The sequence below is a fragment of the Chamaea fasciata genome, unplaced genomic scaffold (genome assembly GCF_029207755.1).
Source record: "Chamaea fasciata isolate MVZ Bird 193981 ecotype frontalis unplaced genomic scaffold, bChaFas1.0.hap1 SCAF_12, whole genome shotgun sequence".
NCBI classification, from domain to species: domain Eukaryota; kingdom Metazoa; phylum Chordata; class Aves; order Passeriformes; family Sylviidae; genus Chamaea; species Chamaea fasciata.
This window is the reverse complement of record NW_027094097.1, coordinates 17,808,206-17,952,384: the sequence shown is the minus strand read 5'-3', so window position 1 is coordinate 17,952,384 and position 144,179 is coordinate 17,808,206. Positions and strand designations below refer to the sequence as shown.

General features: G+C 44.3%; 3 protein-coding genes across 5 annotated transcripts; 2 read left to right on the top strand and 1 right to left on the bottom strand.

The window, feature by feature from the left end:
• Positions 1–27,358: 27,358 nt before the first annotated feature.
• On the top strand, positions 27,359–66,636 carry SLC7A10 (solute carrier family 7 member 10). The gene is made up of 11 exons (XM_066194385.1): positions 27,359–27,464; positions 49,507–49,711; positions 55,449–55,600; positions 56,310–56,435; positions 57,394–57,547; positions 59,187–59,310; positions 59,406–59,509; positions 60,542–60,638; positions 64,729–64,878; positions 65,133–65,310; positions 66,336–66,636. The coding sequence occupies exons 1-11, from the start codon at positions 27,371–27,373 to the stop codon at positions 66,458–66,460; spliced, it is 1,509 nt and encodes a 502-aa protein (XP_066050482.1). The 5' UTR covers positions 27,359–27,370; the 3' UTR covers positions 66,461–66,636.
• Positions 66,637–75,216: 8,580 nt separating this feature from the next.
• Positions 75,217–100,051, bottom strand: LRP3 (LDL receptor related protein 3). Of its 3 annotated transcripts, none has more exons than XM_066194876.1 (7): positions 99,901–100,051; positions 94,885–94,932; positions 87,666–87,804; positions 79,638–79,846; positions 78,267–79,353; positions 76,969–77,101; positions 75,217–76,050 (listed from the first exon to the last, which is right to left on the bottom strand). In XM_066194876.1, the coding sequence occupies exons 1-7, from the start codon at positions 99,965–99,967 to the stop codon at positions 75,244–75,246; spliced, it is 2,490 nt and encodes an 829-aa protein (XP_066050973.1). In that variant the 5' UTR covers positions 99,968–100,051; the 3' UTR covers positions 75,217–75,243. The 3 variants fall into 3 exon arrangements, with proteins under 3 accessions (XP_066050973.1, XP_066050975.1, XP_066050974.1); XM_066194878.1 differs by lacking the exon at positions 99,901–100,051 and adding an exon at positions 98,271–98,341; XM_066194877.1 differs by lacking the exon at positions 94,885–94,932 and having other exon boundaries at positions 99,901–100,050.
• A 611-nt stretch (positions 100,052–100,662) lies between these two features.
• Positions 100,663–114,669, top strand: LOC136296073 (hypoxanthine-guanine phosphoribosyltransferase-like). The gene is made up of 10 exons (XM_066194896.1): positions 100,663–100,815; positions 108,302–108,721; positions 109,765–109,871; positions 110,291–110,474; positions 110,816–110,878; positions 111,417–111,434; positions 111,631–111,713; positions 112,709–112,755; positions 113,436–113,512; positions 114,426–114,669. Exons 1-10 carry the CDS (start codon positions 100,663–100,665, stop codon positions 114,471–114,473), a joined length of 1,200 nt encoding a protein of 399 aa, XP_066050993.1. The 3' UTR covers positions 114,474–114,669.
• The last annotated feature ends 29,510 nt before the right edge of the window (positions 114,670–144,179 follow it).

The following is a 144,179-nucleotide window of genomic DNA, read 5'->3' as shown; positions in this document are numbered from 1 at the left end:
TCAAAGCTATGAGAAGGACCAAGTGTTCCTTACTTCCTGATGAATCCTTAATTACCTGCAATATGACATATTCCTCCTTTTTTCTTTTTGATCTCCTAAAATCCAAAAGGCAAAGCCAACAAGGCACAGTGTCTTACTCTGACCCTTTCATTTTATATATTTCCCAGTAACCGACTTTAAATAATAAACACTTGCGAACGCATAGTACCCATCTGCATTTCCTTTCAGTCTGACAGTGTCTTCACAGACCTGGTAGTCTCTTTGTTAATGGCTCAGCTAAGTCCATGTCCATGACCAGATATTCCTCTAAGGGCAACAGAGACATGCCAGACAGCAAACTGCTGTCTGCCCAGTATGGTGCCAGGCCATCAGATCCCAGGCATCCAAGTGATCATTAGGCATTACAGCACAATCAGCCCTTAGTTTGTTACGTGACTTCAGGTCTCAAATCCCATGTGTTAACATGGGCTTCACAGGCTGACAGACACAGGAAGGGGGAAACAAGGAAGTGCTGGAGTCATCAAATGTACCTTTGCCGAATCCCCACTCTGAGAATGTCCCAGTACCATAACACTCCTGATAATAGCAAAGTATTTACAGTAGCAAATAACTTTTTTTTTTTTAATCCAACAAGCCCTAAAAAATGCATATGCCTTTGCATTTAGCATCCTGTCTTACATATACACAAGTTGCAGGGTAAGCCAAAGATGCCTACCTGCAAAAGAATAGCCAACTAGATGTGGCTTTCAGCTGTCAGCCTGGAGTTTCCATGTTAATGTACCTTTATCAGGGCTGGATTAGCATTTAAGATACACTTTTTGTGTAAATTTGGAATCTTGAAGTTACTATCTGGTCTGTGCTGGCAAAAATTCTTGCATAAAGTTGACAAAGCTCACACGGGCCGATACTACTCTACATCTGTCAGGATTATCAAATACTACTTTATACTTGGGACAGTGGAGACAATGACACCAGTAAGACTGCCACTCTGAAGGGCTTTGCTTCATTGTGGCTTTATTAAAGCAGAATAAAAATGCAGCCTCAGTGGATGAGTTGGGTCTGCACTTTTCTTAGATAGTATTGTGGTACACATTTGCATGCTGTATTTAGAAAGTGTAAGAATAGCCTAAAGTAATTCATTTCCTTTTTATCTTTTTGCTTTAACCTCCTTTGGAATAGGATGGCACCAAAGCAGCTCAAGCAGCTTTCCAGTAAGTGTGTCAATGAGCAAGGTAAGTTGGTTACATCAGTGATCTTGACTGGCAGAGACTGTCTCTCCAGACACATTTATCTAATTGCAATTAACACAGAAGTCCTGTGTGTTAAAGTCATACTTTATAGTACATGGCAAGTGAGGACAAAAAGAATGTGACCTGCCAATAAAACAATAACCTTATTGAAAGAAGTTCATTATCCCCAAAGGATCTGATCTTGTTTGTCAATACTGCCTTTCTACTTCAAACTCCTGAACTCTCAGCTACAAGAAAAGCCCAATCACATGCTCAAATCCATGTTAAAGTACAAGAACAGTTTATAACTCAACATTTTCTGAATTATTATGTCCTTGGGATGTGGAGTTGCTGCTACAGTCAGTTACTTTTACTTCTTGTGTAGCCATGATTCCTTCTGGAAACAACACAGTTACCCCATATCCATCAAGACAGTGAGCCTCCATGTGCTTCGTGTCCATTCCCTGGACTTCAGTGCTACAGCTGAAAAAAGGAGAAACAGGAGTGGCCTGTTGCATAAGGCACGGTCAGCGCCCCACAGGACTGGCAAACGCCAAGGCGGTACCAGGCGCTGATTGCTAGAACAATTTTCTGAACGATTGCTCCACAATGCTGTCTGGGTCAGGCCTGACCAGCTACAAGGAAGCTATCAACAGAGACTTTCCAGGCTGTTATTGCTGAGCTAATTCACTACATTTAGAAGCAATATGACCCTGTTACACTGAAGTGAATGATTTAAGGTGCTCAAAGTATCCAAACAGCCAGACATTTTGTGACAATCTGCTAATAGTCGTTAACATTCTCAAATAAAACCACCTCGTATCTCAATCCGAGTATCAGTTTAATTATTTATCGTGCTCATAGGGACTAACTTTATACCATACAAACTAAACTGAAAAGCAGCAAATACAGTGGTTTTGGTGTTTTTTTCCCCAAAACATGGTTAATAAAATAGTAATAATGTACCAGAAAAACACAGACGCAACATAATTATCCTTCACACTTGAATAGCACGTTTCATCTGAGAAACACAAGGTACTTGAAAGACCAAAATTAATTCTAATTAAACCTCGCAGCATCCTGTGTAGTTATATGACATTTACAGAGTGGTAGGTGAAAAGACTCAGAGGTTTGCTAAGTTGCACAGGATGATACAGTTTGTCATTGGTGGAGTCACAACAAAAATGAAGATCCCAGCTTCAAGTTCTATTTTAACTGCTAAGCTACCCTTCTTCTTTTGTCCGGCACCAGATTTTCTGCTACAGTAAAATGACAGATGAGGCAAAGGGAAGAGCAACCTATTTATATTCCAAAATTTGAGATTTAATGACGAGCTAAATTGTTTTAATAACTGACTGTTTTCTTCAGGCTTTATATATGCTTCTCCATTCCTCAGGTTTTCGTCTCATACATAGTCTAAGCATGTTGAATCAAGCACTGTGAGGATAGAAATTACCTCTGGGAGGGAAAGGTTTTGTCTGTCCACACAAGACGCATTTTCCAAATCTAGAAAAATTTCAAAGTACAATTAACAGCAGCAGCCATCACAAGTAGTGCTTGCCATTAGAAATACTTGTCAAAACATACATATTTAACTATCTGTATTTTAATGAGAGTTTTAATAATTTTCAGTTCTCAGGAAAAAAAGGGGGAAACTGAAGAATACAGACAAGAGAAAAGATAGTGGGAGATGAAAAAGAAAGAAGGTGCCAATCAGATAATTGCTTAGACTGAAGATAAACACCTTTTAAAGCATAAAAATAACATTTCACATTTAGAGATGTAACATCTGCAGAAGAGATTTTTTTGTCTTTTTTTCTTAGCTTATAGTTATTTAAACTATAAGGTAGAAAAAAAGTGCTTTTTTCAACTAGGGAATCTTTTAAAATATCCCTCAAATCTATTATTTAAAAAATACCAGCAAATTTAATAATTACAGCAATTATTTGAAGGTCATCAAGGAAAAGATTTCATCTGCAAGAACCAACTATTCTGGATGCTTAGTTTCATCTATGTAATTCGTGTCATTGATTTTCATTAAAAATACTATACATAATGTAGACATTTGAGAAATGGGGAGAAAACTATTACTAACTCCCAAAGAAATATCAGTTTTCATGGTCCTATATCCTACATAATTCCCACTGGCCAAACAACTGAAGCTGAAAGCATTTACTTGCAGTTTAACAATACTGGTCCTTTCTACATGAAGGAAAGCAGGACAGAAAATTACAGATCTGACTGTAGCCACCCATAAAAGGACAAGATCAAGGAAATGACAATAGAGAGGACAAATCATTATGCCTAAAATTACTAAAATACAAAACATGGGCTTAAGTCTATTTCAAAGTGTGTTTGCTGAATTTACCATTTTTTAATTAAAAAAATACTTATTCTGACAAGTAGAAAATCATCTATTAATTTTGTGTCACAGGATTTAAAAATCTGGTCCATAATAAGTCATTTCTGGAACTAAGACATGCAGAATGAGATACAGATCACAGAATAGCTGAGGCTGGAAGGGACTTTTGTAGGCCCCTAGTCCAACCCCCTTGCTTAGCACAAATCTAGCTACAGCAGATTGATCAAGGCTCAGCTTTTGAACACCCCAAGAGCAGTGATTGCCATCTCTTTGGGTAGCCTGTTCTAGGGTTGGACCACCACCCTAGTGAAAAAAAATTCTCATAGCCGGTAAAAACATCTCCTGTTAAAATATGTGACCATTGAGCTTGTGTTTTGTTGCATCCCTCTGGGTAGAAAGAGGTATTAAACAATTCCTTACTGAGGCTCCTTTTTCACAATGACATGACAAGGGTTTGGTATCTGAAATCCTGGATCTTGTTCATATAACCCACAAGAGTAAAGATGTTTGGTTTTTTCTTTCTTCCTAAGCTTTTTTTGAGTTGAAGACTAGGTTTTTCCTGTGGCTTATGAGCAAACTATAACCAGTTCAAGTGAATAGATGGAATCACCAACAGTGAAACTTTAGCATGCACTCCAGAATGAACAAGTAAACTAATACACAAAAAAAAAAAAAAAAAAACAGATGGCAAAGTACTGCACCAATAAGAGGTCACTAATATCAAATACCTTGCTGCTACAGAACCCTCAGTTACTACCCAGACCACCATACAGATTTTCATTCTTTGCTGGTATTGTTTGTGTTCTAGGTATATAAGGTACACAGAAAAACTGTGATCCTGAAAGAACTGTATGTGGGGATGGGGGGGAGGTGAGAGATGAAAGCTGCTATATTGCAGTAGCAGCTCACCTTGCCTCACATCTACCAATCTTTTCCTCAGGAAAACGTCTCTCAGATGAACTTACATTACCTAATTTAGCAATAAAACTTTCCTCTTTCTTTTACTCTAGCAGCAATGTTTCCTGTTTAAAATATGTTTTGCAATTTTCCTGAGTCTTTACATCAAGGGGAAGGGGGCTGGGGATGTATTTTTTTTTTTAATGTAGAGTTTTAAACTGAAACCGTAGTGTTATGATGGTACAGGACACCATAAGGAGTAGGATAGGATATACTTCTACAAAGGTGAGAAAATTGCTTGTTTGCTGCTTGTGCTTGCTACGGCTGAACATTTGCACGACAGAGCTAATCCTATTTAACAAGCAGACACTCATTTTATGAGAGTTCTGCTTTTACAATCTTCAGTTTCTCAGAGTCTATAATCCAATTTTTATTCACTTCAATCTACAAAATAATTGAAACTTCCACCCACTGGTTTTTGGTTTGGTTTAGTTTAGTTTTTTTAGTGGAGAGACAAGGAAAAAGAAGCACAAAAATTGAATTCATTCCACTTGAAAAGTCCTAGTTTCACTGACCAATGCTTCTGAGAGAAATCAAGATACAAAAGGATTTCTTTCTTTTCAATGTCAAAACTCAGGGGATCAGAAAGGAAATTGTGTGATAAGCTTCTGTTTTTCCACAAGGACCCAGCTGATTACTTTCCATGTAGCCATTAACCTCTGAAGAAATGGATTGGCATGTCAATCATTTAATTGGAGCAACACGAGAAGAATGACTCTATGGTTAGCACAGAGTACTGAAAGGCAAAGAGAAAAGTTCCTGTTCATGTCTGATACACCAACAGTCTGTAAGAATGAGGTAAATTTCATCAGGGTGCTGCGAAGATCCACAGAAGTGTTAGTTCATGGTATCCTGCCCAAGACATCTAAACTCTTGGAGATACTAAGCAGCAATAGCTCCTGTGAAGAAGACTGTGTTCCTGATTGTCCATCATGGTCATCATTATCCAAAGCTAGGCATTCAAATTTTATATTTGCAAATATAAAAGCCACAGTCCTTAGGACTCCAAATGTGTGCTTGAAATATTTACATGACTCTCGAGTTGATTTAATGACACTGAGGCTAGGATGCACAAATGTGTGATAGGATCAGAGGCCATTGGCTAAGTAATCCAGCAATACAGGTAAACATGCTTCCTATAAACACCTGCTTGGCTCTCAGATGCTTGCAAATTAAAAAAAAAAAAATAGTGTTATGAAATAAAAATAACCAAGGCTCACTACAATAGGCATTTACAGATTCTATTTATGAAACAATACTGTGTAAGGTGCAAGGAATACACATAAGAGAGCAAAGTATATATTTATATGTATCACATGGTTGCAACTTACAATATTGTGCAAGAAAACAATCTAGGTGGTTTTGATCTTTTTGCTGGTTTGGGCTGGGGTAGAGTTAATTTCCTCCACAATGGTATGGGGATATGTTTTAGGTTTGTGCTGAACACAGTGTTGACAATATAAAGATGTTTTTGTTAATGTTGAGCAGGGCTTACATAGAGCCAAGGCCTTTTCTGATTTTTGTACTGCCACACGAGCAAGGACATTGAGGGAGCATGGGAGGCTGGGAGGAGACACAGCTGGGACAGATGACCCAAACTGACTTATTCCAGACCATCTGATATCGTGCTCAGTGTATAAAGTGGGGTGAAGCAGGAAAGAGGGATGTTTGGAGTGATGGAGTTTGTCTTCCCAAGTCACCATTATGAAGGATGCGGCCCTGCTCTCCTGGAAATGGCTGAATACCTGCCTGCCCATGGGAAGCAGTCAATTAATTCCTTGCTTTGCTTTGCTCTTGTGTGCAGTGTTTGCTTTCCCTATTAAACTGTCTTTACCTCAACCCACAAGTTTTCCAGTTTCTACTGTTCCAGTATTCTCTCAGGTCCCACTGGTAAGAGAGTGAGTGAGTGGCTGCATGGGGCTTGGTTGCTGGCTGCGGTTAAACCACAACAACCTTCTATTTTAACCCTTAGCATTTTGTAAACAACCACAGACCATCTGTTACCAATTGCTTTTGTACCAGTTTCCACTTTCCTATTGTGTAAAACACTGTTTGTTTAGTGTATTTCTTACAGCTATACTAACCTTAGTTCAATGAGGTCTCAAATACTCCTGTAATATCAAGCACTGAGTTGTTGCACAGCCCTCCACACACCTACAGACTACATGGCCAAGAGTGTCCCATTTCTGCTGGAGGGCGCAGTGGAGCAGGTGGATAGAGAGAGAGTTACTGAAAGCCTAACAAGATTTTTTTTTTTTTTAAAGCCGCCAAGGTGTTTAAAAATAACAGTGCTCCTTTGAGGGCAAAAAGCAAGAGGATGAAAAGAAGCAGACAAAGACAAAGCTCCTCTAAAAACATGCTCAACATTTGAAAAAAGAATTGCCCTGTCCAGACTGCTCAGATAGGAACTCTCCCTTTCTTACAGGCCTAGACTCTTACTATCTTTTTTTTTTTTTAATTCAGTGACAATTCAAAAAGACTTCTTGCTGGAGTTGAATTAGCAGAAGTAGATATGTTTTGGAGGGTTTTTTTTAACATGAAAACCATTTGTTGCCCATGAAGATATCCAACAGCTTTTTCTTTTTCAGCTTTTCTTAAAACCAGATTTTGCAACATAATAGGATATCTCTGAATAAATAACACGGGCCCTAGTGCAGGGCTAGAGCACCCAGACACTGCAGCAACAAAGCACTCACTGTTGAAAAGCCTCCACTAGATTACAAGAACTAGCTAATTAATATTACCATTTTGTCTTCAAATGGTTGGTCTCACAGATCTGCTCTCCATACACCCCAGCGTAGTGACATTTTTCTTCAGAAATTTCACGTTTCTGACAATTTCTTTCTTCCCTTACCACAAGTCTGTCCAACTCTCCACTCTTGTCAGTGTTTCACCTTAGAAAATGCACCAGACTAGAACTATTTCTACTCTGGAGTTCAGAAAACACCAGAATCCGTGGTCCACATAGGCCTTTTAAGAATCCCATCTTTGCTCACATCCTCTCCACTAAAAGAGAAAAATGTTATACACAATTTCCACACAAGATCGTAAGTTCTTGCCTGACTCATCAGATGACTCACTTAGAACTTATTAGCACTTCTTTGATACCAAGTTGCAAATATTATCAGGTGGTAAGAAAAAGATTGCAAGAGCACAAGGCATTAAGCTTAGTTTCACATTGAAGATACATCTGGGATTACAAAGTCAGAACCATCTCACCGATCTCGTTCAGAAAGCTCATTGTCAGATCCTAGAGCAGACTTACCAGACTGGACCTTGAAGAAGACACATCTGAAAACAAACAAATGGGGTACTGTTCCTGAGCCCTTCTATCTCATCAGTTCAGTGCACTGAAAATTTATCTGCAATGACATCTGGCACATGTACCCCAGCCTGTGCGAGGGCCTGAGCTAGAAATACCTTTAAAGGCATAAGCTCCATCACATTCCACTAGACATTCACAAGATGATGCTCACAATATGATGAGCAAGAAACAGAGACTGAACCCTTAGCCAGTGGTTGCAGCATTAAATTGTCAAGAAGAGCAAACTGAACAACTTCAGTAAAGGAAACCAGCAGTGACAGTGTGTCCTTGGCAAGGCAGGCAGGAGAGCACTGCTGAGCACACTACCCTTGCTGAATTGTCCACCCCTTTCCCAGGGTGAAGGCCTTGATGTGTAAGGCAGGGTTATGGAGTTTCCAGCAGAGGCAGTGGAGGAGGAAGCTGTCAGTTTATGGTATGCATAGGACCACAGGTGTGCAGAGGGCCTTTCCCCAGCTGTCAATCCATCACATCACATCACATCACATCACATCACATCACATCACATCACATCACATCACAGGCCAGGCACCCTGTCCCGCGTACTGCAGCCCCTCATGAGGGCAGTAAATCAGCTGCCACGCAGAACCTCTGGAGCATAGCCACAGCACATCATGGGCAATGGTCCCCTCTTACACACATAAAGACAGAGCAATTTTTGCAGCCTTCATTCCAAGATTCTGAAAACACTGAATTAGGTTCAACCAATGTGAGATAAACCAACCCCTGGATCTGAACTTTTATTCAGAAGCATTCCAACTCTGTCTGTTCTGCCTATGTAACATAAGTTCACTGGTCATGCCTCATCACACAAAAGCAGCTGATGATAAATACTAGCATATAGAATACCAGAATGGATCCTGTCATTCCAAAATGTTCCCACTTGTCCTCTTCATCTCTGGTCTGGTTGTTTTTTGTCCCAGAATAGAAGTGAACAGAAATTTAAATAAAACCAGATAATTGGAGAATTTCAGGGAGAAACCTGTCCTATGTGGAGTATACATGTGTTTATGAGTACCAGGGTGATCTTCTTTATCCTTGAAGGCATAGGAGAGAATAAGCTTTTATTTTCTTCTAGTGCTGGCCTCCCTGATTCATGTTACCTTTTCACCCCAGTTAACATTCTTGTTGCAAGGAGCATGCAAAAATCAAAGAAACAACCATGTACAACTAGGGCTAGTGCCCTGTTTTACAACACAAAGGAGACGGCTGTAGGCATTCTTCAGAAATTGAAAAGCAAGGAAAAAAGGGTGTGTTGGGGTATATGAATTTTAACTTCATAATTACCCTGTTATTAAAAGCTAATGAATAATTACTACAGCAACCTTGCTGTCATACAGCATACACCTATTCACCCACAGCTCAAGATGAAACCAGAGAATCACATTTGGGGCCCCAATCTTCCAAATACATCTTATTGAGTTTAACACCTGGTTTGCCAGCATCTCATGGCACTACTCTCTGTTTACCGAATCAGATCCTTCAGTGCCATCCATTGGTCTCAAAACAGTTTCATCTCAGAAATTACATCAGGGGCATAATACTTCAAAATTCTTGACATTCATGTTTGCATTCATTTTTCAATTCTTCCTTGGAATTATTTCTAGCATTGAAAACTTTTTAAGTACTGAATTTCCCCTCAGAGGTGCTGCTGACAATGAAAGAACAAACCCAAACCCCTACATTTAGTACTTGCAATCCACAATAACTGAGAAACCCCAAAAGTGAATGTAAATCCAAGCAAGCTGTGATGAGAACTTTTGCAACACCTATAACACTGGAACTTTGAAAAATTAAGGCACTAGAGGTCTATATTCTCCTCTACAAATCCTACAATAGGGCCAGTACTAAGAAAGTTAAAATGGCTCTCCTATAAGCAAGCTTTATCTGCATTTGCTGTTTAGTAAGACAGATTTTCTAACTACTGTGGGCTCCTGTATGGGAATCAGAGTAAAAACAGTGTTTGAAGAAAAAAAAAAAGATAGAAAATACTAACCTCAAATATGCTTTCCCCCTATTATCCCCTCTGCAAGGAAAGTACAGGAGAGAGGCTGATTCTGGTAGAGTGGTGCAAAAGTAGATGAAATCCCACTACAACTCTGGGTTACTGGGAAGGAATAAATACTGTATTACCCTAACGGACAGCAGGTAAACTTTATTCAGCTGCCTTATCAACAGTGAAATCATTGTTTTATAGACCACAAAACCAGAAATAGGCCTGCTTTGGGGAAATGTGGGGTTTTGTAGGGGGAAGGGAGTTTTGTTTCAGGTTGGTTGGTTTTTTAGTTTGTTTGAAAGACAACCATGGAAGAGTGCAGGAAAAGAATGCAAGCTGTCTCATATAGCGAAGTACTGACCCTAGATCACTTCTGAGTAGAGGGAAAATAACGTGTGCAATGTCCCTCTTGTCAGAAGAGAGGAATAGGCCAGCTCTTCTCTTACCGGCACAGCAAGAGATGCACAAAGACATAGTAAGGAGCAAAACCCAGCATACAGACTTAAATTTACCCCATCATTTATGGTCCCTGTCATCACAGTTCCAGAGTTCCAGCAAAATAAACCTATTTGTGCATTATCATACAAGATAATCAGGGTGATCTAACTGTTATTACCACTAAAATTGAAATGTGGATATTAACCAGGACTATCTATACTGTAAAAGAATTTAGGACTAATTTCTAACACCTACCACTTAAAATCTGTGTTCAGTACTCATCCTTCTGCTCATCAATACGGTTTTGAGGATTCTTTTCAGCTAGAGTCTGTTGGTATAGTGGAGAAGAAAAATGGTCAGCCACATATATGCTGTACCAATATAAAGCAGAGTCAGTGAAAAGACAGGAGATGATACTGTTTTCTCAGTCAATCTCAGATGTATTTTGATATTTCTAATGGAACAAGCTCTCACAGAAGATTTGCACAAAATAGCCATTATGGACATCATAGCAGCCTGCATCACCTGCAGGTCATCATTTCCAAGGTGGCTTGCTCATTTTCAGCAATCTTTCTAGAATCACTTTGAAACAGATGTCAAATTTCACACAAAAAAATAATGACATATGATCTACATTTTAATGCTGAGAAAGAGACCTGAGATTTCCAGTGCCCAGAAAGAGAACAAACAAAAATAGGGCAAAGTTCCTGGACTACATCACTACCATTAAAACAATTCCCTTTAACAACCAAATGTAGATCCAAACATCTTCAGTTTTACTTCTCTAACTACATGAAGTACAAGACAAATGCACATAAACATTTGCTGTCTTTGGAACTAAAACACTAAGCATGATTTGCTTTGGACATTGAATTTATTTGGTTCTCATACAACCTCAGCCATAAGAAAACTTTACCCTCAGAAGGCACTCCTTACCTGAAAGGTAAACTTAGTATTAAACACCAAAAGAATGTTTGACACTAAGCAGAGCACATGAAGACAGGAAATATATGCATATTGTTAAGTCAACTGTCAGTTGAAACCTTTGTTTTGTTAACCTCTGTGTTAGGGAGTTCCAGTTCTCCACAATAACCTGACTGTTCACTGCTTTGCAGGTCTGAGCCTCAGGACAGGATTAGCCAGGATCAGCTGGACAGCCACAAGCCTAAACCACTAAGGAATGATATGTATATGGTATTTCCAGAATGCATAGCAATAATTCTAAGTGGAAACATTTGTCCTAGCTGTCCTCCATTGACAGCTTCATAAAGAGCATGAGCTGTATCTCATCATCAGTTCTCAGTTATACAGACTAAAATAAACCAATGACCTCTTTGTTGATGTAAACCAAGCAACTGAAAATTCAGGAAAGGATTGAAGTCCTACCCCTTTAACTGATATCACTTGTGATATGCTGAGGGTGGCAGGCGGGTGCTAGCATGGAGGTAGGCAAGAAGTCAGCCTAAGCTGAGCAACTTCACATGTGGGCAGTAAAAAGGCATGAAAACTTCCACATAGGCCTTGGACATTGCTCTAGTCAGGCTTTCTGGGTCACAGAACAGAAATTCATTCTTATGAACACAGCAGAATAGACAGGCCACCAAAAAAATACCACAGGAGGAGAAGTCAGGGTGTTTTCTCAGGGGAACACAGTGAGATAAGTTTACCACTCCAAGCTGTTTTGCTTTTCAGAGAGCAAACAGTAAAATAAGCCATTATTAGGGTGGAAACTGTTGTGCTCTTGACCCCCTTTTAGGACTGCTTTTCTCCCTAGTCCAAGCATCGTGCAGACGAGCAACAGGTCCATCACACCACAGATCTTGTCTGCTGGGTTCTGTGCTACTCTTCCCTGGAAACTGTTGCGAAAAAATGCTTCTTGCTCTGCAATAGGATAGTGGAGTAACAAAAGAAAGACCCTGACAGTTGTCCTACTGTGGACTTCAGGAGGAGAAACACTATCTCTTCACATTTATCTGATTTATCACGGTGTTAGTCCCCTCTGGGTTTTACCACCTCCTCCTTGTCCCTTCCTTGTCAGGAAGAGGATGGAAATTATGAAGAAGAGAATAATGAATGTAAGTCACAACGACAGCAAGAGAGTGTTTTTCATTGAAAGGGATGGAGGAGGAGAAAGAACAGCCTGGGGGTGTAAGAAGCAGTCCAGAGCTTGTTTGCAAGGGAAGAAGGGTGAACTAAATGGGGAGAGCATAGCTACCACTGACCATCAGATGCCTCTTTGAGGCACTGTCTCAGGACTAAAACACCACTGGCGTTTGTCACCTTACAACACACATTTGGCTACCTTGCTCCCATTTGCTTTGGGCCCTGACACCCTTTTGAATGTTTGATTCTCAGTGTTAGTTGCCTTACACACTAGGCTCTCCTGAGGTACCCTGTGGAGACGTGGGGAAAGAGAGGCAAAGAAAGACCAGTGAAGACAGTGATTGTGCATCACAAGCTCTGGTTCTCAATTCACTTACAAAGGAAAAAAATAGACAGTTGGATGGCACAAACATTACTGAATCTTTGCTATTAAATGAAACTAACTTTCATTATTTCTGCACCTGCGTTGTAATTGTGACAAGCAGGGTAAATGCAAATGTATAATAGTTAATTTTAGTTTTCTGAAACCACATAAAAATGAAACAAAATTTGGATTTGGGATATCCTCCATGTTGAAGCAAAGCTTTATAACACCTCTTGAAACAGCTATAAAGCTGTTACTGAATATCAAAACAATAAAAAGCCATCCCAGAGCGTGTTAATGTGGCACTATTACAGTACATTACACCTCTTAGCTATTTTTATAGATTTATAAGAACTGAATTTCCCAGTTGTTCTATCTTCCCACAGGCCCCACTGTCACGGATATAAGTCATTCACCCATTCACAGTATGCAAAATGTTAGATACTGAATGCCCAGGACCAGACCAATTACTCACATAAAGAAAAGGACCATGAACAGCTTCCCTGTGGGTAAACACCCAGATTCAAAGCTATCATTTTCTTCCCTTAATACACTTCTTTTCAGAAAGGCAGAAGCTCTGACAAACCACAGAAACAGAAAGAACGAAGCATCAAATATTTCAGTTTCATAATATATCCTACAATAACTCAGTACTAAAAAAAGTGGGCATTGGAGCTTAGATGAACAGTTTCAGAATGTCAGTAAGTGGAAGGGGCCTATAACAAACCTTATGTTTGTACAGTGAGCAAACCCATTACTCAATATCCTCCACAGAATGTGCTAGATCTCTCTCAACTCATGGACTAGGAGTTTTTATGAAGTCTTTGTAACGTGCTTCCCTCAGCTCTATTTCTATCATTAGTTTTCGTTTCCACGGGAGCTCTCCAGACATTAGCCTTAGAAAAGACACCTGAATTACTGAGAAACAGGGAATAAAATACCAGCAGGGATTTCACAACTGTGTCCAGAGATTTAAACCATCGAGAACATTATTTTCAGATGACTCTCAGTTTCCAGGCATTTGGTCCACATGGGGGTATCCTGTTGATCTCTTGTGTCTTTCAAGAGCCAGTTCCTTGGTCTGTTGGGTTTTTTAATTACCTGACAGGAACTTCTATTTATTTCCTAGCAGTGAAGCAGAAAATGTCTCATGATTTAATGAGTCTGTGGGTGAAATAATTTTAAAATACATGCCATCCTTGGAGATCAAGTAGACTTGCCACAGTTTAAGATCCTGCGTGGTTTATTAAGTGGAGAATAATACATGTCTCAAAAGACATTCAGTAAATCAGAAGAACACTATTGAAATGATTTGTGGATGGTCCCTCAGGGAACATTTAATGCATTTCTGATGATGGAGCATTATTTAATCCATGTTCAGAAACAGACAAAAGTAGATATATAAAAAAAATCTACTGGGAAGTCATCCACCACCCCAAGTCCTCACCAACTGTTGGGTGTTCTATGAACGGTAAGTTGGGTGGCAGCAGAATTTTAGAGTAACAGAAGCCCATGTCATAAAAATATCTATTTGAATAGTGCCTCTATAAGAAAATTCAGGAAAAAAGCTACAGCAAAACTGTAATGAAGATTTTAGCATCCTCTCCCCATTGAGTAAATAGGAAGCCACCCTCTGACTCATGTGCTGCATCAGACCTTCAGGCTGTAGTCTCTGAAGCACCTGTTCTTTGAAAAGCCAAAAGAAATTAAGATGGCCTGGATAAAGGTGTGACAGGAATGGCAGAAAGTCCTGCAACAGAGGCAGATCTTGAATATCAGACTATACCTAGAGCACAGGCTAAGACTTCTGCTATTATCTGAGAAAGCAGAGACACATGAAAAGAAAAGGGTTAGGGGGAGAAGTTGGAAACTGTAGCCAGAGGTGCACACAGGAATTCTTCTGGTATGATGCCAGGCTCCCGTGGAGTATTGGTTCAGGAGTCAGTTTCTGTACATTCAGCGACATCTTAGGGTGAGACAAAATGGCACAGATTACGTGCTGTAGCTTGAGCAAGGAGTCCTGGTACTGGTGTGAAAAACAAGTATGATAAAAAATTGAAGATGAGAAGGAATTTTTCAAGCTTCAGTCAACATACAAACACTTTAATTTACAAACCTCAAGAAAAGGGTTCCACCAATTTCTGCAATCTACAGAGCCCAAGTACTTAACAAAAACATGGTCTTGTAGAGTATTCCTTTTTAAATGGAAACAATCTACTTTTCTAATTAGTAAATAGAAACAAGCCTTCTGCCTTTTACTTTCTTTTTTTTCCTCCCCTCCAATCTCATCTTCTACCTCTTTGTGACTGAGGAAAACTTCTCACTTTGCTGGGGCAAAGCTGAAAATTGTTTATTTGCTTGGAAAAGAACAGTAGCTGCAACAGGAGTACCTGGAAAAACAGGCCAGAAGCTAGATAAGGGACTTAAAGAGAACTTGATCTGCCCCTCTCTTCTGAGTTGTCTTCTGCAAACTTGCCTTGTCAATCCTCCGTGTAACCCAGCCTGCCCCAGAAGGCTCTTTGTACAGCAGCTGTGGTAAAGACTGAGGAATACTGAGGACAAGGGAGTGGATGCCAGCAAGGAACTGTTCTTCTGTCTGTGCACTCCGTTCCTTTCCCTTCAAGTTAATAGGGACTGGAGCAAACCCTTTTGTAATGAACATAACTAAAGATGATGAGTTAGCCTTAAAGCAGTAATAAAAAAAAAAGAAAAGAACTCTTATAATAAAAAATGCATTCATATAACTGGGTTTTATTATTTCCCACAGTTTTATTTTAATATATGACTCAGGGTGTGGAGATGAAGGTGTGATTCAGAGCAATAATGGGACTTTAAAAGCTTGTGCCACAGGGGTGGGCTAGGCCCTCTGGTTGCTGTTCACAGGAAGCCTCTGGTCAAACAAAACTACTACCCAGGTCCACTTATACTTTGTCCATGTAAGATAAAATGCACATAAGGCATGGTGGGTATACTGGGAGGAAGAGACAAGAGATATGTATATGAAGATAGAAAATAGTGTGACTAGAAACTAGCAGAAATGAAAGCCCTAAACTTTAGGTGTTGTTAAGTATGGGTAGCACTTAACATCAGGGACCAGAAAAAAGTTGGTCCTTAGATCTTGCAAAGTGTTTATCCATGCCCTTTAGATTTTAGGAGCTGGGCCCCCTGAAATCCTGCAACACACGGTGCCATCAGCAATCTCTGCTGGGTAACCAAAGAGAAGTAGGTGAAGAATGCAGGTGTTCATCTTGGCTCTGGCCTCCTGCACACACCTGTGATTGCTCCACTGAGAATCACCAGCACAGCAGAAAATTATGTTTGCTCCTTTTCCTTCAAGAGGACATCTTAGGAATTGTCAGTGGAAAGAGGCAGATGTTTGTGAATTAAAGGAATATGTCAAGCCTCAGAAGCAAGTGCGGCATTCAGCCACAACCAATTTAAACAAGATTCTTTGACTTGTCACTGGCTTCCACAAAGCCCCAAAGATTTGGTTTGAGCTCAGCTTGAACGGCCAACAACTCAGGTAGAAAAACACCATTTTGTCTGAGTTGGCAGCAGCTTCCTGAGCTATTCCTGAAACACTACAGGACTTGACTCAACAATTTGAGACTTTCCAGCTGAAAAGATTCCATATGCCACAGTATGGACCATGGTTCCAGCTCAAGAAAGCACTTAAGCACTTTTCATTAACAGCACTTGCTGTACAGTCTGTTGTCCTATAGTACTACAGGTGATACAAGGTCTAAATTATCAATATTTCCAACACTATGCATCATGTAGTTCCAGATTCCTGCACCTCAGTACTTTCAGAGTAGCTCCTCTTGAATACTTTTGAGCATGATCTCCCAGGAAAATGAGAATTTGCAGTCATGGTGTGTGTATGCCTGTCTGTCCACATCTTCCAAGTGCGAAAGGAGTATGAAGGTGGTCAGGAGGCATGTAAGCACATATGCAGGGTATCAGGAAAGGAGCACTAAAGGCAGAATACTGAAGAAAGACAGAAAGAAGACACTGAAATTGCAGTGAAAAAACAGTAGCCTTTGCTCTACTAACATACAGAATATTATTGGAAGACAGATCTGTGAGATGACCAGTAAAGGATGTTCTCTAGATTCTGGTCCTCCTTTCTGTTAGGGACACAACGTTTCATAGTTTACAAAGTCCCCTTCCCTTTCCTTACTGTGATGTGCCACCAGCATATGAGTACCAACATTGAGCTGAAACCGCATGTTTCCATGAGGCTGATGGGATCACATGAAGGATCATTAGCCAAATGCACACACAGAGAATAGCCCAGCTCCTTCCAACATAATCTTCTCTATTGGCAAGTTGCTCCAGAAAGAAGAAATGTGCTGCCTTGGAGAATCTTCTGCTTCTACTTGCATTTGTGCAGGCTGCTCCCTGTTTGGATTGAAGGCCTCTCTCTACTCAGTAACTCTATGGAGAGGTGTAGCCAAAAATCTCAATGCACCCACCAACCTCCTGAATTTCATCAGGCAACACCCAAAGAGCCTAACCTCTTCCAAAGGAAAAGGGCAAGCAGGAGAAAAATCTGATGCTATCATCAAAAATGTTTGGGATTACGCACTCCCCAGCAAGTCCCTTACCCCTGCAATGAAACTGTCAAAGCCTAACACAAAGAAAAGGCACCCTGTGCCTCCTCTTTTTGAAAAGGTCCACCACTGATAAAACCCAAGGATAATGTAATACATACAAGTGTCTAGGCAGATTGCAAGAGGAAGGGACACATCTGGTTTAGAGGTAGGCAACCAAGTCCAGAGAGGTAAGAAACTTGTCCTAGATCATATTACACACCAGTATCTGAGCTTCATTCACAGTTTTCTGGGCTGGTGCACATAGCAGATGTAAGTGAATGGGCCCACTACCTACCCATAGCATCCCTCCTTCCATGCAGCTTTTCCTTAAACACAAATCGTTCTTACTGGGAAACACTTGCACTCAAGACTCACAGTTTAAAAATGGCCACCCAGAAATGACAGAAAACCAACAGTGCTGCAGTACTCTTACAGTCCATATTCTTCAAGCAGCGTGAGGAAAAACAGGTCTGGCGGCGCTGCTCTAGTGCACTTGAATGGGACAGGTGTATAGCATTATCTATATTTCACTCCTGCTCTGCTTTATGTGTTAGCAAAAAAGAGCAACAAAAAAAGCTCAAAAGCAACCAATCCCTTTTGTCTGAGTGCACCTGTACCCTGCAGCAACCAGAAAGGAGGGGTAGGTGGATGACCCAGTGTACTTGCGAGAGCCTGTCATCTCTGTCTCAGCAAATTTTGGGGCCTGAGATTGTCATTAGTGGGGAAGCCAAGCCCAAGTATTAACTTCCTTGCAGCTCTGTTTTCCCTCTTTACCAGAGAAAACTATTTCATAAAAATTATTCCAGCAGGTTTACAGTGTAGTTTCTGTGAACTCATTTAATAAGTAAGTACTGGAGGGGACATGTGTGAACTCTAAGCACAATGCACTTGTTACGATCCGATTTAAACCCAGAGGAGCAAAGAAAGCTATGTCTTTGTATATAAACCAGAAAAAACTTTGAAGATTCAAAATATTCACAAAAATGAGATTAAATGTTGATGCAAAAAAAAAAAAAAAAAAAGGATAGATTTTTATTTAAAAGTAAGGGAAGCAAAGAGAAAGAAGGAGAAAAGTTTAGAAAAAGCCAAGGTTACCTTAATCAGATAGGTCACTACCGCCACACTGTACTACTTTTGGTGCTGCTAAGATGGGATGGGGTAGAGTGGAGTGGTTTTTGCCTTTTTTGTCAGGGATTCTGCCCCTCACTTTCCCCTCCACATTTTGCACCAGTTTCTCCTTCCTTTTTATGGACCTCAAGGCAGGCTACCCATGGTCCATAACACAAATAATTTTCAGGAGTTCAAGAGTGATTATGATAAGCAGACATAATGATGAAGCATTTTTGGAAGCCTTTTAGGTGTTAAGCAGTCATAATGATGAAGCGCTTTTTGGATCCTTTCTCTTATTATTAGGTTCTTACATCACTTAAACCAAATACAGATCTCTGTCTATAAAACAACTCTTCATCTTGGAGACAGATTTGTTCCTGGACAACAAGGGAATCTACTTTAGTTGTGGTTCTCTGTGCACATATTCACCAATACATTAAGTTAAGGGTGTGATACATGTTCTAACTTTTTTATTATTCTCAAAAATTATTATGTTGTACAGATAAAAAGTGCTATAATTTCCTTAGTATTCCATGATCCAATAAATGCACCAGCTTATTAACAGAAGTGGTAACAAAAAGCATTTTTGTATTTCAGAAACTGTTAAAAAATGTGCCAAACTGCCTTCCCCATTCTCTGAAGCAGACAACAACATAAGGTTCTACAATGGAGCCTCCACTGCAAGCAGCCCTGTAAAGCACATGGTGTGGCTCCACTGGACACCTTAGGTACAGGAATCTCATCTGTGCTGCACAGGTAAGGAACACACCTTTGCAGAAAAGGTACAGCTGAGACATGACAGCTTTTTTATTGAATTCCCCTGGTGGAATAGGCCATAGAAGCACACCTAATCTCCTCAAGGGAAAATGAACAGGCTAATATAAAGCCTCTCACCTAGGGCACACAGTTCACAGGCCTTTTAAAAAGCTGTTCCTTTCTGTTTCTCTGCTGTTAACATCTTACAGCTAAGTCCCAGTAACTGGCTGTGTAAGCACTTCTAGTCAGTTCTAGGGCAAAATCAAACAAGTTCGTTCAAACCACTGTCAGGTGGCTCAGCTAACTTGTTTTATTTTGTCCTGGAAGACTCAGAAGTGCTCATAGGTCAGGAAGAGTTGAGAGGGAGCTCTAAAATCCTAGATGAATGAAGTTAACTTTGCATCTTAAGCATTGCCCTTTGAAGGCAAAGCCAAGACAGGTAAGTTAAGCACCACTGACAGCACAGCTTTTGTTTTTGCCTTAACAAAATCAACTATCAGGACCACAGTATTTTAACAAAATCAACTGTCAGGAAGAGAGTATTCAAAAAGGCAGGAGACAGCAGTGTGCCCCATCATGTGTCAGTGGTAAATCACTGAAGCAGCAGTCTGGAAATTTCTTCAGGCAGCTGAGTTGCCCCCTACATGCAGAAAGCTGCCCTGCCCCAGCACCCTGATTACAGGCCCACAGCACACCCACACAGCCACACAGACATGCCTTGGACCTCAGAGAAAGCAGGATCCAGACTCCACTTCCCAAACCACTGTAGAAACCTACAGGGCACCCAGCATGAGCAGAGTCAAGAGATCCAAGCTTTGGTCACGTGATGCCACCAAAATGAAGCAGAAGGTATGGCTTCGGGCAACTTAAATACAATCAGAAACAGAATTCCAGAGCTAATGTCAGTAGTGAAACTAATGTTATTTGAAATCTTTAGCACAGACTCTACCTTTTCAATAGATCTATGGATCATGGTAATAACAGTTGGTCTCATCAACCTTCATGCCTTCATTGAAATTACATCTGAGCCATACTCGGACTGGGAGAACACGTGGCAGAATGATTCCCATCCTCTGCTCCTCCTATTTTGCTTCTTCATGCATCAAACATGGATACACAAGTGCATTGCACAGCCAACACTGGAACATGTCCCAGCTGTCCTCACAGAGCTGGATTACTCCCTCAATGGCATACATAAAATTGTGCTTTACAAATACATGCTGAAGGATTGTTGGGGGGGGGCAGGAGGTGTGAGAAGTTAATAACAATATAAACCCAAACCCAGTTACACAAGACTTTTACTGCTACAGTAATTTTAATCTAAAACTTAGATGCCAAACTTCAAAAAGTAAGTACTTACAATAATCGTCAGAGAAGGCAACTGAGATCACATTTACTGTAAAATACAGATTCAGAGTGCCATCTAGTGCGCTTCTGTGACAAGAGTTTGCAGAGAGAGGGCATTATGTGAGTCGTGGTTTTCATGTCTGATAGGGAACTTCTTTCAGTAGATAAACAGGAAGTGGTCGAGATGAACTAGCTTCCTTCGAACTAGAGTTTTTAACTCTGCCAAATGTATTATGTCCATAAGCAAGAAGATACGAAATTAGACCCAAGTTTTAATTGTCATGTTACCTGTGTAACTAGTTTAAAAAAATAATAATAAAAAACTCTGTCCCTCTTGATTTAATTATTCAAAATGCACTTGCAAGCCAGAAAGAAATTTCCAAGTGATTCCCCTGGAATCTATCCAGGGACCAATCACTTCACCTTGAGTGAACAGAGGCTAAAAATTCATGGGTTCACCGAATGCAGAAGTGAGGGATAAAATTCAGGACAATCTCAGCTGACTGGTGAAATGGTGTAAAGTTAGGATGCTGATGTTTAGCTGAAAAAGTGGTGCAAGAAGAAAGAAAGGATCTAGCATACATATGCAGAATAGGGAAGGACAGGGTAGGAAACAATGAAGAAGAAAAGGACCTGGTGGTTCTCTTCTTTCTGTAAAGGATATGAAAACTTCCAGTGAGCCTCAACCTAAATGCCTGAGTCAACAGGCACAATTTAGATTGGTGATTTAAGAAAATCTCTTTGCTTTTGATAGTGATGAAATGTTGAAATACCACAGTGTTGTCAGAGACCTTTAAAAAGATGCATAAAACAAGTGCTTATTCTGAAACTGGTCATCCTTTCATTCCCTTTCACCCTGCATTTCAAGGTACTCTCATAACACACCAAATGAACCAATGCTTAATTCAAATTAGGTTCTTTCAATAACTCTGCCTCCAGAAACCTCATTCATCAACAACCCACAAATAGCTCTTCACATAATTTATTTACCCTCATCTACTTAAGCGTTGTCATGAAATGTCTTTGAAGGGAGGATAGAATTTGAACATTAAATGACCCATTTCATGTAGATGGAAATTTAGAAATAGTTTTTGCATAGATACCTGTGTGTCCAACAGTATCTAAGTATCTGAGCAGTTCATACCTGATGAATTATCTACCTAAAAGACAGTAAACACTCCAGTCACCAGAATCTACAGATAAAAGCATGCTGTTCAAAGGATGTGAAGCAGCTGGCCCTGAATTTTCTGTATGTTGTCAAAATACTGTCTTTCATAGAAGCTACAGAGTTATCAACAGTGGGCAAGTCCCTGCTGTGTATAAGACCCACAGTCCTGCTAGAGGAGCACAAAACACAGTGACACTGCCTAGAGAATCTCCTGAGATTCCTAAATTATGGAATGAAAGTTCCCAGATCCTGCAGATGCTCATGGAACCATTGCATCAGTCAGTGCAGTCAACCTTACCTATGCCTCTTCCCAATGCACAGCAAATGCCATACATAGCAGAATTCAGAAGGTGTACGCCATTGTCTGCCAGAGTCTAGAAGCATTTGGACAATGCTCTCAGGCACACGGTGTGATTCTTGAAGGTGTTCTGTGCCAGGTCAGGATCTGGACTTTAATGACCCTTTGGAGTCCCTTACAGCTCAGGACATCCTATGATTCCATGAGCCTCTTTAACACAATGCCAGAACCACAGCTGAGGGAACCTCTCTCCTGTTGCCCTTATTACACAGAAGAATAAAAATAAAAGCTACTCTGGACATTTTCCTACTTTACTAAATTAGAGAGAAAAAAAATCTGCCTTTCCTTTTCAAACATACATCCCCCATTTTCTTGTACTGGGTTGTACATTTTCTGGTACTGGGGAGTCACACAGAAGTCACATACTCATGCATCTTCCTCTACTACAGCTTCCTGAAAAGAGATGTACAAGAGAAAATAGTTCTAGAAATACAAAGGACACGTTTTCCACCTTTGTCTTAAGAGATTGAACATAATAAAGAAAGGTGATGGAGAGTAGGATGCTTTCAACAGGTAGCTGATCCACCTGCACCTGGGCTCGATTCAGAGTTACCTGTTGGGACTCATCCACATTAAAGTGGAAAGGCTTCCTAGGAGTCCCTCCCTCTGATGTCACTTCCCACTAATGGGTGGCCTTCTCCTGTTTATATTCTTGCTTAATCCTAATGCTCTACAAGTTTCTGTCCTGCTACAAAAGCGTGATGAAACACAGAGTAACAGCGACCCCATTGCAGTGGGACCCCAAAGGCCCAAATCAGCTGCAGGGGTGGCCAAACCCCTCTAACATGCACTTGTGCAGGGAACATCCAAAAGACAGTTAAGATCAGTCTCCCGCATTTTGTATGAGCTTTCCACAGACACTGCACAACATGGAAAACCTCATTCACAAGTTTATTAGCAATTAAGGAACACTTTACAATCCCATTACTCTCCAAATTTCCTTTCGCTAAACCAGCCAGCCCACTGTTTTATTTAACAATACTCAACAAACAGATAATTCTTCCAAGTTACTGTTTCTCAGCTGCTCTTCATGGACCCGATTAAATTCAAAGTTGAATTATGTTTTAATAACTGTTGCAAGTTTTGGGTTTTGTAAGGTTGCTTATATTTTAAGACAACAGCGATTTGTTTAGATGGATACAAAAACAGAGTGATACTGGGAAAAATACCTGCTATCATGGCAAATCTTTATATTTCTTTAACCTTGCTTCCTTTCCATATATCAAAGATCACCTTAATTTGAAAACTCAGTCACAGCATCCCTTCACAAATAGCGCATTAAATTTCCTTTTTTATTCCCAAAATACAAAACTCAAACTGCATTATTTGCTTCTTTTTTATTTTAGAGCATAAGTAGCAATGAATGAAATAACTCATTCCAGCAACTCCAATAATTTCTGTACATTTCAGAACATGAAGAAAAAAAGGACAAAAATAGCAACAGAAGAGAATACATGCAAGCTTCACTGCATCCTCTCTATGCAGTTGCTATGCAGCAATTGCCTTTCCACAAAGAACTTTGGCTTTTTTGCTTTCTAACGTTTTGTCACTCAAGTAGATACAGTATGTTCAGATCCAAAACAACTTAAAGGAGTTTTTTGCTCCGAGAGTTGCCTCAGATAACTACTAATTAGAACCTACATGCCCTCTGACTTGCTCATTTTGAAACTGTATCAGCAATAGGACAAAACACACAACCTAAATAAGCCAACACTACCACAAACAGAGAAAAGTCCTCCCTTCACCCTCATGCAAAAAACAGTGTAACAGGCAGGCACTCAGCCTGAAAAAAAAAAAAAAAAGAAAAAAAAAAAAGAAAAAAAAAAAAGGAAGAAAATAAAGAAAGAGCGTTTTTTGGCAGTTAATGTGGGCAACCTTTGTCACTGCTGTCTTTTCCAACAGGTTTCTGGCTCACTGCTGTTTTACACTCCAGTGTTCTGCTATGGATGTGGGCATATTGAAAACTTGTGTTGTAAACAGCCACCTGCTTAATCCTTCAGCAATAGTAAAACACTCAAAACTTTGAAAAGGAAAGCAAATTATTATGCACACCCCGAGAAAACAATCAGTAAATCAGTGTTCTTTATGTGGATTTAGGGAAAGAATTTGTCCAGGGACAAGTGAGAAAAATTAGGTTCTCCACAGGGGTCCAGGACTACAGTCCTAAATTAAGTTAGTAGCACAGATTTCTTGGCTGCACCCCCTTGCCCGTAACCTTTAATCCATATGGCATGAAGTCAGTCTCACGTGGCAGGAAGGGACTGTGCTGCTGCTGCACAGCCACCATCCTCCTTCATCACCAACCCAGCTGCACCCAAAACACCACGTGGCCACCAAATAACCAGGCTAAACTGCTCACAAGCTTATGACCTGCATTAGGAAGTACATTCTGGCAGAGATGCCGCAAAGAAGAACCTTTGAAAGTGATGCTAAGCATCTTGAGAAAAAGGCAAGTGTATACCTTTCATTTCAACTCTCAGGGCAAGGGTACAGGTCCCTTCAAATAGACATTTTTAAGGTCCCTGCTTGGGCAGGCAGCTGAGCCTTGGGGTCTGCTGTAATACAGCTGCCCAGGAAGCACACCCAGACCAGTCACAAAGGCTGCCTATTCCTTCTGGGAGTACCCCACACAAAGGCCAGGGCACAATGCTGCCCTCAAGGATCAAACTCACACACCAGGATCTGCTGCTGAAACTGTCAGGTGTCATAGACAATATCCTGCCGTTCTAAGCTACAGTGACATGTGGCAGTTCATTAATGGTTTTGCTGCAAAAGGTTTTACTGGGAGGAAGCTGAGATTTCACCCCAGAAGCTGAGGTTCTCCAGTGCCAGCACTTTTAGCCTCGTTCAAAATGCACCCGATGTGAAACTGGACAGCAAGATAAAATGCTTTAAGGTTCCTCTGCTTTTCACAGCTTTAATGGTTTGTTGACTACCTCTCCTAAGGAGATGTTTCTGGTTCTTTTCTGTTAGGTTTTTCCTTCTTATTACCTGTTAAATCAGTATAGTCAGTTGTTCCTCTTGACTTTCAGTAAGGAAGAACAGTTACAGAACAAAATATTTGTATTGGCAGGCAGAGTACACACAGGTACAAATATCTAGCATTTTCCCTGGCAAAGCCTTCTAAACTGGCCAGATTATTTTTTAAAAACCTTGCAGCTACTGATCAGTGTATCTGAAGAAGATTATTAGAGTTAATTGAGTTCTAGTATTCATTTTCATCATCCCATAGCCAGCATACTCTGTTGCTCACTAAACAGTAGAAGAGGGCTGACTGGGATTTCTATCTTTCTCACAATACCACAAAGATTATACACATTTTTCAGAGCAAACCAACATTTTCGCCACAGCCAAAATAAACAAGCACACTGTTATCCTTCCAAGTGTCATTCATTTAACAGATTGTGGCTTCTCTGTAGGGGTTAATTGAGCCTAAATTTCATTAGGTTCTTGAAACTCAATAGAGTTAGAAACACCCTTCATTCATGTATTTCTTGATTTTTGGTCTTTTTCAATGACATTCAAACTAACTCTTTTTTAGCTTTTACTAAAGAAATAGACTATCATAGAAAACTTTCCCAAATTATAATGTCTGTATAAGGGTAACATGTAGAGACTTTCAGAGGTACCTACTAGGATATACACTAGTTGCTACGAGTAAAAAACGAAGCTATGAAGCAATCAATTAAGGCATCTGGAAGAAACAGCTAATACATCAGGTTACTTCTGAACACCTGAAACTTTGTTTCCAGTCTCTGCATATATTTCCTAGTCTTTAAAAGGAGATCAGTAGTACTGTTTCCACAGCCCAAAAAGTAACTCTTGTTGTAAACCTTCTTACAAAAATCACATAGTATTTCAGTAACAGGACGTTTTAGAAGTGGTTAGTGAGGCAGTTCGTTCAGAAACTGAGTAGTGGATCAACTAAGGGAACAAGCCTCAGCCTCTGAAAATCAGTGAGCCTTTCTATTAAACAAGCAGTATAAAGCAACAGTTTAAAGTAAAATCACCTACAATTATCAGCTTTCTAAGAATAGTCCACGGATTTTCTCAGAAGGTTTGCCAGTTGTCAGGTCATACTTTTCATTCTAAAGTCAAAGAAAATCAGATTGATGTCACCACAGAAACTTTCCAACTTCCTTCGCTGAAAAGGTGAAAAACCAAACATTCCTTGTTCCACCCCCCACAACCAATTTCCACTGCCTCAGTGTTTGCCCCTGATGCACGTTGTCAGTTACCACATAATCTTCTCACGGAATTTTATAACCCATGCACTTTCAGAATGTGTCACCTACACAGGGGTCTTCTCTGAACGTAGAAATGGTCTCAGGAAAGTGTTCTCTTATAAACAAGTAAGGAACTGGGCATTTCCCAGTCAATTTCCCAACAATAAACCCTTGGCTGTTCCAACTTGAGGGAAGAGCTCAGGTCCCCAAGCTGCTATTTAGGTTTTTGGTGTCATATGAGAGCAGAGGAGACCTCATTCATTGACGTTCTCGTGAAGGCAGTTTGTTCACAGAGAAAAGGATTTGCAAGCAGACACAGATCCCACCATTTAAGTTCCATCCCCTGTGTGAGGAAAGAGAACGTTTCTCTCCTCAAGCTCCCGGCTGGTAACCTCAGGCGGCAGCCGGCAGCGGTGCGAGCCCCGCGGGGCTGTGGGGACACGGGAGGCAGCCCCGGCGGGGCGGAGGAGCTGCTGCGGGCACGGGCTGGGGCTGGATCCCTTCACAAGCGTGGGACAACGTGGGAAGAAAGAGCGGGGAAACTAACGTTGAAAGCTCGGAAACCAGCCAATCTTGGGCATTACCGGCTTGGTTTTAACTCCGGCAGTCCTGATGACAAGCAATGAAGTGTTTATCCTTTACGTTATCGCGCTACCTCAAGTTATAGAGCCCAAGAGGAGGCGGCGGCCGCGGAGCCCGTGCGGGGCCGGCTCTGGCAGGGGGCCGCGGTTCGGCGCCAGGCTGGCTCGTGGCGGCGGGCAGGACCCGCTGCCCGACACGCCGAACGCCCGAGCCCAGCGCTCGGCGTTTAGCCGCCGCCGCCCAGCGCCGCCGCTGCGGCTCCTGGGGACACACGGGGGGTGTCCGAGGGGGCCGCGCCCCGAGTGAGGCGCAGCCCTCAGGCACGGCCGCCCTCAGGGGTCCCGGGCACCTTCCGCGCCCCCGTCACCCCCCGGCGCCGAGCGGCGCGGCCCCCCCGCCCCCGGCCCGCGGGGCGGCGCATGCGCGCGGGGCGCGGGGCAGAGCAGCGCGGGCAGCGATGGCCGGCGGGGAGCAGCGCGCGCCCGGCGGCCCCGAGCGGGTGGCGCTGAAGAAGGAGATCGGGCTGGTGAGCGCCTGTGCCATCATCATCGGTAAGGGCATCGCGTCCCGCCCCCGCGGCAGCGCTGACAGCCCCTTCCACCCCACTGTGCCGGGACGGGGGCTCGGCACCGGCCGGCGCGGGGACAGGCGGCGGTGGGGCGATGCGCGGCTCCGCGGGCAGGTGTGCGGGACCGGCGCGGGGACAGCGCGCTGTTGCGCGGTCACGGTCACGGCGCGGCTCGTCCAGTCGCTGTCCCTGTAACACACGGTCCGTGCTGAGGTGCCGGTCGCAGTAAGCCCGCTCTGCCCAGTCCTTCGGCTGAACGCAAAATCCTGAGGTTTCCTAAAGACTTCTCCTGGTGAGCGGTGAGCTGTTGAGGCGTCGGCGGCGTTTACTCGTAAGGCTCAAGCAGACCGATGGGTTTGTCTGGGATGGGGGTTATGCAGAGTGAGGGCGGCGGCGGGGGCTCTCAGAAGGCGCTGTCGGAGTGTCCCGGGACCCGCAGCGCCTGCCGCGCCAGCTGGCAGCGGGGCTGTCCCGCAGCAGCCAGGGCTGGCAGCGCGCTCCGCCGGCGGGGCTGAGCCGCTGCCCCGTCAGAGTCAAAACTGGGAGATCGGGACAGCGCAGTCCCTCGCTGTGCTCCAGCGCTGTGCTCCAGCGCTGTGCTCCAGCGCTGTGCTCCAGCGCTGCGGCCTTTGGGCTGGAGACGTGGGGACGAGCGTGGGGAAGGAAGATTTGCCCAGGTGAATAAAAGCAGCCTGTACTAACCCACTAAGCCTCAAAGCCCCGTAGGAAGACCCAGCCGTTACCTTCAGCAAGACCTGTGGACAAGACTTGCAGTGACAGGTGTGCCAAGGTCCGTGGCAGCACAGCGAGGTAACAGCGGGCACAGCAGGATCTGCCACATCCACTGGGAATACACTGTTCAGTAGCAGAATTGGCTGGGACACCCCGATGTGTCTCTGTGATTGATGTCACCAAGTTTGAGGAAGAAGACTTCACTGCAGGCTTCCTATAGGTGATCATAATGCTCTCCTGCAATTTTATGCTGTTAGTCATGTATGCTTTTATGTCCAATGTAGGTGGATATGGTCTTGCAAAAAAGAAAAGAAAAAAAAAAGACATTTCAATGCCATTGAACAGGATTATTGTGAACAAGACTGTTACATGAAAAGAAAATATTTCAGTCCATTCCCATAGTGAAACACTAAAATCTGCATCTGCAGTTTGTGGGAAGGTGTGTTCTACATACACAAAGATACCTTTATTTTGAATCCCTCAGCATATTTAAGGGGGAAAATCTAGGTTCTGGATCTCAGTGGAGCACAGATGACCTTGTGTTAGAATGAAGTATTGAGTGCTGCACATTGCTCTAGGTAAGGCACGTCCATGGTTAGGTATTCCCTGACTTATTGTTGGCCGTAGGGAAGATTTATGGCATCTGTATCATTTGTTAGGTATTAGAGAATGGTATCTTGAGACTGCTACCCTTCTCTCCCAGTCAACCTTTCATCAGCCTTATTTGCAGTATCTTGCATATGTCATGCCTGTCCAAAATAAATCTTGTGAAATAGCCTCTCGTCTAATCAAGGACATTTGAGCAGGGAAAAGCATTGACATTTATGATAAACTGCGGTATTCTCAAGTGGTCTAAGTATTAGAGAAGGTTATCTGCTTTGCCTCATAAAATTAAAAATTTGTCTGCAAATTCCCCCATATTTTCATAGAAGACATTTGAAACACAACATAAGATCCTGTTTTTTAGTTTGATTTGTTTGCGTGCAAATGCATGAAATTACATCACGTATGAAAGTCTTCTGTAAGGAAATGGTATGTAGTAGGAATGTAGTCTCGCTTTGTTCTGATTTAGCTGACTGTTCTACAATTCTAATCAGCTGCAGGATGGATATAGAGAATTATAATCTTCTAGTAATTAAGAAGAGGAAACATGAGGGAGTATTTGAAAAATACTGTAAATATGTGATTAATAGGTTTGTGGTTGCCTTCTATACACTAATTCTGCTTGCTTAAAATAAGGCATTATATGAATTGCAGAGCTGGGGAGTCAGATTGTGCTAGGGAACACTCAGAAAGCAATGACATGAAGTGAAAGAGAAGGCTTGGAGGTGGGGGCACCTTTGTCACCATTATACCTTATTGGAGAGAATTCCAGTAATGGCAGGGTCTCTCGATATTTTGTAACCTGTTAGTACTCCATCACAGTTGCAACCAAGAGAATAAAAACAACCTCTGCAACAGGTCCATCACATCATCCAGGTTAAACATGCCATGCCTCTGGCTGTAAGAGCTACGGAGGGGCTCAGCCTGCCCCGTGAGTATGGGCACACTCTGGTTCAGGGAGCAGGGAGGGCACAGACAGCCTGGATCTTGCCAGTTGTCCTGAAGCTCCCATACCCTGTGCTAATTCCCTGGAAAACAGGTCTTCCTTTTCAATCTTCTTGCCATGTTTTGAATTGTAGGGCAATTTTCTTACTACTTTTACAACTGAGGTATTCATCAACACAATAAATTGCTATGCTGTCTTAATGCGTGTACAAAACTTATCCTTTTTTATCCTCCTTTTATAGAGGTTTGAAAGGTTTTGCCATAAGAAACACCTGTTCATCTAACAAAAACTATGCATAAAAAACCCATAATAAACTGCATCAAATTAGGAATATATCTTTTCTATATCCACCCCATAGAACAGTCTCCTGATCTCTTCCCGCAGCCTAGCTTTCATACAATGTAAATCTCTCCTCCATTACTTCATTTATATTTTTTAACTTGTTTACAAACACGCCTGATTAGAGGAGAAGACTATTTCCAAAGTTTGCATCACACTGAGGCAGCTCTTCTGAGTATCCTAGTGTAAATACAGGTACTAAATACAAAACCTCTTAACTCTAACAAGAGACTGGTAGTTCATTACCGTAAAACTGAACAGTGTTTAGTAGTAGTAACAAATCTTTCTGGCAATTCATCTCTGTCACAGAAAGAGCACTTTTGGAAAGTGCCTGAGACATGCTGTAGAAGCACCCAAACTGCTCTGTCTCAAACGTGGTTGTGTACAGTGAAAACAAATCTCTCATGGGCTCCAGACATTAATAATCTAATGTACTCAAATGCACTGCAAATCAAGCTTGCCAGTGCTTAGATGAAGTGATACAGCTTAAAAAGTAGTGACATACATGTGTTATTATCTCCTCGATAATAACTTATAGATAGTAAATATTTGTTTTGAAATCCACACTAGATTTTATTTAGCAGACGCAGAAATCAATTTGATGTATTTGATTGAACAGTTATTCCATGCACATACACATAGCTGACTTTACATCTCATTTGTAGAACTGTGTATGCAGTTAAGATTATTGCATGTGTATTTTCTTTGAGCACAGGCATCTTTTCTATACAGTGCCTTCCTTGGTGTTTTGCCTGTGTAGGTAAAAAGCTAAGTAAGAAGTTTCATGACTTGTCTTTGTGTAATTTCTACCACATCCCATTGTTCTTTAGGAAAGTACAAGAATTAGAAAGTGCAGACTGATGAATGTCTGATAGCAGCCTGGTTCTTTGAGTCTGAGTAACAAAATTCACTGTTCTTGTGTTAGAAATGGATATTTAACTGTATACACAAATTGCATATAAAACACTTTAAAAGGGTCATTTGACTGTTTAATATAGATCAAGTAACATTATATAAAACAAACAGTTAAACATCTCTTAAGATCTTTATTTTTGTGGTTGTAAAACTGTGTGAAAGTAGCCATAGGGTCATACTAGCATTCTGATGATATCTGTTGTATACTCACGAATGATTTAATATCAGGTTATGTGAGACCTACTAGAAGACTTACAGATTCAACTACAATAAAATATGTTAGCTAAGACTAAATACATCTCCTTATTTTGCTGAGCACAGGCAGTCAAGTTGTCTGCATCAGCTGACTTGGTGTTGCTTAAAAAATGCTTGTGGTACTTACTCTACCCACACCCAAATTTGATATGAGATCCCTTATAAACTGATTCCTGATTCAGGTCCAGTGATACTAACAAAACTGTGTTCAGCTGACCAGTGAGCAGGATGTTCAGTTTTTGCAAGTTCTGAAAGTAACTTTCTGGAATTCGTTTGTCCACATTGCCCAGACAACAGCACACACTTACTTTATCCATAGCTGACGTCAGTCAGCCACCCAGTGGATGGTCTCAGCTGAATACCTACAAACTGAAAAGCCTCCTTCCATCAGAGATGCTTCCTTAGTCAGGGTTATCCTAGTATGTAGTGCAATTTACTGCCCACACCATGATAATCCATCAAGGGAACAACTGAGTTGCCTTGGTTGTCATTATATCTGCCTGTCATTGTACTTACATACAAATAATTGCATGTGCATATACACGGAAGTTTTTATTTGCATAAATATCACTTCCAGGTCCAGCACTCCAATGTGATTTTTCCTCCTTGTCAGTAACAAAAAACTATTTGCCAGCCTTCCTGTGTGTCAATTAGCTGTCTCCTTACTGCTGTGCCTCTTGCCATTCTAACACCCCTTAAAATCCCACAGATAGTCTATTGGCAGAATCCTAGCCACAGGATCAGCAACCTGCTAGCTTAACACTGGGGAAAGAGAATGCATGGAACTGGGAATAGCCTTCACAGTCCTCTTTTTCAAGTGGAAGTGGAGAGGTGTTAATGCACAGTGCCTGCTTTATCCTCTCTGGTCATATTTCATGTGCCACCATTGGGTTTTGGTCATTGAATCAGATCCATCTGTTAATCAAGTAACATACCAAATCATTAGGAGATCATTCCTAGTCAGACCCCATGGACTTCGCTGGAGTAGTACCCAAGTTACAGGAATGAAGCAGGAAGATGTATGAAAAAAACAGCAGAAAACCACCACCCACATCACTGGATGATTTTTCCTGCTTTCTGTGATCCTGCCTGGAGTCATAGAAAACAGTGTCGCTGCAGCAAGAATTTTCTCCCTCTCTGAATCCATGCGTGAGCATTTCACTATTACAGCTAAGTGAAGTTTCAGGACACACTTTTGATGGGGACTTGTGAGAGTAATACAGATTACACTTCAATGTAAAAAAAACACTCTCAAAAAAAAAAGTTTCTAAACACTTTAGAAAGGAGTCAGCCTTCCTTATCTGTTACACACCTTGCTAACTAATATTTTGAGCATTTAGTTCCTCATGGCACTTACTGATGTAGCACACAAAGTATTTACAAATGCACAACTGGGTTGGGTTTTTTTTAGGACGATAGTTCAGGATCTAGCTTTGGACTGTAGAGAAATGTAATTCAGTATCAGTTCAGTCAGCAGTCAATTTTTATTCCAGATGAATGGCACATATTCCTTATTAGTGAGAAACCACAAAGACACTTTTGGGGGACTTGTGAATTTTTTTTTTTCCTTATAGCCCAGAGGCTTAGGCTCAGATTCAAAACTACTGAAAATTACATCTCCAGGTTCCATATGTACATTTAAGCTGATAGGTATCCATAATTTGGGATGGTACCCAATAGGAAAAAAGGTTCATACTACTGAGAAAGGTCCAGTCCTGCATTTGGAAAAAAAGAAAGCTAAAGATCACAGAATCACTGGCTTGGAAGTGACCTTCAAGATCATCGAGTCCAACCCAGCCCTAACATCTCAACTAAACCATGGCACCAAGTGCCATATCCGGTCTTTTTTTAAACACATCCAGGGATGGTGACTCCACCACCTCCCCAGGCAGATCATTCCAGTACTTTATCAGTCTTTCTGTAAAAAACTTTTTCCTAATATCCAACCTATATTTCCCTTGGTGCAGCAGGTGCCCATCCAAAATGCAAGTTACATTTACAGCGTAATATTTTAGGGTTGATAAACGGTCTTCAAGCCTGGTCCAACATACAGTTCTCCATCAGAATTGTTTGGGGTAGCCTTTCACTTGAGTTCAGAGAGCTGAAAACAAGCTGCAGTTTTCATTTGAAAATAAAAACCATGGCAAAGTTCAAATTAAGCTTGGTAAAAATTCAGGGAGATTCTGCAGCTTCTCTGGGCTAGCAGCTTACCACTGAGACTAAACTTACTTACAGAGGAAGTCTAAAAAGGAGCTGTAATTAGAAATTCCTGGCAGAGGAGGGGGGGGGGGAAAGAGCCTTAAAAGCCTTAAATTTATATTTTTCTTTACTGAATATTTCTGGAGAAGGAAAAGGGTTTTATTTGTCCACAGATGTGCTTTTCTGCTGCAGTCTGTATCAAGGAGAATTCAGCATGTGAAATCCCACCTGTACAATATTAAGAGTAAAAATAATAATTTTAAAAAAGCTAAATTTGTACTTTTCTGCAACAATTGCCACACAATTCTGTTTCGAAGTCATTAGCTATCTGGGTTTGACTGGGTTTAGTTTGGGTTAGTTTTGCTAGTTTTGGGGGGGTTTTTTTGCCTTCCTACCTTCTAAAAAAAGTAGAAAATTGTGATTGAGACATAGTGAGTAATCCCAAGGCCGAAGCGATGAGCTCTCTGAAATGAATGCCAGTAGTTCAGATACCCTACAACAGAAACTCTTTCCTTGACAGATGAACTAACAAAGGTAACATCCTTTGGTAAGTGTCTCACTCCTGATCTGGCAGTACAGTGCCTGCTTTCAGCAGTGCCATAAATCTCCACTCGTGTTCCCTTTTCCTGTGCCTTGCAGCTCATTTCCTTCTAGCATAATGTAGCCTTTTCTGTTGAGAAAGTCTGTTCTGCTTTGGCAGGCTCACAACAAGCAGAAATGGTTTGGTGGAGGTTTAGCTTTTTTTTGTTTGCAGCTTTTCATGTGCCAAACTTTTCCTTTTGAGACCCTGTTTTTTGTTGTACTGTGGGGGGAGTTTCTACTAGCTGCCACACTTTTTTGTCATCTTGATTGCAGCATGATAAAATGAGAAGGCATTTGTCAGTACTGAAGTTCCCCAAATATAAAACATCCTAACAGCGTTGTGTTATTCTGCTGGTCCTTAGAAACCCAGAAGTGTCCCAAAGAGTTCTTTAGCAGATGTTCCATGGCAAAAAGTAGGGAGCCAGCAATCCAACATTTACTGAGTACCTCAGCACCCTAATTCTTTTTTAAATGCTTGCACCCCTCTCTGTATAGTGGCAAAGCACAGAGAATATGCAAGCCCTGTTGTCCTGCAGAGAAAAGACATGTATCGTGGTAAATACATTTGTTCATGTCAGCCTCCACAAATCTCTTTATGCAGTATTAGTTTGTTCTCCTGAGGTTTTCTGCTGGCACTGGCCTTTGCAAGTCAGGAGTGAAAAGAAAGATTTGAAGGGTGATTGCCTACAAATTGTTCCCATCTTCAGGAACTTGTAGATGCTGTTTTTCTGATTGCAGGGTAATGTACGTAACAGCTAGGGTGAGCTGTTTAAATTCTTGCTCCTAGATATGGTTCATCATCTCTTTCAGGCAATAGAGACAAATTCCACTGGATCTCAGAGCAAGAAAAGGGCAAGGACCATACTGGTGATGTTTAAGCCCGAGGAATTTCTGTATCACTGAGTAATGGAATAACCCCTGGAGCTGAATTGCTCTGACTCATTTAACATTTTATTTAGAATAGGACCAAAACTTACAGAAAACTAAAATCTTTTTGCATCTGAAAATCAAGTTTAATTTTTTTTATCTGATCCTTAAATAATGGCGTAATCACACTTCAGACGTGGGACTAAAATGTCAGTAAGTGTAAAACATACCATTTAAAATCAGTAAAACTTTAGAAAGGTTACTTCTAACTCCCAAGAAATAGGTCAGTGATCTGGATGAGTGGCAGTTTTTCTGCTGTGAAAAACAATAGCTCTTTCATCAGTTATATGAAGCTGCTTAATCTAGATCAGGCAAAACATCTTAATATAGTATACCAGAAAAAAAATTATAGTTGAACAATATAAGGGCCTTATTTACATCCACGAATACCAGGAGAAATCAAGTTAAGGAAGAATCTCATTCTGTTGAATACACTGGGTCAGAGAGCTAAACCCCACAATATTCATGTGATCTGTGGCAATGAATGTCACAAGGCTGCCTATCACAAAATTTCTAATTCACATGTAGCAGTGGTCAGGCACGTTAATTACTGTACATTAACTCTGGTTAGAAAATCACGCAGGGACGAGCAGCTGGTATAAAAAGTTGATCTCTTATAGAGATGGATCCAGACAGTGGAGGACAAAAGTTGAGGTCTGAATATTGAAATGCCTTCTCTGTCACACAAGGAGTTTTGTGAAAAGGCACTTGTGTACACATGCATGACATTGTAAGCTACAGGTCTGACATGAAGAAACATCCTTACTTGGCTAGTCTCCCAGTTCCTCAGTGTCTTCCATCTTTTTGCTGTTAAATTGTGCAGCCATCCTGAGAGAAGGAGAAATTACTATGAACAGGTGCCATATTATGATAGGTTTTTAATAGTATTGTGCTGTGAGATTGCTCCTGGTCAGGCCCCACAAAGAAGGCTGATGAATCCAGAATAGTGTTTCTTGCCTCCCTGCCCACCTATGCCTTGGAGAGGATCAACATGTGTTTCTCCATAAACCTGAAGAAGGAATGAGGACTTACAGCTTTAAAGTGTGTGCTTTTATATCATAAAAATTCATCCTTTTGTACAAAACACACAAGGGATCATTTTTTCTTAGGGAGTTGCAAGAAAAGGACTGACAAGAATGAAAGTGTGGGGTTGAGTTCCTTGTCTGGATTATTTCAAAATTCTTTAGCAGCTCTCCTGAGAGCTTAATAGGACAGGATTTACTTGTTTGTTTTAAGAGAGGTCACCTCAGACTATATTTCATTTCGATTTCTCCATGGCTTATTTTTTCTCTCTGCCCAGGTTTTGTCCTGTTTTGATAGCAGACTCATTCTTTGGTATCTGGGGTTTCAAGCCTTGTTTTATCACTAATTTAAAACAACTCAGACAGTTCTGATGTCCTGAAAGGGATAAGAAACTATGTCAGAAATGTCATTCTAGCTCTCCATAAATACAGGTTTCTTATATCTGATACTTTTAAATGCAGTCTGGAAATTTGAAAAGCCATACATTTTGGAAACATACATAATCAAGTCTTTTTATAAGAGTCTTGAAAACAGTAATAGCCTTAATTTGTACAAAAGAGCAGAGAGTATCCAAGCTTGTTAAGCTTCCAAACACTGTACTTTGACTGGAGTAAATTTAAAAATAGCTGAATCAGTATTTTAAAGAATAAAGGAAAGAAGTGTTTGATTCTGGTGGTGTCCTCACATGCCTAGCCTTCAGCTTGAAAGGGATTTCCATGTGTGTGCTAGAATTAAAATATTTGTAATTAAAAAAAAAAGAAGCTGACAAATCACATTTTTTGTACTCCTGCTAGTAGATCGTGTTGCAATTAAGCCATTTCTTATGGTAAACTCTGCCAGAACCCAGTAGGACACAATGTCTCCATGTTTTTTGGTTGTGGACAGGGCCAGTTCCCTAGCAACACAGTAAGATTTAAGCAGACTATTACAAAAAGTGCCCAATCCTGTACATATTACGAGTGCGTACAGCAGGAATAGCTCTCCTTCACATGCTTGTGCTCCTGACAGAAAATTAAAGACCCTTTTCTCAACTGCTCCCAAGTCCCTCAAATCCTGCTGAAGGCAACAAGAGTGGAGGTCTTCATTGCCTCATAGGATCAGGCTTTAAATTAAATTAAAGCAGCGAGGTGCAAACACGTTAATCCTTTATTGCCCACATGCCTGAGCGAGGCTGGCACTCACACTGCAGTGAAGCAGTTGAGAATGACCCTTAATGTTCAGTGGAATCTGTTCTCATTAATTGAAGTTCCAGGGGCCAGTCCCATTCACTCATTTTACCACAAATGTAAAGATGAACACGCTTGTCATTGACTGAACGTAGCCAGGGGACAGGAGCGGCGTCCCGGCTGCCCTTCGCAGCCGGTGGGGACCATCCTCTGTATTTCACACAGGGAAAGGGGCACGCAGAGGCCAAAAGGAGCAAGTTCACCTTTAGCCATCAGCTCACAGAACCTCCCTGGATGGTCTATGAGTATACCATCTTAACAAAATCCCTTTGTTTCCCTTTGAGGCCTTCCGAAATAGTCCGAGGAATTCATGGCTGAGCTTTAGCTGCTCAGAAGCACTAGAACTGAAAAACCCCAAACCAAGGAGAAAACTTCTGTAAAGTGACGTTTATAAAGAGCAATGCTTCAAACATAAGTCTGTTACTTTAGGAAACTAGGAAAGAAGAAAACAAGACAGATCTCCAATCTGTTGGAAAACTGCAACAGAAAGTGTGGCTTATAACCAGGGCCTTATACTTTGTGATCCAGGGGTGTTCCAGTCTGTGTTAACATCTGTTTTGCAGGATTAGCTAATTTAATTCCATGTTTCTGTGTACTCAAACTATTCTATGAACAAGTTTTTCTGTTCAGGGGGCAGGAGTGACATTCTTTTGATGGATTTTTTTACACACCTGGTCAACTGCTTAGATAAACCTGATATATAAAGACATCAGTGAGCACCATGAAGTCTCATAATTCTGAAGATACTTCAGTTTTAAAGATAGTTGTGATATTTGCAAATACAAGATTCACACATGCATAAGAATATTATATAGCAATATTACTAACTCATGATCATATTACAACAGGTCCTTAAATCCCCTGAGCATAGATTTTTTAAGAACTGCAAGAAAAGCTGCCATTTCTTTTGGAAACCCAGGAGTTTCTAGTTCTTCTCAGTAAAATTGTCTAAACATGTTCTTTAAAATAAATTCTAAGTTTAAAAATAAAGTCAAGATACAAGTCAGCACTGGTTATTAATACGTGGACAGTGTACATCATTATTACACCATAAATACATGTATAAATACATCATAAGCGGTGTCTGTCAAAGTGTATACTGAGCTGATGGGTGTTTGTAAATCTCATTTAAACTCGGGTTGAGCTGTTTACCAAAGTGCACTTTGAGTTAAGTGCAAGCTTTAAGTCAAATATTATTGTGCAATACTTGTGCACACCCCAGGAAGCATAAATACCTTTTTTTTTTTCTTTTAAATTCCATCTCAGTTCATTGACCTTAGCCTTTGTATTCTTTGATAAAACAGAGATAGAGCCACTAGAGATGTAAATGAGAGATGTAAATGCTGAGACTACCTTGCTAAGAGGTAAAACTAACTATACAGAATACACCAACACAGATTTACAGCCAGAAGAATGTAAACTTGAGAGATTGAATGACTTCTGTTCAAGGAGGTGTGAAACCTGCAATTACCCCAAGCTTTGCTGAGAAGTCCATGTCTTGTTTACATCTGCATCCAAAATAAGGTTGTGTAAGATCCTAGGCAATTTCCTACAGGAAAATTTCTTCTCATTAACATAATCTGAGCTATAACACAACAGTTGATGTATTTGGATGATTTTTACAGCCATTTTCACATAGCTTTGTTTTAAATGTGTATTTCCAGGAATTTCGATTCAGGAAGGCACTTTGAACATTTTAGCCTTTTACTATCCAGGGTAATATTGAAGAATAAGCTTTACCTTAAAAGTTTAGCATACTGAAGTTCTCAAAATACCCGCTCAGAAATCAAGGATTAAGTGATGCCTAGTTTAGAGATTCTCTTAATGGATCCCAAGTTTGCAGAAGCTGTGTAGGCACAGTCAAATGTCCACCAACCAGCCTGAGTGTGAGGACACTTTTGCAGGGCTCACCTTGGTGGGATCAGAGCAGAAGGCATAAACCCCAGTAATGTGAGAGAAAATCAGAGGCAAAAGTGGGAATTAGGCTTTGCTTTATCTGCAGTTGTGCAATCAAGTTCAAGCTGTGTCTTTTCTCCAGACCTGCTCATTCCTGTAGTGCTGCTCCAGAGGTCTCACACTATCCCTTGGCTGGTGCAGAGCACACATGGGTTTTTGGTAGCCTGAGGGTTGCAAGGACACCAATACATGCAAATAAAGTTTTTAATTCTGAAGGAGGAACATTTTTCACAGGAAAAAGCTGCAGAGATGCTGTGTGAGGTAAGCAGGGGGAGTGGAGCAGTGTGGGGGTCAGCCAACTTCCAGGCTGGTTTCTTCTGCTAGAGCCTAGGCTTGTCTAAGAAAAAAAAATCCTTCTGTGTGCTGTGTAACTCAGAAATTGCATACTGATGTTTTATTTAATCTTTCTGATTCGGGCAATGACACATCCATGAGGACTGACAGCTTTCGGGAATGGACAGCAAGAGACTTTCCCACTGGGCAGCAGCTGCTGATGAAGTTTCCAGACTGAATGATCTGTTCACCATGATCAATCACAATGAGCAAAAAGAAAAGAGTTAGGGGGAGAAAAAAAGGAAAAAAAAAAAATCCAGCATTTTCCATAAAACAAATTGTACTTCAAAGATGGTGCAAGGGTCTTTGCCATTGGCATGAGTAGGGCTTAAAAGCGGGCTGTAAAAAGCTGTATCTGTCATATTGTCCTTGTCTGAGCCACAGCACTCCCTGACACAGCTGAACTCTGGCTGTTTTTATAGCTGAGTTGGTGATCTTTACAGCAGCATTTTGTAACTGCTTTTCTGCTTGGTAAATACTGAAAATCTTTGCAGGTGTAGAGGGCCCTGTGAGAGCACTCCCAGAGATGTAGCTGTCACTTGTGGGATTTCTCAGCCAAGGGACAAACAGTAAATCAGCTGAATGGGCTGGCATCTGCCCCTTTAGCCACTAGAGAAGGACTGATCTCCACTACCAGTTGCTTTTCTCAAAATCAGAATTTATCAGTTAGTAATCAGTCACATAGGGTCCTAGAGAAGACCCCCATGTCCTCCAGCAGGCTTGCAGGGCAGAGCTTTACACACTGCCCATTTCTACATCAGGGGATTTAACAACGCATTTCTACCATTTGCAGGTAAAATTCCAGGTCAGAATATTGAGATCCAGAGAGCACAGAAACCAGATGCTGGACAGATAACAAGGGCCAAAAGAACATAAAGCTGCATTATTTATCGAGAACAGTCAGTGTGCAGTGCTGCACTTTCTCACTAGGGCAATCCGGGCATTTTAGGAACATCACAGGGGTTTCCTCCACATGCCTCTCATATCATCAAGGTAGGTTTGGCATTCGGTTTCTGTCTGGAAATTTAGTAGGAGGGTTGTAGCCTTCTCTCCTTTGCTTCGAGGGTCACAGTAGCTCCTTTATGTGCTGAAGTCCCACAGTCAGGGGGCAAGTTTGAACCTCTGTTCCCCATAGACCCATGTAGCACTGCCAGTGGGGGTGCAGTGGGAGCCACCAAAAAGAACTGCTCTGCAGCTGTCTGTGGGCTTCCCTCATCCTCACCTGGCAGCACTGCCCTGCAGTAGACACTGCTGAAGGTCCCTGATGTCGAGGAATAAGGCAGAAGTGGAAGGTGCAATGTGAGGCTCAGCAGGAGTAGCAGGTTGCGTGTAATCCCCTCCTGGACACAGCTGTACTGCTGCACAGGCTGCTCCGCGTGCAGCAGCGTGTGGGAGCTCACACTGAGAATATCCCACTGAAAAAGTCACCTGGTCCCTAGGACAAGGCTTTTCCTGATATTTCTGCCTTATCGTTGCAGTGTACAGAGAAGGGCAAGGGAGGCTGAGGTTTCCTCTTCATGGTAATGAAATGCAGCCCACATTTCCCAACGCTGGCAAGAGAAGAGGAGAACAAGTCAGAAGTTAAGGAAGTAGAGAAGTCAGACCAAGTACAAGAGTCAGAACAGAGGAGCAGGAAAATAAAGCAGTGGACTGTGTGCCTGAAAAGAGGAGACAGAGCCTGCAGCCTGTGAAAGGATTAGCAGAATAAAAGGAGTTTCAGTTTAGAACAACAACAAAATCCTGTGATAGAGGCTTTAGCTTCTTCTTTGAAATAAACACACTGTGACAATGTTACTCAAATAAAACTAAATAACTAAACGTGTACTAGCAGACATCTGTCATCTTTATTATTTCACATGCTCCTAAGCATAGCCTGATCCCCAGCACCTCCTGGCCATTTATCTGCCTTAGTGCAGATCTGTCCCCTGCACACATCACCTAAATGTTTGGTCTCCAGCAGGTCAGCACTAGCACTCACTGATGGGGACAACCAGGTTTCCTTCTCAGTTAGGCCCTGCAATTTTGGGCAAAAGGATTTCTAAATTCATCTATCATACCTGGTGTATGCTCACATTCATACTCAGGAGAGCATGATGCTTGCAAGCCAGAGAACTGGATCAGAGGTTCCAGTGCTGGTTTTGGTTATTGGAACATTTGCATTTGACTCAAGTACTATAATGAGAATATCACCACATCGTATCTCCTTTAGTGAGGTCTTTATGTGCCCTTTCTACAAGTAGTCAACACATGCCAAAGGAACCTCCTTTGAGTGATGTTGAAGCAGCAGACTATTTTGTGAACATCGTGTTACCAAAACAGAGGCTTAAAAGCTTTCCTGATGATGTTTCTCTTGATTAACCTGCTCCTGTAGAAGAAAAGTAATTGACAAATTGTCACTAATTTTACAGAAAAGTAGAAATTTTAAACCACCATACTTTTGTGGGTTTAAGCTGTTGGGTACTTTGGCAGAGGTTGGACTGCTAATAGCCCGGGCATGGTCAGTCTCCTGTGGCAAGCAGCAGGCTTCAGCTGAATGGCAAAACACTGCAGTCCCATAAATGTGTCTTGCAGGGTTAGAGTACTGCTTTCCTTTAAGGCTGCCTTCCACTGCTGGTGGAAAGGGAACCCAAACAAACCATCATCATTAAGCAGTTTATATACCTTAAGCCAGAGCCAAATGTGCAGCTTACTATTTTTGAAGAACCATTCAAATGGCCCCAGATATATTAAAGGTCCTATGAAGACTGAGGTTACCACAAATTCGCCTTGATTGCTCTTCTTTGGATTGTTATTTTTTTCATCTAATTGCAACACAGCTGCCTAACACACTCCCAAAATCACAACAATGCTGGCAAGTTGAATCCACTTGCTAGTTCTGTTTATCAGTGGTCTTTGCAATTTAATAAGTCTGGTGTTTTCTTAAAATAACAGATGAGAAGGCAGAGAGTATTCTCTCTCTGGGGAAGGATACATGCCATCATCCTGCAGACTAGTTGATTACTGGGGAGAACAGCAAACCAAAAATTTGGCACCCACAGTAACATTGACTAAAATTCAGGATAAGAATGATATTCCATCCTTGCCACAGCTCTTCAGGTTCACCAGAGAACAGATATTTCCAGCCCATTTCCCACCATCTGGGCAAGTCTGCTTTTTCCCTGTCCTTCGTGCAGCTGGGCAGGGCACAGCTGTGCCCTGCTGAGCAGGTATTGATTTTTAATATATAGACATTTAAATTATTTACAGATCTCCACAGTACCTCATGCAATAGCAAAATCTAACCCTTCTCACTGGAACAGAATGTTGCACACCTTGTGAGGATGCACCAGGTATTATTAGTGAAGCTATGCCTGAAATATTTACTTTCCTTAACTCAGTTTTCTGTTTTATCCACACCTTCATTGTTAGAAAACTTTGGTTTTTCCAGTCCTCATGGACTACACCTACATATTAGCGCTCAGAAGGCAAATAATCTTCTTTATACACCTATCAGAAGTTAAGGAAAATATTTTTGTCAGTATTTGAAGCAGCCTGATTTTTAAAATCTTTAAAGCTGTGTGTAGTCTAATCAGATTATAAATTCTTAATGCAGTAAAATCCAGTTGGAATGCTGGAATAGCAGTTTATAATGGCTGGTCATGTTCTTGCTTGCTAGGAATTTTAACATAAATATTTGAAGTCAGGTTTTAAGTTTGTTTAATTTTGTTAAATACTAATCCCTGTAGACATTAAATTATCACTGTTATTTTTACAGGCATTTTTGAGAGGGGGTGGGTTGCAAGCATATTAGCAGACCAGCCAAAATTCATTTTCCACTGATACAGAAGTTCCATTTTTTTACTTGCATGTGACGTTAAATGGCTATTATTTTAATACCAAGCTTTATAGATCCTTTTGTTCTTCATCCATTTTTCATTAAGTTTTCTGAATGCTATTTAAAAGCAAAAAGCTCCAAGAAATTGCACTAAATACCTTAACTGCCACATAGCCTAAATTCATGTTTGACTAGAGGTTAAGAAAACGCACTTGAAGTGTTTGATAGTTTTAATTCTGTTGAGTCCCTACAGCCTAATAATTTTCTAGACCTGTTTTCTTGATTCAGAATTTCTTGGAGTCTTTGTATTTTAGCAGGGGAGGAGGGGATACTTCTAATCTCTTGCATTAGGTGCTACACTTGTGTCAGTAAGCTGGAGAAGAGCAGGGCAAAGCCTGAGCAGCACCTTGAGCCTGGCCTTGGGTCACTGGGAGCCTCAGAGCAGCTGTGGTATGTGGCAGCCACCTCTCCTGGCACGGGGCTGAGCCAGAGCTTCAGCTCAGCCAGGCCAGACAGCAGCAAGTTCATTTACCGTGAATAAACAGAGTCCTTGGGGCTGTCTGCACTGCCACCAAATTTCCAGTTCACACCAAAATTATGAGCTGTGCATTTTACATCTTGACTGGTTTTGTAGCTGTCTCATGCCCTGAGTTCACAAACAGGCAGTGGCAGTCAAAACCAGTCACTGGCATCCTCCGTTGGGAGTGTTTAACTCCTGGGAGCCAATTAACTGGCAATTAGCTGCATCAGAAGCTGCCTCATTTAGCAGATTTCTGCAAAATACATACATAAATAAATATCCGTGATGAGTTACATCATCACCATTATTGACACAATCCACCTCATATTTAATTTGGATTTAAACAGTTCGCAAAGCACAATTCCTTTTGATTAAGCATTTTTGTCGCTGTTGCCAAACAGGATTCTCAATTCTTTTCAGTATTTTCTACTGAAAAAAAGATATATTTATTTATCACTCCTAGGCAGGATGCAAAGCTTCAGCGTTTGTTTATAAGAAAACTTTTTTAAGCAGTGACACAGACTGTCATCCTGTTGGCCTGAGCAATGTCTACCTAAATGTGGGAGTCCTGAGAGGATGGGAGAACTTTTTGATTATTATTCTATTCTCTGTGAAAACTGCCTGTATCTGCTGTTAAGGATACAATATACCAATATGTCCAGAGAGAGCTGTACCTGAAATCAGGTTGTTCTCTAACATTTACTTTAAAAGCAAAAAAATTCCCATTTTCTACAGCTTGCGCACATTGACACTGAGAAACGGGTGCCAAACTTGCCCTTCATAGTAAATATACCCAGACACATACTCAGACCGTGTGTCACAACTGCAGCAATTAAACACCCACTCTACAGTTGGGAATATAATCTTTGATGATGCTGACTACTGTGATTGACCACTCTTACCAGTTCCTGTTCTGGTTGGATAACATGGGATGCACCTCCACAACGAGGCTGAAGGGAGCAGGAGAGCCAGTTCTCACAGGGATTCCCTCTGCCTGCCTTTGAACATCACAGCTCCCACCTCCTCACCTGCAGTGTGCCCTGAGTGACCCACCCTGAGCGTGGAGTGCCATCTCCTGTGGACAGCAAACAGCACTCGAGAGTCTGGCAGGACTCGTATTCATGAAGCATGCACGGTTTTTTAGCAATGTTGCCTGCTATAATCCTTCGCTGAACAACTAGTCACAAACTGATTTACCTGACTGCAGCCAAAAAAAAAAAAAAAAAATTAAAGACACAGAATTTCCTTGTTGTTAATACTTCACTTTGTAGGGGAAAGAGCTGCTTAGACAAATTACTGATCCATTCAGAATTTCAGATGTACAACAGATCTTTAAAGAAATGTGCATGCAATAAAAAGCCATGGGTGATATTTTTCTTTGCTAACTCTACGGGAAATTGTTTGGTTTTATCCAAGCAAGACCAAATATGGTCTCTACATACAATAAGTCCGTTCTTACAGAACTGATAGGTACTTTAAACAGGCTGCAAGATCCATTATTTTTATGGTCTGTGTGGATTGTGTGCTGCAGATAAATAAAAGATTTGGCATTCTCTTCACAGAAAGCCAGGTTTGGGACCCACTTCCACTAAGTCAGAGATGGAGCATGGCTGATAGGAGAGGCTGGACCCACTTCACACCCATGTTGCAACAGCTGGTTTGGGTTCACCCGACCCAGGACCCGGCAAATTTGGCCCCTTGGGCTGAGCGTGCAGCTCACAGAGGACAGGCTGGGCTCCTTGTTTGCAACTCTGTCTGAGCTGGAAACAGCCAGAACTTTGTTTAAGGAGAATACTTTCTGGGTGCAACTCTCTGAAGGAGCAGGACAAGGACCAGACAACCTTCTGGATGGTTCTTCCATGCAAACATTCTGTTAATTTTACTACCAGCACTGCTGGATGTGTTATTGACTGGAGAGATAAAAAGACACAGACGTTTCTTAATTTTTTTTTTTTATTCCCCTCCCCCATTTCCTATTTTTCTAGGATGTGGACACTACTCTCAACATTGTTCAAAAAAAAAATAATAATCATGACACTGGATAAGATCTCAGAAGTGATATATATATATTTCAGGATATTTTTCTTGCCTTCTGACTCATAAGGGTTAGTAACATAATTTTTAAACAAAAGCTGCAGTTGGCATGGTATTTTTATACCAACTCTTTCATATTATTGTGAAAAGGAGAAAAAAAAGCAACAAACACTGAGAAACAAGAGATGACCAAGTATCATGCTATGTATGGGAAAGAGTGCATATTGCATTTTCTCACCGCTAATGACTTGCTGACCAAGACCTCCTGGAAACTGCTTCTCATCCGGCAGTTTCTGGCATCTTATTTTCTGGAGCACTTCAGTATCTCTAACATACCTATTTTTAAAACGTGGCCTACGCCAAGTGAAGTGAAGCTACTTTTTGGGCACATTTGCCACATTCATGGCAGATTTTCATAAGAACATTTTGTTATCAGAAGGGGTGGAGCACTTCCACTCAGTCACATTTGGTCACAGTTTTGGAGGCAGGCACACGACTGAGCACGGCCAAGGTCATGCGACCACAGCCAGCATTTATTGATGGACGCTCCTTTTATAGGGGGTTCAAATCCCCACCCAAACACCTGATTGGTTGGGGTCTCTGCCCCGCCCAGCTCACTGACCAATGAGATGTCTGCATTCAGGATTGAATGGGATTGGCTGGGGTCCCTGTCTGAGTTCGAATCCAACCTATCATTGTCACCCAGGGACTTGATTACTTCTACTCTTTAATGAACTAGGCTAGCCTAACTGGGGCTCTGTAATGGCCAAATTTATCTGTCCAGCTACAGACCAGCTGTGGCTGTCACACCGCTCCTACTGATACGACTTTTGCACGTGCTGTGAGTGCAAAGTAATACGTAATGAATTTGGAAGGTAATTTTGCCTTATTCTTTATTCATGCATGAAGGATATTACATTTTTAAAAATATGATTCACTACTTAATTTGCCAAAAAAATTTAATGGAATGTTTATATGAAAGAACTATCCAGAAAGCTGTCTGGTCCTTGTCCTGCTCCTTCAGATAGTTGTACCCAGAAAGTATTCTCCTTAAACAAAGAAAGTTCTGGCTGTTTCCAGCTCAGAGTTGCAGATGAGGAGGACTGCTTTGGCAGTCTTACCATGAAAGGAGACCATCATTCTAAGCCACAGACACCTCCTCTCTGCAGCCATTCGGATTTGAGAAAGAGCCCCACTGCCAATGCCCCTCACTGCCCGTCACCCAGACTGCCAGGAACGAGCCGTGCCCCTTCCTGGAGGCAGAAACATGAAACACCGAGAGATTCAGAGCTTTGACAACGCCAAGTACAAGCATTCAAAAACCACATCAGCGACTGTTTATTTAGACTGCACTCTGGCACTGCTGTGCCACATCACTGCCACCACCTTCTCCCCGCAGTTACGCCTCAGCAGGACTCAGCCCTCTTCCCTGGATCCATCACAACATGGCCAGATCACACTGTTCCCATGGTGCTGCTGATGCCTCTCTCTCCACTTCCTCACTCTTCCCACCCCACCACAGGTCTGTCCATCACCCCACAGCAGCTGAGTGGGTACAGAGAACCCAGGGTGCCATCAGCTCACCGCTCACCAGCACAAAGCCACAGCAGAGCTCAGGGAAGCACCCTGCCAGCACCACACAGCACAGCTCTGCAGAGACACGCTGTTACATTGGATTTCTTGTCCGTTATCAGTTGGAGGGATGCCATGCTCTGTTTGGATCCTTCCTTCATGTACGGACAAAATGCAAAGGTGACCCAAGGGATAGGAGTGGAAACTGAGAGCCTGCTGAGGGATGAGCATTTGCATCTGCTCAGCAAACCTGGGCTAAAGTGAACAAGGGTAGCGAGCAGGAGGAGATGGCATGAAAGGAGCCAGTGGACCCATTTAGGGGTTATTCTGTCTCTGGGCATTTGTTCAGTACTGGGGTGGCCAGAAAAGGATATGGTTCCATCCCAAAGAGGCAATGGAAACCTACAGATCTATTTTGGTAAAAACACTACATCTGAACTTTAGCATGCTCCCCAAAATACCACCAGCTCCTCCCAAAAGTGCAACGTGTTCAGATACATTGATCTGTGAAAAATGCAGATACACAGGTACATATGCTGGCAGGCCATTTTTGAGGGGCTTTTATAACTTAAGGGCTTTCTCCATATGCATGAGTGCAACTGTTAAACTGTACACAGCAGTACCAAAGACTCATAGGGCTTTCTTTCCTGACCCTTTCCCATCCTTCTCAGCCTCATTTGGATGCTGTCTTGTAGTGTAATGTCTTTTTCATGCTGTGGTGCCCAGAGCTGTCCCCAGCACTCGAGGGGGGCCAGCCCAGCCCAGCCCAGCCCAGAGCAGAGCAGAGCAATCCCTTCCTGGCCTGGCAGTGCTGGGCTGGTGCCCCAGGACAGGGACGTCCCTCCTGGCTGCCAGGGCGCTGCTGGCTCAGCTCCCACTGCCCACTGAGCAGGACCCCCCGGCCCCTTCCTGCAGCTGCTCTGCAGCCTCTCATTGCCCAGTCCATGCACACGGCCAGGGGTGCCCTGTCCCGGGGCAGAACCCAGCACTTGCCTGGGTCAAACTCCACAGGGCTGGGGATTGCCCATCTCCCTCTTTGCTCTGGGTCTCTCTGCAGGGCCCCTCTGCCCTCAAAGGAGCCAACAGCTCCTCCTAATTCAGTGCCATCAGCAAACCTCCTTCACGTCCCTTTGAGCCCTGGCTCCAAATCATTAATGAAGGTGATGAAAGCACTGAGGATGGAGCCCTGCAGAGCCCCACTGGTGACAGGCCCCAGTCTGATGTCACCACAGTCACTGTCACCCTTTGTGCCTGACCACGAGCCAGCTGCTCACCCATCACGTAACACTCTCTGGCTCCACATGAAAAAAGAGCACCAGATGGGATCCAGCACTCCTTTTCTATACCCAGCACTGCTTCAGCTCACATTGTCTCAGTTGTCTCATATTGTCCAATATTTTAGTCATGCCACATTATAACTTTAGATTTTATGGCTGATGACTAAGCAGCACAGGTATTGCAAGTACAAAATGCTTATGGATTTTTTTAGTATTTCAGAGTTTGAGATTACTTTTTCAAGAACAATCTTGAATCCATCCTTGGTGGCAAGCACACCTTTTGGGGCCATTGTTATAGACAATGCTACTCTTTTCTTTTTTGACCTCCCAAACTCCCAGGAAATGGGCCTTAACTTACTCAGATTCCTCTTAAGAATGGATGAAAAATCTTCATGACAGAGTCCCTTCTAACCCCTTTCAGTAACACACTTGGGCATGGCAGGTGAGAGCAGACAGTTTTGCAAGCTGAGGAAGTTCGTGCCAGAAAACTCATGGATCCTCAGCTGAGACTTATCATGCTCCAGCAGAGCTGAGCACACACACTCACTACCTTTTTTTGCTGATAAATGGCAACACTTTGGCCAGGGTGTGATCAGAAACAGCGCGGTGATGCAAAATCTGAAAAGGGGGGTGTGGGGACGGCACGGCTGTGGTTTTTTGTCCGTGGTTTCTGTGCGAGGGTGGGCCATAGGCTTGTTTACCTTTTTTTGAATGAATAAAAGCAAACTCTTTACTTTCTTTTAGCTGACTGCTAACGTCTTGTCCTTTCCAGGCAATATCATTGGCTCTGGGATCTTTATTTCCCCGAAAGGCGTTTTGGAGCACGCCGGCTCGGTGGGCCTGGCGCTCATTGTCTGGGTGCTCGGGGGCGGAGTGGCCGCGCTGGGCTCGCTGTGCTACGCCGAGCTGGGAGTCACCATCCCCAAGTCGGGAGGGGATTACTCCTATGTCACTGAGATTTTCGGTGGGTTAGCTGGGTAAGTACCCTATCTCGATAAAATCATTTGAAAGCACGTTTACAGTGTGTATTTGGTGTGGGGAAAGCCGTCTGACTTGGAAGAGACAACGTTTGTCAATAAAAATGCTTCGGCAAAACCAATCTTTCTTTTCTCTGTAAGAAATACCAAATTGTCCCTACACCGACCTCCCAGTGCTGCTTTCCAAGGGAAGGTGACAGATCCTTTCACTTCCCTCACTGCCTCAAAGTCCACGACAGAAAAGAGTGATGCTGTGTCCAAGTGATCTTCTTGTGTGCACGTCATGGATGGTCAGTGCCTTGTATGGAAGAGCTTTACCCATCAGGGAGGCCGGGCTGGAGCTACTTACCAGAAATAAAGCAAAGCTTCTTCCCTTACTGCAGCTGAACAGAATAACCAAGTGGTGTAAATACAGATAAAAGGGGGAACGCTAACTCAGGAAAGGATTTCTCTTTGAAAATATTACTAATGGAGTAGTGTGGCTAAGTGAGGAAGGGACAAGTGAGAGGAGGTTATATTTTTTATTTGAGTGTACACATTTTCATGTATTCAACACAATAAATTAAGCTGTCAGCCTGTACTCACAGACTGCTAGAGAAGCACCAGAATGTTCTGACCAGCTCTCTCATTGTGAGTAGAGAGGCCATACCACACACTGGTGGTTTAGTTAAGAAAAATAAGCACCAGCACAGAAAACTAGAGAAAGAGTAAGGAAAAAACCCACACCTGGCATCACAGAACACATTGAGGTAACAACAACATTGGCTTGATTAACCAAATCTCAGCTCCACTGAGGTCTGTTCTCTCACGGGGGCAGGAGCTGCACAGCAGAGTTCCTGCCTCTCCAGGGCACTGCAGCTTCCCTATTGCCTGCTCACGGGAGCAGTGTCTGCAGGAAGGGACAAGGGACCTGAGAGCAGAGAACCCCACAAACCATCACAAGTCCCATCCCTGGAACATCACTGTGGAGGAGGCCAGAAACATGTGAGCTCCACAAAACCAAAAGATGTGTGCTTTCTAGGGGCGAAAATGAAACTACTTAGAAATCAAGTACAACTAAACCTGGCTTTAAATTGTTCCTCAGCTCCCTCTGCCGCATTCAGAGAACTTGCCTGGTCCCTGCAAACGCCAAGCTATGCAGCTGCTCTAACCAAGCACACACCAGTTGATTGATCACTACCCAGCACCTTCCTGGGGACAGTCTCACCTCCCAAGGCAGGAAGTTCTGCTTGGGCAGCACTTGCTTGGTGTCCAGGCTGGTAATGCAAAAGCAGTATTGAAAAAGCACAACCTGAAGGGAAGTAGTGCTCCCATTCTTCCTGTGTAGAGACTTAACCTTTCTCTCAAGAAAAGAAACAACCCCACTATTATGACAAAGGGTTGCCTTAGGCAAAAGCCATCAGTTAGGTTTTGATGTAAAAACAGGGGCTTTGGCCATAGTTTCCAGTAAAGCCAAGCTGGGATTGTGCTCTGCTGCACTTTGCTGAGCCACACCTAAAGGCTGCAGCTTTGGGAAGCTCTGACAAGCCCCTTCTTCTTCCCACTTTGGGGAGTTTCCATTCCCCACTGGCAACTGCACAGGCGGCCTGAGCTTAAAGGGGCCTGCACCGTGCCTCCCCTGAGATAAAACCACTGCCTCTCTCTTTTGATTTAATCCTTCTACTGCCAAGAACATCAAACTCGGCACACAAAGTTTTAGTGCATCTGACTTCCCCGGTGACCAATTGGATGGTCTGGTCTGTTCATAGAAAGGTGTTTGTTATAAGAGCGCATGCTGTAACCAGCCAGACCACAACTCCTGTTGTCTTTTCCCTGTCTCCCCAAATCCCCCCATTTATTATGTTTTCCTGCATAGATATAAGGCACAAAGAAATACTATTTGAGTGTAACAGCCATTGAAGCACACACCTCAGCTTCTGTGTCTGGCAGTATTGATAGCTAGATGCATAAATTTTTATTTAAAAAGCCACATTGCTAGGTATGATGTAAGTATGTGAATGGAATAACAGAGGAAGGACAGGGCCATCTCCTGAGCTGGCAGGAGCTGTGGCAGCACAGCAGCAGCCCTGCTCTGAGTGCAGCTCAAGGACAGCAGGAAACACTGCTGAGGAGTGGTGGTGATGGCAAACCTTGTCTGGAGACAACCCTGAGCAGAGACACTCCGCAGCTCCTCTGGCCAGAGGAGAAGGAAGAGGTGAGCAAGGGTTCCAGTGTTTCTGTGCTCTGGTCTGGGACCAGAGAAAGACTTCTGCTTTCGTGTCTATTTAGAAATGATTTTGGTTTTAAATAGCATTTGTGTGTGAGCACACAAACTGCAGGGAACGTGCCACAGCCTGTGCTGCAGGAGCCATCTGAGCACAGCTCTCCTGAACTGCATATGGGCTTACAAGTCTGTTCAAGTCACAAAAAGAACATTACCCCAAATGATAAATAAAGGGCTTAATAGATATTCTTGCAGAAGACAATGAATAAATTCAGCTTCGTGAAAAACCCTCCAGTGTGTTTCTGATCAATAGAACCTTTTCTGAATCCTCAGCAATAACGCTGCAGCTAACACAGCAGCTTCACCAGCAGAGGCTGTGACTGGGCATATGTCTTTATCAAAATCAGTCAGCAGTGAGTTTTCAGCCAAAGCTTTGATAAGTGTCACCATAAACTGCAAGCATAACATGCTTCAAATATACTTCTAGGTTACTTTTTTTGTTATTGCAAAATTTTGAATTTTCCAATGGCAGTAAGTCTTTCAGCAATGTAGTATTAATTGATTAATTAATAGTATTCAAACTGGCTTCAACTTAAACCAGTTCAGTTTTTCCTGAACTGTATTAAGATGAGTTGTACCATTGCTCCTGTTTCAAACTGTTTTCTGTTGCTAATGATGCACAGGTAGGGTACACTGGAATTTTATATTTTCACAGGCTGCTCTGAATCCTTAACATACAAAATGTGAGATCCTCATGGGAGTACAGGCACATCCCAAATTTGAGAACCAATTTCACCAAGTCCACTAGACTGTTTAGGACCCAGATGAAACCATGTTGTTTATTTCTTTCCACAGGTGAGGAAATTAGTAGGCGGAGGTATTTGCAAAGAAAATCAGTTTTGGTCCAGGGAAGCCTGGCAGCTCACATGAATGCCACACCTTCCCAAGAGCAGCACATGGCACCACTCACTCCAACCTCTTTCTGAGATGGGGATGGGCTCTAAGGAGACATTATCTCATTCATACACACACTGATGGGAGTGTGTGCCATTGGATCAGGCTCAACAGGCAAACACAGCTGAGGCCATCCAGCCAGGAGCTAGAATACAGGCAGAGAGGTTCTTTTACCAGCTCTTTCACCCCCAGCACATGCAGGAGCTCTGGTTACTCATGCAAGCTGCAGTGTTCAGAAAAAAAAACCAAAAACCCAACCAAACAACCAAAACCAACCAAACCCAACTGAAACCAAACTACATCATCCTTTTTCTTTACATTGAGCTGTCTCAAGCCTATTATAAAGATTTGATCACTTCTCACTCAGCAACAAGAGATTTAACTTCTCTTATTTTTGCAGTCACAGCTGCTGAGTAACTGTGGAAGTCTCTAGGGTGGAGTTCCATCTCCAGTGCCATAGCTCAGCCCTCAGGGCAGTAATTCTGCCCCTTTCCCTCTGAAGAACAAAGTAATTCCAGGTATGCCATGCTGCGTCATCTCCCTGCCTCAAGCAGGACCTCCAAGTCCTCCTCCTGCCCTGGCAGCTGCTGGCACTGTGACAACATGGCAAGAGCCAGCACTGCCTCCTGGCCCCCACAGCTGATTGTTTAGGGATGTGAATGTGATCTGAGTGACCAGCGTGGAGATCTTCTTCTCAGAAATAGGTTTTGATTACAACTTACGTGCAGAAACATGATAAAAGTGGGCCTACACCTTAGGCAAGCTTCCTTCTTGTTTTACTGAAGGAGTACTGTCTTTAGAGCTTCACATTTGACAGTGCAGCTTTGTCCCCCTCTGCTAAAGTTATGCATTTGCTTTAATCTGTGTTATCAATCCTACATTTCAGTTCCATGACTGTCATAAACAATCCATTCCCATTAAACCATATTCTACCCAATACCAGCCATACCACACTCCATATTACAGCATAGAAACAAGGGCCAATTTTGCCTGAAATAGTGTTTTCAGAGTCATTCTCGCCACTGAATGTTTTACACCGTTCTCAGCCTGTGTAATTTGTGTGGATGAAGATAAACATGACAGGAGAAGCCTGGTAGCCTCTGCAAGGCCCTGCCAGTCGACAGCCATACAAAACAGCTTGACCTCAGGCAGCACCATCAGTATCCTAATCATATTCGCCAAATTGTTGTTGTAGTCTTTAGGTCCCATTTATGGTCCAGTGTGGACCAGCTGAGTTAACTCAGCAAGCAGGACCTGCAGAGCTGTCCCAAGCTGGGTACATCATCAACACCACCAAATAGCACAAAGCAATCACTGGAGAAAACTGCACTGAACCACAATGAAAAATATTAGAAATCGGAAGGGGAGAAAAAAACCAAACTGATTCACACAACAAAATCAAGAGAAAGAAAAAAGACCTGCTGAATTTATTGTAGAAAACTACAGTGCCAGTTGGGAAGGTACCCAGCTCTTCACTGGTCTGGTTTACCAAATTAACTGTGGTAGCTCATAATTGCCCCATACTGCTCAGAAACAGGAAGGCAAAGTGGAGGATGGGACTGAGAGATTTACCACCTCAGCTGAGGAGCACCCAGCACCAGTGCTCCCTCCAGGTTAATGACACAGCTCCCTCAGCTGTGCCACATTTACAGGGCTGGAAGCAGGGAACTGGGTGAGTGAAGGCCCTTACAGAGCAACCCATGTAACATAGAAATTATACTGTCTTATTTGAAAATATCATTTCGAATCCTCATTTGTGTCACACATCCCTGCACGTTACATTTGTGCATGTATGCGAACGAATTACTGTGTGTGTGTGTGTTCTTCTACATGGCAAGAAAAACTTCATTTTCTTGCAGTGATTACTTCTCGCTATAGAAATAATGATACTTCAAATATTTTTAAAGACTAACCTGATGCACTGCTGCCTTTTTAACTTTTTTTTTTTTTTCTCTTTTGAACAGGCTGAAAAGCCAAAATATCTCACACTTTATATTTGCATAGTACCTTGCTGGGTGCAATCACCTTAAGCTGGAGGCAGCCAGCCAGCCCAGCTGTGTGATCCATCACAATATTCTGCAGCACTAACCTGCCCTGCCCGGGTCAGAGAGCCAACCCCAGTGGTGACAAGGAACCCCCCGGTGACCAGCAGGGAGCTGCTGGCAGCCCCAAGAGCACAGCAAGCACAGCTGCTGCCTGTGGCTGAGGGTCCTGCCAAAACCCTCCAGAGGTGCCTTCAGTGTAGGGACTGCTGTCTGCTGTGGTGACATGGCAGTGCAGGAGCAGCAGAGCTCCTTTCATCTAAACACACAGTTAAATCCAAACGTGCCCACTGGTCATAATCCTCACTCTTCTTCACATTCCTAAACCATGCTTTGTTTTCCAGTGTTTCATTTAGGATACAGATTGTGCTGAGAACATGGGAAAAGGGGTGAGGAGAGTCACGAGTGAGTGACTGTTATGTGTGACCGGGATGAAGGTGCTCAGCCCTGATGTGTTGTGCACAGTTGAGCTGCTGTGTGTCATCTCCTCCAGCACAGCACCAGCACTGCTTTCTTGTGCTTTTCCTTGTCTTTCCAGGTTTCTGCTGCTGTGGAGCGCAGTGCTTATCATGTACCCAACTAGTCTGGCTGTCATTGCACTGACCTTCTCAAACTATGTCCTGCAGCCCGTCTTCCCCAACTGTATTCCCCCCTATAATGCCTCTAGGATCCTCTCCATGGTGTGTTTACGTGAGTATTTGCTTCTTGCACACACACAAGTCTTGCCCTGGTGTTACAAGAGACCACTTGAGGGGCCATTCCAGCCAGGCTGGGGTCAGGGCCACAACTCCAAAGGCCAGTGGGGAGGTCCCAGGAGAGGCACTGCGACTGGTGTGGGATATTCTGTCCTTTTGCAGTGGCCTGGAGGGAGGCACAAAGGCCCCCCAACCCCTGTGGGTCCATGGAAAGTGGCGGCAGGTGAGCATGTGGGATGGGACAGTGCTGTGCTCCCTGTGGAACCACGGGCACCTGGCACAGGTGACCCACCACCCTTTGAGCCCTTCCCCTTCCTAGGCTTCTCTCACACTCACAAACGTGAGTGTGCAGAAGGCAGTGTGCAGCCGGCTCTGCATTAGTTACTTCTGGAGCTGGCAGAAGCAAACATGAGCTCCAGGACTGAAGACTTCCACTGTTTCTGTGAGGAGGCAATGATTCTTGCACACTGAGCACTACTCAGGCAGTTGCTGGAGCTGGGGAGAGCCCCAGCTGGCAGCACCCAAGGGGCTGGTGGCCACCAGGGACGCCCCTGCAGCTGGGAAAGGCAATGCTCCTCTGCACCTTCATTACGGGCCATGCCAGAGCTCCCTGCAGGAACACGCGTGTGTTTTTCAATATTTTGACTGTATGTTCTAAAACAAACATAATTTCATTTCACTGAATTCAGTCTTTTGCTCTCCAGTCCTCCTGACCTGGGTGAACAGCTCCAGTGTGCGATGGGCAACGCGCATTCAGGATATATTTACAGCAGGAAAACTCTTAGCCCTGACCCTTATCATTATTGTGGGCTTCATACAGATCTTTAAAGGTACTCTGGGAGACAGCTCTAACATTGGTATGGTACTGTTGATAGACTTGATTTTTCCCACTTACTGCAATGTTTCCTCCTCACAAACTGACCTGAAGGTGTGCTGGGTTTTGCCAAGCTGTGGAATTGCATACTGACACAGCTGAAGAAAGTATGACACAAGGGAGAACTCAGCTGTATCCCCTTTAAAAAGTCCCTTTCCAGCCCACCTTGTAGGATTTGATAGAATAATGTAGAACAGCTCACAGTGTTTTGGAATAGTTACTTAAAATTTTTGATCTTTTGTGCATTCCCTGAATTTGAAGTGCTCTGGATGTAAAATAAATAAGCAGTGCTTGGCCTAGAGCAGGAAGATACCCGCTTCATCTCAGGCACTAGGCCAATTACCCACAAAAAGTCACAAGATTAAACACAGGTGAAAAATGTCTCACTGATTCGCCAGTTACTGGAAAGCCAAAAGCACAAAAGACTTACAATATATTTATCATGTATATGATGAGTCATAAAAAGGACCAAGAAATACGACATTTACAGAGAGTAGAAAGCTTGTTTTCTCAGTGGTACTAGTCCTACAGTCTTGACAAATCTTTCAGGCCCATAGACATTTAATTTTCAAGGGTTTCTACTAAACAACACCAAACTCTTGTAAAAGAAAATTGCATTAGGGGCAGGTAGGAGTTGACACTGCCATGGGTCCACCCTCAGACAGTGCAGGGTGACAAAGGGTCTCATGAGTTGCTGCAGTCCTGGTGGTGGTGAAGGGTGCCTGTAAGAGCATGAGCTGCCTCACCAGGACACTGTCCTGCAGAAGGCACTGCAATTGCTACGTCAGCCCATGGTGACATGAAGAGCATGAAGTCTCAGTTCCAATAAAGACTAAAAAGTGAAAGCTTACCTATTTCTAAGTGTGTGAGGTAGGTAGGCGTGGCCTAACATCTGGCTTGCACTCCCTATGCAGGAAACTACAAAGAGCTGACACCAAGCAGCGCATTCAAATTTTGGATGACTCCATCTGTGGGCCATTTAGCATTAGCTTTTCTTCAAGGGTCCTTTGCATTCAGTGGCTGGAACTTCTTGAACTATGTAACAGAAGAGCTGGTTGATCCCCGCAGGCAAGTATCCATTTCCATGACACTCTTCTTGAAGTGCTGAGACAATGGAGCTGTCTGGTAGCATTGCTCCTTTCATAAGATGCTGCAGTGTCTTTCCATGTCTGTGAGACTGGTCTTTCTAAAGGAGCGTTTTGTTTAGAACAGACAGCAGGCAAGTTACAGAAACACTGAAATTAAAAAAATATTGCACAAGGTATTGGATTCAGTAAACTGAATCCAAGCAGCCTACAGACAAGGCAGTAATCTCTATGTCACCATTCAATCATATCCAGTCTTCCACAGAAGAAAATTAACCATAGATGAGATACTGTACAAGTGTCTTCAGCGAGAATCTTCTTTGTCATTAAAAAGTTGAATTATCCTGGGAGTTGCTTTGCTTTTCACCCAAAGGTCTCCCACAGACAGCTGAAAGAGAAGATCAGTTGTGCAGTGACAGTGGCACTCTCTGCCCCAGCACAGCTGTGGGTGCCAGCCTGCCAAGGCAACTTATATTGGGTCACTGCTGACCCTGGAAGGGCTTGGAGAGGATTTATCACAGGCAGGCTGAGAAGACTGGAGGGAAAGGGAATTTTAGTTTAGCAAAGCTCAAATGTTTCAACATTTCTGAGTTAATAATGTGGAAAGACAAGTGTCAAGAGCGGCTCTTGGAGTATTAGTTACTTCTCAGCATCCAATGCACACAGCAATTAAACAAGAAGAAATGTAAGCTATTACAGCTTGGATGAGAATGACTTAAAGCTACAGCCTTATGAGCATCTCTGCACCCCAGTGAGTGGCAAAGCGTACGTCCAGAGATCTCAGCAGGAGTAAAGGAACTGTGGTAATGTGTTTCCTTAATAAAAAACAATATTTTAGTAGACCACCACAATTTCAAAGATGAATAATAAAAAAGTTATTACTTAAATAAGGTAAATATGGCCTTAATTGAGAGATAGAGAGAGAATGGAGCAAATAGCCTCTTTTTTTTTTTGATTATTATTGCAGCCTTATTGGAGAAATTAAAGTACTAAAAAAATTGGATAACCAAAACCACTTCCTGCTTTTACTAAATCTATTCAAATTCACAAGGTTAAACATGCTTTCTAAAACCTTTTTTTTCCCCAAATCTGACACACAGAGAAAAATGCATTATGTGAGATACAGAGCAGTTCAGGTGTGCACCTCTAAGAAGGTCTCTGGACTGGAGACCTGTACTACTGCAAGTTGCCATTGCATGACCAGAGCAGTTTTATGGTACACAATGGGCCAGGGCAGCAGCTGAACAACAGGATCCTTTCTAGAGCAGGTGAAGGCAAAGTAAAGCAAGATGTGTTATTCCACCACCGTGCCTGTACCCAGGGCTCTTGGGAAACAGACGTTCCATTTTTCAGTGACAGTGTGTCCCAGTCCCGGCCGAGAGCCCGAAGGGAGCTGGTGGTATCTTGTCCCAGGGAGCTCCCTGCAGACACAGGATTTCACAGCACTTTCCGCCTTCTCTAACTTGCAGTGGGTCAGAGAGCTGATGGAAGCACAGCTTCCCCCCAGGGAAGAAGCCAGGGAACCCCCCCAGCTGAGTGACCATCCAGGGCCATACGCAGACGTTGTGCTCTTGCTGTGCATGATGCCGATTTCTTATCTACCCTCCTAATTCTTTTATTAGGAACCTACCTCGTGCCATATTCATATCCATCCCATTGGTGACATTTGTGTATACGTTCACCAACATTGCATATTTCACTGCCATGTCACCCCAAGAGCTCTTGTCCTCCAACGCTGTGGCGGTAGTAAGTAAACCATTCCCTGGATGTACAAAATACACTTTGATTCCGGTACTGTGCTTTGCAGTGTGTTTCAGTTTCTCTGCCTTCTGTTGCTTTAGACATTTGGTGAAAAGTTACTGGGCTATTTTTCCTGGGTTATGCCAGTCTCAGTGGCCCTATCTACATTTGGAGGAATAAATGGATACCTTTTTACCTCATCAAGGTTAGATGGAGTACAATTTTATGAACATTATCTAATTTGGGGAGGGGCTGTTTTAATTGCATTTGCTAGAGAAATGCTAGCTAGACATTTTGGATGTTGTAGAGCATGAGTATGTTGCTGGGTGTGTTGGATACAATCAGTTATGGATTATTCTGTTTCAAATCAGCGAATGTAATATTGAATCATGAAATCTCTTGCAAACTAATCCTCATGAGTTATTGAAAGTGTTTGCACATGTGGAATAATTCACAGTAAGAGCCAAACACAGCTTTAGCATGGAACCAAAGTAATTTTTTATCAATCAAGTTCCAGTAGCTCACAGCTAAACTGTGCTTTGCTCAAAGAGGAGTTTTAGGGCCTGGTGCTGTACTCGGTTCCGAGCATTTTCATGCCCATATTGGAAAATCACCTTTCAAGCAAGATGCTTTGGATGCATACTGCTGATAGTTGGGCCAGAATCTGTAAAGTCTGTAAGATTGTAATCAATAAAGTCTGTTTATAATAACTGACCTGTCTGAATTCAATTTAGAAGTTATAAAGATTTGGAGGAAACAGCTGAAGTTATTGGGAAAGTTATTTATCCCAGCCCTTTCATGGGTATGATGAAATGCAACAAATCAGAGTGCATATGTAACAGGCTATTCACTTGGAAGTGAAACTCTAAGGCATGTTAAACCTTATCCAAACCCCTTTTGACACTGCAAACACCCACACAACCTTCAGAGTATTCATCCCTCAGTGGGTAAAGAGACAACGCCGGCCAGCAGATAGTCCTCGGAGATATTTGGGCATCTCAGAGCAGGTCTTTTCCCAGGTGATATTAGCTGTTAAAGGCCTTGTGTACTGGAGGGTTTAGTTTAAATACCTTTCCCCTGGGGTCACAGTCTCTAGTTGTCTCTGCAGTTGCAGCCACAGGTCCCTTCCATGAGAAGACCAAAGCAGGTGGTTGAGATAAGAGGTGTTATATGACTAGGGACAGTGGAGTCACACTTGCACACCCAGTGGATTCATCACTACTCTTCTCATTTCCAGGTTATGTTTCTCTGGTGCTCGAGAAGGCCATTTGCCAAGTTTGCTGGCCATGATCCACGTCAAGCACTGCACGCCCATCCCTGCCCTTCTCATCTGTGTAAGTTACTGTCCCTGCCCTGTCACCTGCTTTTAGAAACACTGAACCACTTAGAGATGGGCTGGAAAAACCCCTGAGAGGTGGTTTTACCCCAGAAGAGGAGCAGTGGGTCACCCTGGATTGCAGCTGGTGGGCACCAGCTGAGCAGCTCCAACTGCCCCAGAGAGAAGCAGCCTTCACCCTGGGAAATAATTCCTCCTCCTCCCAATCCCCTTGACACATGACGGGTTTCCCTCATAACCTGAGTTGCAGTGTAAGCTCATTAACTCTTGTCCTGCAGCAAGGGACAGGGACTGGCTTCTGAAACAGGTATTCTTCATTTAAGGAAACGCAAGTTCCTTAGACCTATTTTGTCTGCTTCCCAGAAGCATTTGGAAATCTCCATGGTCACTGCTAATCCCACTCCCTCAAGTCTGCCCTAGGTCCTGCCACCAAAGCCAGAGACGTGGTGGGTCCCAGGGAAAGGACAAAGGGCTCCTAAAACTACTTTCAGCAACCAAGACATCTTGTGAGTCAGGCAGTTCTAGGACCACAGGCATTTCTTTCCACAGGCCAAAAAATTAAGTAGGGACAATGATTACAGTGGCTCTGAGCGATGCATCTGCTGAATGGTACATCGGGGTCACCTGCAAAGATCAGACAGCCACGGGCCAGCTGTGAGGGGTGGTGGGGGCTGGCCCAGGGTGTGCTCCCGTGGGAAAAAGATTCCCCTCACTTTTTAGACGGTATAAATTTCCACAATACTAATGCCTTAGGGAAGTTGTCATTTGAAACAAAGAGCTTCATATGCTTTTACCAATAGTGAAACTAGAATGTGTGATGGGTTTTACAGTGGCATAGAAGATGATAAAGAAGATGATTCACACTGCTGCTGTCCTTGGCTGCAGGGCCCAAGCAAAGGAATTCCCCAAAGGGGATTTGCTTGAAATCTTGGCTGCATCGATGGCTGCCAACTGCAGATTTGCCACTGATCTCAAAACCACGAGGGTTTGACCCCAGATGCACTAGAAAGATGCATGTTTACATGTCTCCCAGCTCTAACAGCAATTCTGGCACAATACACCCATGCAAAATTTCACCAAATAGGCCTCCTGTTCATTCCGCTTTTATGACAAAATATGCATCTTGCTGAGGTTTTACAGCATTCCTGGGGCTTAGTGCCCCGACACAAACATCTTGTGTATTGTCCACTGAAGGTTTGGGGTAAAGTGCCCTGGGCAGCCATCACGGGATCCCGTGTTCTACAGGGGCCCCTGGGGCAGAACTCTGTCCTTTGAAATACCTCAGCTGAAACAACACAAGGAGTCTCAGAGGTTGTTCCTCTGTGGAACAGCCCCAACAAGAGCAAGCTGCCTGTGGAGCTGACTGATCCGTGCCACACCATCCCCCCCCCTTGAATCACAGTGCAAATCACAGAATGAGTCTGGCATATCAATTCATCATTTGAAGGTGTTTTAACGCAGCTCAGTGCACATCAAATGCTTCCAGGAAATATTTATTTCTAAACAAATAGAAAGATAATAATAGTGTAGTGTAGGCAGCTACAACAGCAAACGGGGCCACACTTCAGGCAAATCTAATTAATACATCAGGCTCCTTTTCTCCTCCATTGAATCACACCTAGCTCTCTGCATGGAGAGATGTTTGTAAGCTAAATGTAAAATTCAGACTGCAGTTTTTTTGCAAGATGGTGGGGAGCAGCTGGCCCCCCTGCCAGCCATGTGGCCATGGCCAGGCCATCTGGAGGGCAGCACCCCTCTTCAGCCACGAGCCACTGGGGGTGACACCCACGCTGGGAGAACATCTGACACACCAGCATCACCCACACGTGGAATCTTGCCACTCCAAGTGATGCCTTGGGAAGGCTGACCTGGAACACAGACTGGGCAGAGCGAGAGAATAAAGCAGATAGTTATTGAAAGGCCTTTAAGGGTACAGCTTGGGCAGGACAGGAGCCTGGCCAGGGCTACACCCAAGGTGGAGCCAAAATGGTCCCAAAATGGCTCACTGGTCACAAGGTCTCACAGTTTTATAAGTTTTGGTTCATTTGCATGTTGGGGTTTAATTGTCCCATCACAGCTTCAGGTAGTGAGGTCCCATCCTTCTTGTTTTCTCTCTTCAGTCCACCCTTGTTTGTGGTTTTGGGCTTGAAAGTTGTACCTGTTGTCCTTGGTATTCAGCAGGAAAAGATTTTTTTTTGTCTCCCTGCTCTGTGCAGAGCTGAGTGGCACTTAATATGAGGCTCAGAACTGCACCCCTGGGCAGCACAGAATCTGAAATACATGAAAACTAAAACTTAAGGCATCATTTCCCCCGTTTAGAGGCTTGACAAGGCCTTTTCCTTGTTGAGTGTCTGTTCTAAATATCTACTAATAATAGGTATTCAATAACAGAAAAGTATCTAACCATAGTAAACAACTAACAATAATAAACATCTAACAACAGATAAATATCTAATAGTACATAAGTATCTAACACCAGATAAATATCTAGTCACTGCAAACCCTCAGTGGCAGAAGAGATTTGTACACACACATGGCACAGTGCACACTTCAGGGGAGAGAAGAGACTACGTTATATGACAGCATACAAGGTGGTGTCCAAATTTAAATCCATTTTGTGGTGCGACAGTCCAAGGTGTTGAAATCCCCCAGCCAAGCCTGCAAGGCTTTGAAAAGGGGAACAGAGGGACCAAGAGGGTGTTTGGTTGTAGTGGGACTCAGTTCCTGGTGCTGGAGGTGCAGAAACCTTCCCTCCTGGGAGGAATTTACTATCGAAACACCGAATTAAGAAAAAAGGGAGATAAGCACAAAGAGAGCCTGGATCAACACAAACCAAAATCTTGAGCACTCTCTGGAGTGCTCACTGGACAGGTATTTTGTGCAGGTGAGTGCTCAGCTGCTGTGACACCAGAGTGGAGTGGGGGGCTCAAGGAGCAGTGCCCCGGCCCCCAGGTCAGCTCTCCTGGGTCTACAGGATTGATGCCGCTTTGCTGGTCCTAAAATCACAAGCTAGACACAGTTAGATGACAGAAAGGGTTTACCTTTATAAGAATCCTTGGGTGCACAACTCGCTAGGTGGAAAGTGACAAAGATGCACACATAACATAAAGTGCAGGCAATTTTTATATGTTTAGAAAATTAGCATAACTGACAAGAATCCCCAATTAGAGGCATAAATGATGAGGTAACTCCCCCTCTCAGCTCAACCCTTCCTGAATCCTCCCCCCTCCCCACTTAGACAGGAACTAAACTTTCTTAATGAAAATGCGTCTCAGAGAGCTAGTTTCAACCTTGGCTTCCCAGATAATCTAAATTTGGACCCCCAGCTTGAAGCCATTAGGGAATTTATTTTGACTTTCTGTCTAATAGAGTAGGCAAAAAGCTAGCTACAACTACTATAATAGGCTACAGCACCACAAATGTATGTCTGCAGAATACAGAGAGCATATAAAAGCAAAAAAGGTGAAAACCAAATGAGTATCAGTAGAAAGCAAACACAGAGTTCAAAAAAAGCAAGCAAAAAGCATGGAAATTTCCACCATCCATCTGCCAGTCTCCAAACATTAGTAATGCTCATAAGATTGATGATGCTGATCAGCTGTGACATGAGCCAGCAGGAGAAAGGGCAAACCTCTAATTCTTTGTAATATACAGGGCACCTGCAACAACATAGTGCCTGAAACACAACGTGTTAAGTCTAGGAAACCCTTTCACCTGGAGTCCTCACCACAAGGTTCAACAGCTTTTAAAACCCTGAACAGGAAAAGGTGGAGTGGGGGCTTTGCCAGCCTTCCCAGCCCTAGCCATGGGCAGCAGAGACACCTCTGCCAGCACCCGGGGTATTTATAAACAGACCCTCAGGTCTCTGGCTTCAGCATGCCCAGAATCACCCTAAAAAACCATTTAGCCCCAGCCCAGCTGGCACAGCTCAGGGATAAGGAACAGAACCACAGGAGGCAGCACAAGCCCGGCAGGTGCCATAAACAAAAGGATTTGTGATGCCTTAATGGGATTTTTGCTTGGTTTTGTTGTTTTGAAGCTACCTTTTCTAGTAACGGCTGAAGAAGGCTGTGCTCCTCTCTTTGCAGTGTTTGGCCACACTTATCATCATGCTTGTTGGAGACACATACACGCTAATCAACTACGTGTCCTTTATTAACTACCTCTGCTATGGAGTGACAATTATGGGCCTGATTGTTTTACGCTGGAAGAAACCCAAAATCTTCAGACCTATCAAGGTGACACTGTTACAGCTAAATTCCTTGGTTGCAATAGTGATGGCAAAGGGTGGGATGGGAGCACCTTCCAAACCACGTCCCAAGTGCCATTAGTGTCAAAGGAGGATGCACAGGCAGATGTCTTGTGAACTTGTTGGGATGGGCAGAGGGAAGGAGGACACAACCCGGGGGGGCTGAAGCTGCAGCCCAGCACAACCAGTCAGCCACTGCTGTTGCTCTGCACAGTCGTGCTCTGCTCTGCTCTCTCCTGCTAGGTGAACCTCCTCATCCCCATCACTTACCTGGCGTTTTGGGCATTTCTGCTGATCTTCAGCTTGTACTCTGAGCCCATCGTCTGTGGGGTCGGACTAATTATCATTTTGACCGGAGTGCCAGTGTTTTTCCTCGGAGTCTACTGGAGAAATAAACCAAAGTGTGTAAATAGGCTAATAGGTAAGCCAGCACTATGTGCCTCCCTGCCCTCCCTGCTTAAACTGACACACAGGCACCAAGAGCAGCCAGGAAACTGCCTGTATGAGGCTGGCCACCACTCTCAGCCATGGGCAGCCCCTGGGCACAAGGTGGCCGGGCAGTGCTTTTCTTTGGGCAGATGTTTTGCTCACTCCTGGGTACATTTGCCTCCTCTCATGCCTTTGCACCCCATCCACTCGGCTTGCTCCCAGCAGCCTGTCCTGTGGCAAACACACCAGGGTGTCACTTACACACACAGGGATTAAATGAGCAATCACAACGGGACTGAGGAGTTTGTCTGACCTTTGCCCACTTCCGCTGCACCACCAGCACTGTGCACCAAGCCCTGTGTGACATGAAGCACTATCTCAGACTCAAAAGTTTCTTATTAAGCCTTACATTATCCCTCACAGAGAATCAAAACTGCAAACACTTTCATGTTTTGGTTGTATTTGATTTTTAATCACTTTGCTCCAAGGTGAGGGCTTTCAGACAAGCACATTGCAGCCCTCTGCTCTCACTGGAGGGTCTCCCTCAGCTGCAGTTGGCTCTGCTGCCAGCAGCTCCCCAAGGCCAGCAGTCACTGCAGCCAGGCTGACACAGTACAGGAGGGCTGGCAGCCATCCCATCCCATCCCATCCCATCCCATCCCATCCCATCCCATCCCATCCCATCCCATCCCATCCCATCCCATCCCATCCCATCCCATCCCACCCCACCCCACCCCACCCCTATCAGCCTGCCATGGACGGCACTGGCAGCTCTGTGAGGGGCTGGGGAAAGGTTTCCCTAAATCTGTCCCATCTTAATTTGCCCCTGCTTCACAAACACTCTGATCACTGAGCTGGAGTGGGAAAGGTTGGAGGGGGAAGGCAGCGGGGCAGCAGGGCTGTGCAGCCTCCTGCCCACGTGGCATTCATTCATTGCCCCAGCATCAAATACTTGTTCAGTAGAGCTCAAGCATCTCCCCTAACCACACATTAACCTGTGTCATTTGCTCCTCACAGAGTCCGTGACGTGCTGGGGGCAGAAGCTGTGTTTTGTGGTGTACCCTCAGTGTGGAAGCGTTGAGGAGGAGGCCTCCTCAGCCCACTCCTGGCGCCTGGTGAACGAGGCAGCAGTGAGGAAATAACAACAGCGTGGCCTTTGGGGCTGAAGTGGCTTCTTGTTTACATGCTGATTTTTGAAAAAAAGTTTTTCTGGAAAAAAAAAAATTGTTTTAGAGCACCAATAGTGAAGCCCATTAAATGAGCTACATCCTTTATGGCCTCTGTAGCTTTTAGTTATTCCCTAAGGAAAAAAAAAAGAAAAAAGGAGAAAAAAAAAAGAAATAAAATGTAAAATAAGGCGCTGGTTGGTTGGGGTTTTTTCTGGCAGCGTTCTTGCTCAGCAGGGGAAAGCAGCACAGACACAGCTCTGGAATACTGATTTCAGTCACCATAAGGGTCCACCAGAGACATACAAATTTAAGCATTTCCAAACTAGGGCAGTTCCCAACACAAAATCCAAGTACAGAAATCAAGAGAAAGCAAGGAGACCTCTTGCTGTCCCTGGGTGGGGTGAATGCCCACGTCACAGGAGGCATCAAAGTTACATCCAAAAGATCAGTCCTTCACACACCTGGAGGAGCAGAGCATCTCCAGTGCAGCCAGGGCAGGGTGACTGCACTGAGCACAGAGCACAGAGTAACAGCTACAACACCAACAACCATCTGCACCCTTCCAGCACCATTTTGTGACAGAGAAAAAAAGATACAGAAGTAGTGATCTAAATCCCAAGTATCCCAGTTCTGGAGTGATCTAAATCCCAAGTATCTGAGTTTTGTAGCACTGTTGTAAAGGTGGAGGAGGGTTCCTGCATCCCAATGGGATGGGGCTCACTGCACCACCCAGGAACTCCAGCATGAAGCCCAGCACAATCCAGGCGCCAGCTGGGGAGGATGGAGACATGGAGAGGTTTGCAGTGGGCTCAGCAGTGCAACTCAAAGGAAACACAGGAAAGGACCCTGATGTTCCTCCTGTCCACTGACATGTCAGGTGGTGTGACATTGCTTCAGAGAGCTATTCCCCATTTCAGCTGTGCTCGACCAAGTAACAAGCCTAAATCACTCACACATCAGATGCTCCCTTAGAAAGTGTTTTGCATATTTTATTTTTGCCATACATTAGGAAAAGAATCTCATTCGTGCACTTAATTAATATATAGAGATTTGCTGCTGTAGCAATATGGCCACTTTCACACCAGGGAATCTTCTGAAAATGCAGAATATGAGAGCAGCTCTGAGCTACTATTCTTTCACAGTATTTGAAAACAAAACCTATCACATTCAGTAGCCTTGGTAACAGCCATCTGAATGTAATTTTAAAATTATCTTCCCATGGCCCTGGCACAAAAATTACAGATTCATTTTTTTCTTAGTTAATTATTCAAAAATACTTTTGTATCACAAAATAATAATAATAATAATAATAATAATAATAATAATAATAATAATAATAATAATTCTATTAATATCTCCAAACTTTCATACGGTAGACATTGAAAACCCCACAGCTTACATTCCTCTCTTTGTATAAAGCTGTTAACTATAAGAGATTAGAATATATATATTTAGCTAGAGAAAAAAAGTGTGGCTTTGTGTGTCTATATGCACACATGTAAAGAAATATTCCACATTTTAAATAACAGTGTATGAATATATCGTTTGCTAATGGAAATCATAAATCTTCAGCTTGCTTTTAAACAAAAGTTCAGAGCAGACCTCCCTGTGGCTAAGCAGCACCTGAACCTTTAACTAATGCCAGAGGCTCTCATGACTACGTCTCCTTATCCATAGCTCAAAATCCACTTTCTGAGGTGTAATTTCCAACAGTTTGATTCTTTCAATACCTTTACTAGCCAGTGGGAAAACTAAATGCATTACAGCAGAATCAGAAATACTGATTGCTTTCAGAACTGCTAAGTTTTGGCATGAGTTTATTTTTGCTTGTTTAAGCAATTAAGGTATGGAAATCAGCCAGCAAGGAAACTTTGCAGCTCTTGAGACAAGTCTGTATGGTAATGAGAAAGGTAATAGTAATAAGTAAATAGTAATAGTAGAAATGCTGCAATAGCTACCAAGGCTATTCTTGCCTGTTATATAAGGAAATAAAAAGCAAAATTAAGGAACAAATTCCTCATAATTGGTAATTGAGTTTGGCTCAAGTTTTCCCTGATTATACTGACATGCTTTAAAAGTAACAACATTTGGCCTTAAATCAGAAGGCTTAATTTAGAACAGGATGATTTACTAGACCTCATCTCTGAATTACATACCAATAACCAAAGAGTGTTTCACAGCGTTTCATTTTTAGGAACAGCTTCATCTCTGCTCCCAGCATCACATACATTAAAGGCTTTGCAAAGGTTAGTGCTCAATGTGTAGAACTTCTAACCATAGGAATCAATGTACAAAATTAGAAATATAAATTCATATGCATATGAAATATGAAAATGAAATTGACTGAGTGTGCTGCTAAATTCACATGAAATTTAGCAGCACACTCAATCCACGAGATTGATCCTAAAGACAAAACAAATAGCCCCAAAGGAGACATAATTACTAGTATTTTAAAGCCCATTGAACAACAAAACCTTGAAACAGCTGACACTATCAGCATGTTGAGAGTACTGTGATACTTGATACAGAAAGGCAAGCTGTGTCCAACAGAAAGGAGTTTGAATAAAGCTTGAATAGCAATGCAATACTATATAACAGTATTATGTGCTATTATATTTACGTAGCAGAAAGTATTAGAGGCTGTAATGCAGAAAAATACTCTGTGGAGTTCACCTGTAAGTCAGCCTAAGGCAAAGTCAATAAAAAATGGATTGGATTATTCTTACCTGATTTATCACAGGACTGAAAAAAGCAGCAAGAGATCTGTCACCACTGTGCTCCATGCTTTGCAAGACAGAAGTGGAGAAGATAAAATTCCAGTTGAGTGGGCACTGTTGGGAAGCACAGAGAGAATGAGGCAGATGTACTTCTGCTGGCTTGGCCACCTTCAAGCGTTTTCAAAAACTTGATAAAGGAATTGATTGTTTTCCATTCACGTTAGTACATAAACTAGAAGGGTTTGATCTCGGCAGGATCAAGGGATGAGACTGACAGAATCACAGAATATTCTGAGTTGGAAGGGACCCACAGGCAACATCAAATCCAGCTCTTAGGAAATTGGCCCATATGGGGATTGACCTTGGGTCCAGCACCACGCTGTTTCAGTTCAGAGCCTCTCTCCAGCCCAAGAACGACAGACGAGTCCCTGTGTAGTTAATAAAACATTTGACTTGGAAGCGTCTTTACAAAACACGTATCCAAGAATACGCAGACATGATTTCATTACTCCTCCATCACTTCTGAAAGCACAAGCCCTGATGCAGCCATCAGCCCCAGGACGGGGGCTGGCGGCCCAGGGGAGCAGCACCCCTGCCTGGCCAGGTGCTGCGGTGGGCTGGGGAGCCCAGGACAGAGCCACTGCCACAGCCAACTCCACACGAGCTCATGCTGTGAGAGAAACCTGCTGAAGAGCTGAAGTTAAACAAAGTCATTCATCTTCAAAGGAAAGACAACAAATGAACAACCAACCAGCCCCCAACAGACATGCTGCCCCATGCTTCATATTTGGAGGCCTTTGTCAAAGTATTTCTCACATTTCACTTACTGTTAAACCCTGGAAAAAAATAATTAGGTTTCCAGCCCCTTTGTACCAAAAACCAAATCAGAAATTGCTAGCAGTTCCTGCTAGCAGGAATTTCCTCCAGAAATTGCTAGCAATTCACCTGCTGAGGAGATCTATGACAGACACTGAAAGAAAAAACAAAGGGTGAACTTTGCTCAGAATTTGTCGTTTCCTAAAGCTTTAGAGTTCAGAGAGTTGTGTCCTGTCTCCATCTCCAGCTGTGAGTACAGGCAAACCAAACTCTGCTTTTTAAACCTCCTCTCCTTAGGCCATGACTCCTCTCACCAGTACTCTTATCTTCAAGGAGAAACTTCTGCACTTGGAAAATGGAAAAGGAAAATCCAAGAAAAAGGATATAAAGTAAGAAGATGCTGAGGCCAAAACCAAATTTATCTTAAAATCCTCCAGTAAGACACAGTGATAGAAGGGAGGGAGATCCAGAAGGCATCATAGAGCAGGGAACACACAGAATGAAAGGGAATCAAATGTAAACCTCCAGGACTCACCTCAGCCTTGGTAACCATTTAATCCCTGCAGCCAAGAACACAAGAGCCAGAATCTGAAGGGGGAGGAACAGCTCACTGAAATGTTTGCTAGGGTGACAGGGTGACAGGCTGACAAAGGACAGGACACGAGGTTTGCTGCCTGCAAGGTTCAGGTTCAGACTGCTATTTGTACTGGGAGATTAAAACTCAACTTCCAGCCAAGCCCAAAAACCTGAAATAAGCAAAAGCAGTTTTTCCTCTCTGAGAAAGTACCCAATTCCCTTCAGGCTTCACAAGTTTGCCCTCTGGTTTGTTGTAAGACGGATCTATTGTACTGCACAGGCTGTCAGAAGACCCACAAACACTCAGGTGTCGTTTACTACTCCATTTCCATTTCATGAGTTATTCTCATTTCAGCCTCACATCAGGGTATGGTGGTATGGTTTGAAACACAAATGCTTCTGCACTAGAGCTGAATGAGCAGGGCAGGGCAAGGCAAAAGCAAAAGCAAAAGCAAAGCAAAAAGCAAAGCAAAGCCTTTCTGATGGGTAGAAGTTGTTATTATCCCTCTGCATCAAGCTGGGTCCTTCCATCCTTCATGGCTACAGATAAATCTGGGCTCACCATGAAGTCCGTCCAATTCTCTTCCATACAGATAAAGATTTCCAAGCCTGCAGAACACAGTCAACACAAAATAACTCACCCCTCACCTTCTTCTGAAAAAGAGCAGGACAGAGCCAGCAGTACCTCAAAGAGATGGGGAAGGAGAAACATCAGCAAAACAAGCACTGGCCTCAGAAATGGGAGAGGCTGTACTTCAGAATTCTTTTTTAACCACCCTAACAGTCATACACTTCAGGGCTTCTTTTTTTTAGCTGGGATATGTGCATACATTAAAGGCAGCTGTATACAACAGTGAATCTCCTAGTACCAAGATTTCACATCTATTATTTAAAAAGTGATATCCCTTCAACCAGATTCAGCTACCAGAAAAAGCAGATGATAAAAAAAACCCAGAGATACAAAACCAAACCAAAATACACCCCCTCTGCCCCCCAAAATCACGTCAACACATTGAGTCATGGGTTGACACGTAAGAGTCTGAGTCAAACTGAGACCGTGGGAGTGCAGTACAGTTCGGGAATCCACAAGCTTAGGTGTTAAGAGTGACAGTCAGAAACCCACAGGCACTGAGCAGGTGAAATTTTATTAAAAATTAAGAGATCCAAAGCAAGGCAAAGTACGACGCCCAGCATCTTTCTTGCTTAGTACCTTGCTCGGTGCAGGAAGCAGCAGCAGACACTGCTAAACATGACGCCATGCCTGCATCACATGCCTGCACACACACTATGGCAAAATGGTGTAAATAATATAAACAACACAAACTAAAAACAAACAAAAAAGCCAAAAAGCAGAGAAGAAAACTAGAGAACAAATACATTTAAGGGATGCTGTAGAGTAACAGACAAGCTGTGAGGTACCACAATTTCTATCAGAAATATTCTCTGTTTTAATAGCAGAAGAGAAAATATTAATGGCATCACTGTTCCCCTTTATGCTGCCTATGAGCTTGTGTTCTTTCTAAACCAGTAGGTATTCTTCCCTATTCAGAGGGTTTTCTTGGAAAGGGGTTTTCTTAGAAGGTGGGTTTTTTTGGCTTGTTTCGAATGGGGAATTCTCTATCTTAAAAAACCAAAACCAACCAACCAACCACTTTGTTTCCTGCCTACAAAAATCTTTAAAGAGTGCAGAAAAACACTGAAGTAACAAAAATTTTAACAAGTTTACTAGCTGATTAACTTAAGGTTGTATAGTCTTTAAAGTGTTGTATTTTCACTTTTTTCCTTTTTTTTTTTCTAATTTTGAGAACTTCTGAATACAAGGAAGGAGGCAGTTTACATGAACCAGAACTGAGGTGCCTTCAAGGATGGGCGATTCCCTGTTTAATACTTACAAGAGACGCAGAAGGGCAGACATACACTAAGGCAGACTTCGTGATTTAGGCAGGGGTTGACATTCCAGGGCACTGCAATGCACCTCATTGTGCTCGCAGTGCCAACACAGAGATTTCTTCTGTAAAATTAACAGTGAATCTGTGGCTCTTCCCTTCCAAGGGGTGAACCAGGAGAGAAAACCACCCTGCAGAAGTCAGTGCTTACAAAGAGCACCAGGCTTGTATTTCTCACTGATGCAAAGCTGTATAGTCCAGTAATGAGGGTGTGAACACTTCTGTATGCTTCAACATCAAATTGTCACTAACCTGGACATTTTTTTAAGTTTCTAAAAGTAAAACCTTCTTAGTGAAATTTTCACTGAGTTACCAAATGAATCAGTACACAAAATATGTATGATAGACGTAAGAAATAATGTGAACTTACACATCTTAAAACAGTGTTAGCTGTTCAGCACTCCCAAGTACATATTTCAACTTTATGAGCCTTGTGATGGTGATGGTTTAAGGCATGGCATGATCAGCATTATTTCATTGTAGAAATATTTTTCTGTAACAGAAATAACTACACATGTATTTCTAAGGTCCTTCATACACACACAACATAAACCTTTAATCTTTCTCCTAACTATACTTAACTACCTTACACATACAAGTCTGTGGATTTAAAATTACTTGTAGACAAACAAACAAACCCCACTAAAACCTGTAGCCTTTGATGGAAACAACCACTCTGGCAGTGCAATGACTACAGTACATGGCCTTGCAAAGGCAGGACGTACCCAAAATGTTTACAAATGCTAGGAAAGCAAGATCTCTTTCGAACCTGCATTTTCTTTGATGAAATGAGTTCTGATCACAGAAGAACCTGGAAAAAATTATTGAGCAGTATTTATTTAATGGAACTACAACTCCTGTTATGCATTTTGCCACAAGCCCTTCCTGGTATTACTGCCCTTAAGAATTTGAATCTTCTAACTCTGGAATGCACACTATGAAACCGATCTGCAAGAGAAGAGGAAAAAAAAAATCACTTCTATTTAATTCTTCCATATTACATTTCAGTTGGCCAAAGTCCTATTCCTTGTTTTTTTTCAAGGCAAACCCCCAAAAGGAGTGAAAAATCCAGGGCAAAAGGCAGCCCATTTAAAGGAAAAAACCCCTCTGACACTTTGATGTAAACTTAACTGTTCACTGCAGAAATCTGTTTGCCTTTACAGCCAGGAAAGTCCTGTGAGCAGCAGAACTCAGGTCCACAGATGCCACAGACCCCAATTTCACAAGTTCAGTTAATAACTCTGGACAACTTGAATTCCTACAACAACAAACAGGTTTTGGAGCACTTGGATGTTTACAGAGCAGCCACATCAACTTCCTTTTAACTCCTTTATAAAGCATTTTTGTTTGTCACTGTCTCAGGGGGAATGGAAGCAGAGCTCTTGTTAGAGTAGGGAGAGTCTGGCCACCACCTCAGCCACCACAACAGGACCAAGCTATCACACAGCAGAGCTCTGTCATTCTGCAGGGACTCCTCATTAAGCAAGGCCACCTTCTTACAGGTAAATATAACTTGCTTACTTTTACTTACACTGTAAAAAACCAAAAAGGCACCAGTTTACATTTAACTGTGTACAATCTACACAGTGTCAGCTTTAAAACGCCACTGACGTATTTCAGTTCTTCAAAGAAAAAAAAAACAAATAAAAATAAAAAAGCAAAATAACATTCTCTAAAAGGAAAACATAAATCACTGGCTTATACATCTGCACTTACATAGCAGATTTACAAGCAAACTTGTGAGACAGATTTTTATTTCAAAATAAAACAGAAGTCTGACCCTGACCAAGCGCTCAGTGCTTCCCAGTGCAGCCCCAAGGAGCTGTAAAGCCTCCGTGTCCTTCAGGCACATTCAAAGTGGTATCAGCACAGAGTCCCTGGAAACACAAAGGAGGAGAGGACAAAGGGCAGAGAAGGAGGAAACAACTCTGCAACACTCACAACGTCACTATGAAGAAAATGCAACCAACACAAGACAATGCAAAAAAGAAATATTGCTGCAACTAGGATTCAATGCACTCCACTTATGCTGAACATGGCTACACTCTCATTACAAAGCTTTAGTAGACAAGACACCTGGTTTCATTCTGGGTATTCCATACAGAGACTTTGGATTAACGGATGCTTCAAGGTACACATGGCCATTGAAACATTTCTGAAGGGAGCAAAAGAAGTGAGCACATTCTATAAAAGAAGAAGCTACAAGGGATTTTAATTCCTCCTAAGTATGTTAATTAAAATTATTAAATTTTAATTAAATTATCATGCCTAAAAAGACAACAATGTTATCTGTAGCTTAGTACTCAGAGTTACAATGACTGGTGTGTCTGCCCAGGGTTCCAACAGAATTCTCTAATTCAGTAAGACCACTGAAAGGCAAAGAAACCCTGAGAGCAGAGTGACTAAAAGTACAAAAGAAATACCAGAAGATGGAGATGCCTCCAGACTACAATGACACATTCCTCTTCTCCTAGCCCCTACCATCACATACTGGCCTACTTCTGCCCCACTGCAGTTTCAGGAATAGCAACGGTGACAAAAACTTGTCCCATTTAATCTTCTACTGCACTCACTGTGGGATTAAAGCACACTCATTTTAAGAGAGAAAGTTGGGAGCACAGACATACCACCTATCATCAAAGTGCATTGCCACAAAAACACCGAAGTTCCAAAATTTACATGGACAAAACAAAAATTTTTATTAGCAAACAAGTAAAGATTCATCATCACTGGTATTGTTTTCAGAGAGGGAAGTAGATGACTGTAACATTGGCACTTCCACAGAATGGCAACAAGCCTCATGAACACCCAAAGGCTCCTCCTGGTACGAGTTAGGGCAGCATTGGCTTTGTCCATCCACTTGGATATGAACATTCATTGGGCTGTCTGGATAACCAGACTCCCACTTTTTTAAGGGTAATCTACACGGATCTTCACTCAGCGGATGACTTCCACTTAAACTACTGTCCTCTGGCACAGTCCTCCTGGATACTGACCCTCCATGGATCGTGTCTGTAACACTTTCAGATAAAGGATCTCTGAAAGCCTTTCCTGTATCTACTTTACTGGACTGCTTAAGCTCTCTGTCAGAGTCAGCACTTAACGATTTATCGCTGTGTCCAGCCTCAGGCTCTGCATGTGCTGCTGTGCAAGTATTTGGCTGGAAGATGTTGGAAGGCGATGGCTCTGTAATTTCAGTCTCTGGCTGCAGGCTGCTACATCCAGCTTCTTGTGGGCCCCTGGCTTGGCCATTTGCCTCTGAACTAGATCCTTCAGGGGAAGGTGGAGCACTCCGAGCAGTCCCATCAGCACTGCTGATGATCCCATCGCCCAGTGTAGTCTGTGAGGTGCGGGCAGGTGTCAGGAGGGGGATCTGTCCTCTCACCCGGGGTCTGTGGAAGAGTCTGCTCCAGAGCCTGCCCAGGCGCCGGCGGGACGAGCTCCGTCTGGACGAGTGGCGCCTCATCTGCCTCCTCATGGCAGTCCGGATGTTCTGCAGCACAGACGCCTGCAACACACACAGGTGGCAAACCAGCATTTCACACGCACTCCAAAGATTTCTAAAGCCTGCTCTCCCCACGAATAGCTCCACTTTACCGCAAGACTCAGACTGTGCTTCCTTCTTAAATGTGTATTTTCTAACAAACTGTTTGAGAACACCAAAGACAGCCCTGCCTGTACCAAAAAACTCTCATAGATTCATAGAATGGTTTTGCTTGCAAGGGACCGTAAAGATCATCTAATTCCAAATTCCCTGCTGGGAACATTTCCCACTACACCAGGCTGGTCAATGCCCCACCCAACCCGGCCTTGAACACTGCCAGGGAAGGGCAGCCACAACTCCTGTCCCTTACAGTGTTTACTTTATGAGTTTAAGCTCTATGTGTCTGCCCAAGAAGTTAATTTTCCACTGGAGTAACAAACCACAAGTGCTTTATCGCATTAGGAACTGTATCTCAGTTGGATACTTCTGACAAGGCAGAGGAGTTTTCTGAGTACTCAGCAATAAAACAGAATGACTTAATAGCTTGGCAGTGTAATTTACCTGTAAATAAAATCATTTTGGAAAATTAGGAATTTTTCAAAAATACTGCTAGAGACTTTATTTTCTTATCATTTCAGGTGCATTTAGTTTCAGCTTGAAAAGCCCTTTTCTTCTATTTACTTTCTGACCTTTCTCTCATTTTGTCTTGATGTACAGCAGAAGTGCTTATCACACTGCTGTTCCCCAATAAATATACTTAATGTGTTCAAAACTACCCACAGCACCTGTGGAACTGTGGTTCTTCAGCTCCATGTAACGCATACATATTTTTATATTACTTCCATATAATTAGCACAGACACTGAAATGCGGTTCCAGCTTGATTTTATCTAATTTATAGTAGTTTGGCTGCTGAAATGTTCATTGGCACTTGTCTGCATACCTGTGATGCATTGTACACAGGGAAGTCTTCCACTGGGGGAATAAGTCCTTGTGCGATCAGCTGTCCGTAGGAAGGTGGAGCTTCCCGCCGCACAAACTCTGCCTCCAGCCGCGTCATCTGAGTCTCAAATGCTCTGCAAACAGAACCAGAGAGAAAACGTCAAAGAGAAGCAACAGCCTGTCCTGCCTCTCTGACACTAATGTATAAAAGCATTGCCAAAGGGCTCATGCTAGGAGTAAAAACCACAAACCTTCCACTAAGCTCCATGAAAATCTTATAAGGATGTTAAATAAACAAAAGGACTAAGAGTACGGGGTATAAATATGAATGAGTCAAACCAGCAAACTCTTTAGTGCAGTCTCAGGCTGGACACTGTGGCAACTGAAGTTTTTTCAACTTGCCAGTAATTGTTGTGCCAGTAACTGGCAGTAACTTGCTCAGCAAGGGCCCAAAGGTTATTTTTGGAAAAGACATTAAGAACTGGAAACAATCACCCAACAGGGGCAGCTTGCAGTTGCAGAGAGGTTTGCCAGTCCTGACAGAATAGAGACACTGAAGTTCCCACCTTAGCACAGCAGCTCTTTTGCAGGTCCTTAATCATGCAGATTTGATCAGGAGAGAACGTAAAGCACACTGTTTAAAACACAGTGTCAGCAGCATGGCACAGAGCTGATGCACGTGACAAGAAGGGAACCAGAACGTCCCCTATGACTCTCTCCTACAAGGCAGAACCCTACTTACACACGTGTAACACACAGGCAAAGAAACACACACACTCCACCTAAAATGAGGCATAAAAAACCAGGGCAAAGGGGCACAGCTTGTACCATGGACAACTCCTGCTCAGAACAGGCCCCACCATAGCAGGACATCACTTTTAGCAGAACTGAGAACTGGAGTACCGGGGGAGGAGTGAAGGGTTATTCAATTCAGATTCAGTGAAGACTTCACTGTGGCAGTTCAGCATTCAGTTTTTGGCAGGAGCAAGAGGTTTGTTAGAAGGAGATGAGAAGAAAAAGGAAACTGCTCTAGACAGATTAAGTTAGATACAGATTCTGCCATACCACACAATAAACATGTAGTTCTCACAAACCACAGGAGCTGATATTTCCGCTCACTACTCCCAGAAATCTTCTCTAAGCCTAATGCAGTGACTACTATTTAGCTGTCATGAGGTCCCTGGATTTGATATCACAGTATTTTGCAAATTCTCTGGTTAGGAATCAACTTTTTTTTTCCCTTTTAACAAAATGGAAAAAACCACCACTATGAAAACATCAGCAAAGCAAGACACTTACCTGTACTCTCTGGTCCTCAGAGAATATAATTTAAATGCACAACCCAGTGCTATCACTAGCAGCAAGCCACACACGAGACTCCCAATCAGAGCAGCTGTGATGACCTTCCTAGGAACAATCACCAGGCAGTTACGCTCATCACTTCCATCCTGGCAGTCTTCTTGGCCATCACAGCGCCAAGTCTCAAAGATGCACAGATTTGTCCCACAATGGAAATTTCCTGGCTGACAAGTAAAGCAGTTTTTTTCATCTGAGCCATCTGGACAGTTCTTCTGGTTATTACAGCGGTCAAGTATTGAGTAACAAAGCCCACTGTTTCCTTCACATGGGTACTCATTCTTCTGGCAGGCAGGACAGTTCTCCTCGTCCTTGCCATTTGGACAATGCCACCAGCCATCACAATGCTGCTTATCTGTGAAACACTCCTCGTCACTTCCACAGGGGTGCTCCCAAGGAAGGCAGTAGCCTTTCACCTGATAGGTTGCATTGAATCCATGGCCAGTGCTCTTGGAGTGGGCATGATACGAGACAGTGAGCTGGCCCTTTGACGACTCCACACTCACAGAATGCCTGTTGTTGTGGTGTGAGAACGTCTGCATTAATTTATCACCTCTCTCTCCGATGCCATCATACACCTTCACATAGTCATTGTAGCCCAACTGCAAATCGAGCTGCAACAGCACATGCCGATTATCCTGCGTGTCCACATACCACGTGCAACGAAGGTCTGATCTGCTGTGATCAGCACGGAATAAGTCTGGGGAGGCAAAAGAGCCGTAAAAATTCCCCAGCCTTTTGCCACAGGAAAGATCAGGACAATTATCTTCGTCCGAACCATCGCCACAGTCTTTAACGGAATTACACCTCAGCTCGTTCATCAAGCATTTGGTGGAGCGGGCTGCGCTGCACTGAAACATTCCTGAGGGACAGATGCTGGAGGGAGGGTCTGTTGGAGGGACAGTGCAATTTTTCTCATCTGAGTTATCACCACACTCATCCATGGAATTACACTTCCAAGTACTGGGAATACACTTCCCATTTGCGCAACGGAATTCATCTGACTGGCACGCAGACTGACCTATCTTTCCTGTCAAAGAGGACAAGGAGAAAAAAATCAGTATCAAAACTTTTGGTACGATCTGATATCACTTTTCAACACTTAGTACCGTGCATGTCACAAGCTAATTAGTCAGGCCAGTACACTTCAGCAATGCTGTTAAAAAGCCACTTGCAAATGATACCACTATTACCACACCGATACTTTACAGTCATCAATGGCCCAAGACACTTGTCAAAAAAAAAAGTACTACTGTCTTCCAAGTTTTGCCAGAGAGCGTATAAAGTGAAGCCAACAAACCCCTAAGATTTTACCTCTAATATATGAAAGGCGAAATCCCTGGGCCTGTCCTGAGCTTGAGGCATCTGAGTGAAAAAATATCCACACATGGTCCCTTGCAGAGATGAAAGATGGAGGTATGGAAGATCCACACACTTTGTACTCCTCCCTCTTGGAAGATGGGCCAATCATCAACCAGTCTACTGCACACTTCTGAGAGTCCTCCAAATCAAAGTTCTTAAAACTGTTAAGAATAAAAGAAAGCACAAGTTATAAAGAGGACATGTATCTGGAACAAAGCCTAACACAGAAAGAACAAACTGTAATGAGCTGACTTTCTGCATCAAGCAGTGCTGACATAAAGTGATCACATTCAAATAATCAGGGTAGTATATGGAATCTACCTTCTATATACTACCCTGAGTATATAGAAACAATGCACATCCCCCAGTGTGGAACAGCACCCATCTCACAAGCATAAACATCACACCAAAGTAACTCCAAAAGCTGAAAGAATGATTCCTCTATTACTCAGTCCTTAAACAACACTGCTTCCTAAAATACAGATATGAGGAAAAGTGAAATTAGAGAATACATTATACAGAAAGTAGATTAATTTCAGCAGCCATTTCCAACCGTAAAAACTATGGAACTAGGGTTGACTACTGTCTTGGAAAAAGAACAATAGGAAGCAGTACAAAGAACCCTAAAGGGCTAAGCATGAGAGACACGAATCTACTCTTCAAGACATGGATGGGCAAGGAGAGATCAAGATGAGAATAGGGGTGGAAATCGAACCTAAAATCTAACACCATTATCTTTTAATTCAAAGATTAAAATATTCCCTTTCTGGGAGTGCAGAGCAAACAAGACTATAACCTTTTCCAGTCAAATTTCTATCCCTTCTGCTGGCACAAGCCAAGTGATTATTCAATAGTATCTTATCTTAGCTCAAAAAGGTGCCCCGGCTGTTTGCAGAACACTGAACACAACTGGATAATACTCCCTAACCTGTGGCTCAGGAACCATATGTGGTATTTGCTCTCTGATGAAACAGACTGCATTTGTATTCAGCAATCTGCAATGACAATAGCAGATTGCAGACTGCACAGGAAAACATACTCATTAGGAAAGGGCACACTGCTCAGAACACTTAGAAATTAATTTTGGTCCCTTTTTATGTAACTCAGTTACACCAAATTAACTCGGTGTACAAGTTTGTGCATACTCCATGCAAGTATCTAGACAGAATTTTCAGAAAAGCAGAAGAGGTGCTGCAAAATACAGGTCTCCTTCCCTAAAGGATTTTTTCACAAACATCAAAGACAAATTCTTTGAAAAAGGTAAGTTGAAAGATGATTTTCTGATATCAATGTGTATTTACAGAAGGCTGTCAATGCCTGCCAGATCTTGACCTTTGAAGATGAAAGAGAAAGAACAGCAACTATGTAAACTAGCTAATTCATTTTAGCAGGAGACTCAGCCTACCCACACGTGTTGGCTTTGCCAAACACATTGGCTTAATAACTCTCAAAAAACATTTTATCAGCAAGAGCACGAGAAGTAAGAGAGCACTGAAAGTGATAAGTTAAAATGGAAATTAAGAGATGACAAACAACGTGTGTGCAAGGACAATCCACCCAGAAACATCCTTCCTCTTCTAACGCTTTTTCTCCCACTAACCTCTTTGTGTCTTCCCAGCTGTGAAGAAATATTCCCACAGCACTTGACTCTTTCCTATAAGCAATCTCATCAAGCTTCTGAAACCAGCATCTTTTGCAAGGAAGTTTTAGATGACTGTGCAGCTAAAATAAAAAGGTTTAAGTATTCAGCCATTCAAAGATAAACCAGAATATTTTTCTTACAGGTGTTCCACATAAAATGCTTTTAATGACCAAGGAAGTGAACAGCCACTGCATCATGAAAAGGAATTACCCAAAGCATCAGGGAAGCTATAGGTACTCACATAAAGTTTGTTTGTTAGATGAGATGTGAGACAGCATTACTGAGCTACCACACCAGTTTTGCTCTCTGCAACTCATTTTGGCACCACACATCATGTAGGGTTTCTGTCATCTACTTGAAGGATTGTTCACAGGAATTTTTTAATGAAAACTTTTTGACTAAGTGTTAGATATACCTATCTGCCCAACAAGAAAAGGTTTTTAAGAAAAGGAAACATTCACTGAATCAAGAAATGGAAACTCCAAACTGGGAAGGGGGGTGGGAATGACTAAAAAATTTCTGTTTGTACGATACAAACAAGTTCATTTACTAAATCTTTTGATCCTTTACTTCTGTAGTTATTTTAGATGTACCAGAATCAACCTTAAAGAGGCAAACAAATTGTTCTCCTATCTGACCCAGTTCCCAGCACTCCACCTGGGTCCCAGAGTCACTCATTTTCCTCACTCTGCTGGAAAGAGCTACTTTTGTCTATGAAGTAAAGAATTCAGCCATAGCATGGTTACGCAACACAGACTGCACAAACCCAGGGCAGAATTTGCCTATACAATAAGCTGTCTATAACTTACTTTAAATGCATTTCTTTCCAGAAATCTTTTAAGATTCATACAGAGGAAGAGTACAGAAAAGTCAGCCACACGCTGACATGCTTGTTTGCAAACTCCTTTGCAGACGACAGCAATACCTCTCAAGAGCCTGCATTTGTGTATAATTATATCTTTTAGTTGCACTTTGAAAGTCTAGTATTGTACATTGCTAATAAACAACATTTTAAAGTTGTGGAAGAGGAAGAACCTTTAGTTCCAGCTTCCAATGCAGAAGCCCAGGCATACAGAGGATAACTGATTTTCCTGAGTGTCACTTGTGGATCTCAGACAGATTCGGAGTGGAATCCCACACTTTTTCACTAACAAATCCAAACTTCAGCCACAGAGTACAAGGGTGATGAGACAGAAGAGACTTGCAAGGAAACACTGTGTTTAATAGATTCCCTAAGAACATCATGCCTCTTGGGGATACACAAGCTACTGAAAAATTGCCTTGGTATTCAAAAAGGGCAATACAGAATATTCACAAGAACAAACTCTTTTACAAAAACAAACATCTTAACCCCGAGTGCCTAGAAGTTTCAAACACATTTTCTCTGTCTATGTTCTAGTTCTAATGTGAAGTTTTATGTTTAATAGATACCACAGCAGTTTAAAAATTTCTTCTGCTAAGAGCCTAAGCAAAGTCAAAGCAATTATGCTCCCCCTTATGCAAACTAATCAACAGATGTATTTTCAACCAATTTCCTTTTGATGAAGGCATTGTCACTCTATTTCAGCACCCTTTTGAGTTATATTGCCCCTACTAGAAGCAAACTTTTCCTCATTTACACTGATGATGATTTTACACAAGACCAAAAACATGATATACTTGAATAAGGCCTCAACACAAAAAACACTACCTCTGAAGAAATATGAAAACAATATGAATACATATATTTGCACTTGTAAGTATACAAAATTTGGCTTCACTTTATAATGCATTTGTGACAACAAGGTCTTGTGTTAGACGTTTCTGCCATTCTACTCTGACATTAAGTAGCCAAGTGATTTATTTTAGCCAGGAGTCCCGAATCCTGCACTCAGCCTCTACTGCTTTACTTCTTTGATCATCTCTAATTAGATCTAGAGCTGCTCTGTTATAGTCCTCTGAAGAATAACTTAATCCTGCTACCCACAAAACATTTATTTATTCAGCTGAGCATTCTCAATCTGGAATGCAAATTTTTCTATCAAAAGGATAAGTCCAGTGTTTGAATGAGTATTGGTATACAGTGGAAATATGGGACAAAGACTTGTGCTTGTACTGCTTGTAGGACTACACAGACACTGGACAGTCTTTGGAAAAGTACTGAAGTCTGTAGTTACTGTTTCCGAGGGAAGTCTCAGACCTTTTGTATCAAAAACTACATCATTTTTTGTGACTAAAACAAGAAACAGGAGCCATACTGAAAGAGAACTACAACGTAAACAAAACACTACAGCCATCACAGAACACCCTTTAAAATGGCCTGGCCCTTAGGCTGTTCTTACTGCTACCTGTGCATCTCCAAAACAATACAGGAATACAGGAGCAGACTGGTGTACAAGATCAAAATTATTGGACCAAATTTTGCAGGTTTTGTTGCTCCTGAAAGATGCTACTGTCTTGCTCTTGGAATGTGTCTCTCACATTTTTACAGAAAAGTACAATAGCCTGTTAAACATTGAAAGTACTCAGAATGTGAGGATCAGCACAACTCAATGTGAACTGAGAAATGCAGCACTAAGTCTCGTTTTCACTGAATTCTGCAGCAATCAGTAAACTCATCTGATTCTTTTACCAGTGGCATGATACTGAAAAAGAGGTTACCTCCAGCAGGGTGCAGAACTCCAGGAGTTTACAGAAAATTACAGGGTTAGTCATACATATCAGTTCTCACCTACGTACTCCCAGGAAGTAACAGCCTACAATGGTATCTTCCCACTATCTGACAAGTACTTTTACATTGCTGGAAAGTACTTCATTAAACCAGACAATCATAAACACACATTAATAGTCAACAAATACGAGGAAAAATGTGCTTCCTGCAAAACTAATGCTCAGCAGAGCTTAGCTTTTTGCCATCTGCACTGAAAGGAACAGTAGCAGCTAGGAAAAAAAGAACTTCTATAAATAACGTGGGGAATTCTCTACAACCCTTTCAGTAATTTAGGCACGAGGGACTACAGATTAAAGAAAAAGAAAGCTTTCTTAGTAACTGGAAAAGGACAAACATGGGATGCAAAATCTGAATGAAAGCAATTAGTAAATAAAGAAGAAAGTAAATGTCCAATTTGGCCCTCTAAACTAATTTTAAAGACTGGAAAATAAATATTATGGATAGGTCAGTAAAGTACAGTCCCAAAAGAAAACCAACCAACCAATTAAGCAAGAAAAGTTACTTCTATTTGCCAACTTCTCACAGAAAGTGTAGACTGTGAACAACTGATGACTTAATTGGCTCATTAAAAACTTCTGCTTTTAAAACTGAAGCGCAAGGACCTGAAGTCAGGAAAGCTCTATTCTACCCCCAGCTCCCAAGCACCAGCTAACTGCATAACCTTAGGCAAGAGACACTGGGGCTATTTCTTCAAAAGCTGAGCAAGTAAATGGCTATTATGAGGTTTTTTTCCAATTAATGTCAAGTTCTGAAACACTCTAAGTTTGGTAAATAGGCTGTGAAGCAGTTCCTTTAGCTCTCACACAATTACAGACCAGCAAGAATATATGAACAGACCTGAATTTTATGCAGAAATTGAAACTCAAATGGTATCTGACAATTTCTTTTTTCAAAGCCAGTGTTATGAATCACTGCAGTGAAAGCAAATGAAGGTGATCCCCTCACCTCAGATAATGAGAGACAGCTTGAGTAGGTCACTAAGTAGACCACCTTTCAATACTCTTATCTTGAATTCTGAACACAGAAAGCATTTTATTTGCAGTCCCATAAATTACAGTAATAAAATAATAAATTTATACCCTACCCACACTAGGGTTAATTACAACCATCAAGTAACAGCAAATGCTAAAAATTTTTTTTTTCATCTTTTTCTTAATATGAGGAAACATAAACCTGTAAAGTCTGTAAACGATGGTACAAATGCAGTTACTGCATATGACATCTTTATCTGATCTTACATGATTTTATGTAATCCTCTGTGAAAAGAAGCATAAAAATAGAGAAAATGGGTGGAAAAAATCAAGTAGTTTCCAAAACAGTAACTAGCAACTGATTACCTGAATTTAAAGAGATGTAACACAGTCCTGGAAAACAGTGGCTACAGACTTGTTCACAGGTCTAAACAGGACATTCCATCAGACACACCAACTTGAAAGATCAAGAACTGAAATATGCACATTGAGTGGTAAAAGCACAAAGAACATATAATTCCTGTTCACAGGAAAGCTCCCTCAAGGATTTCTAAAAATTAAACTATAAAGCAAAACAGTAAGCATGGAAATGTGAGAATATGCAGAAAATCAATATACACATTAAAGACAGACATTAAGACACAGCTGCTAAAGGAGATGGCCACAGAAGCCAGTATCTTACATACACATGTAGATCTGGTCACTGTTCTACTGACAGCTGCTGAAAAATAGGTTTATTAAAAAAAAAAAAAACCACCAAGCGCAAACAGTTTGGAAATAAAAAATACTTTCAATTGCAATTTCATCCCTTAATGACTCCTGCTGTATCTCATTATATGTATCCCTTATGTAACACTGCTGTCTTATTGTCAACGAGAATTCAAGATCAAAGGAAGTGCATACTGTGCCACACAACACAAAGGAGATGGGGTTTTTTGAAACCTTTCAAAAACCAGATGCTAGCACAAGAACTGTGTTTGATTTTCCCAGGAAAATTTGAAAAGCTACTCTTATGCCCCCACCAACACATTGTTAGAACAAGCGGCTGGAATATCCAACTGGAAAGCAGAAAACATGTTTACATTTGAAACCTCCCAGCCTAAGCAATTCAGCTCCTCCTTTTACATCCCTGGCACTGCAAGGGCAACAGCCTTGTAAAGAAATCCTCAGATGCTGTAACACTTTGCATGTCATACACTGGAGTGAGTCATTCCAAGTACATTTACAGTCAGAAACATAACAGCACAGCACTAGTCCCTGGGATGTAAACACAGTTTCTATTGTTTGCATGTGCAGAGGAGGGCAGGATGTGCCTGTGTATTCAGTGATAGAAAACAAACCCATTAAGAAGAAATCTTTCAAGTCATATTGCTGTGCATACATCTAAACTGTACACACATTATTACCAGTTGCCACACCTCATGTTCCTTTCTTTCTTTAGCCTCTGTTACACACATACTTGCAGATGAGCGTCCTAAATCTAACTGGAGCTCTGAGATATTTTCATAGCATAAACTGCAGCATTATTCTCCAGAGTCATGTCTTGTGTCTCATTTGTATGCTTTCTCAGTTTCCAACAATCCCTGCTTTGAAACAAATTCCCTACATCCCATGTAATGTAATGGGGTTTAAAAGCATGTTTCTATTTATGAATTTCAAATGCTGGAAGGTATTTACTTCATTACTTTTGGTGAGTATTTCCTATTTTGAACTAAGGGTGGTGGAGCATTCCTATTATTCCATCTGTGGCAGATTTGTTTTCAATTTCTGAGCATCTGCAGAAGAGGTTTTGCGGTCCTTTGAAGCAGCTGAGCAAAGAATGAGCAGATGGTGTCAAATGTAACAGTATTAACACCACACCCCCCCCGCCCCCCAAGAAAAACTTTTCTTAGGTTTTATTTTTTAAGTAAGAAATTCTTGGTTTGCGAAGGATCCTACCATTAAGTCCAGAGAAATTAGGCACATTCACAGTATGCTCATATTATACCCTAAACATTCTTAACAAACCATTTCCAGCACATTTGAGTCTTTATTGAATAGCATTTTTCTAGAATGGAGATGAAATTGTACCACAAATGCTAACTATTATTTGATTTGATGGAAATAAATATTAAGCAGAAAAGCATGTGTCTTTTGGTAAACAAGTAACAATAAGTAATAATTGTCTTCAACTGTCTATTAAACATGGCACCATTTCAAGACACTAGTGAAAATGTAATTTCTTCTCTAAGAATTTTAGATGCCCACTGAAGCTGTTCTAGGTTTTATAGCCTTCACCTACTCCTATCTAAAAGCAGTGAAGGGAAAGGGCATTATTTAGTGTGAGTAAATATATTGGTGTTTCCCGCTCCCTCATCTGCCAGTGGTATACGAAGTCTCACACAGGCATTGTGAAGATAAATACATTAAAAGACCACAAGTGACTTCTGTAATAATGGATATCAGAAGTAGTCCACAGAAGCAAGACACAGTGAAGCATTTTTAAAGAGAGAGAGAGAGGTGCCCAATCTGGAACGATGTTCCAATGTAAGCAATTTTGGCTTTCTTTGATCATCCAGTGGCTCTGAAGACAGCCTCACATTTGTGTATCAGGTAAACTCACATTTTGTTGTCTTTCAGCAAAGCAATCCCTTACCTCCACAAATATCAAGCCATACCTTATTGTGATCATATCTCCATGATCTCCTTGAATGTACCAGCTGCAGTTTATGGCTGGAGGATAGTTGGATGGCCAAGAAGGACTATAGATGACTCCTCGTCTCTCTGTGTGCTGTTCCAGTTCTCCACTGCAAGCAGCTGTTAATAAGGAAGAAAAATAATATTGTTAATGCTATGCCTAATCAACAATTCATATTAGCTTCAAGAGCTTTCATCAGTTTCTAGAGACTGCAGACATATGAGAGTCAACAGTTTTATCCTCTTACTGCTTTGTTCCCTGCCCTGTATTTTAATTAAGACACCCACACCAAGTGTAGGTAAGCATAACCTGCATTTCAATGCAGGACCAATCGATAACCTTGTATGAATCTACCACAGGCTACAATCAATATTACTGATGGATCTGCCAAGAGGATGTAATACAGAAATCCTTCTTATCAGCTCCCCAAAGCCTAGGTAGGTCACCCAGCAAGTAAAGAAGATCCATGTTAACTGTAAAGTAGCTAGTAGCTCATTTTGTTGTAACATGGTCCAGGACATGTTGTTTATTCTCTTTAACTACGTGAAGAATTTGTAAGGGTTAAAAAAATACCACCACCCACCACACCCCCACCCCTCCCACAAAAAAGTAAACTGCAGTCCAATGTTAAATGTTTTCACTGGACATTACTAAAGTAGTCTAAATTCCTTCTGAACCCACATAGATGGGAAAAATTTTCAAGACAGAGAAAGGAGCAAACAAGGCCAAATAAAGCTCAGCATTTTCAAAGCACTTTTAGTTCTTCCTATGGAAGACAGCAGGCTACATCAAATACTTATAATTTGTAATTAAGCAATTCAAAAATGAAAATTAAATGTTCCAAGGACAAGTTGAAAAGCTGTTCTGAGAGGAAAACGTACTCCAAGCAAGAGGGAAAATTCTCTGTAATGCAATAGCTATTCTGAACAGTCTCCAAAAATATTATTTAAACTATTTTTGAAACAAATTACTATCTAGAGCATTACTTGTGGACTGCAACTGAATATTTCAGTTTTTGACAGAAGCTTACATTCTTGTAGCTGAAAAATGTAGCAAGGGAAAAAAAAAAAAGGTTGCCTATACCTTGTTACCTCTTACACATACTCATCCAAATACACTGCATTATAAAGGAGAGATTTATAGTATTGCTTGAAATCCAGACACATAAATACACCATTTTCAATTCCCAGTCAGGATCAGATTTAGCTGCACTGGAGGGATGGAAGGAAGAAGTACCAGCAAAGCTACCTGGCTGCAGTCAAGTCAGGTGGCAGGGCTGCCTGTGGAGCTCCTGGCTGGGGCTGGGCGGCAGCATGTCCCCTCCAGGAAACCCAGGCCTGGCACTATTCTGTTTGTCCACAGCAAGCACTTTTGAAGTGAGAGCCACAGGAATACAAAAAGCATGAGGTGAGTAACTTACCTGAGGCAAAACATAAAAATGCTATTGTTTTCAATCTCCAGGTAGAGCATTCCACTGGAATACATGCATTTGATTCCTACCAGTTTCAAAGGCCACAAAAACATACAGAATAGACGAAAACATCTGTTTCCAAACAAATATTTTGCAGTAATGAAGTTACAAAAACAAGAACACTTTTGTTATCAGATTTATAAAACCAGAGCAGCTCCATGACAGATGCTGGAAAATACTGAGATGCAGCTGCAACTATAGAATTATAAAAGTAAATGTAAAATCCACGACAGGACTTTCCAACTCCAGTTCTTAGTTTCTTTAGGTCTATAATTGTGCTGCACATACTTGTTACTGCATCAACATATCACAGCAGCAAAAGAGGACCAAGAGCTAGCAAACACACAAAGGAGCTGGAAAGGCTGCATTTCCTGTCAGGTTGGTAACACTGCAAAATGGGAAGGAAACAGAATGCACAAAATGAAAGAACAAATACAGCAGACAGCACTATCCAGAAGCTTCCAGTAACACCTGTGCAAATATTTCTGCTACCCCCGTACCAAATTATGTTCTGGACTAATATCCCCTACTCATAGTATTTGAGACAGAACAGAATCAAAATGACACAAAACTTACTTAGTTTCCATTCTCAGGAAGTCCCACTGACAGACTGATGGCTCAGCATGAGCACTTCCATTCACACATTCATCAGTGTAGTTAGCTGAGCAATTACTCTCCCAAATACTTATCTCCCAGTTTTAGGAAGTAATTACAAAGACACTGAGCAATAGTTCAATGCAGGACCAGTTTTTTTGAAGTAACATCACTACATTTTTTTTTTCTTTTGGAATAATGTAGTTTCCTAATGTAGAGAATCTGCTGTAACGTCACAGTTCAGGTCTCCAGTGAGAAAAGCTTTTCCTTAGTAACACAGCACATCTGATATAAATGTGAGGCAAGAAAAAAAACAAGGAACAAAACCCCCCCGATTTTTCCTTTTAACAGAAGAATTGTGACTGAGCAAATCTAAGGGCTGCACTGACACTATGTGCCATTTCTGGCAGTGCATCTGACAACGGCTATTGTTGCCAATACTTTACCACAGCCTTATCCCCCCTGACATATCAAGCATTTCAGACTTGTCCTACTCAAAACCAAAAGGACAACTGCTTGGCTCTTGCAAGGGGTCTGCTTTGAATGGGCCACAAAGCTGAATTAATATTTATCTTGGTTCAAGACAGTTTAAAGGAGAAGCCTCTGGGTCTAGCTGTCTCCCTCACGGGTCCAAGTAAGTAATGAATATAAGTAGATTAAGTGAAAAAATAACCCTTCACTAACAAGCAGAATAGTAAGAGTCAGAAACAACAGCAAATAACGACTACATACAAAACTGCTCAATCTTGTGGACTCCCCGAAAGAAAAAGAGACCCCAAACAAAACCTGCCAGGCACACCCCCCAAGACGGTGCCCTGGATTTTGAGCATGCAGGTCACAGGACAAAGGGGGAAACGGTGTCAGTCTTTTCTCCACCGCCCCCACTCCTATCTCATTAGGTTTATCTCCTGACGGCTGGAGCCCCGACTGAAGAAGTTCCTTGGATGCAGGGGGCTGGAAACTCACGGAGGGGATCTGTCCTGCTGGAGGCAGGGGCGGGCAGGACAGGGCGGCCGGGCTGGATCCTCTCGGCCGGGCGCGGCTCAATGCCTTGCACCGGAGCGGGCTGCACGCCCTTTTCTGCCGGCGCCGGGCCCCCGCGCCCCGAAGCCGCAGGCAGGGGGACAGACAGAGAGACCAGGGCTGGAGACTGCCGTTCGCCGCTGTTTTCTCTCGGCGCGGTCCCTCCGACCTGCGGAATGGCAGAGGAGAGGAGCCCGCTGCAGCTGCCCCTGGGTGCGGTGATGCCCGGCCGCGCTCACGGCACCCGCGCCACGGGGAGCTCACACTCCGCACGCCACAGACACACAGGCGGCTCCCGGCCGAGGAGCCTGAGAGATACGGGAACCACCTCTGCGCACTGATCATTATGGGGCACACTGCCACTGCCAATGACTTCGAGACGGTATTGCCAAAACTTAATTACATTGTTTTCGTGATATGTCCACGAGCCCCTGAACAAGTCGGAGCGAACTGGGGGCACATCCTCCCAAAACTACTACAGCGTTTACCCAAACCCCACTTAATTGCCTCATGTTTTTGATGTCTTTGTCCCCACCAACGCTCACTACTACAGGATTTTCAAACATCAATCGACCTCCTTCCTAAAGCAGTCGCCTGCCTCTGCACTCCTTGTGCACTGACTGCTGCAAGGCAGAAAAGGTGAACTACCTGAGCACAGCTTTCAGCAGCTCTTCTTTCACACACATAAATTCTGAAAGAAAAACCTTTACTAAACACAGCCTTCAGTGCTGACAACAAAATGGCAAAACCACACACGGGCAGAATTTTATACTGTTGGGGCTTCAACATCAATAAAAGGGTCCCGCTTCCCTCCTCAGTTCCTGGCCATGAAGTCTGCAAAATCACACACATGCCTAACTAATGTGTTACTAAGTTGGGCTTCAGCATGACACTGTGATTCCTTAAGGAAAATAAACAAAAGCCTGTTCAAAACATCTAAAGGAAAGGGAAGTTCCTAAATAGAAAGGTACAACCCTGGATTCTGAAGACCTTATCAGTGACAACACATAAGAATAGCAGTGATAACACTTTCAACAATTCTGTGTCTTTCCACAGCGTTTCTGCACAAACCTAGAACAAAAGTTAAATCCCAATTCACTAAAAACTCAAAACGCTTAAATTTCCCACATTTAGCATTAAGCGAAGAAACATAAAAATACCAATTCCTGGATTTGCAAACCAACCAACCAAAAATCTTAATGAGATGCTGCTTTTAAAGAAAAGATAAATTATAAAGACAGACAATTGTAGCTCTGGTTTTGTGCTTGAGATGTTTTGGTTTTCTGAAATTCTTTTCTGGAGAAATTTTTTGTAAACAAGAGAAGTGTTTTTGTAACTGTACTATGTTTTCATTCCTTTTCCTAGGAGGGACTTCTTGATGTCCCTCTAGTCTGTCCAGTGTAATTAAAGAAGTTTGTCTTTGTTTCACCAATCAAATTGGTCTGTTTAGAATAGTATAAAAGAAAGACGCACCCCAAAAATAAAGAAGTCATTTTCAGCCCTCTGAAGTATGCAGCCTGTGTCGTTGTACTGTAAAAGTGTCAGACAATGATAAATCTTGCAGAGTCAAAAAAACCCCTAAAAAAACAAAACCAAAAAAGAAAAAAAAAAAAAAAAAAAAAAAAAAAAAAAAAAAAAAAAAAAAAAAAGGAAACCCAAAACTTTAAACAAATGCCAGAAGGGATCTGAGGTCAGAGTTTTTCTCAAGAGGGCATAAATCTTAATGAGGCTTTGAGTAACAATCAAATGGATTTCTACTACTGTTAACAGTAGTAGATTTCTTCTGCCCATTGCATTTGCCACAAATACGTGCAATGACATTTTCAAAAACTTTATATGAATAATATTACTCTTACTTTTGCAAGAGCAACTGTAATAGAACAGACATTGAGCTTCACCAAAGGACAGCACCGAGGGTACTATGCTGTGCCAGAATAAATTTTCAGACAATCCCAGAGGAAAATAAATCCTGCAGCTTCCCATTCTTCTCCACCAGGGCCTGTCCCAGCCACAAGGAATGCATCCCAACTATCAGCTCCAGGATAAAAGATGTTTTGCACATGCCACAAGGAGCCTCCTCTCAAAACCAAATGCTTGGCCATACACATTTCCTCAAGTAGCTGTCTCAGAGTGGACAGGAAACTCTCCCCAAGTTCTTGCAATGCTCCCTCAAGAAGGGCTTGCATACATGGTTTAATGCAGATCCCTTATGCATGTGGAAAAAGACTTAAGGCTCCCCTTCTCTCTGCCCAGTCTCCAGCCGGCTTCTTCTGCCCCTGATCAGAATGAGCGACGGCACAGTCCACAGGCTCCACTTACAGACGTGACAGAATCTGAGCTCATGCTGCTCAATCAAGAGGCCAGCCTAGCTTTCTGTGAGCACAGGTAAGAGAAGCTACACATGGATCCCTCTGCTGCAAGGACCTTTGATGACCATTTTCATCCCAAGCTCCAGTTACACCATCAGGAGACAAGGTAACTCAAAACTGTATGAAGACAAGAAAACATGAAGGCTACAATACTCTGAGGTTTTCAGCATACTTGCAGAATAAAAGCCAGATGTTACAACTCTATTGCTAGTGAAAAAAAGCGTTAGAAAGCAGCAGAGCCAACTGGAAGAAGCTCTAAGTATTTTAGACTGAGGCAGTCTAAGTAAGCAACTGTCTAATTACTTCATTTACAAATTTTTTAAACTCACGTATCATAAACAGATGCCAAACTCCATCAAAAGCTAAAGAACCACCCAGGCAGAACATACTAGGACTTAATTGACACTCCGTACTTTTTCCAGTGAAAGAATGAAAAAATACTGTGTTGGAAACAACACATGCCCTGCACGGTTTATCCATACTTCCTCTAAGCTTAATTTAAGCAGGTTACCTAATCATAAAATTACTACCTTCTCCTGATTTAAACCTTTCCTCAATCCCCAATTTTGAACACTCAAGCTCCCACATGATCAGACCTATTGTCCTAGAATTATTTTTCTGTTTTCCAATATCCTTTCCTCCCATCTCCCTTATTTGCCGTTCTCAGTTTTAATGTAAATTGCAGCCTCTTTGGGAATAAAGTACATTTACACGTATGACAGTGGATTGACAGTCACAAGAGGGTCCTAATCACTAAGAGGACCCTGACTGCAATATTCCCATGTCAGTAAGTCACAGCACTGCTGAGAGAAGGAAATTACACTAAGTGCTACGATTCCGGTTGAATTTCCACGCTGACACTCATGAGACATTTTTAATATTATTGTTTTAGCTTCTTCAGGAATGAGCCACTCTCCCTGACTTGATGCTCCCAGGCATGCTCCCTAAACAGAGTTTTCCCCTAAACATATCAGCATGCACTACCGACCTTAGCCTCAAGCTTACAATTCTTACCTACCACAATGACAACGATGTAGTCTATAATCCTGTTGTGGTTTAAGCCCAACTGGAAAACAAGCCCCACACAACCACTCCTGTCCCCAACCCCCTCAGGTGAGAGAGACAAAATGCAGATTAGGGCTGAGATAACAATTTACTGTTACTGTAACAATTTACAGTTTAACAACAACCAGATAAGAAAAGGAGAAGTGACGGCAACAACACCAATGCCAGCAGCGTGTACCGGGGCGACGGGAGCGCTCCGAGCCCAACACGGCCCCACTCCGATGGCCGCTCCTGTCCCCGGACAGGTGACAAGTGACAGAAACGGCACCTGGGGCTTGTCCCCGCTGCTGCCAACACACGGGCACGGGGACAGCGAGCCCCGGCCTTGGGGACAGCGGGACAGCGAGCCCTGCCCTTGGGGACAGCGAGCCCCGACCTTGGGGACAGTGGGACAGCGAGCCCCGACCTTGGGGACAGTGGGACAGCGAGCCCTGCCCTTGGGGACAGCAAGCCCCGGCCTTGAGGACAGCGGGACAGCGAGCCCTGGGCCTTGGCTGGCACTGGGACAAAGCCCAGGAAGACTTGAAAGTCTTAAACTTCCTAAGATGCCATCGTTAGTCTGTCTTAAACGTCATTACAAAAGTCACTCCTTCATTAGAACATCTCTTTGTATGGGGAAGAAACAGCTTCAACAGCTCAAATGAACAGTAAATACAGGTAAGAAAAGTATGTCTTACCTAATGAGGTAACAGCACTTTCTATTTTCCCAGTCAGGAAGAGATTCACTGTGTAAAGACAGAAAAATAATGTTCAGACAAGTTCTCGCGGTACAGGGTGGCAGTCAATAGTTAACCATTCCTAGGTGTTTGCTGGGGTGTTAGCATCAATGTATTGCAGTTTTCCAACATGAACTTGGCTTATCTGCACAGGCAAGTCATATAATCAACTATTATCCCTCACTGTAGCTAAAACACGTCAATAAACAATGTGAGTTTACTATCTCTGAAACACACTACCACAAGAAACAACTGCCAATCTATTCCAAATTATCTTCTATAGGATTAATTTTAATTGAGGAACACAAAAGAACAATCACACTAAAACATTTATCATCACGGCGAGTGACTTTACTTGCTTAAATGCTAGATAACTACTGCGATTATTATCCTAAAATACTTCTCCTCTGAATAAAGCAAAGTTTGTTCCCCTCAGGTAAATGTCACCTTGAAAATCAGCTGCTAAAGCTAGCATGATTGCCTTGACTAAGCAAAACCAACGAAGTTTTCAACAAGGTCCACTAACACTAATCAAAACAGGATGAGGCAGTACTTGCAATATATATCTGACTTGCAAATTAAGTTCCAAAGACTCTTCACCTTCTCAAACGTCTCCTCTCACAGTGCATACTATTAGAGTGATCTGGAAAGAGTAGTTATTGCCAAAGAAAATTTGTCCTGCGTCATTGTTGCTCCAGAAGTCAGTATTAATATGTAGTTCCCTATTAGTTTCCCCACACATTCTTTAAGGCACTTCCATAAAAATTACAGCGTGTTCCACTGCCTGCTCTCATTTCAACAGTAATCTGTGATCTACAAAGATAACCTATCAGTAAAATGGCAAACGCTTAAAAGAATTAGAAAGGTTTAAAATGTTACCAAAAACTTTACTTACAACATCCCAGCCCAAGCACTCACTTTGGCTTTATTTTGTGTAAATTAAGCCCTGAATCTTTTAATAGGTAATCTCTTGCGAGAATTCAATTAAAAACATCATCTAAAAATCAACAATAGGAGAAGAGAGGAAGAGAAACCATCCCTGTTCCCAACAGTCACTTAGGAAGCAGCTGACAATTAACACTATTTATGGCTCAGAGTGTGGGCCCCCATTGTCTTCCACACTGTCTAAACACACCACAAACAATGACTCTTGCCCTGACTACCTTCTGTTATAACTTAAACCAGCACAAGAGGTACAAAAAGTACCAGACACCACAGGGGGGGAATAAAAACCAATCCCTTAGCTTTCCACTTCAGGCCCAGTCACGTTTGTCAGTCAGCACACTGCAGCAGCCCAGGTGCCTACAGCTGTCCCTCCCTGACTTGAATCTGGCTACCCACAGTTTGGAATTTCTCCTTTTGGGAGGACTGCTACAGACCTCAGGCTGAGGCCAGGCCCTGCAAGACAGAGAGAAAAGACTGCTCCTGGTGTCACAGGCTTCAGGGCTCTACCACAGGGACAGGGGCAGTGACTTCTCCCTCTTTCTAAGTAGTCTTGGGACTGAGCTTTTAGGAATACACAAAGCCGGGAGGGCAATTAAATGGCAGCGTATGTAAAGCTACAGCTTGAGGAAAAGCGCCCCTGAGCCATAGTCTTGTGTTAATAAACATTACTGTGATGTTCAAAGGACCTTAACGGCACTAATTTGATTACATAATTAGCTAACATTAGTAACATTTGTTACATGATAATAACAATGTGCCAGGCAATTATTTCTTCTTTCACAGTGCTAGCTTGCTCTGTTAGGTGAGTAAGCCGACCCAGGAGCAACATCCTGTACCAGGAAACAACACGGCTCTGCTAACTCTGGCAAAGCAGCACATCCGTTTGTGACAACCTCTGCACCATGGCAGTGACAGCAACACAGCATTTCCTCATTCAATATTCAAGTGCCACTATTTCTGTAACCATAGTAATACAGTCCTAAAGACTGAGATGAAATTAATCCACGATTATGTCACAAACTGATATTCATGAGAATTAAAATACTTGGTTTTGCTCCAAAGAAAGTACGTGGATATACTCTGCCTAACCAGGATCAGCACAACTGAAAGCAGTGTTTGACGATACATGGCATGGAAGAGTCTGGGTCCGTACTACCATTGTAATCTTTTTGTTTCCTACCTGAATACTCCCAAGAGCCATAAGAGAAACAAGCTCTGAAGCAGAGGTTTCCTCACATGGCTTATAAGAGGCCCCCATGCCCTTTAAAAGGAAGTAAGTAGGATAAAGACAAGGGGCATAACAGAGTGGAATCAGCCAACTCAAAGCTACATTACTGAGGACTGATGAACAGAGAGCCCTGGTTTACTACCACAAACGCAGTTATAGGCAGCCCTGCACACCACACCTGGCAGATACCTATGGAGGAGAACCCCATTTATCTCTGCAAAAAACTTTTGTTGGCTGCAGTTGCAAGTTCTTCGCTCTCATTTCCAAACCCTTTTATACCCAGTCAGCAAAAACAGTTCTTTAAAATAAAACCTAAGTCTCACACCAGATACTTTCCCAAGCAACTGAATAAGCTTAGTTTTCAATATCCATTTTGCTCACTCAAGACCATCAAATCAAACCACAAGAGCACTGTTGAACCAGCACACAGCTCTCAAAACTGTCAGAGGCCCATAAGAAAGAAAAGCCATTCTCTGCTGATTTTCTTGTCTCTTGTCAAAACAAAACCTTGTCAAAATAAAAACAGGTGAGAGACTAGAGTATTACAAAGTTTTCTAGAGGCCCTTTTTCTTAACTGTTGAGCAGTTATGGGAAAGTCAGAAAAAAAATCCCAGAAGTGGCTCAGTTGGCTTTAACTCCATTTAGGAAACTTACTGTGCCATTCATTTGGATTGCTAAATAATTCTCAGGGTGAGGTTTTCAGCTTGGAAAGCTGCTATTTGGATCAAAAGGGAAGTTTACATCTTGGCACCTCCAAACCAAGTGACAGCTACCAGGCTTTCCCCACAGCCAGAAGGAGAGACATCAGCTTCTCTGATTCCTTCTTATTTGGTAACTTTCTATGTCCTCCAGAATTTCTCAAGAATGATAAACAAAATGGCTTCACGAAAGAACAGTTGAAACAAACCCAATTCCAGCCTTTGGAGCAGCAGTTTACAGATGAGGTCACACAGCAATGGTCGGCAGCAGTGCATTGAGACAGACACCAAACACCCACACACAGGCCATGGGAAAACAACAAAAGAATGGCAAGAAGCAAGAACCAAGGACGAAATCAAAAACAAGGATGAAAGGAAAGGACAGACGAGCAGGAAGTAAAATACAAAAATAGTTAAAGTAGCAGCATTATATTCTTATGGGTTCACTAAAGCAAAATACCTTACAAGCTTCCCACCTCTCATGTTTCTCAACTTCCACTACAGTCAAGTAGTTTTGCAAGGAATAGGAATAAAACATTCCAGCTGAAAAGAAGAGCCAGACAGTGAAATTCTAGAAGTCATAGAAAGCAGAAATCTACTAAACTTTCAACCTGACATCACCCACACCTAAACACAAATAGAGTTCTCACTTCAGCTCTGGAGTTTACACAATCTTTTGTTATCTCATTAGTCATTTTAACAATAACCATGCTGTTTATGTCTACTAATAAAAGGTTTAACAAAGGTCTGACTGGGCCACAACAAACAAACCCCCACACTAAACAACAAAAGAAACAACTGCCCCCCCCCCCCCAAAAAAAAAAAACAACCCAGTAAGAAATTCAGAGATACAGGGAAAATATGTATCTTTTTCTAACTTTAAACAAGCACGGTAGTAGACATTATCCTCATGCTGTGCACATCTCTGAAATCCCATTAAGACTCTGCAAAAAGCAAGAGTTGTACGACCTGGATGGTCAAACTCTTCTGTAGTTTAGCTAGCTTTTCACATGGTACTTACGTTAATTAAAACAGATACATTTGAAATAACCACAGAAGCCTTTCAACTTCAACTTCTACATTTTTCTAGGTAATCACTGATGTTAGGGAAGCACTTTTACAAAAACAGAAGAAGCAGTCTGGCCACAGAAATCCCTTTCTGATCATTTACATAACGAATAGTAACTGTCACTTGGGATTATTAAAAATTAACTCTAACCCGCTCCATTAGCAGAGACACGTGGGTTAAAACATTCCGGATGAAGGAGCTGTGACGGTTTACCAGGTAAGCGTCTGGAGGGCTCAGCGCAGCCCCAGCACTGCTCAGCTGCATGCGGCGCTCCGGACTGCGCTGCCCCACCAGGATCCTTTGGCAGGGCTCGGGAAAGGAGCAGTCAGCTCCACCAACTCCCAGCTTCACGTGCCCCTGTGAAATACGCGGGGCCTGATCTAGTCACAGCCAGGCGCCAAGGCTTCAGCCTAACAAAAAACATCTCCCCTGACTGAACGGGCTGCCAGGCTGGAAACCAGTAACACGCTTCATCACGCTGCCATAACTTAACACCCGCAGAAGCAGAGCGGAGAGCAACGGCTTCAAGCGGAAGGGAGGGAAGAGAACAGATTATGGCAGAGACACGGAGGGAGAGAAAATGTTTCTTCCCGCCGCCACCCAAGAGAAGGGCCGGGCAGTCCCTCACTGAGCCCCAGCGCCGCTGCCCGCACGAGCTCACAGCCCAGGGAAGAACCGCTGATGCCTCCTGAACTTTTTTTTTTTCTCAGGGCTATGCGAGGTTATGGCAGCGCTTCCAAAGCCAAGGGCAAGGCGATGGGCGCGCTGGGTCTGGCCGCGCTCTGCGCGGCCCCACACGGCCGGGCATGGCAGCCCGAGCGGCTGCCGGAGAGACCCGCGGCCGAGCCCCCTTGGGAAGCGGGGTGACGGGAGGGGGCTCCGCCGGCACGGTTCCGCGTGTGGCAGCCCCGTCCCATCCCGCGCCCCCGCCCCCGGTCACTTCCCGTAGGGGAGGAGGGGGCCCGGCAGTCCCCACCGGCGCTGCCCGCCGTGCCCGGACGTGCCCCGCCGCCAGGGAGCGGCCGGGCCGCACTCACCCAGGCAGATGGCAGTGAGCGGCGCCAGCGCACCCTGACGGAGCTCCGCGGCCGCTGCCTTCTCCATGGCGGGTCGCTGTCGCCTGCCCTTCAGCGCGGGGGAAACCGCGGCGGCTCCGCACCCGCCGAGCCGCTACGCCGAGCCGCAGGAGCCGGCGGCGCCGCCGGCCCGCGGTGCCCCCGCCCGCCGGGGAACCGGGAGAGGCGCGGGCGCCCGCCGCGGCGGCGGCCCCATGGCCGGCCCGCGCTCCGCTCCGCTCCGGGGCAGGTGGCGGAGAACAGACCGCAGCGCCGCCGCCGCCGCTGCCCCACGTGACAGGCCCGCCGAGCAGCTGCGGCGGCCGGGCCAGGCAGCGCGGGCAGCGCCGCCCCGCTCCGCTCCGCTCCGCGCACACCTGAGGGGCCGCCGCCAGCGGGCGGAGCGCGGCCGGGGGCGGAAGGGAAGGCGAGGGCCGAGCCCGCCCGCGCAGCGCCGGCGGCCGGGCTTCCTGTCAGGCACGGCTCTCCCGCTGTCGCCGCGCCCCCGGCCATGGCGCAGCCCGCCGGGCCGGGCCCCGCGCCCCCGGGGGCCGCCCCTGCGCCGGGCGGGGGCCCAGAGCCGCGCTGCCGTGCCCGGAGGCCGCGCCCAGGGCCGCCGCCGCCGCCGGCCCCCAGCCCGGAGCTGCCTCGGCCCGGCCGGTCACCCGGATGCCTTTTCCCAGCGGTTTCCTCCGGAGCTACGCTAAGCTGGCTCCGCCGCAGCTGCCGAGAGTGAAGGCTGTGATGGGTGGTGGGCGCAGGGAGAAGCAGCTCCCCAGGAACCCGGCCGTCCTTGGGGCTCTCACAGTCCCTTCACCCGGACCAAGTGTTGGGACCCAGGCCCGGACCCTCCGAGGCCCTGCCGACCGGGAAACAAGTCATCTGCTCATCAAACAAGTAACGTGTCCACAGCAAGGCAGCCGGTTTGGATTGGTATAAACGACGTAAACCCATCCTGTCCCACGGAAAATGGACAAAGTTTAATGTGTTTACAAGCAGCAAGGCGACAGAAGTTAACTGGGAACTTCATGAAGAGAATTGCAAAACAGTGCAAAGTGACAGACGCCCCTGCTCAAGTTGCCCTAAAAAACAGCCACAGTGAACCAGCTCTACCTCACGTTTCTGAATTTTCCTTGTTTTCCCATTTGCAGATGCACACATACTGCCCCTGAGAACCAGTACCAGTGCTGCTTCAGGCCTTTTTATTTCAACAATGTAAAGTGTGGCTATGGAGGTACATCAGGGATTCAGGACATCCTGACCCTCGCTGAGCTACAGACCTGTGCCTTATCTTTTCCTTATCAATTCCTTTGTTGGAATTATATTATAATTGTAATTTGTATTTGCCTATCACTCTGGCTCTTAATGAATGCCTAATGGATGATTGGCTTGAGGATCAATAGTATCCTGTCGGGTGTACCTGGAATGAGAGAAATGGATGTCATAATAAATACTTCTGTGCTAAAGATGCAGAAATAATAAGTGGGTCAGTACAAATGGAGTTTGTCTATAGGTGAGAAGGCCCCACGCTCAGCACAGCCATGACCTGCCCGTTCTGCCGCTACAGCCTATTTCACGTGTCTGTGCAATTTTAAATACCATAATAAATCACACAACACGTTTTTCACAACTAAATTCTTCCTAATCTAACCAGACAGCTCTTAAACCTTTAATGGACCCATGACTGTAAAATCATTTCATCTGAGTTTTTGAGCAGTAATCCTCAAATTATGGGTCTGTAAAAGCAATAATGGAAGGTTTCATAAAATAATTTTTTCTCGGTGAGTCTATTCTTGTAATTTTAAAAACCCATCTAGTCACTTCTATATTCTGCATTAACCCTTTTTATGATAATTATGAGTAAATTGCATCTCTCATTTCCATGAAATAACACCCTTGCATCTCACCAAAACAGTAGACTGTATAGGATTGAAAGCAAAATGATGGATGTAGACTCTTTTTTTTGACAGATTGTGTCCATGCTACTAACTTGTTAAGATAAAATCCATGCAGTTTAGAGTTATACTTTGATGTTCACTTAGGACTAATTTAAAAATTCGAGACCCGATTTTCAGTCACACATTTTTGTGTTCACATAAATATATATATATATTAGAAAACTATATATTATAGTACATGTTTATATGCTCCAGCATCTACTGGCCTAAGGGAATTAATTATCACAACATCCACCTTGAAAACATAACCAGCAGAACCCACCCTGGGTGCTTTACTTCAGCACGATTTGCAGATTATTTTAAAATCACTTTAAAAGAGTTGTGCCAAACTAAGTCATTGCTCAAGCCAAGTGTCAAGCCTTCATATCCCATTTCAAAACATATGATACAGAGATGGCTCTAGGAGTAGACAGCATATATACTGGAGCTGTAGGTATGTTCATTCATTTTAATGCTTTTGACAGAATTGGATCACAAAAAAGGTCATGTAACACCACCAAAATAAAGTTTTGATGAAGTTTTACTGAGTGCAATCAAAAGATACTAAAATTTTTAAAAATATGCAGTAGATAAATGAAGACATAGAATGATACAGCAATATTGACAAAGATGACGGATTCCATCAATATTAGTACTAAAAACATTAAAGTAACTTGGAACCTTAGCCTGTCCAAGTGTAATGCCTGTCTTATTCTGATTACGTGTCATTTGATCACTTTATTCACATCAGTTCCCCCTGTATCTAGATTTTGTAACTAGTAAAAGCTTATGCTTCTTTTACGAGTGTCTCTATCTATGGATTAATTTGGTTGAGATTTCTTTAAACTAAGACTATAATTTTACTAGTTCCACTAGTAATTTTTATGCATTTATCTCTTTATCAACATGTATCAGTTTCAATGCTTGTACAGATTTGTGCAAATCAGCAAGACTGCCATCCCATATTATCATCATTGCTCTCTCTTGACAGCCAGCATTAAAGTTGGGTAGAAAAAATTAGGTGTGGTAACACATTATTTGTCTCAGCCTCACACTGTTCATCTCTATTTCTATTGCATCACTGCACAGCACTATCTAGCTGCATTTAATAAGGTTTACATTTAGTGACAACTACACTTTCCCTGAAAGAGAAGAAAATTCTCAAGGGTACTTTGCTTCACCAACTTTAACACTATTTCTGCCTTGATCCATTACAGCTCATTACTAAACTTCACAGTGATCTATTTTCCTTCCTCTTCTTTAGGAATTTGTTATTCATGAATTCTGTGTAGAGCTGGAAAAACCCTGTTGCAATTCACGTTCATTTTATGAAATGTGATGGGAATAAATATGAGCAATTTGGTATCACAAGAAGGCAAGTCCAAATTGTTTGATGGAGAAATACTATAAGAACATCACCAACGTATAGGCATTTTTCCAAAGAGAGTGCAAAGCTGTGATATTCCTCTATGACACTCTGAACGTTCTATGAAATCCTGAGTTTGTATCAAGCAGACCAGATTATGAGCAGCAATTACATTAGGGTAATTGCTTGAAAAACAAAATAAAATTATTCTCCCTCAAAAGGGTTCAGTTGTCTTTCTAACTACTATCACGGCAGCATTAATTGCATATTAGGTTTTTTTATACTTGTAACTTAGCTCTCTTAACAAAACTGAAGGTCCACACAACCTGCTCCATTAAGTAAATTATGTCTCATTTTTATTTAATTGTGTTATTGAGATCAGATTTTTGAAACATGCAGCATAACTACAGAAGAGGATTAGAATTGTCTGCATTTCAAATACTTACAGAAATAATTAGAGGAAGTTTATCAGGGTTCCTTAAATATGTTAAGCTGCACTTTATCGACGCCAACAAGTCATTCCAGACACCTGAACGAAAAAGCCAGGCCACAACCAGCACTGTGTTATTTCTCTCTTCTTTTTGGCTTTATATATTTTCAGTGTGACTCAGTTTTTAAAGTATAATGTCAAGTTGCTGCTTTAAGTCAGCAGTTATGTCAACTGTTTCAGGAGGCTGCCATCCATCACAGGCCAGCACACAAACTTGTTCCCTGCAGTCCACTCCTCAACTCTGCGCAGTCCCACTGCACAGCACAGGGATTCTGCAGTTCACACAACGACAGGGAGTTCCTACACATTTATTTCACCAGTGACGCCACAGTGAAAGGCTATTTCAATATCACACCACAACTCCTACCTCCCTGGTGACTTTCTTTTAATAACTGTATCTGGATTGATTTAAACTGTGGTGATGCTGGGTTTTAATATCTACACAGTAGAAAAGCACGGCAAGACAATAGTGAGACCCCGTATCTACTGAGATGCTAAACCGATTTCTCTCTTCTGCCTGTTCCTTCATATCTACTGATGAGACGAGTGTGGATGATTTAATTTAGTTTATGATAAATGCTTTTGTGCTTTGGTTATGTTAGGAGCTTACTCTCTCTGGTAGTTGGAGTCTTAAAGGATTTACTATTCTCCTTGACATACAAAATGTTTGGTAAATGAGGGCTAAAGTAACACAAGAAGTCTTTTCTGCTTGTAAATGATAGAAGAGCAGTACCAAAATAAGGCTGAATTGCATTTTAGGTGAATTAATGTGCTTTCAGATTCCCCTTCACCTACAAAAATTCAGAGAAATAACAGGCTCAGCGGAGCTTGAGGTTGTCTTTATTACTTTACTTCTTTTCTACAGAAGGAAATGGAACAAACTATCAATACATCCTTAGTCAACATATACTAGCTGCATGAGTTACTAGACTTATTTTAGAGTTTAAGTAGGAGATCAAACAGATTGGAATTAGAAGCATGAAAGCTCCTCTAACTCACAGAATGAACACGGTGAATGCACACTAAAGCTATCTCCTAGGGAGAGAACAAATATCTTTGCTCGAAATGCATATTGTTATCAGAGCAGGTGAAAATAGCCACCTGAGGTTGCTCAGCAATGTGCTCCCAGCCTTCAATTCTGGTAAAAAGAAAAAAAAATAGAAATTAATTACAGTGTTACATACAGTCAGGCCTATCTAAAATAAAGCATGCACAGAAAACCAAAACATATAATTAGGACTGAACAGACACCTTCAAATTAGTTCAGTGACTGGTTTTTGTACTGTGGAGAAGGCTTGTAAACTACTGCAGTGCAGATGCAGAGGCTGCAGAGCAGCTCCCCTGTCACATCACCCCTGTGGTGTTCCCCCTACCAGCCCAGAAAAATGCTCTTTGGTGCAATGTTACCCATTAGCTGGGAACGCTAATAATTTTTAGAGCTGTCTTCCATCCATTCTTACAACTGGGAAACTTGTGCAAAGACTTACAAGCTAGCCAGACCATGCTCTTCAGCAAGCTGATGTCTGAGGAACGGTGCAGCACGTAACTCAGCTGGTGCTCTGCCATTTCACCAAGAAGCACTGGGTTAAAAATCACAGCAATACTGACAGTACAGGTCTGAACCAGATTACATGCACTGCAGCAATCCCTCTGTAAACTGAATTATAGTTACAGTCTAAACCACACAGTATACTTATTATAGACTGCCATTTTACTCTCACTCACCAGCTGAGCAGGAAAAGCACAGTAGAGGGTAAGGATAACCAGGTTTCTCCTGTTTCGTTGACAATTAAATATTTTTATATTTTTTTATTTCCTACTGCTTGTGTTACCAGTAACTAAAATTTAGTGTCTCTGGGTAGTCTTCATTAAAATTTGGCCCAGATACTTCCTTAAAGGTTTTATTTTGTCCTAGAAAATGCAATTTGTGTTTCACCTGTCTCAGGGGTTGTCACTAAGACAGATGTATGGCTTTGTTTCTCTTATTTGTCTATGACAGTTATATTTTTAAAGTTCCAGTCGTATGCTTTTGAGTATAGATTTCTCTTACACCCATTCTGCATGTAGTGTTGCACTTCTTACTCACTGCAATAGGTTTAAAAGTCCTTATTCACCTAGCGCACATAGATTTAAAAGTTCAAATGATTTTACAGTATGAAAGTATCCTCGGAATCAACTAGAATAATTATTACTGACAATTCTAAATTTTCTTCTCAATGTTCTCAGTACAGATTCATAGCACAGTGGTTTTTGTGTTCATAAAAGAGCAAATTACAGCTTATTTCCCAAAGCTCTTCTTAACAGGAGTAGACTGATAACACAGCAAGAATTTGGAACTGTGCCTCAGTGAAACTGTTCCACAGAAAGAGTGAAAAAGGATATAAATGAACACGAGCTCACCTAAAAAGGTCTACTCTTAGTATTGTATTAGAAAGGACATAACGATTACAATGTATTGATCATCAGGACAATAATCTGTTTAGCTAATTTCACTAAAAGACAAAATAAGTTTAAAGTACTAGGAAAGAAGAAATGCCAACCTGTGCTAAAGTGTGGGTGTCAGATCTTTACACAGGTTGTGAGCCAACGCCTACCAGGAAGGGGACACAGAGCATGTCAAGTCCATCATTCCCAAGTCATGAGGTGGATTTCCATGACACAAAATGCTCTGCTCTCTTTGGTTTGTCACACTGGATAAACAAAGACTGTCTTTCTGGATCCTCAGTGGTTCTGCCAACCATTGACAATACCAGCTAGAATGGTAAAAAACTGGACGCATGTCATAAAGGATGGTGGGCTTGCAGCTAGGGATAGGAAATTATACCTGCCCTGAAGGTGTAGTGTTTTTATCTCTGTTCCATGCTGCTTAGGCTGTTTTTATTATTGCACATTGTTCAAAATTTCTAAAAAGTAGAATCTGTCTGAAGTGTACAAGTGAAACCTGATTAATATAAAACCCAGTAATGTTTTCACAAACCAGCATGCTAATACAGACCACATTACATAGAGGAGGAAAAAAAAAAGGAAAAGCATAAGCCATGGAACAAAACTACTGTCAGAGATTTGTAGAATAATCAAAGTTGCTTCAGCATTCAATGGAGTTTAAAACCATGAAAAGTCAGATTTTCTTGTGCATAAAGCAAACCCTGTAATCCAATACACCCTTTAACTGTGACACAGTCTGTGCAGCAGAGCTGTGGATCCTAGTTGTATCTTCCAACCAAAGCATGAAAATAAAAGGAGAGTCTGTGACATGGGTAGAAGAACAAGAAAGAAAAAAATTTCAACAACTGAACAATGAGTGAACAAGACTGGCAGCCCTGTGGATTCATACACACATAGGCTGTAAGTATGCCTAGAGAGAAGAAAAAAAAAAAAAAAAGACAGTGAGTATGAGGATAATCAGTGATTTAGATGATCAAAACTCTTTTCAGAGAGCACTGGCACTTGTCTTCACAAAGCTTTAACCATACATATTGTTAGGATGCAACATCATATGTAAACCCAATGCCTGAGGCAGTGACATATTCATCAAAAACCAAAGGAAAAAATCGAGAAAATTTCTGCCCTTGCACTTCCATGTTTTTGAAGGCTGAGTCATCTGAGATCCCCTTTCCTACGTATCAACCTCTCACAAGGAAACAATGGTGCTTCCCTGACCTGACATTCATTCATTTATACTTGAGGGCAGCAGTAGCATGGCTGCATGCAGTACTCCCCCCAGAATATCCATGTGGTTGTCAAAACATTCCAGTTATTTCCTCAGTTGAAGATAAAGGTGCCAGATAGGGAAGCCAACTAAATGAATGAAAAACATTATTTTTAAAAAAGTTAGGAAATAAAATCAAAGAAAACTGCAGTAAAATCACTTAGGGTAGTATCCACCAGTGCCTGCAGTGACAAATAAACAGGAATGTTGCAAAAGGGTACCTGCTTAAAATCAGAATTACGTGAAATTAACTACAACTTTTCTAAATAAATATTTTCTGTACAGAGTTCTCGCTTTGGGAAATCTCAGAACCAGTCATATTTCAGAGGGCATAGGGGAGAATCCTGCAGCAGGCAACAATAATCAATTTTTACATACGTTGCTCCATGTGATGCTCTATATTTACACATTATGAATTCTTTTAAACAGAAAGCAATCAAGCTGATAGAACCACTTTTAAAACCTATTTGAATAAAATACCCAACTATTCCTTCAGACTTAAATTTGTACTTACATTGTCAGACTCTCTTAGAGACTTTTGAGATGTTTATAGATTTTTCAGTTACTATCTCACACAACCAGTTGTTTTGGGAGCTAACTGTAATTAGCTTTCATGAACCTATCATTATTCACAGACCTTCTTGGAACAAACGAACAAAACCACGTGGATGCACTTGTGTTGTTGACTACCAAAAATATGGCAGTGCACATTTAATTGTCATGTAACTTAGGAAAACCTACTACTTTTAAAATACTCCTTCACTACAGTAATTTGCCAGCTGTCATAAATGACAGTAATTACAATTTTTTTTTTTTCAATCTTACTTACTCCATGCTCTTCTTCTCTAACTACTAAACAGTAGTAATAGTTGGCCCGGCAGCTGCCAAAGTCCGGGCGGCCCCCGGGGCTGCCGGAGCGGCATCAGGAGGCAGCGAGGCCGCGGGCAAAAGCGGCTCGGAGCAGCCCGGACAAGGGCCCCGGGGCAGCGCGGGGAGGAACGCGGGGAGGCGGCGGGAGGAACGCGGGGAGGAACGCGGGGAGGCGGCGGGAGGAACGCGGGGAGGAACGCGGGGAGGCGGCGGGAGGAACGCGGGGAGGAACGCGGGGAGGCGGCGGGAGGGACGCGGGGAGGAACGCGGGGAGGCGGCGGGAGGAACGCGGGGAGGAACGCGGGGAGGCGGCGGGAGGGACGCGGGGAGGAACGCGGGGAGGCGGCGGGAGGAACGCGGGGAGGAACGCGGGGAGGCGGCGGGAGGAACGCGGGGAGGCGGGTCGCCCGCCAAGGCAGAGGCGGCGCCAAGTGAGCAGCGCCCGTGTCGCGGCTGTTGGGAGCTGCACTGGAGGGCAGCGCGGGGTGGGAAGACCGCTGTGGGGTGGGAAGGCTGCTGTGGGGTGGAAAGACCGCTGTGGGGTGGGAAGGCCGCTGTGGGGTTGCACTGCCGCGCGAAAGGATCGGAGCCGGGCGAAGCGGCGCCAAGCTGCATCCGTCCCGGAGCTGGTGCGGGAAACCGCGAAAAAAAGCGGCGACGTGGGATTTGGGGAAGCGGACGGGCACACGGACTGCTGAGGCAGCTGGTTAAACGCACAAAGCAGGGCGGAGATGATATTTTAGAGGAAGAAGGCATGGGCGCGGGGTTGGGGGCTGGCCCGGATGGGAGGCGAGTTGGCTGCACGGCGGCTCCAGCCCCGCGGCGGCTGCGGACGGGCCCGGGGCCGCCGGGCGGCTGAGCGGAGGAGTCTGAGAAGTTCGGCGAGCAACCTGCTGAAGGATATGGGGAAATCATAGGCTCAGGAGGGGAAAAAAACCAGCTCGGGGGGTGGTGGGCGAGGCGGAAAATGAGGGAGGCTAGCGGAGGCAGAGTGGAGCCATCCCGGCGGAGCAGAGGGATCGATCGGGAAAGGAGCCGCGGCAGAAGCAGCGATGCCATCATCATGGGAGCCGGGAGGGACGGAGGGAGCCGCTGTGCGGCCTCGCGAGGGCGGGGCGGCCGGGGGAAGCGGGGGATTCGGAATCCCGCCCTGGGACGCCGGGAGAATCACGGCGTTGTCCAAGGTGCGGAAGGAGGCGCAGAGCCGTTCTGAAGCGCAGAGAGGGGCGCAGGGTCGTTCTGACAGGCAGAGGCGCCGGCAGAGGGAGCCGCCAAGTGATCGCAACTCAGCCACCAGCTCCTGAGTTATCAGGTTGTGAATTGTTCTGGCAGAAAGATTAAAAATTCTCAGAAATATTTTTATTTTGACATAATATTGGGGAGGAGGATTTTTTTCTTCACACTATCAGAGACTGGAAGCTTTTTCTTGTATGGCTTTGTTGCTAGTTTTAGACTACTTGAATTTTCTTTGCAGGTAAGAGATGAGGAAAGTGGCTACAACAAAAATCTGTTTTGCATTCCTAAGCATTACGAAGAAGATTTAGAGAGAGTCTTCATTCCTCATGGTCTCATCCTGGACAGGTATGAGGGTAAACAGAAAAGAATAGGGACAGTGGTGCCTATTTTTGTCTCTCCAAAAGAAAAGACTGAGGTCCTGCCCTGTGCAGCCCATGAGAAACATGGAAACCCTGCAGCCCCAACCCTTCTGTCCTAAAGTCTAGTACGAGAGGGGTTTACGGAGAGGATTCCTCTACAAGCCCAGTTAACCTTCCATGTTCCCTCAAAGATCTTTAAGCCCACCTATCCTGCAATATTGAGGTTTGTGGATTAAATCAGCTTGTGCTGTGCAAATACATAACTAACTTTCCTATGACATTCTGTGGTCACACTCTGCTAGTTATAGAAACCTAACAGCAAGATCAGAATTTTTACTTGAACATTGCTTAATAAATGGACAAACAACTATGATATACAGAACACTTTTTTTTTTTCCCTCACAGGACAGAACGTTTGGCTAGAGATACCCTGCAAGACATGGGAAGTCACCACATTGTTGCACTCTGTGTCCTTAAAGGAGGCTACAAATTCTTTGCTGATTTGCTGGATCATATAAAAGCACTAAATCAAAATGGTGACAAGTCTGTGCCTGTTACCGTGGATTTTGTCAGAATAAAAAGCTACTGTGTAAGCAGCTTTCTTTTCTTTGGAAAATTGATTCTCTCCATAGACTGGCATTCTAAATAGTGGTACTTCGCATGAGAACCCCACAAAAATTGAGTTCATGTATCCATTCTGTTCAAATTACCTACTAAAAAGGAACTGATTTACTGATCTGCCCCAAAGGGCGGAGATTATACCTTCACTGGAATAAACGTAGAGCAGAACACTCAACATGACGAAGGCAGGGGCAGATCTCAAACTCCCTCCTCTTGCAAAATAGCAAGAGCAGCACACCTTTCAAACAAATACAGGATAACACTGTTGGGCATGTTTATGTGACTTCCATCTCTTCTTTGTCCTTCTAGAATGATTCACCTGCAGAAAAAATCAGTTTTGTTGGAGAGGAACTGTCTACACTAAATGGGAAGGTATGAATTAGTATCTTTGTCTTTTAAAGGGAAACAACTGTTCTTGTGTATTTTCCAGGAAATCCATCTTTATTAATATTTTGGTACTGCATACTTCCAGCCACCTAACACTGATTTAAAATGCTGGGCTTTGAAACAGAGAATAATTCCCACTGATCTCAATGGAAACTTGAAGTGATCAGTAATGAGTGCTCCCAAGATCCTAGTCCCCATTTCATCCCAGAACCCCCAGGAAGGAACCATGCTGAATTGACTCGTTCCGTGTGGCTCTACAATACTAGTGCTATACATAGAGCGATATCTAGACCTGACATAGGTGCCTGTATCACCATATTTTAAGCTTTCATAAATACAGAAATTTCGACTCTTCAGAAATCGCCAGAGTCAAGTCAGTAGTTCAAATGTCAACCTCCTTTGAAAATCAGTGCAACTTCCTTGTAACTGAGGGTTTTAGTGTGATTTTTTTGGCTGTAGAATTTGCTGGAAATTGCCATTTAAATCTTTTCTTTCCCTTCTTTTCCTATATAATATCTTCCAGAATGTGTTAGTCATAGAGGTAAGTAATGACTGAAGGAGGGGTGGAATGACATGGATTTTTTTTCTCCCTTCTTTTCAAATTAATACATATTACATGTAACATAATAATTAATTATGCTACTGTTCTGCCGGGTTGGTATACTCTAATTTAGTCTACTGACAGTCTGGTTTTCCTTTCAAACTTGAAGGATAATTTATTTTTTTATCTCTTTCAGGACATTATTGAGACTGGTAGAACAATGAAAGCACTGTTGTCAAAAATAAAAGACAAGAAACCCAGGATGGTTAAAGTTGTAAGGTACAAGGATATAGCTACTAACTGACATATTCAAATCATTTGGGTGAATCGTCAGTGTATGCTGACAGGTGCTTGTTTGGCTTGAAGTTTGGGGTGAAAGGAAATAAATGCAGGAAGTAATCCTCATCCAGCTGCTGAAATATTAAGTGTTTCTTAAAGAGACTGGGAAATTTACCCGTGCACTACCATCTTCACTGCTCAAATGAATAAAATAAGGTTTTATGGCTCTTTCTGTGTAGTCCATAAAGTCTCATGGATTCCCTGTTTCTTATTTTATGTTTGAAGGAAATTCATCTCTTTCCATAGGTTTTCTAACACCACCTCAGTTGCCTCAATACTAGAATGACAACACCCAGAATGTTTGTTAATATTCTCAACCGTAGAAGTTACCAGAATCTAAGAGTCTGTCAGCACTTGGAAGATGACTTCAAGTAGCATTCTAAATCTGCTTTTGGTAGATCTCTAAAAGGAAATTTTGTGGAATATCCCTGTGCCTGTCAAGTAACCACAATGCTTTATTAAAACAGTTGCTTTATGCACCAGTTATTCACACAGTCCTTCTAGTGACTGTCCAGGAGGTTCTCAGTTTCTTCTGAAGTGCACAGGCAAACCAAGAATAGATAGGATTTTGCAGAAGACATTGTCCTTTCCTCCCTCCCTCCCCACTAAAATTGCTACCAGCCACTTGGACATGCTTCCCCCTCTGTGCTATTCTAGTGTCCTGAGGCATTGCTACATGGAAGGGCAATGATCCGAGACACAGGATCGAAGGGAACTGAATACAAAGTAGAGCCACTTGAACACGGAGAATGAACCTAGATCAGAGCCTTTGCTTCTCCCTCCACTACGAGGCTGACCACTGCTTTTTCTGTGCAATACTCTCACTGTTTGAAGTGCATGATTTTAGAAGCTTATGGGGAGGTGTGGGAGAAGGAAGTTTACAGCTTAGAGTAAGACATAATTTAAAAACCAGCTGTCTCTGCTCTGCCTTACAGCCTGCTCATTAAAAGGACATGTCAGAGTCCAGGTTACAGACCAGACTGTAAGTATGGTGTTTTTCTAGTACTTTTTTTCTGTATTTTCCAAAACACAGTCTTACAGTTTCACTTCAGGCAGCATATCTGACGACTGGCACATAAGTTTCATGAAGGCCAAGAGAAATGGGGAAAAACTACACAAAACTTGTGAAGTAATGACCAACTATGCCATCCTGAGACCTCATGACCACATTTTTTCCCTGCTTGGCCTGAGTGCAGGTTTAGCTATTTGATACACAAGTTGAACTATTTGATAGTAGAAACAGAATCAAACCTTAACTGTTTTGCTTTGCTTTGCTTTGACCCTAGAGGACATTTGTTTTGACTCTGCATTATTAAACTTGCCTTGTTTCCAAACTGGAAAGTCCTACTGGATCACATTTCATCTACTTTCACTCAAGTGAAATCTCATTCCCTGTCTCCTCTCCCAGGACTAACTCATAACTAGGTTTTAAACAATTATTTTGTTAATAAAAATCATTCTCTTAATACCTTAATTATAAACTGACTGATGGGAATGGTTTAGATTCAAACCTCTGTCATCAATTTACAACTCAGATTCTTAAGGAAGCACCCCGAAAGAGATGATGCCAATTACTCTTTGCTCAAGTATGTGTTGAATACAAACTCTGCACTTAAAAGCTACTTACACCACAGATATAAAAAGAACTGTGTTTTCTTACAGATGTAGGCTTTGAAATTCCAGATAAATTTGTGGTTGGATATGCTCTTGACTATAATGAATACTTCAGAGATCTAAATGTAAGTACATGCACATGACTCCACTGCCAGCTATCAGGCACCTACCCACCACGGGTACCCAGCAAAAATATTTGTTTCTACTGAGAGCTTCTCAACAATTAAAAAACCTTCAATTCCAGCTAGAAACTTCCATTAAAAGAGCAAAGCCATTTTTAAGGTGCCGGGTTGGTAATGCAATGGAGGTGCATAAGAAATGTCTGGCTTCATCTTTTTATAATTCTAGTCCACAAGTCTCATGGCTCAGCCATGCTGCAGGACCTTCTGAACCCCCAGGATAGTGAACAGCATGCAGTCTGCAGCCCCAGCTGAAAATAAAATAACTTGTAATTTGACTTGAATTGGAAATTTGTCTGCCTTTGTTCAATCCTATGTTGCTCTTCTATCACCGAGTCTTTGAAGCGGCTGGTCAGGGACTCCGTGCGAAGGTTTTCCATACACCTTTGGATAACGTGTCTGTGAGATCTCTCTTCCCTTATTCCTTTAGAGCTTCCTTAGGCTGTACAGAGTAGTAGACTTGGAAACACCGTAAACTAATAGGGTTGATCTTTTCTTCCCTCCTTTGTTTTCAAAAGTACTCTCTTAATTCCGGGTAACTCGGAAAGTTTTTCACTTCTAAGTCTTTTTACTAAGACAAACCAGTTCTGCTGAAGACACAAACAATCTGTGCTATTGTTCAGCAGCATGAAGTAGTGTGCAGTAATTTAACAAACCTAAGTTCTTTCAAATATATAAACCTATATATTACAGATAAGCTTGGAAAGAATATTAAAACCTCGAGTTTACTGCAAGTAGGGAACTTGCAACAATTACGGTTCTAGTGTGTTTTTATTACAATGCTGGGAATACAGCTGAAAATCAGTCTCGCACTTCATTCGAAGATAGAGGTTGATAAATATTGTACTTCTTCTTTTAGCACATCTGTATTCTGAAAGAGAAGGCCAAAGAGAAATACAGGATGTGATAACGTCAGTCTTCTGGAGCACTAATTCCTGGCTGCTGCTTAGGTGCTAAACCATTACACCAGGAAATCACTTCCGCTGCTTGCGTGTCCCTACGAAGAACGAGAAGCCAAATGTTAGCGCCCAGGACCTGCAGCTCTCCGATCCCCACTTGCACTCTGCGCTGCACACGGACTGTTGAGTTCCCGCGTTTTTCCCGCTGTGAGGGAGCAGCTCGGAGCTGGCTGCGAGCCTCTGGCGCCGCGCCCGTCCCGTTCCGGGCCCCGGGGCGGATTCCTGCCGCTCCTGCCGGGGCCCGAGGGGGAACCGAGGAAGGCTGCAGCAGGCGGGGGCCGAGGCGGGAACGAGGTCCGCCCGGCGCCCCTTTTCGGCCCGGCGCGGCCGTCACAATCGTCGCCGCGGTTGCCCGGGAGCCGCGAAGGTAACCACGGCTGTGGCCGCCGTGCGCCCTCAGTTGCCTCACGGCGCGCTCCGCACTGGGCGCTGCAGCCTGGGCGCCTGCGGGCGGCTTCACTGGGCGATTTGCCGAGTGAATTGTCGGCGGAACATTGGTTTCTGCGAGCGAGTCCTGAACTCGCGGGGACTCTGTCTCTGCGAGCGAGTCCTGAACTCGCGGGGACTCTGTCTCTGCGAGCGAGTCCTGAATTGCCTTTGAAGGTAAAGACTGACTAAAGTTGAGGTTTTTGGTTTTGTCGCATCTGTGCTCTGAAAAAGAATGCCAAAGGGAAATACAGGATGTGATAATGCCAGTCTTCTGGTGTAGCAGTTCGGTGGCACGTACAGCCGAGTGGGTGAACAATATATGGTGCAATGATTGTGCTCTCTTTTTACTGAAGAAATGCAACATCTCCTAAATACACTAGTCTATACATTTTTTCCTGTAGTGATTACTTAAACTGCTTAAAGGTGAATGAGTTCTGTTCAAGTTTCAGTGGATTGTTATGATCTGGTTGTTAACATTATTAGGAAAATGCATCTGAATTCAGGTGCAAACGAGACCATATGCCAAAATCAATAGTCTGGATTTAATGTAACAGCAAATGTGAGGAAGAGAGAGAGAAAGAAATAGGAAAGGGGAGGAGGGGGGTTGGGGAGAGGGACAGAAAGAGAGTGACAGAGACTGATTAAGGTGGAAAATATCACCATTCCATGGAACCCATCGGCATACCATTAAATCCTCTTCTAGTCTTCTCTGTGCTGAGGTGTGACAAAACATAAGAGTCCAATGGATTCGTACAGATTTGGGCAAGGTGGGACTGCCCAGGTACCTCCCTGGGGCAGGGCAAGTTTGACTCTGTCTCTTGCTACTTTCAACTCATATAAAACCTTTAGCACCAGCATATCCTTGGAGTCTGCCATGAATTGGGTTCTGGATTTTCAGATCTGATGCGTTACTTTGCATCCCGTGCAGTCACCTGGTGCAAGGCCTCAGGCGTGGGTCTGGGGGCACTTTGGAGGTCTTTGATGGGTTGTGACACCCCCTCAGCTGCCCCTCACGGCAATGTCCCTTGGATGTGGCCTTCTGGGAGTGGGGGTTCTAGAGCTGAGCCAGTTTGTGTGAGGGAGGATGGGTGTCCACTGCCTCTGAGCAGAGGTTACACCACGCCCCCAAAATTTCCTCCTTCCCTCTCTGTTGATGGGAGGTTTGTGTGCAAACCTGGCCTCAGCAGATGAGTCTGTGGCTGTGACTTCCCCACCCTGAACCCAGACAGAGCTGATTTTCAGGACAGCTGCTGGGTTTGGCTTCAGTGTGGATACATTTTTCTCCCTCAGCCTTGTTTCCTTCTCCCCAGATCTCAGATAACAGAACAATAGTGTCAACTTTTTTTTGTTTCAAGTTAGGTGGCTTAACTCACAGTCTAAAGTTCCAGTTGGGAGGCATTTTCAGGGAAGGGTGGGCTTCAGTGGTCGCAGCTTCTTTATACAGCTTTGTCACAAAGGGCAAAAATTCCTTTATGACACTATTTCAGCCATTAGCCATGACATTCCAGTCTCTCACAAGTCCTGTGAGAAGCAGCTGAGAGAGCAGGGGTTCTTCAGCCTAAAGAAGAGGAGGTCCACTTGAGCTGTTTTTAAGTAATATTTAAGCTACAGCTTTGTCTGTTCTAACTATCATTAATATTCGGATTCTTAGCTCCAGGTTTCAGTATGATCCATCTTTGAATTGCACAACATAGCCATATAGTCCTCAAATACAGTCCCACTAGAGGTCTAACAATACTAGCTACTTATGCCAAACAAGCACTTAGCTACTTTTAAGTAATGTAAAATTTTTAGCACCAGTATATCCCTTGAGTCTGCCATGAATTGGGGTGTGCATTTTCAGACTTTCATTGTTGCTCCTTCCAGGTGAGGCATTGTCGCTTATCTATGACATCCTCCCTTCAAAATGGCTTCTGGATTCTCGAAAAAGACACCACCACCACCACCACCGCCACCACCATCACCACCACCACCACCACCATCACCACCACCACCACCACCACCACGACGATCACCTCGTTCTTTGTTAAGAAAAAGACTGGCGTCTGTTAAAGTGAGTACCCACTGGGGCTGTGCTAAGGCTGGAAACTCCCCTGGTGTCCCTCCTCTCCCTGCCCTGCCCGTTGTCCAGCAGCACTGTCCAGCTGCAGACCCCGTCCCCACCTCTCTGTGCCATGCTCCTCTTGGTGGGGCTGTCCTGGTGCAGTAGGGAACACCGTGTGTTGCTTCAGGGACAGTCCAGCTTGTCTGGCTCTGCCACCGGAGCCAAGTTAAACCTCTGTGAAGCTGAAGCCCTGAGCACCTGCTCCTTTCCCTCCCCTTGGTCACAGTCATTCCTTCTGTCAGGTGGACACTCACCAGTGCTGCTCTGACCAACCTGCCCTTGGGCATGTGGGGGGGAAGCTCAAACTCTGCCCAAAGCCTTGAGAGACGCGGCTGGTCCCAGCCTGAAGAGGTTCCAAACCAGCTGTTCCCTCTCCTCTCCTGTGTGGGGCACAGATCCAGCCCTGCAGGCAGCAGAGTCAGGGCTGCAATGGTGCCTTGGCTGTTGGGAGATCACTTGACTGAAGATGCCCCACGGCTGAGGCTCTGTCAAGGAGATCCCTCTGTTTTCTTCTGCGGAGGGATCTGTGAGCCCAGGCAGAGAAAACCAAAGCCAATTAACGGAGAGAACTAAAACTTGGACACATTCCTGTGCACCTCACTCTTGGTACAACTTTGCTTTCTTGCGTCTCTTGGACTCACCCAGCAGTGCTATCTCCTTGCTGTGAGTTTTGAGTGTTGTGCAGGAATGGAGTTAGGGGAGTGCTGAGAGCTCCACCCCACTCTCTGAAAAGGTCACTGCCTCAATCCAATAAAACTAAAGAGGAAAAAAATGCCCAAAGAGCAGAAATCCCCAAACAAGTCACATCAAATCATGGAGAAGCTAATGGGACAGAGCCATGTGGTTGGAGTATGTGTATTTTACTCTGTATTATTAATTTACTGATGCTAAGTATTTCAGCAAGTAACTTCCAGGGCTTCCAGGACTGTCCTACTCTATGTGATCACAAATTATTCACCAGTGCCGCTTGTTCAAGAGAAAGCCTATATGAACAGTGGCATCTCTGAGGCTCTTGCTGCCGGTTTTTTTTGCCTTTCAGCTGCGTCCATCTACGTTCCTGAGGGAGAAGGTTCAGGCCAGGATCGGGAGGCGTATTCTGCCCAGCAATAGCCTATTTCAGATCTTGAGACGGTCTTGTCAAAAGGTAGCCTTTTCCTGCTCTTTTTCTTTCTGTTTGTTGTGAAGTTTGAAGAGGATGTGTGCTTGTGACAGGCTTGCCTCCAGCAAAACATCTCAGTGTCCAGGTCCTGTCATTGCAAACTGCTGCTTGTGGTGGACTTGGAGTCCTGATCTGCACCAGGCCAACACAAATAACCTCTGCTGAAGCTGCTGGGCTTTGCTGGAGTGTAGCTGCCATTGCTAAAACAAGGGGGGGAAGGCTGGGGACGCAAAGGCACAAAATTGCCATTTGCCATTCTCCTGCTGAAACAGCCGCCTCTTGCTTAGGTGCGGTCACCATCAAATGCTTGGGGTCATAGGATTCCCTCCACAGTGGCAGCGTTGGCCTTTGAAGGCCGAGGAGCTGCAGTAATTACTTCAGATTTAACAAAACTCATTGCATTCATGCTTTGGGTTGGAACCCTGACGTGGTGTTAGATTTTGCACGCTGCCAGATGTACGGGGGACTCACCCTGGGCAGAGGGGAATGGATGTGCTTTATCTGGATCCGTGCCTGCTTAGAGGTGTGTTTAAAGCTGCTTTTCTTGCAGGGCTGGCTCAGTATAAAGCCCACTCCAAACGGGTAGGTGACCGAGGTGGGCAGTTGAGCATGAAATTGGCAGCATGAGATGTGTAACAAACTGGTTAAGGATCGCCCTGGAGAGGGGGGATCGGGAACACCTCAGAGAAGGGCATGACTAAGGGGACAGCGTGCTGCAGCCACTCCCTTGGGCAGAGTGTGCCTCCTGTCAAGTCACGGAGGATTCCTGCTTGTGTCTCTGGAGTGACAGCAGTGTGTCTGGAGAGGGCAGACAAAGCAGGGGAGAGTTTTCTCAAAGCAATGTCTCTGCTCCAGAAGCATTTGTTGCTGTTGTGTCATTCCAGACGTGCTCTACAATGGTATTAAATAAGATAGCAGTAACAGATTACAAGAAAGCACCCATTTAAAAAGGAGATACCAACTCTACTGTTACCCAAGTTGCTGAGAAAAGAACTGAACGTTATCCTCATTCAGCAATCACCTCATCTGTCTTTTTCCTAACTTCTGTGTTACTTTACTTTTGCCTTTACCTCTGCTAGCAATACACTAACTTTTAAATACAATTAAAGGGGACAAAATCATCCCAGCAAAAGAAAACTGTTTATTAGTAACGATTCAACTGAGCTGGGTGTGTCTCCCTCTCCCCTGGAGACAAACAAAGACACCCTCCAGCAAAATGGCAATCTTTCTATACCCTTTATACCTGCCTGGGGCGGTCCCTGGCCCCTTTCCCGTTGGACAGTACTTGGGAACTTCCATTCTCTCTGACCACCAACTTTTCGGTCCCCTCCCCTCTCATCCTACTTCCTTTTGGTCAGGTCTTCAGCCACGTCCTTCTCCCAGCTCACAGCAGCATGCAACAAACCAACCTGAAAAAATCCAAACCACAAACAACACACAGAACCAACAACTTTCATTCTTTAACTTAATAACCTTTTGACATTGTTCAGCAAAATACCACCTCATCTCTCACACCTCCTCTGGTACTGTTCTCTTCTTACTGATGTCTAAGTTCTAGATGAAAAAAGATACTTGCAGTTGTGTGGGCCTCAGTTTCCCTGTCTCAGAATAATGGACATCCCAAAATTGTTTCCCATGGAGTCTGATGTAAATTTATGGGTTTTACTTACTCCATGAGTCCTCAGTCAGTGCCCCAGAGCTCTGTGACCTCATGGGCACAGGGCAGTCCTCAAGGTAAGTGCTGCCTGGCATTCTGGAGAAGGAAACCTGGAGAAATAGGTGCCAAAAGAGCAGCTTGGCTCGAGCCTGCTCTGTGTGGCCCTGCAGCTCTTGATCAGCTGAGAGCAGAGGTGGGTGAGCTACTGTTTCCCTAGTGTGGCCTGGGCAGAGGTGCTCGCCATGAGTCTGTACTTCAGTGGGGATCAGTGTAAGATTCTCCTTCATGAACCTTCCTCCCAGCAGCTGAACGTCTCCCTGCTCTCTCTTGCCTCTCCAGTTGCCATCAACTCCCTGGAAAAAGAGATCGTTTCGCATTTCTCCACCAGAAGTGGTATTTCGGAACTTCGTCGTTCATGAGGTCTATGAAATGGTGGTGTCTCTCATGAATAAGGGCGAGGTAAGTGCTGGGACATGGAGCGTTAACACTGTGCTGGAAGAGTGGTGTAATTCCCATAGTGTACAGCAAAGCAAGTTATCTGCTGCAGCACATCCAGAAGAAAATGTCTCAGCATCTTGTTCTGCAAGATGGTGGAAATCTTCCTGTGCTGGGAATTCTCCCCTGATTTTGCCCATGGGCTGACGGTATCTATCCCAAAGGAGTTTCCTTCTTTTGAAAGCTCTGATTGATAGGAATGTTGAGGGTTGTACAGTTCTTACCTGCTCTCATGCTTTGCCTTGAGTCTATACCACATCTTGTGTCTCCTTGGTTAATCTTGGTTCCTGGTAGGAATTTCTGCCTCTCTCAGCCTGTTTGGCTCCCTTTGTGCAGCTCACAGTCAAAGCTCAGGGGCTGAGTCTTCTACGCTTTCTGCTGGAATCACTATCATTAGTGGCATTGGCACGGCAGGAAATGTTCTGAAACAGCCCTGGAATCAGATTGATGTAGCAGAAGCAGTAGGAGGCCTTTAGGTGCCACTTCAGGCTCCTGCTAAGCTTCATCCAGCTCTGCTCAGGTTTTCCAAAAGCATCATGGTGCTCTGCTTTCCCTTTGGAGAACCACAGCACATCCAAAGCCATGTGCTCCTGTTTGGCAGTTTCCCAAGAGAGCTGAGAGGGAAAACGTTGAAAAATGTCAGCAGTTGTGTTGGACTCTAAAGGGGAAAACTGAGACCATTTGAATTTCAGTCAGGGAAACATTTTCTTAAATGAGGCTTGTGCCAAGAGTGGGCTGGTGGGAAGAGACAGGAGGGAGTCAAAATCATCTGGTTTAGACTTTTTGAGAGCATTTTGGTGCTCAGGGGTTGATATGTATGTGTTGAAAATGCATGTTTGCTGTGTCTGTGTATCCCAGAGAGCAGAACTTGGCCTGCTGGCTGCAAGCGGGAATGCCCAGCAGCCCAGCTTGCCTGCACAGGCAGCAAGAACCCCTGGAGAGCCAAGGTTGGCTTTTAATACTGAAACCACACTGTGAGTCAGTGCTGGTCATGTTTTGAAATATTGCCCCCGCAGTCCCCCCCCCGCAGCAAGCTCTGGAGAGGCTTTGGAGGAATATCTCCAAAGGGACAGGACAAAAGATTTCAAAAGAGGCTCTTACCCCCAGATTATTCCTCAAAGGGGTCCAGGGGCCGAAAGAGAGAGAACAAAGAAATCCAGGGGTCTTATCTAGTCTCCTATTTTGGGAGGGTCCTGGCATTCAGCCAATTAGGTGTGGACATGTAGGGAGGAAATTCTCGAAGGGTCAAAAGGCGAGAGACCATTCCCCTAAAGAATTACAACGTTTCTCCAGGAGGAAAATGCCTTTGAAGCCCACAGTCAGTAGGCACAGCCTGTCTGTGTTTCCATCACTTTTGGGGAGGTGATTGCTGTAATCAGTTGATGATTCTTCCTTGCTGCTTTACTGGCCCTTTAAATTCTCTTTGTCGTCTCCTTTTTTTAGGGATTGCTGTGTTCCTTCTTTTGCTTTTCAGGTTTGCTTTTATTCCCAGTAAGGCCACAGTGTTTGGTCTCCTCTCTTGCTGGTCTGCCTGCATGACTGTATCCCCCAGAACTGCCCTATCCAAAGCTGACCTGCTAGAAAGGAATTTCTTCCTTCCCCCAGGATAATGTGCTGTTATGCTTTCAGGTAGCACAAACCCTCCGTGGAACACAACTGCATAGCTGTGTGCAGGCAGAAGCCAGCAGGTTTTTGGCCCTGTTGAATATGCAGATGATTTGGTTCAGGTGCTCTGTCTCCATCCTGCCGGTGCTGACCTGCTCGGCCCTTCCTTCCCACCAGGCACTGCCCTACTGCCCCTGGCCAAAATGCTGGAGCCAGACAGAAGGGATTCAAGTTCACCCTTGGGAGTTCTGTGCCTGTACCTCCACAGCTGAAAGGGCTTTGGAAAAGGGGTCAAGGAAGGACGTCACCAGGGCATGGGCAGGTCTCCTCTTGTCCTGTTTCCTCAAGTGGCAAAATCATGGTTCCATGTCTTTCCTGCAGAATCTTCAGAGGGTGCAGGTCTCCATGGAGAGCTCGCCTTATTTCCAGGTGGTGGGCCCCAGTGATCCATGCCGTGCCGTGCCAGGAGGCGCCGTTACCGATGTGTACATCCACTTCACCCCTGACGAGAACAAGGTGAGACTGGAGGAGCCAAAACAGAATTATCTCCAAAGCCCTTGTTGTCCCTGCACTCTGGGTACAGCCCATGCTGTGAGCTTGGCTCCAGGCCGTGGGCAGGCAGCCTGCAGCCAGTCCCAGCTTGGCATGTGCTGTCAGGCCCTGCACCCAGGCCTGACAGGCCCTGCTTCCCCTCGCTGCACTTTCCTCTGAGCATTCCCAAGGGAAGAAAGATGCCCAGGGAACAGTATGCAAATGATAGAGGGGTGTTGATAGATGTCTGGCCATCTCTAGGTATAGTGGAAGGGGTTTCATTATTCTGCAAAGTACTAGACGAACAAAGAGGTCAGAGAGCTTTCCTCCTTCCTGACTGGCAACAGCTTCCCTGCCTCACCCGGGGCTGGAGCAAGGACGGTGCTTTTTCACACCCTCTGTTCTCCAGCCTTGGGCTGTGCTGTCCCAGAGCACAGCTGACCATGATACGGCTGCAAGGCCAGGGCAGAGGATGTGCTGTGCCCGTGGGCCCAGCCTGGCACAGGCACACTGAGCTCTAGGTGCCCTTAGTCAGCAGGAGCTTGGTGAGCTGCAGGGGACTTGGACACCTGCCTGAAAGAGCTCGTGTAGGGCAGGTACAGCCTGCAGGCAGGCAGACCTGTGGGCCCAGAGCCGGTGGCAGCGACACTGCTGCGGCTCTGTCTTCATGCCTGTCACTGTGGTTGCTCTGTCAGCTGGCGCCCATTCCATGCCAATTCTGCTTTTGCGTGCAAGTTTGAACACCAGTGCCAAGGCCCTGGCAAGTCTGCTCTCAGCGCTGTGATCTGGAGGCTGGTTCATACAGAGGGGTTTAGGACATGGCATGGAAGGGAGGAAGCCTTGCTGGGAAACAAAGAGAGGCTCTTTCCAACAGCATCCTGCTACCTCTTAGCACTGTTCTTCTCGTGACTTGGTTGGAGAGGCAAAGTTAGAGGGGAGTTCTGAGCAAACAGATATTTCTACACCAGGCCAGAGGTCCAGGATCTCTTTGGGTGCAGCTGTTTTCTCAGTTTCCTTTTGTTGCTTAGATTCAGTTTAACACTTTGTCCTATTCTCAATCAGTGGGAATATAGTAACCTAAGGAGGAATGTCCTGTGTTCCCTAGCTCCATGTTCCTTAGAAGGGACTTAGGAATTATTTAACATCATTAAAATTGAGAGTAAAAATTATGGTGGCCTAGGGCAGTTGTCTGTATGACCCAAGTGACACAAGAGCTTAATGCCACTGAGATAGGTTTTGCAAAGTGCACTGGTGCCTTTAAAATGTGAGATATTAGTAGAACTTATTGTTCATTTTGGGGTGGAATAGGTAAATTGATACCCTTGAAGGGATATAGGAAATGGCTTTTCTTCTGCCATGGAGATGGCACCAAATGACCTGTGCTGAGACAGTTTCTTTTCCTGCAGGTTTATTCCCATGAGCTCGTCTGCATCAGTGGAGAGGAAAGGATAGTTGTGCCAATTTGGGCCATCCCTGCCCGAGCTATCCTGAACTTCCCCGACGAGCTGGACTTCTCAAAGTGTCCTGTCAAAGGCAGCACCCGCAAGAGTCTGCTGATTGAGAATTCTGGTAGTCTGGCAGCTCATTACCAGCTGAGCACCGAGAGGTGAGGCAGCTCATCTGTCCTTGTGCAAAACACCTTTGGGGGATAACAGAGTTGGGAAAGAACAACAAAAGGAACCAGAGCATGGGAGCTGCTGCCCTGTGTCGCTGGCTGGAAATGGGCAGGATGGATGCCATCTGCTCTTGCTTTCGGTGTTCTTAGCAGGATGCAGCCTTTGAGCTTTCTCCGTCCCAGATTTCCTGGGGGGTGCTGGAACATGTTAGTGGCTGGCTTGCGCCCTCCTGAGCACAAGCAGCTTCTGAAATGGTTCCTCACCACTGTCAGCCAAACAGACCCATTCTCTGGGAGGACACAGGCACATGGCTTTCCAGTGGTCCCTGCATCAGATGCCCAACATGAGCTGTGTTGCAGGCAGCCGGTGCAGTTCCTGTTACTTAAGGCTGATCTGATTTCCCTTGTCAGCTGAGGGCATCAGTCCCCTCTTCTGTTCCATGATGAACCTTTGAAAGCCAGTTTAAAATTTCAAACACGTGCTTTAAATCTCTGAATAAGGTTGTGCCCCCTTTCATTGAGATCTCTTTTTATATATTCTGAAGTTCCTGTGTTTCTGCTGTTTTTTCATTTTGGTTTGTGTTAAATGTTTGCCAAAAGATCATGAATTCTTCATTGGGAACTTTCATAAATGTCAAGCTCCTCTAATGCCTATCAATACACCACATGCCCATAGGTATATGCACAGGTGTATTAGAAACATGAGACATTTAGTGAATGTGTGAAAAGCAATTGGGCTGATTTAGAAGATAAAAGTATAGAATAACTTTTTCTAGAGGGGACCTCTGGAAATTGTCTGAGCAAATACACTGCTCAAAGCAAGACCAGTGTCCGGGGATTGCAAGGGGCCGTTGGGAGATCTGGAGTTGTCTTTAGATGCCATACAAGGAAACAAACATACAAATGGACTAGTTAAAAAGCCAAAGAAAACCTATTAAAACCCCTCCATGACCTTATTTTTTCTGCCTGTCGGGTGCAGTAGTGATTCATTGAAAGGGTAGATCTAACAGGATGAGAACTATCTTAAGGAGCAGCTCACAATTAACTCACTATATTGCTCTAATCAACCCATAAAAGGCCAAAATTTATCCTGCCAGCCCCATCTCTTGGCAGTGGTTTTCATTTGGTTATTATAGCGTCAGGGATGTCTCCTTCACAGTCCTTCCTATCTGTGGGCTCAGGGAATAGCTTAGTGATGTTGACTGAAATTCAGAGGAGTTAAGTTTAACTGTAGAGCTTGTGTCCTTGGGTCTTGGGGAGCCAGGTCTATATGAGAGATGACTGCTCCAGCAGGAACAGAGGAGTCTGGTGGGTACAGCCTGGGGTGGGATGTAGGAGATGCAAGGGCTGATTTGCACTCAGTTTTTCAGCCCTGACAACTGAAACTTGGCTGGATCCTCTTCTCCTGGTAATTTGAAAATAAGAAGATATCTTCTTTCTCATGCAACCCCTGAAGTCACTCCCAGGAGTGTTATTCGCATCCTGCCATCTGAGGGCAGGAGTATGTAACATGGGGCAGGAGTGGGAAGGGAAGGGAAGGGAAGGGAAGGGAAGGGAAGGGAAGGGAAGGGAAGGGAAGGGAAGGGAAGGGAAGGGAAGGGAAGGGAAGGGAAGGGAAGGGAAGGGAAGGGAAGGGAAGGGAAGGGAAGGGAAGGGAGTGCTGAAGTGTGGCCAGGGACTCCCTTAACTGGCAGCTTCTCTTTCTGGCAAAATTCCTGACAAAACAATAAGAAAAAACTCCTGTGCCTTGCCCACACCAAGCACTGATCCCCCAAGCCCCAGCAGAGACCTGCAGCAGTGCTGGCTCACCCTCGGGGCAGATGTGGGAACTCGTACAGTAATCGGGCTCCGGGGCTGCTGGGGCCTTGTCTTTCCTCCTCTCTCCCCAAAGTCTCACATCCAGCACATAAACATTGCTGGCCCAAGGCTTCTCCATCAGCCACTAGTGATGTTCTCACTAGTGGTAATGGAGCAGGTCAGGCCCATAACTGCAGCAATAGGTCCTTAGTGAGCAGAACCTGAAGCAAGTTCATCAGCTGTCACTACTGACATGAATGAAATTCAGCTTGCCAGATGTTCTCTATATTTTTGTGTGTGATAAGTTCATCACCAAACTCCCCAGAACACCCTTTCTGTGGACAGATTGACCACCAGCAAAGCACTGAGGAACTTTTGTTTCCTCAGTGGGGCTGTGGAAGAGCACAAAGCCCAGCAACTTCTGGGCAGAAGCACATTTCACCTGAACTGTCCCTGAGCATCAAAACACGGAGTCTTGTGTTTGTCAGGCAAGAACTGTTCGCCTGGTGACCAATCCTAATTGCTCCTGTTACATCCAAAGTGCACCAAGACATTTGCGTAATTATTTCCAACACATTGCACAGAGTTTGTCTGGTGAGCCAAGCAAACAGTTACCAGCCTGGATGACAACCCAGGGCCCCAGACTGCACTGCTGGTAAATACACAAAACCCTCCTGTTCTGCCTCCTCGATGTGCTCCTGCTAATGGTGCTTCATAGAGCTGGGATTGGATCCTTCAGATTGTAAATGGCATCCTCCTTTTGGGTCTTGTTTCCATGTCACTGTATTGCTCTAATCTGCATTTGCACTCTTTCAGAGTTTTGATTGCTCCTTCTTGTAGAGCAGCTTTCATTGAAATGCTGATAAAATGTGCTAATTCAGGATCTTTTCAAGGTAAAATAAACCAAAGAGCCACGCTGCAAATTCAACAGTAATTATTCCGTGGTCTTCAAGGGAAAGTTCCTTCTCCCTGTCTAATTCCTAGGCTGTAATCTCACAAGAGAGGTAGTGCCCTAACATTTGCATCTCTTGAGAGGAGGTTTATAGGTAGCAGGAAAAGAGAAATTCCTGGGGCAGTCAGTGTCAAGTTATGCATGCAGATAGCTCTTAACTCTCTCTGTGCTTTTCACAAACCATTCTCTGATGGGATTGCTGGCAGTCAGAAGGCTGGATGCCGAGTATGGGGGGGATTAGGTCGTTTTATCCCACAGGATCTTCTGAGGGCTGGATCTCCTCAGAAGTGGGTCAGTAGCTGTTTCTGATCCTGGCTGTTCCGTCTGTCTTGGCTGTAGTTTGTTTGCTCCCTGCTTGCCCAAGTGAGCTGAAGTGACCTGCACTGCAGAAGGAATGTCATGGCCAGATGTCCCCCCAAGTCCTGATCTCTCTCTTTGTGTTGCAGTCCTTTCTCCGTGGTTCCAGCCGAAGGAATTCTGGGCCCTGGTCACACCATGCAGGTGACAGTGGGATTTCACCCGCTGACGAGCGGTGACCATTTCGGGTCCCTGGTGGCGCGCTGCACAGGTGAGTGCTGGGCAACGCACGGGACACAGGACAGTTCTCCACCATCACTCCCTGTTCATCCCCCTCAATTCCCTCTAGATGTACCTTCTCTGTTCCAGCTCTGCCCCAAAGAAAACTGAAGTAGTTGGTGTTTAAATGGTTGATAAAGTGGATCCCCCCTAACAGGGCTAAGATTTTTGGAATTCTGTTTTGCTGGGTGTTGCTGAGTGGAGGAAGGAGGAACCCTGATTCTCCACTACTGTGTGGCTACGCCTGGGTGAAGTTTTATTTTACTCCTGGGCAGTGCTGTATGTGAGCTGCGAGGTCTCCGTCAGACTCTCTCCAATGCAGTGTATTTCTTGCACACCTCTGTCCTGTATGCCGCTTCTCCACTGGCTTGTCACAGACCCTTTTACTATGTTGCCCTCTACGCATCTATGTAGTTTTTGCCTAATAACACCTTCAGGCCCTCAAGTTCCTGTATGGTGACAAATCAAGACAAATTTTTCCTCGTCCCCATTTCCCAGGCCGTTCATGCTGTTGCAAACCTCTCTCATCTCCCATTTGATTTCTAGACTGAGGAATCCCATTCAGTCTTCGTATAGAAGCTGCTCTGTACTTATTAATCTTTCCTTGTCCTTTTTTATTTAATCTGAAATGCTCCATCTTGGTTTTTGAGATCAGAACAATATAAAATATTTCAAGACTGATGGGGCTGTGGGTTTGGACAGGGAGATGACAATGATGATTTTTATGGTGTTCATTTTGTAGTGGTTTGTCATATTGCAAAGCCAGGCTGGTTGTGTTTCCTCTCCTGTGTCCCCTCCTGCTGTGGGCTGTCACTTCACCTGTTCCTCTGGGTCTCCTTTTTCTGCCCACATGCCCCCAGGCATATTTGCTTGTCAGCAACAAGGGATCCAAGGGATCAGGAGAGGCAGGAGTCTCGTGGGATGTGCAGGGGAGGCCTCGGCAAGCCAGGATTGACCAGGGCTCCTCAGTGTCACCTGAAGGGCTTTGATGCAGAAATCGCAGTGATCTGAGTGGGTCACCTGAGCACATCTGACAAATCCCACTGTACATACTGTCACCTTGGGGCCAAATCTCTACAAACACTCTCAGAAATAAGGTGGTTAAGGAGGTGGCCAGGACATCCTCACGCCGTACACACAGAGCTGTCAGGACGTGCTAAATGTACTGATCCATGGAACTGCTAATACATTTAAAAGCTATGACACTTTCTTCCGTGACCTGTGGTTTGCTTTGTTCCTTGTGCTTCCATCAGCAACTGAGCTAGCTGAGCAAAGACTCTGCTTTGTTCCAGGTGAAGAAAGTTTCTTCACACTCCTTCGCGCAGAAGCTGCAGATGTCAACATTGGGTTGAGCACATATTCCGTGAAGGTTGAGAAGACTTTCATCACCACAGCAAGCCACACAAGCATGTTCATCAGGAACAGGAGTAACATCACAGCCCACTTCCAGTGGAAGATGTTTCCTACTGAGGAAGCCGACACTGAAGAGAAGAGGAGGTTGGTTTGAAAGATACGTTTCAGTGAGATACATGGCCCGAGACTGAAACTAGTGCATGGCCTCAGGGGGGTGTTGGTGATTTTGAATGGTTTAGGCCAAGTAAACCATCCCTGGCATTAGGGTGTGTGTCCCTGGGCTGCAGGAGCTCAGCACAGCATTCCAGTTCCATTTATACTCCAACCAAGGATGGCATTTTGGGAAGGAAAGGTTGATTGCAATGACTGGATTTCCTCAAGTTCTAATTGGGCTTTTGCCTCCCTGATCTTCTTCCTACATGACCTGGCAACATCCTTAAACATTTCCTGAGTTGCCAGCCCCTCTTTCCAAAGGCGATACGCCCTCTTTTTCCCCTTAGTTCCCTCAAAATCTCCTTGCCCATCCAGGCTCGTTGTCTTCCCTGTCAGCTCACCTTTCAGCACACAGGGACAGTCTGTTCCTGTGCCTTCAAGACTTCTTTCTTGAAGTATGTCCATCCTTCCTGGACTCTTTCATTTGTAAAGGCTGTTTCCCAAGGTCCTCTCCAAAACAGTCTCTTGGACAGGCCGAAGGCTGCCTTCCAGAAGACCAGAGTGGAAGTTTTGTTGATGCCCCTCCTTGTTTCACTGAGTGTTGAAAACTCGGTTATTTCACAGTCACTGTACCCCCAGACAGTGGTGAACAGATGAAGTTCATTTAGTTCTTAGGGAATCTCCTGGTGATATCCAGTACCTGGATCCCAGGGAGGCAGCAGGCTTCCCTGTGGAACGGATCCGCTCGATATGCAGGGCCCTCATTTCCCCTTAGAAGGGATTCACTTACTACCACTACCCTTCTTTTCTTCGTAATACTTGAGGCTGGGATCTGTCTGGCAGAAAAAGTGCAGCTGTCTCCAGACAGAATTTTCTCTTTTAGTGTCATCTGTCTGAGCCTCTGGATCCAGGGCCTCATACCTGTTCTGTCAGGGTGCAGTGATGGGGGTCAGGACAGGATTTCATTACCTCCTCAGCACAACCCCATCTCCATTCCCCACTGTCTCCTAGGTCTTCTCCTTCTGCCTGATCACAAGAAGGGCAGGGCTCCTCTGACTCCTGCTGAGCTTCTCTCGGGCTTGGAAGGGTGTAACTCCAGCAGTTTATTTTTGTTTCGCTCTCCCTAATGCTCCTCAGCCTTTCCACTTCTTCCTTACCTTCTGCCACTAGACAGAGCAGATCATTCACCTGCTCACACTGCACGCAGGTGTCTTTCACATTATCCTCTGATATTAACACCAGGCTCAGACCCTCCCTGCAGCCAGGGGCCTGGACAGCTGTGTCCTTCCTGGGGGGTTCTGTTTGAGATAGTACACTCTTGCTGGCAGCAGCAGCAGCAATGACTTTGGATCATTTGTAAACTATTGCTGGGGGGGAAAAAAAAAAGGCAGAAAGATGAAAGGAAAAAAAAAAGGCAAGCACCTCACAACCAACCAAAAGACACAGCCCACTACACAAGGAGGGTGGGTGGCTGCAGCCTTTCTGCTCAGCCTGCTTGTGTGAACTGCCACGCAAAAATGAAAAAATGCTGTGCAAACTGCCAGCCCAAACTGCTGTGCCAAAACTGCTGTGCCAAAACTGCCGTGCCAAAACTGCTGTGCCAGAACTGCTGTGCCAAAACTGCCGTGCCCAAACTGCCGTGTCCAAACTGCCGCGCCCAAACTGCCAGCCCAAACTGCTGTGCCCAAACTGCTGTGCCAGAACTGCCATGGCAAGCGCCTGTTTGCTGCGGGCCAGGTCGCTTGCACTCCCCAGAGCCATTTTAAATCACCTGCAAAGGAACAGGAGGTCGACCCTCACCCGCTTGAATGGATGGCAAGAGGGTCCTTTAGTGCCCTGGGCTTCTTGGTTCTCCACTGTTCTCTGTCTACTTACACAGTGTCTGACTTCCATACGAGCTCTGTATGTTAAAAGAAAATCCCATGACCTTCTCTGGCTATTTCCCTGGGCTGTTTATTTCCATTTTTTCCTACTTGCCTGCCTCAGCCTGGATCCCAGGTGATCCACTTTCCCCTCAAAAGAAACTGGGTTTTCTTTAAGTAAACCTCAACCTGGTTTTGGTTTTGTGGAATTTTTTCCAATTACATTTGTTTTCATGCCAGTTTGTGTCCTAGACTGTCACCAGGACATTTTGTTTTTCCTTACTTCCAGTCTTAGGGATGGTGTTAGCCACAAGGCCAACTCTCCTGCTGTCAGAGATACTTTTGAGATCTCAGAGCAGAGAGGACTACTTTTTATGAGAGGAGCCAGTGCAGGATCCTTTTCCTCTCTGGACATTCTACTACCATGCACTGGGATGGGACCCAAAAAGCTCTGGATCCTGAAAAGATGATCTCTCCAGGAGTTTGCTGTCTCCCTCCTGCACCACGAAGTCCCTTCCCCTCTCACAGCCTCTGTTTTCATGCATATAAAACCTTGGATGTCACTGAAGGGATGCGGTGCCTGAATTCATCAATTTCCTTTGGAAGTGCTCTGGGATGCTCTTGTGAAAGGCAGAGTAGGGAACAGGGCAGGTCCAAAATGGAAGAAGCAAAGAGCGATGCTGGTAACACGTAACCACAACCCAGCTTTGTCTCCCTTTCCCAGGGAAGTCCTGCAGTGGGTGCTCCGTGATCTTTATCTGCCTCCCCCGAGCAGCTCAGTGGTAGGAAAAGCCAGCTGAGGTGGCTGGTGGATTCTCGCTCAGTGTTGGCAGAGGCTTTGAGGCAGGAGATTCTTTTGAGGGATGCTGGCTTTCCAAAGCTCTCCTGAGCTTGCAAGCGTGGAGTAAAGCTACCTACTGAGCTAGTGCACAACAAGTTATCTTCTGATCCAGTTGGGACCCTCGTGGCTTGGGGTCAGCCCTTGCTGGGGAGCTGCCGCTCCTCCCCAAGTGCTTTGCTCTCCCGCACTTCCGCTTCTCTCTGCAAATATGCGGCTCATTAAATGACCTGCTGGCTTTTTCTCTCCCTGTGGCTGCAGGCAGTGTGATTTGCTGGAGCCACCACCAAAGGTCTGGATGGAAGACTTCATGGAGAAGAAAAAAAAAAAGAAGGTGAAGGGCTTTTGTGAAAATCGCACCGCCCTCCTGAGCAAAAAGGTCCAGGAGGAGAAGGCAAAGGTGCAAGAAGACCCCCTGCTGTTCTCCAATGACTTTTTTTTCATTGAGCCAATGGTAAGTGATAGCTGAGAACCTCATTTTCCTCCTCTTCCTTCTCTTCCTTCTCTTTCTCCTCGTCCTCCTTCTCCTCCTCCTCCTCTTCCTCCTCCTCCTCCTCTTCCTCTTCCTCCTCCTCCTCCTCTTCCTCCTCCCGCCCACCCTACCCCCGCCCCTTCCCCCGGGTGCGGTCACTCAGCAGATCCTCAGCTGGCTCGGTGAGCTCAGAGGGAGGGCATGGAGTTTCTGGTGCGGCTGCAGAGCTCACTGCTGAAAGTATTTCTGCCCTGCAGGCTCAAGGCAGGGCTGGGAGCCTGACAAAGCTGAGCTCTGCTGCCAGGGCTCGAGCTCAGGGCACTCCGTGTCCTTGAAGTGTCCACAGGGAGCAGTTTTTGTAGGTAGGGGCTCCCCCGACACGTGCTGCTGCGTGGGGTTCAGCGGAGGGTGTTGGAGCAGTGCCAGTTCACGGATTGACCTGAAGCATGCAAGGGTTCGCTGGGAAAAGGAGGCCAAATTCTGCCCAAGGTTAATCGTAGAAATGCCTGTCCCTTCCTCTAACCACGACTCGCACTGTTTGAGTCTCCCAGTGTCATCTGTGAGCCTGGACACAAGGGTGGGAGGTTATAATGGGCATTTTGAGTTCTCTTGCACACGGGGACAGTAAACCTTTTCTTTTTCTGTTTATGCAAGCAAACGCCCATGTCCTCCCATCAGCCAGAGCCCTGATTCTGAGTATTGGCATTGTGAGAGATGATGAATGCCTGGTGTCTGCACAGTGCAAAATGCCTTCTCATCCTGGAGTAAATCCTAGAATAATCCCAACCTCTGCTTTCTTTCAAAAAAGGTTAAACTAATATTTTTATTTCCAAGGAAGGGGATCGTGTTCTTGGTTACTCCTATGGCCCATCTAAGGCCAAGAGCCACCAGTGCACAATGGCAGTTAGATACCACTGTAGCTGACTGCAGCATGATGAGACCAGGAGCTTGTGTCAGAGCAGCAGGAACATTGTGGAGAGTGGGGGCTGATCAGCTGAGCATTGAGAGCGCCCAGTGGTGTGTTGAGCTGGGTTTAGAGTGTTTCCTTGGGCTCCTTATGTTGTTCACTCATCACTGATGCTCTAAAGAAAGGCTTAGAGGAGTGGTTGAAAACAAGAAGTGTGAAGTTTGAAGATAAATCTTTTTCTGTCTCTTTCTGTTTCAGGAGGGAGAGATTGGGCCACATTGTTCGGCTGAAGTCAAGGTGACCTTTAAACCCCAGGAAGCACTGGAGTATCAAAGTGTGGCCTACTGTGACATCTCAGGTACTGCTCCTTTGCCCTGCTTCTCTCACCCACAGTGAAGCCATGGAGCAAGCCTGAGCCCACTGGGCTCCCATGTAACTGCTGGGAAGAGTTCCTGGTCAGCAGGGCAATGCTGGCACATCCCCAGTGTCCCTGCAGCTTCCAGGGAGTCTCCCATGCAAGGCCAGGGCTCGGAACACCTGTGTCTGGATTGCTGATCCCAGAACAACCCAGGCAGTGCAGGGAGATCTTTTCATGGCACGGCTTTGCCAGCATTTCCTCAAAGGCCAAGGAGCTGCAGAGCAGAACAGCTTTAGTGAACAAGCACTAAGCCCCTCTAGACCACTGACCTCCAGGATGGGTCCATTTGACGTGGATCCACCATCAGGCAGTCGGAGCTGAGTTAGAAATGTGCTCCCTGAGCCTGGATCACCTCCAGACACCACCAGGCCAGCAGGGGCGGAGCCCCGCTGAGCCCAGGGTGTTGGTAGAAGGACCACCCTTGGCCAGCACCTGCTTCTCTCCCTGTGTGGGAATTGTCACCTTGCAGCTCTCAGTCTGTGCAAACAGAACACAGTGCCGAGTGTCAGAAGTGGAGGACAGCAGTCCTGTGCTGCTGGGCCAGGTGGTTTGGCAGTTGTTGCCTGGCAGTTTGCCAGGTAGCAATTGCCAAATCTTTGTGAGCTTTGTGCCTTCACTGAATGGATTTCAAAGCTCCTCTAAGTGCATGGGGAGGAAACCCTAGAGTCATAGTATGTTAAGGATGGAACGGACCTCAAAGACTGTCTAGTGCCAAGGCCCCTGCCATGGGCAGGGACACCTCCCACTAGACCAGGTAGCTCCAAGCCCCATCCAGCCTGGCTTTGAACACTTTCAGGGCTGGAACCTCCACAACTCCCCTGGGGAACCTACTCCAGTGTCTCACCACCTCACAGTAAAAAAATTCTTCTTAATATCTAACCTAAATTTCCTTTCTTTCAATTTATACCTGTCACTCCTTGGCCTGTCACTACAGGACACCAGAGATGTTTTAAACTCAGCAAACTGGTGGCTAAAATTGAAAACCAGCCCAAGGAATGGGTTAGAAATTGCAAGTCAGCCCCAGGGGATATCTCCTGAGGAAAGAGAAGGGTCCATATCTTCTGCTGCAGCATCAAGAGCTGGTTGCATGCAGCTCAGAATCAGGGACTAGCATTGAGGCAGCCTGGAAAATCCAGTAGAACAGAGGGAATTATTGTACTGAAATGGACATCTCTCCCCAGGCCGTGAGAGCAGGCTGGCCCTGCGCCTCAGAGGGGAAGGCTGCGGACCCTTGGTTGAACTCAGCTGTGATACCCTGAACCTCGGGGAAGTTTTTATCGAAACCGCCCACACGCATAAGGTGAGCACCAGGGGATGGGATGGATCCTGATGGCTCCCGAGGCAGCAGCAAGCCTGGTGGACCTGTGGAATTCCTGGCAACCTGGGCAGTTGTGAGCAGGGAATATCTGATGTACTGGTCAAATCTGGGGGGGGGGGGGGGGTGTCCAGAAAGATGTGTCTGTTGTTCATGAAGCCCCAGTCCCTTCTTTTGGGCAGCCTTCCATAGGGATCAGCTGGGAGGCTTCCTGCAAAACAACCCCTTTTGACCCAACGCTGGGTCAAAAAGCTGTTCAGAGGCTTTTGTGGCAGCACCAGACACAAGGCACCTTTGTACTGGGCTGTTCGGAAGCAGCTGGGACAAGCTGGCTACATTTGAGCTTCAGTCCACCACAAACAATTTTTAGTCAAGTGTCTCCTGCTCATTCCTGGAAGTCACAGGAAAGCCATCCAGCCTCCTGGCTCAGTGCAGGCCCTTGCAAAGGGCTTGAGGATTCTTTCCCTTGCTGTCCAATTCCTCACCATGCTTCAGGCTTGGTGCATCTCTGGCTCTAGAAAGAGAAAAGTGTTCCTGGGAATAAAGCAAAAGATTTTTCTACCTATTTGCCTCCCCCCTATTGGGGGTCAAGTCTGCAAAAAAAAAGAGAGAGCAACTGAAAGAGGCAGAAAACGAGGCACTACATCATGCCAGACACTTTCAGAAGTTTGGTTGTGGAAGAGAAAGACACGTTGAGTTTTCTTACCAAAAGATGGTGCTGTCTGTACATTTTGATGTTGATGCCTCATTCTCAGTGTATTGTTTTCACGATATGGGAAAAGGTAAATGCGTAGATACGGTACTGCTGGAGCTGTGCTGACTGGGGCAGCAGCAGCTCTGTGGTGATTCACTACGCAGCTGCAATCACCCCACGTTGCTCTCAGGGCCAGGTCTGAATGAGCTTGGTGCTACTGACCAGAGGTGGACTGCTCTGTGTCCGTGGGGTAACCCCAGGGTGACTCCAGTTATGTGGAGTTATGTGAGCTTCGCATGAAAACCCAAAGGCAGAACTTGTCCTGTTGTATTTTTTTGACTTCTGCCGTCCAGCAGCACAAAGCATCTTCTGCCTTTTCTGGGTGTTAATTGCGCCATTAGAAAATGACTCCCAAGAAGGGAAGATTTCACGTGTACTTCCATTTTGCTTTCTTGCTGCTGCAGGTGAAACTGATGAACAAAGGAGTTCTTGATGCTCCCTTCACCTATATCCCTTCAAACACGGAAGTGGGCTGCTGCTTCAAGTTTGTACCCGAGGAGGGCCTCATTGCACCAGGTGGGATCCAGACTATTCAGATCTCCTTGGATGCCGCCGTGTTGGGGCGGTTTGAGGAACCATTCCAGTTCCGTGTGGCTGGATCTCCTACGCCTGTGATCCTGACCATCGAGTAAGGACTCTGGGAGCTTACTCTGGGTGGGCACATCTGTAGCTGTCTCTGGGACATCCCCCACCTACCTCATTTTGGGGCCGGGCAGAGAAAAAAGATGTTTCCTGAGGTCTCAATCTCTGCTCTGATCCTGGCATTGCCTTAGTGTGGGGCTGCCTGCTGCCCTGTGTGGTACTCGGGAGCTGGAATGACTCCTCCCTGCAGGGATCTCCCTCTGCCTTGGGCCATGGCAGGCAGTGGCATGGATCAGCTTTGGGCAGTAGCTGCTCTGGGATGTCCCCCCTGAACACCCAGCAAGGCCCCCAGGGCTTTGGAGATGGGCCAGCCTGGGTGCTTCTCCACCAGCAGCAGTGTTTTTAAAAACTTCTGTTAATAATCCATCCCAAAGGGGCAGCAGCAGCCTCAGCTCACCTCTCATGGCCATGCATGGAGGCAGGCTGTGCTCCGAGCTCCTGTACAGAGTGCTCTGCTACCTCCTTTCCACAGCCAGGAAAAGGCTGATGTGGGAGACAGGGAGCTGTGCAGCAGGAACCGTCCCAAGGACATGGGCTTCATCCCATAATCCTGGCCCTGCAGAAGGGAGAAGGGGTGATGATGGGGGAGGCAGAGCTCAGTCCTCAGGACCACAGCAGCAAGAGGGCTTGTCCCTGCTAGCCTGAGGCGTGTGCTGGTAGGATAACGTAGTGTAAGCAGGAAAGCTGATGCTGGCTGCTCTGGAGCTTTGGAGCTAGGCTGCTGCTGTTGGGAGGCACTGGATCAGGGCAATAAAGAAATGAAAGCAATCTGCAGTTGATTATACCAATAAGATAAGGGAGATGGATTAAAAAGAACATGAAACTTATTACTTAGCAAGAGAAAAGTGTTGACTAGGTCTGCCCATAGTAGAGAAACAATTGCACCGGCTTTGCTTTTGGAGGAAAAGTGCTGCTATTTTATTTTGGAAATCAAGAGGGAACCTTTCACCATCAAATAATTGATTCTCCTCTGTCCCTCCCCCAAACTGGTCATGCATGGGATGTTATTCCATAAGCAGCTTCCTCCTTGAGCAAGAGAAGGTGTTTCTTGTTGAGATGTGTAGAGCGGAGCCAGGGGCAGTCCTGTGAACACAGGAGAAGACACAGTTCACTGGTCCTTGACTTTTAACCAAAAGGCAGGGTGCGCATTGAGGGGCATCAAGCACGAAATAAACTCGTGTTGGGCAGCTTCAGGTGCTGCCTTCAGTGGATGTTGGTGACTTTTAGTGCCTGTCTGCTGAGTTCAAGGACAGGGGAGGAGGTGTGGTAGATTCAGGACACCCATGTTTGGTTGTTTAAGCTATTGCTCCTGGCTGTGCCAGCTGGTGCACTAGTGACAAGCTGGTCCTTTTATCTAGGATTCATCTATCCACTGTGTAGAACTGTTAATGCTCTTTTTTGAGGATGTTTGGGGCTCCCCTGGCTTCATGTCTCAAAACTCTGTCTGTAATGATTGTGTGGGTCAAAATCTCCTGAGAAAGCTCCTCCATGGGAACACCAGTTACAGCCAAATAGCAAAGCAGGGAACCTGTGGCTGGAAAGGCTGGTTACAGAAGTTTGTGGGGACACCTTTATGTCCATCCCATTACAGATGGGGAAACTGAGGCACGGAGACACGTCTGGGTGGGTGTTCAGGGTCCCTCATGGGACCACCAGCAACTTGGGGGCTTTTCCTGCCTGCCTTGCGTCCAAAGCCCCATCAGTGGCTGTGGGCTGCTGGCCTCTTGGCTTTAGCTGCCTCCTGTGCACATGGACGCTGTGCTGAGCACGTGGTGGTGCGTTGATTTGAAACGCACGATGCCCCTGACACCAGGTTTTATGCCCCCAAGCCACGATAGCCGGCAGCTTTGCAATTCCCTTTAACGTAACCATTTCCTTCTGTGTCCCTGTCATCGCAGGGGGTGTGTCGTCGGGCCGACTTTACACTTCGACACCGATGAGCTCGACTTCAGTGACATCTCCTTTGGTGAGTGTTCCCTGCGCTGGGACGCAGCGGGAGGGATCTGTGTGCTCCAAAATGGAGCACTTGAACGTAAAAGCATCCAGCACTCATGCTCTGCCTTAGCAGCCTCTTCAGGGTGTGAACTGCAGGTGCCTCAGGTAGCATTTTGCCATTGTGGGATCAAATAGGAGCAAGTGTTTTCTGGTGTCTCCGTCCTGGTTTAAAAGACAGATTGTGCCAAGGAAGGTGGCAATCTTCATGGAATGGAATGATGACCCTCTTCTCTCCAAATTACTATACCTTTGGAATTACAGGGCTTCCAGGCAAAAATATGGAAAAGGAATAACAGTTATTTACTAGAGTATATCAGGATAGCACAGACAACAACGCAATGCCAGAAGTTTCCAACCCGCCGAGTCCCGTTTTCCCCTTTGGTGTAGTTATGATCACAGGCTGGAGGAGCTGTGGGCTCTGGCAGGGCAGTGATTCCCTCCCAGCCGGCACGGGCAGGGAAGGAAGGAGGAAATCGCTGCTTTTGCAAACTACGGGCAGCAGGAGATCTGGGCACTGGCAATCGGGAGCAGGCAGAAGCGGGGAAGGCGGGCAGGTTCGATCACGGTGCTGAGCCCGGCGTCAAGCGCACGACGTCCCGCAGCAGCACGCTGCCGACCTTCCCGAGCCCCGCGCGGAAGGACGGGAAGGTCTGCCCCCTGCAAACCTCGGCTCCGACTTCACAACCGCCCGCGGCATCACGGCACAGCTCCCAAAGAGCCCCGGACGGAAAAGCCCACCCGCACAGCCGAGACCCCCCAAACCCCCTGTATCTCCCTTCCCGGACCGAGGCCAAAATTCACTACGAAACCTAAACTCGTAACAATGAAGTTGTTGAACGTTTTAAGAAAACGAATTGCCTTTCCTGAGCTGCTTCTTCCCCACCCTGCATCACCACTGAGGCACTTGTTAAGTTGCCTTTTGAATAAATGAAACAAGAAAGGCAACAGGTAGAAAAGCATTCCTAAAGTCTCTTCAGCTGAAGGCAGCTGTTGTATCTTTGCTTCTGTTTAACTGTTGTTGACTGTTGTCTGCATGTGGTGACCTCAGTCTCATTTGAGGTTTTGACATCTGTGTTTGTCCCTTTTGTGCTTCTCTTGCCTCCCTGCTGGAGTCCCTGCTGGAGCCGGCAGTGATTACTGTTGATGGGCACAGAGAAGCTCTGGGCTGCGCCTGCAGTTGTTTTTTTCCCCCACCTGTGTTCAAATGACTCTTGGTGAGCAGGCCTGGGGAGAAGTCTCCTCCCCACAGAGCTGGCCAGCCAGTCCACTGCAGAGCGGGTTGTGGCTGGTGTCCGGGCTCTGCAGGACATCCCCACCATGCGTGGCAGTGTCTCTGGCTTTCCAATATGGAAAGCAAATCTCAGAGTTAAGGTGGGGTAAACCCTTGCAGGCAGCAGTCACAGTGAGTAGTATGGGTGTGATGTCCCCACTTGCTGGGTCAAGGCTCGGGTTTGCCTCCAGCTGAGTGGGCTCTGAGCTGTCACATGCCCAGTCTGTTTGGCCCAAACCAAAAGACGCCTTAAGAATTCTGCAGAGAGAAACTGTGTTAGGGTGCTTTGCATCACGTTCTGGTTCCTGATTCCATCCTCACTTTGTTTTGCTGTAGCTCCTTCTCAATGACGACTCACTGTTTATATATCTTGAAAACGGTAGGAGTGTTGGCAGACTTAACAGGGAATTTTACAGTTTGAATTTTCAGAGGAAATGCTCGGTCTGGGTGCACAGTCATCGGTGAGAAATAACTGGTGCTGGTTTGGGGCAGGTGAGGGAGCTTCTCCCCATCAGAAAGAGAGAAGCTTGCAGTGTTGAGCAGGGCTAAGAGCAGGCATTTTCAAGGCTGCAGTCTGGAATCAGTGTTAAAGGGAACTAAGTGACGACTAATTCCTCTTGCAGCTTCTCAGTAATCTGTAGTTCAGATAATAAAGAGCCAAACTCCAATCACGCTTTCACCCTACCAGGGTATTCCCACCAGGAGTCACGACATAACTGGTGCCTAAACGGATATTTGTGTCCTTTTCCTAGGCTTTCCCTGCACCAAGACCTGTCGCCTCACTAACACCTCGCGGGTGCCCGTGACGTTCAGGCTCCGCGTGTCGGACGATGGCACTCAGCCTGCTGTTAGCAGCTTTGAGCAAATACTCAGCGACAGTGACCCCTCCTGGAGGGAGGGAATTCATTTTTCTGTGAAGCCACGGGAGTTTACAATGAATCCCAGCGAGAGGACCCTCCAATCCCAGGAACACCAGGACATCGAGGTATGGGAAGAGTCCGGCCATACACACTTCAGCAGCGGGTCTGAAGCTTCACGGGAGTGTGGGAGGGCTTTAGCTCTGATGCCAGCTCTGATCATCGTGTGAGCGAGGATCTGCACTGGCGTGGGGCCTCTGTGAGCTGGGTTACTCGGGACGTTCCTGAAGGAGCACTGATTTGTTTCCAAAATCACAAGCTGAGATCATGTACCGTATGGTCAAGTACTGAAGGCATTTTGGTGTTTTTGAGAGCAATGTCTTCGATTGCAAGTGGGCAGAGGAAGGACGAGGACCAAAGGTGGCTGTTAGAGAGATGTCATTATATAAAGCAGTTTGCTTTTCTTCTTGGTCTCATTTCTCCTGTCCTGGGGAGTAGAATGATTTGTGTTCACTGCAGGGATCTCCAGTGAAGGCAAAAAACTCTGCAGCCATGAACTGCCCAGCACCTGCTGGCCCACGCTTTGTCTTCAGCTTCCTGCTGTAAAGCTGAACTCATTCTGTTCAAGTCAGGAGATTTCCTCTGCATTTATGTCATTGTAGTCAGATGAAAATTTGCCCCTTAATTTGAATACGGTGCTGCACAGAGCTTTAGTCTAATGTTTTCATTTAGCTGACCTATGCCCTGATAGCAAGGTGTGCTTAACAAATCTGGTATTTGCCAGACGGCTTCTGTTACTCTTCGAGACTGTGCTCTCCACATGGAGCGGCAGAAGAATTAAGGCAAAATCCTTCCTTTTCTTACCACAAAAACTGGAGGACATCACACGTGAGTCGTGACCTTTTGTAAGGAAGAATTTATTGCTCTTCTCTTCCACCAGGTGACCCTGTGTTCCAACACTGTGACGGAATACAACCGGAAATTGCTGGTGGACCTGGAGTGGTTTGGCAAGGGAGTGGCATCACTGATCATCAAGGCCAGGTACCAGCACTTCCCTGGCCTCCCCCAGCGCACTGCCTTGCACAGGATGTGCTGGCTGCAGCTCCCAAGGAGACGTGTTGTTTAATGACCTCATGTTCTGCCCAGCTGGACATGAGAACAGCAGTGCTTGAAAAGCAGCCTGTGGTGAAAAGGAGCCCTGCTGACAGCCCAGCGTGGTCCTGGGTCGTTTTCTAAAGGGACCAGGAATGATATCATTTATTGACCTGGTGCTTGAGGTGAAGCAGATTTCCCAAGGGCCTCCTCGCCTTCTTCCTGCAAGAGGTGGAGTTGTGCTGGGTTGCAACCAGCCCGCGTTGGCTTGGGGCACACCAAGCAGTCTGCTGAGGGTCAGGGTCTGGTTCTGTTAACGAGGGCACGTGACAGTGGGGAAGTGGCTCACAGCAAGAGAGGTGAGGGCAGGATCTTAGGAGGGGAAATGAGTCCTTGATGTGGCAGGTCAGCTCTATTTTTTCCCCTTCTCTCTGCTTCCTGTTTTGAGCTTTGATGTTCTCAGGCTTAAAGCAAAAGTTGTTCTTGCTCCAGCAGAATTCCAGGCTGCTGTGCTGCTCTAGGTGTCAGTTTAATGACAAGAGGGATGCAGTTCCCTGGTGCTGTTCCCACTCCCAGGCAGAGCCATCTCGTCAGTGCCTGGGCTGCCATGTTTTAAACGCAAGTGCCATTGGGGACAGTCAGTGTTTGGACCTGTGGAGTGGAGGACCAGGGGAGTTGTAGGAACTGGGAGGGAGTGATCTCCCACTCTGTGGGGCAGGTGATGTCTCATGCCCTCCAAGGCTGGGGCAAACAGCTGAGTTCTCAGGCAGGGAAACAGCACCATGGGAGAGAAGGGAGTCATTTTTACTGAGACACTAGAGTCGTGTGTTCCTGGAGCCTTAATGAGCACTGATCCCTGTTGGGAAGGCTCCCCCAGAGCTCATGGATCACTGGGACTGTTACAGGAGTTCCTGCAAACCTTCTTGGGTAAAGGAGGGGCTGAGGCAGCTGTGGGACCAAGTGCTCTGCCTGGGGCACTTGGCAGCCTCTGGGTGCTGCCTCTCAGGTTTTGCCCCTCCTCGACAAGACATGTTTGAGTGGGAAGACTTTGCAGGCAATTTTTCACCATAGGGCTGGTTAATGTGTATTTGACAGTGACAAATGTGTTGTGCTCCATTTCACAATCTTTGGGGGTAAATGTTCTCCATTCTCTCAGTATCTCTGATTCCCTTGGGGTCATCTCTTTGCCCAGATGTTTCGTTCCTGAGCTGCAAGTGTACCCCCAAAACCGCGGATTCCATGAGTGCGACCTGAAGGTGCCATTCGAGAGGAAGTTCTTCATTTGGAATAACACCCACCTTCCTGGCTGCTACGGGCTTATTCCCCAGGTTTGGCATCGCATCCACCTCCTCCTCTCAAATATTATTGTGGAGATTATTAGGGGGGAAAAGGGTTTGGATAAGACCTTGCTGGTTTCTATTCAGTCTTAAAGATCTGCTGAGAACAGGATCCTACCTGAATGTAAACTTTAGGATGCAGTTTAATCTCTTGAGGAAACAGCTTACGTTCTAGTCCTCAGGGTATTTTCTTGTGGGAGATCTTCGAGGGTTGTGAAAAGCTGCTGCATCCACAGACACCAGTGCTTGTGCTGGCAGCCTCCTTGCAGAACCCCCTGAGAATGCTAAGCCTACAATTCTTGCACCTTGTTTGTGCCTTTTACCTTTGTCCTGGGGATTTTTAAAAATGTGTGTAAGTTGCTGTTGGGATGGATGTTAAGGAGTTTGAAGTTTCTTCAGAGGTCCCTCTGAAGCTGGATTTGATTCTGTCCCTTCTAGGAACCCGAGGAGGACTCTCCTGTGCTCTACTCCAGTCCCAGACCCTGTGGGATTGTCCAGCCTTGGAGCGCTGCAGAGATTCCAGTTACGGTTGAAATCCAAACATTGGGCAAGCATTGCACCGATGTTTGTATCGGCGTGTTTGGGGATGCAAGAAACCCACTGGTGAGTGCAAGGGGAGGTGTGTGCCTTTGTGCAACTGGTCCTGGCAGGGTGCACAGTGTGCAGGGATTCTTCCGGGGAAAAGAGGCGCAGGCTGCTGTGGAGAAGGACAGCAGGGACTGGTGGCATAAACAGCTCGTGCCTTATAGGTGGCAATGTCAGTGTCTGACCCAGAAGGTAGTTCATCTAAGCTGGAATTGAGGATCATTTTAATTAATCTTTAAAATGCTATTAACTTTGGAAACATCTTTTTTAAAATGTTACCTCTCAGCACAAAAGAGGATGTCAGAAGATTTCTGGGAACCTTGAGCTTTCTGTAGAAGAAAGGAAAGCTGGCATTTGAAGAGTAGTTGCAAGGATTTAAACTTACATTCAAAGATGGAAATGGTGATGCCAAATTCCCTGGATGGCACCAAACATCTGAACCTGGGCCATTGTGGCACTGCATGTAAACCAGTCAACAGGGAGGACAGGCAGTGCAGGCTGTGCCAGGGAGCCTGAAGTTTGACTAAACACTTGCTTTCAACTATCAGGCTGCTTACCTTAAAGAGAAGGGTTTCTCCCCACCAGAAGAACCAGTTGTTTAACTGTCAGCCTGATCTTAACTAGAGATTTCTTGCAAAGCTTCTACCTTTGGACCAATAATTTGTAGTTTGAAAGTTTCTCTTTACTTAATCCTTTTCAATTTGGAGGTGAATACATAAGTTTGGTTTTTTTTTCCCCCAAAATCCCAGGATTTCAGCTGGAAAATGGTAGCTGTCCCTAAAGAAATAACTTGAGCTAGGTTGAGCTGTTTAAGCTTTTTTAGGTTTCCCTGTTCGGGTTTGATTTTATTATTATTTTTTTTTTAATCTTTCTTGCCTGCTTTC

Bases quoted from the DNA above. Each gene is read 5' to 3' on its own strand.
- LOC136296073 (XM_066194896.1), top strand. From the start codon at position 100,663: ATGGGTGGTGGGCGCAGGGAGAAGCAGCTCCCCAGGAACCCGGCCGTC. The intron at 112,756-113,435 runs GTAAGTATGGTG...GTTTTCTTACAG, and splicing joins TCCAGGTTACAGACCAGACT to ATGTAGGCTTTGAAATTCCA. The intron at 113,513-114,425 runs GTAAGTACATGC...TTCTTCTTTTAG, and splicing joins AATACTTCAGAGATCTAAAT to CACATCTGTATTCTGAAAGA.
- SLC7A10 (XM_066194385.1), top strand. From the start codon at position 27,371: ATGGCCGGCGGGGAGCAGCGCGCGCCCGGCGGCCCCGAGCGGGTGGCG. The intron at 56,436-57,393 runs GTACTCTGGGAG...CTCCCTATGCAG, and splicing joins CTTCATACAGATCTTTAAAG to GAAACTACAAAGAGCTGACA. The intron at 65,311-66,335 runs GTAAGCCAGCAC...TGCTCCTCACAG, and splicing joins GTGTGTAAATAGGCTAATAG to AGTCCGTGACGTGCTGGGGG.
- LRP3 (XM_066194876.1), bottom strand. From the start codon at position 99,967: ATGGAGAAGGCAGCGGCCGCGGAGCTCCGTCAGGGTGCGCTGGCGCCG. The intron at 87,805-94,884 runs GTAAGACATACT...CCTTATTAACAG, and splicing joins AAGTGCTGTTACCTCATTAG to CTGCTTGCAGTGGAGAACTG. The intron at 79,847-87,665 runs GTATGGCTTGAT...TATTCTTAACAG, and splicing joins GGAGATATGATCACAATAAG to TTTTAAGAACTTTGATTTGG.